Genomic DNA, 136,727 nt, shown 5'->3' with positions numbered 1-136,727 from the left:
GGGGGGGGGGGGGGGGGGGGAAGGAGGGAGGGAGGCTACAGATTGAAAGAGACTTAAGAGACACCTATGGTCTTTTCTATAAGGGGTAAAAACATTTATGAGACAGGGAAATGTAAACATTGACTAGGAAAGTGAGATGATAATTTCTCCGGGTGTGATAATGGCATTATGGCTATAATCTTTTTTTTTTTTTTAAGATATCCTTATCATTTGGAAAGATATAGCAAAATAGATAGGATTGAAATATTATAGGGGCTCCTGGGTGGCTCAGTGGGTTAAAGCCTCTGCCTTCTGCTCAGGTCATGATCCCAGGGTCCTGAGATCAAGCCCCACATTGGACTCTCTGCTCAGTGGGGAGTTGGCTTCCCTGCTCTCTGCCTGCCTCTCTGTCTACTTGTGATCTCTGTCAAATAAATAAATAAAATCTTTTTAAAAAGGGGGGGTAGGATGTGAGGGCGATCTGGCTGCGACATCTGTCACCCCATTGATCGCCAGGGTTGATTCGGCTGATATGGCTGGCTAGGCGGGTGTCCCCTTCCTCCCTCACCGCTCCATGTGCGTCCCTCCCGAAGCTGCGCGCTCGGTCAAAGAGGACGACCTTCCCTGATAGAGGAGAGGACCGTTCTTCGGTCAAGGGTATACGAGTAGCTGCGCTCCCCTGCTAGAACCTCCAAGCAAAAAGGGGGGGGGGATATTATAGAGTCTGAAATTTGCCAAGCAATCCATTGGCACATTATTCTCTTTACTTTTATATGTGTTTGAAATTTTTCAGGAAAAAAAAAAAAACTTTACCAAAAATACAAAATAAAAGCGCCTCTTAACAGAGTCAGAGGCAGGATCTGTGTCACTGATATATTTGTGTGGTCACCTCTGTGAAAATGGGGCCTGAGGGGCTATTTTCTTTGCAACACTCCTGCTTCCTTCTAAGTGCCTGTTGGTGAGTTGGTTCTAACCTGCCTACACAGAGGTGAGGAGGGACCGTGGGCGATGCCTCCTCCCCACATCAGTGTGCACCCCGGGAATAAGTACCAGTCCTAAGGAAGAGGGAACCAAGCTGGGTTTGGGCTCCAGCACTGCAGCCAACTTTGCATGAGCGAGGTAGGAACATTAGAAACCCAACCTTTCAGGGCGGGCTCCTCTCTGAGTCATGTGTTCCCAGCCAGGTATGAACAAGGTCAGGGGGATACAAGCAGGGTCATGTAATGATTAAGATTCTGGGCTCTGAAAGACACAGGTTCAAATCCTAGCTTCCCCAGCATGGGCCTTTACCTGGATGTGTGTCCATTTCCACACCTGTAGATTGAGAACAGTATGAGCCTCGTGGGGGTTCAGCATGGGAATGTGTCTGAGGCACTAAGCTCGGCGCCAAGCTGGCGTGGTACTCAGCACATGGTGGTTATTGCTGCTGCTCTTCCTGTTGTTATTTTATATTAATTATTAGATAGCCAGAACATAAAGTAGGACCTTTCCCTGCCAATTGTTCCTTATATTCAGTTCCTTACAGAGTATGTTGTATTATGGGGCACTTTCTCAATTATTTCATTTTGACCAATGCAATGCTGTTTGGGAAAGATGCATTATCCTGAAATGACCTCGATTCATGCTCATTTTGGATGTTAATCACAGTAACCTGACAAATGGGCTAAAGGAAATAAAGTAATTTTGCTTTAGAATTTCTCCTGGGAATGTGGCCTTGGACACACAGGGCTGGATGTCATTACAAACAAGCCTTTTACAGTCCAGTTTATCATGCGTTACGGAAGCTGTATAGATTACGAATCTCTGCCGACAAGAAGAGTAAGCATATAATCTCATGGCATAACATTTGGCAAATAGGTATTTGTGGTGTGGGGACAAGTACAACATCATACTTGAACTTGTATGTCAAGCAACTTAGAAGTGGAGACAAGCGCTTTGGGAAATGATGCGGGACATCTTGAAAAGGGAGTTAGTCAAGACAAAGGACACAGATTCAAAACTGCAGGCAAAGCATAGGCAAAAATAAAATAAAGTAAAAGCACAAGCAAAAATAGACAAATTGGATTTGAAAATTAAAAACTTCTGTTCATCTGGGGTGCCTGGGTGGCTCAGTCATTGGGCATCTGTCTGCCTTTGGCTCAGGTCATGATCCCAGAATCCTGCGATCACTGAGCCTCACATCAGGGAGCCTGCTTCTCCCTTTCCAGCTGCCCCCTGCTCGTGTTCCCTCTCTCACTGTCTGTCTCTGTTAAATAAATAAAATCTTAAAAAAAAAAAAACAACTTCTGTTCATCAAAGGGCACAATCAACAGAATGAAAAGGCAACTGAACTGCTTGGGAGAAAACATTTGCCAATCATATATCTGATAAGAGGTTAATATCCAGAATATATAAAGAATTCCTACAACTCAACAACACAAAGAACGATGCATGGGCAAAAGACTTGACCAGAGGGGTGCCTGGGCGGCTCAGTGGGTTGAGCCTCTGCCTTCGACTCGGGTCATGATCTCAGGATCCTGGGATCAAGCCCCACATGGGGCTCTCTGCTCAGCGGGGAGCCTGCTTTCCCCTCTCTCTCTCTCTGCCTGCCTCTCTGCCTACTTGTGATCTATTTCTCTCAAATAAATAAATAAAATATTAAAAAAAAAAGACTTGACTAGACTTTTCTTCAAAGAAGATACACAAATGACCAGTGAGCACGTGAAAATATGCACAGCGACACCATTCATCAGGGAAATGCAAATCAAAACTGCAAAGCATTACTTCCTCCTGCTCATTAGGATGCTACTGGCAAAAAAATAAGAGAACATGGAGAAATCAGAACTCCTGTGCCCTGCCAATGGGAATGCGAAATGGTGCAACCACTATGAAACACACCAGGGTGGGTCCTCGGAAAATTGAGCTAGGACTGCCATATTATCCAGTGATCCCACTTCTGGGTATATATTCAAAAGAATGGAAAGCAGGGATTTGAAGAAATGATTGTATGCTCGTGCTCATGGTAGCCTTCTTCACCATGGCAACTCAAGTGTCCACCCATAGATGAATGGAAAAACAGAACGCGGTCCAGATGTATAATGGGATTACGACTCAGTCTTTAAAAATACAGAATTTCCAACAGATGTTGTGACACAGATGAAACTTAAGGACATGATGGTAGGTGAAATAAGCCAGCCAACAGTGAATACATATGTACAACTCCACCTATATGAGATACCAATAGAGACAGAAGTAGGATGGTGGTTGCCAGGGGCTGGGAGGAGGAGAGGGTGGGGAGTGAGTGTTTAATGGGAACAGGGTCTCAGCTTTGCAAGATGCAAAGAACTCTCAAGATGGGTGGTGCTGATGGCTGCTCAAAAAATGTGACTCTACTTGATGCCACTGAACTGTAGGCTTTGGTTAAGGGCGGGGGGAGCGCCTGGTGTCTCAGCCGGTTGAGTACTGGACTCTTGATCTCAGCTCAGGTCTTGATCTCAGGGTCCTGAGTTCAAGCCCCACTTGGGCTCTGCACTGCATGTGGAGCCTACTTAAAAAGAAAGGTTAATATTAGGCAGCCATCAAAAAAAAAAAAAAAAGAAAGAAAGAAAGAAAGAAATCTTGCCATTTAGAATGACATGGATGGAACTAGAGGGTATTATGCTAAGTGAAATGAGTCAATCAGAGAAAGACAATTAACATATGATCTCACTGATAAGAGGAATTTGGGAAAGAAGACACAAGATCATAGGGAAAGGGAGGGAAAAATGAAACAAGATGAAACCAGAGATGGAGACAAATCACGAGAGACTCTTAATCTCAGGAAACAAACTGAGGGTTGCTGGAGGGGAGGGGTGTGGGAGGGATGGGGTGGCTGGTGATGGACATTGGGGAGGGCATGTGCTATGGGGAGTGCTGTGAAGTGTGTAAGACTGATGAATCACAGTCCTGCACCCCTGCAGCAAATAATACATTATATATTAATTTTTTAAAAAGGTTAAGATAGTAAATATTATGTCATGTGTATCTTATCACAATTAAAAATAATAAAAAGGCAGAAATACAAATAAAGACCTTGAAATTAAACTGTCTCAGAAATTACAAGAAAGATCATTTATTTATATTTATTATCTCTCTCTCTCTCTCTTTTTAGGGGGGGCAGGCAGAGGGAGAGGGAGAGAGAGAGAGAGAGAATCTTAAGCAAGCTTCATGCCCAGTATGGAGCTGTCTCGTGACCCTGAGATCATGACCTGAGCTGAAATCCAGAGTCGGATGCTTAAATGGCCACCCAAGTGCTCCCTGTTTATTACTTCTTTTTAACCCATCTGTGGGGTTACTGTTCTAAACATCCAAAATTAGAATAAAAATTGGGATTATAATTTTGCAGGTAATACCCAACTCATAAATGTAATATTATAAGTAGGCGTGTGACAGTTTCAGCATCTTGAGTTTATGTACTCAAACTGACCAAAAACATTTGGAGGACATCTTTTCACTAGAGAAGTCCAAGGGTGCTTCCCATCCCTTCTCGCGTGTTCAGGGAACATATGGAATCATCTGGCAACAGCACTGTTTCTCCCAGTCAAGCTCTCTTTGGACAGCCCCAGCCCTCTCCAGCCCCTGGACTGTTCCAGGCTCCCCCACAGCCTAGAACCCAGCACTCTGGGCCTCACAACTCCCACAAAGAAGCCTGCCCTACTCACCCTTCCAAATCAGACGGCATTTAGCATCTAAAAGGCTGGTGTTTGTATGCCCCTTTCAGTGTTCTTTTATTAGAAGGAAGGAGCTACTTCAAAAAATGGCTGGAAACAGATTTTTAATTTTTTTAAGTTTATTTTTAATAATCTTTATACCCAACATGGGGCTCAAATTCATGACCTTGAGGTCAAGAGTCACATGCTCTCCCAATTGAGCCAGCTGGGTACCCCAGGAAACAGATTTTTTAAATTGTTCCTGCACCCCAATACCCTGTAAACAGTTTTCCTTTCACAGGGTCCCCTTGGGGCTGTCACCTTCCACTTGGCCCCACAATGAGCTTCCACCAAGGGAAGCTGGCCTGAAGGGCCACTCCTTACCAGTGGCAGACAAGGGGGCCGTGAGGGAGGAATTCTGTCACCAGCAGGCCCTGGGAGCTTATGAACAGGACCAGGCCCCTGGCCACATCCACTTGTCTTCCCTTGCACTGAGAGACCATCACAAAGGCCCTAGGAACTGCTGTTACGGTTGCCATCAAGAATCTCCAGAGACCAGCCTCTTCTTTCCTCACCCTCTCTCATCCCCACCTCCAGGCTTCTTTGCTCCTCCCAAGCCCCAAATCCTGGCTGCCTCAGTTTCTCCAGACTGTTCCACGCTCCTCTAGAACCTAGCAGGTGCAAATCTTCCTTTGCATCTTCTCTAGCATGGGCTGTGAATCCAAGCATCTCCAACCCTGTCCTTAGTGCTCCAGGGTAGAAGGGAAGGCCGTGAGGGGAACAAAAGTAATGAGATGATCATTCAGGAAAAATAATCAGACTCATCTTCTGCCATGAGAATCGGTTTCGTGCCTCGAGTCCTCAGCTGTACAAGGGAGAGGCAGATCCCCAACCACCAAGCAATATTTGGTGGATATATGGACCATGTAATATTTCAAGGGCACAATATGGACCATGTAATATTTCAAGGGCACTTGTCCTCTCTGCGTCCAGTAGAACCCCTTCCATTGTTTGGCCACTGAGTGGTGCCCTCCCCACCACTCCTTCCTGATCCCTCCTGGGCTTCTCCCTGAGACTGCAGGGTGGGCAGGGGTGGGGGACAGATAATTCCATCTCACTGTGAAGGAGAAACACCTGTTGCTGAAAACGTTAAGGGAAACCTAAGCCGGTCCAGGAGGTGAAAGAAGGCTTCTGGGAGGTGGTGATGTTTACACCTAGGTAGGAAGGATGAATAGGAGGAAGCTAGGAAATGCAGCAGAGAGAACCTTCCAGGCAAAGGGAACAGCCGGTTCAGACCCTACAGGCAGGAGAGAATGTGCACTGCTTGAGAAGCTAAAATAAGCACAGTGCAGTTGGTGAGTGACACAGAGAGTAAGGGGGAAGGAGGTGGACATGGGCCAGGAGGCCTTAGGGGCCACTGGGAGGATTCTAGACTTGGAAGCTTTTCCTGGGTTTGAAAAAGCTCTTCCAGGGAGAGCAACTCTGCCAGGCAGATTGTGTACGCCGAAGGGGAGGTGGAAGCCAGGATGGGAGGGTTGGAATTTTCTGGCTTCTCTGTGCACCGGGAAGAGTTGCAGGGCTGTCCAGGTCCCACAGAGCTCAACACCAGGCCCAGCCCCACTACCCTTCAGAGGCTGCCCAGCACCCACAGGTAGGAGCGTAAGGGCAGTAGCTACGGGCCCAGTTCTGCCACTCGATGACCTTGAGCAAGGCATTTCCCCTGAGCCACACCTTCCCCATCTGCATAATGGGCATCAATGCCAGCTACCTCACAGGCCTGTTTTAGGATTTCATGAGCTCACAGATGTTGCAGGCTTCACAAAGGGTATAGTGAGTCACCGGTAAAGGTGACACTAATATTAGTGTCATTACTGATGCTCACAGCCTGTCCCAATTCCTGAGCGCTGTTCTGTCTGTTGTTTCCTGGACTGTCTCGGGATCAGCCCTGGGACTGCACGCGATGCTCTGCTTCTTTGCACAAATGTGCGTGTTGCACTGAGGAGAGCCCCTCCTTCCGCAGAGGGTCCAGCGGGGTTGCTCGGGGGACACATTCCAGAAAGAATAACTGTGTAACATGAAACCCTGAATCTGGAAACACAACCTCTATGGGAAATTAGAGGATAAGGTCTGCTCTGCGGACCGCCCAACCTCATTCCATACAAAAGGGATATTGAGACCCAAGGGTCTGGTCACTCAGCCTTCTGCCTATGGTCTCACCTCTCACCACAGCCAGAGAGATCTTCCTAAAAGAAATTAAACTTGGCCATGGCATCGTGCTGTTTGAACCCTCCCATGGCTCCCCACGGCCCTCAGGTTCAAGTTTACACTCCTCATCATGACCAACAATGCCATGTGGTCAGGCTCCTGCCCACGCCTGCGGCCACATCCTTGATCCGACCCAGCCATACATGCTTCCAGTGGATCGAGTTCTTTCCTGCCTCAGGATCTTTGCACACCAATGACCCTCTTGCCCTCTCTAACAGCCTACTACCAATCCTTCCAGATTCAAAAGCCCACGGATCTTGTTGAACCTCCATATAGTAATGTGAAGTAGTAATATCATCCCCACTTTCCAACTGAAGAAACTGAGGCCATGGGAACCACCAGGTGGCTCCTGAAACTAAGCCCCAAACCATGCCATCCAGACTCCAGAATCTTTGCTCACCTAAGAGGAAGCACCTGGTTACCCCTCCATCCTAACAGGGGAGTGAAGGTGGTTCAGGTAAGAAGCCCGAGCCAAGGAGCAGAACAGGACCAATGCGGCACAGAGCAAAGATGCTGAAGTCACGATCCATTCAAAACCCCACATAGCCCCTCATACTCCTGTGGTTTAAGGAGAGACACCTGACCTCTCCGAAGCTCAGTTTTCTCATCTGTAAAGTGGGGCGCACTGGGAGTGTTCAGGAGCCACACATGGGAAATGCCCAGCATGTGGTAGATTCCCAATGGAGGGCATGACCACCTCCCTCCCTGGACGCATCTGGGGAGGCCGGACCAGTCCAGACCAGCTCATCCCAGACGAGACTTGCATCACCCGAGGTTAGGCTGCCGGGGCCTGGGAACCATCCCTGCCCTGTTTTCTGTTTTGGGTTTTGTGTTTCCCAGCGTTTCCTTTGGAAACAGTCCAGCTTCCTCCCTGCTGGAAGGAGGCAGGAGAGGATTGTTCACGCCTGGGCCTGGATGCCCAGGGGAGCTGTGTGGGGAGGTGACAAGAGCCTGGGGTTTGGAGTCCAGCCAGTTCAGGTTTGAATCCAGAATCTGACACTTAAATGCTGTGTGACTCCGGACGAGTGACTTCACCTCTCTGTAGTGCTGATTTCCTCACCTGTTAATAGGTCTCAGGATTTCTACCTCAGCGAGAATTGGATGTGGACGGAGGGACTCAGATGAGAGAAGATTCTGGAGGTATTTGCCCAGTGTATGTACAATGATTCCTTTTGAGGAGGTGTTGAAGGTGGGGAAGGAGCTACAGGCTTACGTGGAGAGTTACCCACAGAAATGCCCCATGGCAAACAGAAGAGGGTGGGTGTCCCGTGGCAGGAAGGAGGATATATTGGGCGGAAGGAGAAATTTAGCTCTGGATTATCATCACCCTACTGGAATGAGGGTCCGAGGTGATCACACCTCTGGGTTTTCAGGAGAAAAATCTGTATTTTCATCCAAAATCTCATGATCAAGATGGGGTAAGGAGCATATACTATAAGATTCCACTTACACACATTTCAGAAATAAGGCAAAACTCAGGTACAGTGATGGAAACCAGGATGGTGGTGGCTTCCTTGGATGAGAGTTGGGCAGTGCCCCGGGAGGGAGTATATGGAAAGATTCCGGAGAGCTGGAAATATTCTCTTGATCTGGGTGTTGGGGACATGCGTGCGCCCCCTTTGTAACTGCATGCTTTGTGCACTTCTCTAGGTGGATGTTATACTTCAATTAAAATGCTAAAATAATTTTAGAACAAAGCTATCAAGGCTGCAGGTCTGGGAAGAGAGACAGTCAGGAGGGCCAAACCGAGTGCACCTGCAGGCAGTATCCTGCACCCCAGCTGAGACATGGGCACAGGTGCTCTTGGCCCCTGACACCCCAAACTGACCCCTCACCCTTCTGGAGCACCCCTGCTTTCCTAGCCAGCCAGGAGGAGAGAGGATGGGAAGCCCCATGCCCTTTCAACCTGCCCCTTTGGCCAGATTCTGCTGAGCTCCAAGTCTAGAGAAAACAGCATCATCTGCCACTTCCATGATAAAGCAACACCCCCCAAAACACCTTTATTTTTTATCCATCTTACTTTAGGCAGAGTTCTGTTTCCAAAAAAGCCTTTCTAGAATCTGGATGTCACAAAGCCTGCCCCCCAACCCTGAGCAGCTAGCCACTGAGTGGCAGCAAACTCTTCTGGCAGCATCCCTGGAGCCCAGGAGCCCCTGCGGTGGTGGCGGGAGAGGGCTGGTGGTTGGCAGCAGGACTGCCCCCGCTTCATCCCTCTGCCTAGTCCGGATATCTTAGTTTTATTTTTATTTTCACTCTTGTTCTTTTCTTTTCTGAGAGCCAACAGAAGACGCACACGCGTCCTATATAAAGCGGCACTCGCCAAAACCAATGCACATCAAATGCATTTGTTTGCACAGACACTCATAAAAACTTTACTAGATACCAAATAATTACAGGAAGGGGCAAACCTCCAACTCCACCTATCCCCAGTGTTTTGAAGTGGATTGAAGATAAGGATCTAGTAGCATGGGCGCTGGCCTCAGCATCACATCCAGCCCCTTCCCCAGCCACGCACCCTCAGGGTGGAGACGCACGAACTTTCTTGCTTTTGCGAATTTGTGTCCAGTTCATATAAAATGTTTTCCTGCAAGTTATTCTTAGTGTCTTAATGGGGCTTTTATGGCTCCAAATACAGTCCCTGACTTTTTCTTTGTTCTGGCTCAGGTCTTTGGTAGGGGAAGCCCCCGGTTCTAGATGGGTTGCTGAAACAACCCAGCCCACCCATTTGGCAAGAAATGCAAAGATTCTTGAAGAAAGTGCCTTTTAAAAAATAAATATAAATGGCACCTCGAGAGTCCCACACCGTCAGTTTTAATGCACTAGGCTGAGGCCCCTGATTCTGTTGTCTTCCAAAGCTACTTCCAGACCCAGGCTCCACAGCCAGGACAAGTGGAGAAGGCTGACGTTCTCTGGGCAGGACATGTGGGCACTGTCCGTGAACTCTCCTGCACCCAGCCCACAGCTGCCTGGATCTGAGTTTTGCTTGCCCTAAAGGAAGATAAATGCCGGAGCTCAGCATGTCTCTGTTTCTCCGGTCAGGTCCTGGTTGGGAGGGGAGGAGGGAGCTATGTCCCAGGGATGGCTTGTATCCAATTATTCACTGAGTATTTACAGAGGCCTACTCTGCGCCAGACACAGTAGTAGGCACTTACATTTCATTCTCTCAGCCATCCTGTGGAATAGATGTTATTACTATACCCCTCTTCCAGGAGGAAGCTGAGGTGCAGAGGACAGCACTTTCCAGAGTCCCACAGCCACATCCTGAACCAGACCTGGCCAGGGCCCGGTCCCTCTCCTGTCTTGAGGACTGATAGAAGGCTTCAAATCTGAGCCTGAGCTCCTAACCCACCAGGGAGGAATTCCATGACGCTGGAGCCAAACTTTGCACCGAAAAGCCATGGGCCTGTGGCCAGAGTCCGCCCCCACCCCCCCGCCCAGCTGGACGAAGTAGGGCTGGGCTGCATGAGGACAGAAGGACCTCGCTGGGACCACCCTCCGGATCGCAGACAGACATGCACCAGCACACTGCCTCAGAGCCACACACTGTCTCACCAACAAACTCTGCCGAAAACCCTGTCCTCTGCCACCTCCCTCCCACTAGCCTAGAAAACCCCAGAAGGGAAAGAAAGTAAGAACCCACTCTCAGCCCAGAGACTGAGGCACCCCAGCTGGGGCCTTTCTCCCGTCCTTCCTCTTTTTGGACGTCCACCTGACTCTGGGGTTCTGCGAGCTCTCCGCTGGCACAGGAAGACCACAGAAACTTTTCTCTGGGCTGTGGGACGGCCGGTGACTGGGTTACTTATCACACACATTCTTCTCCCTGCCAGCTGAGAAGGGGCCCAAGCCTTCCTGGCCCAGGACACTTGGGGGTCAAGCACGCTGGGGTTCTCAGAAGAGAGCGTGGTCACCACTGCCTCGGAAAGCCAGGACACTCCACCTCTGGCGTTGCTGTCCTACCCCAGTACCAGAGCTCCTGAATTTCTGGATCCCAGCTGCCACCAGGGAATGGTGGCCCCCAACCCGCAGATCTGAGCACCACGAGGGCCAATGGCGCGAGGGCAGCGTGGGACGGGTCTGAGCACAGCCGGGACTCTCCCGGGCAGGGTGGAATCCGGCATCCACTCAGCCCCTCCTCCGCGCCTTCATGCTCCGCGGCACTCTGCTGCGCATTGCCCAGTACTCCATCCCTGCCCGGGATCCTTGCTTCTCGCTGGGGTTGTAAACTGCGAGGGGACCTGGGTTCGGCTCCGCTCAGAAGCGCAACCCCGGGGAGGATGGACAGGACTCCACTGTGGGGAGGGGTGGTCCCAGGGCTACGTTTGGGAAGAACAGTAGCACAGGCAGGCACAGGGAGTGCAGGGTCCCTAAAGAGTGGAGCAAGAGGGTTACAGGGAAGGGCTCCTCGGAGAGGAGGCATCCGCAGGATTGGGAGAGCCGGGACTGCCGCTGAGCTTCCCTCTCAGTTCTTGCTTCCTTCCAAGCGATTCCAAACAGCCGGCTGGGTCTTTCCTTAGGTGGAGAAAATCTGAAGCTGTTTCTGTGGCTGAAATCCAAGCCACAGAGAATCCCAGATAGGCGGGAGCGCCCGGGTTCGAGCCTCTGGGGGCGTCGTGGGTCCGGGACCACCGAGGGCCGCTGGGGGTGCCGGCGGGTGCCAGATCAGGCGGGCTCCATTGCGCACAGCCAATTGCCGCTAGGCGCCTACGGACGGTACCTGACTCCGGGGGGCCTAGGCCCCCCATTCTACTGTCCAGCTGGCTGTTTCTTCAGCAGGGGAAGTGGTGGGGAGGGCTGGAGCCACGACTGTGCTAGAGACCTGGGTGTTCTGTGCTTCTGTGTGCGAAGGACCCGGGACCTCGGACTCAGCCGCGGAAAGAAGGCCCGGGAGCCGGGACAAAGGGCAAGGAAAAGGACTTATATGGTGATCCGGAGTGTGGGGGTGTGGCGAGGGGGACGAACGGACATGGAGCGGAGAAGATGTGGGGGGGACCGCAGGTTTGTGGACTGAGCTGCCCGGCTCCCAGACCAGAAAGAGCAGCCGGTGCCTGGGTCGGGCATGTACCCGGCAGCCTGCGGTGACTCTGAGCGTCATCCGTGGCCCTCCGAATGTCGGCCCTGGTGGTGCGGGCTGTGACTTGGTCAGGGGTGGGGGGTGAGGGACCAAGATTCTGCGTGCCCCAGCACAGACCAAACCGGAATACCAGAGCCGGGTTGCGGGCACATCCTCTTGCCCTGGGACCTTACCTTTGGGTAGCCCCGGGAACACGACCCTGGGCAGTCTGCTGCCCCGACTCAGCTCTTAGACGCCAGCCTGAGGGTCACAGAAGGCCGAGAGGCCAGGCCACCAGGGCCCCCCCATTTTGGTTGAAGGGGAGAAATGCCAAGAGGAAGAAGCCGGTCACAGGGAAGGTGGGGAGACGGGAGGAGGAGGCTGGAAGGCTGCACCCGGAGTGTGGGGTCTGAGGTGAGTGTGCGGGGCCTGAGACGGGATAGGGTTCCCAAGCGCGCTCTGAAGAAGGCGAGGGTCTGGGCCTGGAATCAGGACCCTCGAGCCCACAGGCAACGTGCAGGGACGCAACGCTGCCAGCAGAGGGCAGAATACGCCCGGTCGGTTTGCCCGTACGGTGCCGGGCTGTGCGCGCCCGAATTTTGCCTGCCGGGCTTCTCCCGCAGCCGCGGCGCCTCCGCCCCAGATGCGGGGGGATGGAGGCCCAGGCCCAGGCCCAGGCGCAGCCTTAGGAGCTCAAGGCCTTCCAGGCTGTGCAAGGACAAGCGACCAAGGGCGTATGAGAGAAGCTACATATCCTCTCATCCACTGTCCTGGATACAGACACACAAAGACGTAGAGAAATACACGGAGTCACAAAACCACGCGCGCACTCGCGCACACACACAGAACCCCAAAAAACTCTGAGAGACAAGCAAGCGCACAGAATCATTCAGAAACCCAAAGATACACTCAGACACAAAGATGACACGAAGACACATAAACAGAAAAGTATCCCAAACACAATAAAGAGGTTGAGAGACACACAAAGACGTTGGCACCCACATACAACGACAGGGACACAAGGACACACACAAAGACCTACAAATGCACAGAAGATACAGAGGCATGTTAAGACCTGCAGATGCACACGCACATGGGCACGGGAAACACACCCAGGTACACAGATTCACATACTCGGAGCCCAGAAAGTCTCAGGCACATAGAAATAATGTATGTGCACAGACACGGGTGCACAGGCATGCAACAGACTCCGAAGCGTGAGCATCGAGGCGCACACGCACACACAGATACCCACCGACACACAAGCAGGTACTGGGATGGGGCGGGAGCCTTCTAATCCTCCACAAAGCCAGGCCCCTCCGCAGGGCCCCGCGGCACAGGGGGCCACTTCTGACCAAGCCTCCGGCAGGCTCCAAATCCGATCCGCCCTCTCGCCTCCAGCGGGGTCAGGGGACCCGCCTCCCGTGCCCTCCGCCCCCGCCCCGCTCCGCGCCGCTGCTCAGGTCCGGGAGGGGCCGGGCCGCCCCGCAGCGGCTCGAGGGGTCAGCCAGCTCCTGCCCCGGGCCCGCACCACCACCACCACCACCACCCACCCTCTGCTCCTGGGCGATCCGCGCCTCTGTGGAGACCCGGGACCCGAAGACACAGGCGGCCTAGGCGCGGTGTACCGCAGCCGGACACAGCGGCCTGCGCACGGAGCACGAGTGCGGGTGCCAGGGCGGGTGGGTGCCTGGCCCAGCGGGCGCGAGAGTCTGGGACTCTGTCTTGCCAACCTTTCACTCCCCAGCGTCAAAGCCCACCTTGCCCAGTCTGACCAGGGCGCTGTCCCTGCCAGGTGCGGCCTACAGACCCCTAGCCGGGCCCCTCCGCTACCAAAAGGAGCCTATCCCAGCCACCAATCCCGCTTCCATCGAGCAACTGAACACACATCGTCCTGGGCCTTCAGTTACCGACCCCAGAGCCACCACCCCCTTCCCGTGCATTTACAAATCCTGCGAGGCCAGGTTCTCATCCATTGCCCCCACCTCTGGCCGGGCCCCGTTCTCAGACTGAATCGCCCTCTAAACTCTCCGTGCCTATGCTGGGCCTGACCCTCCTCCTCTGCCCAATGTCCCCCATCCTTGATCCCAGGGCCCTTCCAGGATCTTCGTTCACCCCTCGACCCAATCTCTGCCACGCCTGCTTTTCCGGACCCCTGACCCCAAATCCGGAGCCCAATCCCCTCTCCCAGGGCCAGGACCCCGTTTGGCCAGTCCTGGGCCAACAGCCCTTCCCGCCTGACGGGCCCCGTCCCTCAATCCAGCAGCCAGCCTCTCCGCGGACCAGAAGGGCCCCGGGAAGGCGCCGCCGCCCAGGGGACCGTCAACTCAGCCCGGAGCGACCTACCTTGACCAACAGATGGGGTCCCCGGTCGGCCACTCTCGGCCGGCGCCTTCCCCTGGTGGATCCGCTGCGCTCCCCGCCATCCGCTCAGTCTGGCCTCGCATGGGGCCACTCCTCCTAGCGCCGAAGCTTTACAAAATATTAATAATAAAGAAAGCAAGCAAGAAAAAAGAAAGCCTTCAATCCCCAACTCCCAAATCAATTTTTCAAAGGGGTGGGGCAGAAGGATTTGTTTCGAAGGTGCCCCAAACTTCTACAAGGGGCCAGCCGGCGCTCTGTCTGGCCGGGACGCCGGGGCCTGAGCTCCGGGCCAGGCGCGGAGCGGGGCGCAAGCCGGGGGCGCGGGGAACCCTCCCGCGGGGGGTGGGGGGGAGGCGACGGCACTATTTGACGTGGAGCCGCCGGCTCATCCCGGCGCACGGATACGAGGCGCACCAATGAGTTCAAATGTCAGGAAGTTTGAGGAGGGGTGAGGCGGCTCCCGGCCGGAGTATCCCTCCGCCGCCAGCCCCAGCTCTAAACCCAGCGGCTCCTCGGGCGCACCATGGCACTGGAGTAGTGCGGGGAGCGCGCCTGGAGCCCTGCGGCCCGCTGCGCCCCGCCCGGGACCCCGCTGCGCCGCCCGCGCCCCCCCAGCCCGCGGGGCCGCCCCTGCACCCCCGCCCCCTCCCCCGCCCGCCACCGCCTCCGCCGCCGCTGCCGCCGCCGCCGCCTCCTCCCCGCGGCTCCGTCTGCTGCCGCCGCCGCAGCCCGGCTCCGGGGCTGACAAGCAGGTGACAGAGGAGCCGGCGCGCGTGGCTGCGAGTGCCCGGGAGAACGCGGCGCGGACTGCAGCGCCCCGGCCCGCCCGCACGACGCCGGGGCCCGGGGCCAGCGCGTCGGCGCTCCACGCTCGCCGGGGGCGGCCCGCGGCCCCTGCCGCAGCCCCAACCCCGCGGGGGCCGCGCCTCCCCGGCTCCGGGGACGCGGCGGCGGCGAGCGGGCAGGCGGGCGGGCGGGCGAGCACCCTGGCCGGCGGGGCCCAAGGCGCGCCCCGCGTCCCATGGATATAGCAACAGGTCCCGAGTCGCTGGAGAGGTGCTTCCCCCGCGGGCAAACGGACTGCGCCAAGATGCTGGACGGCATCAAGATGGAGGAGCACGCCCTGCGCCCCGGGCCCGCCACTCTGGGGGTGCTGCTGGGTGAGTGCGGCGTCAGACGCCCAAGTGGTCATGGGCAGGGGACAGGGGCATCCTTCCGAGATGGACTCAGGCGGCCAGACCAACGGAATAGGACATGGTTTGCAGGACGTAGGGGTGCGGGAGGACACAGACTAGTCTCTTGCAGTGATCACTGGAGGGTCAACAGGCACCCCTAAACAGGCATCGTGAGGAAACAGAGCTTTGCAGGGACACCACCTAGGAGGAGGGAGGCCAGGACCGCTCCAGCTGCCACCCACCACCATCCTCACTGGGCCTTGGTGCTAGAGCTGCCACTCCCGAGGGGATAGGAGGTGGGAGGCCGGAGTGATGGAGACCCAAGTAGTCACCTTAGCAAGCTTGCGAGCAGTGCCAGGTCACTTGGTGGGGGGAGCTTTTAAGAGAAAAATGTCCCCTGGGCCACCCAAACTACAGGTTTTGGGGAGACTGGGGACAGAAGACCACGAACGCCGCCGTGGGGCGTGTCAGCCAGCGAGCGCCCCAGCCTCACCTCGCCAGTCTTGGTTCCAGCCGGCTACCCCGCGCCGTGCCGGTTCTCATACGTAGTAACACCAAGCGCCGGATCTCCGGAGAAGGGGAGAGTGCAGCGCCGAGCCAGGGCTCTCGAGACCCGCGGCCTCTCCGCGCGGGAGTCCGTGGACTGGAACCAACCAGCTGAGGCTGCCCGGGCCCTGGTGCGGCGGCCAGGGGAGCGCAGGCGGCGGGCGGCGCTCCCGGCTTGCCCTCGCCCTTGGGGCCCGGGCTGCGGGCAGCGCGCGGCCGGGACGCTGGGGCCACGCTGGTCGGGGCTGACCGCCCGGCTCTCGCCCTGTGCGCTGCAGGCTCCGACTGCCCGCATCCCGCCGTCTGCGAGGGCTGCCAGCGGCCCATCTCCGACCGCTTCCTGATGCGAGTCAATGAGTCGTCCTGGCACGAGGAGTGTTTGCAGTGCGCGGCGTGTCAGCAAGCCCTCACCACCAGCTGCTACTTCCGGGATCGGAAACTGTACTGCAAACAAGACTACCAACAGTAAGCGCCTCTCTCGTTCTCCTCCTTCCCTGCCGCCGCCCGGGCACTCGAGCCCCGCCACCCCCCACTGCCAGGCCCGCGTCTGCCAAACGGCTGGCTCCGCGCACGGCTGGGCCCATCAGTTCTGAGGGCTGTGTGGGCTGTGCGACTCCTGACAGGGGCTAACCATCCCAGCCAGGCTGCCACTGGTGAGGTGGCTGGGAGCCTCTGGCGGTCCCTAGTTGGCCATCTTTTGTCCGGAAACCTGCACTGGTTGGGGTACAGGACAAGGCCCTTGGCCAGTTAGGAGATACCATCCCTCTGTCCAGGGACAGGGCCTGACCTCACTGAGACCTCAACTGGGGACCAGTGATTGATTTCCAAATGAAAACAGTGCTTTAGGGAGCCAGGCCCTGGTGGTGTGCTTCCCCAAAAGTAGAGTTTTATGGAGGTCTGGGATTCCTGGAGCAAGGAAGTGGAGTTTGGGGGGCTGCTGAGTTGCCCGGGCAGCTCAGGATGCCTCCTTCCTGCCATGCTCTCTGTTGTCCTATCAGTCCCTGATAGAAAAGAGTGTCCGTTCTCTCCAGACCGTTCCATGCGGGAATTTTGCACTTAACAGTTTTTGCTGGCTGGAGGAACTGTCTAGGAAGAGGACCTCAAGAGGTGGCAAACCACAGTCTGGGGCTCCTGGGGGTGGGGATGAAGAGCTGCCCAAGTCAGCCTTCCCCAGCAGGCCCTCTTTCTTGCACAGTGTTTGTGTTGGAGTTGGGGTGGCTTGCTTTGCCCTGGTGTAGCCTAAATCTCAAGGTTGAGTCTGGAGACTATGGGTTGAGCCCTACCTGCAAACTTTTGTTTTTAAATGAGACTATAGATTTGTTTGGCAAGGTTCTGGGACAGTTAAGAGCAGATTCGGGCTTTTTCTTTTCATCCTCTGCGTTTTGTGCCTGGCAGTGTGATTGGGGGGGAGGCAGAGAGGAGCAATAGCCAAAAGAAAGGTGTCGGCACCCCCAGGGAGGACAGAACTTTCTAGTGAAGTCCAAAAGACCCTTTTAGATGGGGCTGCAGGATGAGGAGGCTCTCAGGTGTTTGGGGGCTCGGGGGGAGCTGTGTGTGCCCAAGCCTCCAGGAAAAGTGTGGGCCGCCAATGCCTGGTGATGACTGCAGCCTACCTGTCTGCCCAGGGACTGTTCCTAGATCCAGGCCCTGGTGGAAGTGGAGCATCTGGGGTACACCATCTCCATCTCTCTAGCTGCTTGACTGAGGCCTGGAAATGGTGGGACTGTAGGCTAAAGCCCTGGAGAGGGTGTTAGATTCTGCTCTGAAGGGTTCTGGCTGAGGCCCACAACAGCACTTTATCTGACTGTGCTCCCCTGGTCTGGAAGGTCCAATAGGACCTGCTCTCTGCACCTGGCTCTTCCTGCGCACTGGGGGCTCTGCGGGCAGGAATTGGGGTCCATTTCAGAGAGTCAGCTCTTTTGCTGATCCCAGAGTCTTGCTGAGACCTCTCCCTCTGTCTGGAGCACCCCAAATTAGGCACCTTGCCGTTGATAGTATTGGGGCTATGCCCTGGACTGACAGGATTCTAGTTCCAGGAGAAAGTGTGGCCGCCAGTCAGTTCGGCCACAAGCAGGCATAGAGCAGGACAAATAAAATGGGGAAAGTAGTCGGGATAGATGTGGTTGGGGGCTTTGGTCTGGCCAAAGGGCAGGGTTCACCAACTTCCAGTCCACCCATGTCCTGCCGGCCTTGCACCTCTGCCTGCCTGACCCTTAGCTCAGCTCTGGCACTGCCACTTCCAACTTAGCTCAGCCACCGGCCTGGGTGACTCAACATGTGGGGGCGGGAGGCCCAGGAAACTGGAAATGGGCCTCCAAGTTACTGGAGCAGATTTTGGGGGGGGGGGGGAATTTTTTTTACATGTTGGAAGGACCCTTTCCAACCTCTTGCGTGCATCTGCCAGGTCTCTCCCCCTACCCTTCAGTCCTCTATGGAGCTTCTGTTTAAAACTAGGAGAGGATGCTCCCTGGTTCTTCGGAGCACAGAAGTATAAAGTCACAAAATTTGAGCAGATGTTACCACGCGGAGCGGCTAGCTCCCTAATTTTACAAAACAATTAAGCATTAAATGTTTGTGTTGCCTTTGTTGAAAGCCTATTTGTTTTCTAAAAAGAGAAAAAAGGCGCCTCTCGGAGAGCTTGATGCTTCAGTGTAGTTGGGATGTGTCTGCGGGTGAATTCGGGCTCCAGAAGAATCTCGGGTCCCTAGTTCCGAGTCTGGGTCCCGCAAGGCGGCAGGCTTCAGGCGGGCATTATTCACGCCCCTCACGGTGCCCTCCTCCTCCCTCGCCCCCTCTTTCTTCTAATAAGGCCAATTAGGTATCTGCACTAGGCCGGCCGGTTGGGGGCTGAGGAGAGGTTCTTAAGACAGTCCTATGGACAAATACCCCGGCAGGTCTCGCCTCAGCGTTTCGCAGGGAGAGCAGGCGCAGCGAGGCAGGCAGGGGCTCACGGAAGAAGCGATGTTCTTTTTCACAATAAAAGTTTATTTCACGATTTATTTTTTTCTTTGAGGATCGCAGATGCATATTTATTGCATCTGCGCGTAAATGCTTTTCAGACGAGAATCCAGGCTAGTGGGTGCAGAGACGTGCCTTCTCAATTTGGTCGAACCTTTGTGTCCGCGGTACAGGGAAATTAACAACCACCACCCCCCTCCCCACAATAACTTGTGAAAAATGTGGCCTCGCCCCATCGAGGAGCTTGCGGGGCTTGGTCCTTAGAAAGAGGTTGCTGTTTTTATTAAGCGTCTCTTCTTCCTTTCGATTTGTTTTAAAGATCTGGGACACCCAGAAGCGCAGCGTTATTTTACGCACCATGGGGGATATTAATTGACGATCGGGCACATTTAATAGCATTTGATAAAATCCATCCGCACGTCCTGGACGGACGAAGCGGAGCGCGGGGCCGCAGCATTTGGGTATTTTCACGCACAACTCGAGAAGTTTACTTTTTCTCCTTATATGCTTTTGGGGGGTCCTTCCAAAAAAAAAAAAAAAAGCGGTCGGATTGTTCTGCGCCTAAGGCTCTGGCCCCTCCGCCGCCAGAGCTCCTCCTCGGACTCACAACCCGGTTAGAAACCGGGAGGAAACGGGGTTTCCTGCAAACGCAAAATCGCGAACACCTTTCTCTCCTTCCTCCACCGGAGAACACATAGAAAAAAGAAAATGACAACATAATTCCCCCCACCCCCGCCCCATTTTTTTTTTCTTGGTGGCTTGGCCAAATAGAATTATGTAAGTCTTTTTTCTTGCCGTCTGTCGCTCGTCTGGAAAGCGTTTCTATCCTGAGGAGGTGGCGAATTCCTGGAGGAGGCTCCGGAAGGGGGGAGGGTCGGTGGGAGAGTCCAAAAATCTGTCACAAAATGGAGTCTAATCGCTTGTAAGACAGCTCCCAGGCCTGGCGACCCGAGATCCGTTGGTGCACAAGCGGGAGCCTGCGTGCGCCGAAGGACCCGGCGCTCCAGCTCGGGCCGGGCTCCCACCTCGGCATCCCGGGCCGCCGGAGCCCTTCCGCCCGCAGGGCCTGCCCGGGCGGCCTCGCCCCTTCTCGAGCAGAGTTACAGGGCTCCGCTGAGCCTGCGAGGGTCCCCTTGGGCTCGCCTGCCCAGGTAGGATGCGCCCACCCGCGGAAGGGGGGGAGCAGGGAGACTTTGATTGAGTTTCAGGAAAAAAACACTGTCTGAGTCCTGGGGTGATGTTTTTTTCTTTTCTTTTCTTTTCTTTTTTCTTTTTTCCTTTTTTCTTTTCTTTTCCTTTCTTTCTTTTTTTTTTTTTTTTGGTGGGGGGGCGTAAATCTACCCCAGCTGGCTCCAGCTCCAGTGGCCCAACCTGGCTCTTCCCAGCACATTCCTTTCCTTCTTTCCTTGGAAGTGTTTACACCGGGAAAGGCCTACCAAGGAGGCTCACCTCTCTCCTCGGAGCACCAGCTCTGGCAGAGTAGGGGTGTGGTGCTCGGAGAGCAAAGCCGGGCTCCAGGCTCTTCTGCCTGCCGTTTCTCCCAGCTTGGAAGGCCTCATCCCATAAGGCCTCCCTGTGGGGTGCCAGTTACCAGCATGCCTCCCCTACCAGTAGGGTATCCCAGCTAGCACTGGCCGCATCTGTCTCATTCAGAACTGCAGACATTCCTGCCCACAGCCTGAGGTAGAGGGTCTGTTCTGGAACTGGATCCGCTTGGAAGGAAAAGCCCGAGCTTGGCTTTATAGAAAGGCCTCGGTAGTGCTCTCCCTGGGGGTTTGAGGGCTGAAGGGCTCTGCTTTGCCAGCCCAAGTCTGGGGACCCTCTGGCTCTTGCAACGGCACCCTCCTTTTAACCCCAGCACCTCGACGGCAGGTAGAAGGTAAGCAAAGGCCTTCCTAAAGCTGCAGTCATCAGCAGCTGAAGGGAGGCATTATTCACAGCTGACTCCTGGCTCACCCTGTATTCCCCAGGCTCTGGGCTAGTGCAGCCTAATTTGTTTGCCGGATTTTTCTAGAGTTGGAGAAGAAGGCTGTGAGGATTTCCTCTGGAGTAGGTGATTGTGCGCCCTCAGCAACCTCCTACCCTGCGCCCTGGAACCAGGCTTAGGCCCTGGCATCTACCTGAGCCTCCTCTGTAAAATGGGGACATAGCCCCCTGGGGGAAAGGATTCTAATATGGATTCAAGATAACATGTCCCCCAAGGACCTGGCATCTCACCTGGCATGTTGTTAATACTTTGGAAATTATTGTTGTTACCATTATCATCAGCAGTGTGGCAAGGAATGTCCTGTCCCCAAGGAGACACCAAACTTCCCATGGGTTCCTTGCCAGAGAAAGGGACAGCTGGCATGGTAGGCTTGCCATGAGCCTCTCTGTGCAGGGAAAATGAGGGGCACCCCTGGGAAAGTCATTCCCTTTGCCTGAGTGGGGCACTGTATGGGCCGTTCCTCCTTCAGTGAGGAGAAGAGCTGTGGACTCTGAGAGCTGGGTTCGCCTCCCAGCCCCATTCAGCAGCCGTCGGATCTTAGCCAACTGACGACCTGTTTCAGAGCCCCAGGTTCTCCAACAGCAAATTAGAGGTGATGATACAATTTACCAGGGTGGTTGTAAGGTTGACACAAGGTATCTGGTGGGGTTTCAGTCCATGTTCCATACTCCGTGGGATCCAGTATCCTCTTAACTACCTTTAGAGAAGCAGAAAAACTTCTGATTATATAGATAAGAACAGTTGCCAACTGTGCATTACCAGGAAGGGCCGGTAGCAGGATGGGCCTGGTGTGCTGGCCTTTTTCTCCTTGGGGGCCGTGAGAGGGAGTTGAATGGGTCCAGAGCAAAGATCTTAACACTGGGGAGCAATTAGACTCTTCAGGGTCTGAGAATAGCTTGGAAAATCCTACTCGATAATATAATTTCATATTTGGAAAAAACTTGGTGCTTGCTGTTTTTGTGATTCAGATGACAAGGGGGAAAAAATCTCAACCCAGCATCTCTAAGGTTCAAGGATAAGGGAGAGATTGGGGTGGGGGGTGATAAGGTAGAGAGATCCAGGGATCTATTTGTTTCTCCAAAAGCTGGGGTTTAAAAGGTGGAGAAACACAGGCTCCGGTGGTCAGATGAAAGCCCACAGAGGTTTGTCCTGTCCAGGATGGGCTGCCTGCGTGTCCCCCAGGGAATCTCCTCTGTCCTGTGGCTATGAGATTTTTAAAACAGAAAAAGAAAAAAAAAATTCCCAGCCCTACTGCCCTACTTTGGCATTAGTTAGCTGAGGAATGGAGGCGACATTCAACGACATGAGTTATAACTTCCAATTTGTTGGGCACCACCATCAGGCCTCAGCTTCAAGGGAGGAGGAAGAAAGGGATGGTCCACTCATCCCAGGAGCCCGTATGAGCTGTCAGTCAACCCTGGGCTGCAGGAGGACCCAAAGCCCTTGGCTTTCTGGCTGACCCAGCCCTCTCCAACTCTCACAGTCTGTGCTGATGGCAGCAGAGAGCAAAACCAAAATTATATATATTTATTGCTACTGCAGTCAGAAGTGGGGAGGCGGTGGGAGTGAAGGGAGGGTAAGGCTGAAAACCATATTTGAAAAAGTTGATTCACGAAAGCAGAGGAAGCAAAGTGGCAGACGGTTGCCATTTCATCGACCGGCTGGTGTTCTCCATTCATGTCATAAATGTCTCCTGTCATTTGAAGCCAAAAGCAACATGATTTGGTTCCCCGGTGGCCTATAGGGTTTTTCTCTTTTTTTTTTTGCAGTAAATGTTTATTTGTTAATAATATACTTTAAACAGCCTAGCTTTGACCTCAAGTCTCCTGAAGCATCCATCTTCTCTCAGAAAAATCTTTCAAAGTTTGTGTAATTTTGGGGGGAAGGTGTAACTGATGGGGCAGTGAAGGGTCTGTGTTTGCTTTAACTACCGCTGTGTTGTGGAGTGGTGGGGTATAAGGGGCCACTGTGCTCCGAATGGCAACTTTCTTGGGTTTCAGGCCTGGCTGACAGCACTTCCTCGCTGCCCCTTACCTTTGCTTCGCCTGATCAGAACAAATAAATTTCTGCGTGGGCCCTTCCTTTGTTATTCCCGGGGCAATATTGTATCCATTTCTGTTCCCCTTCTTGACTGACGGCCTTTGGACCTGCCTTGTCGACCCTGGGGCCCCCGAAGGGGGGTTGGGGAGTGTAGGGGTCCCAGGGATATGTGAGTACGTTGAGGGGGGGTGGTGCTTTGTCTCCCTCGGGAGCCTGGCTCAGACTGGCCCGGTCCGAGTGTGCTGGCTGATGGCAGAGCACCAGGCTTGCCCCGGCACTTGGGGAACTGGGGGAAGTATTGCTGAAGGAAAAACCTAGTTCCTGGAGTTTGGTTCCAGAAGAAACAAAGATGTTTGCTTCCTGGCAGGCCCCTGCTTAAAGAGGTTTCCCTGGGAACTGGGAGGTGGTTGCCAGGTGGGGAGGGTTCTGAGGGCTGCCCTGAACAACAGAGGTGCCCACCAGGGCTGGCAGGAGTGAGGAGCCCACCGAGCTGCTGGCTGGACGCAGAAAGCTAAGTGAGCATGCTGGAACACAGGACAGCCAGCCGACCCCCAGGCGGCTCTGTTGGGTGCTGCAGCAGCAGGGACAGGAGAGGAGGATAGCAGCCCTGGGTCAGGATGAGCTGGGTGTGACTGCTGTCCCCCCTTCTCCCACCTCCTGCTTTCCTCTGGAACTCAGGGACTGTTGTCATGTGATTCCTGAATTGCCATAGTTACAGGGCTGTCAGGGTATGGGCGCCTGCCCAGGCCTGGAGCTGCCCAGAGCCTGCGGAGATAGAGAGGACCAAGGTGCTCTGGAAACCACCTCCTGCAGACGGATGGCCTCCTGGGCGGGGCACGTTCTCTCAAAGGACAAAGAACAAAACTCCAAGTACAGACCAGGGATCAAGAATGTCTCTGGCTCTTGTGGCACAAGCCACGGGCCTTTAGGGAAGGGCTCGTTGTTCTTCTTGGGTCTCGGTTTCCTCCTCTGTGAAACAGGGATGCTGGTTACAATCTCACAGGATAAAATGACTCGATCTCTAAGGATAAAGTGAAACAAACCCAGAGGTGCCAGCCTGCATTGGGCATTTCGTCAATGGATGTTTCCTTCCTGCCTGCCTGCCTGGGAAGTGAGCTGGAGACACGCTGCCTGGCAGGAATGCATTGTCGGCCTTTCGCACAGGCACGGAACCTGGAACCTCCCAAACGGGCCTCCCCGAGTGCCCTAGCCCACCCCCCTGCTCTGTGCCCTGAGCTGGGGCCTGTGTTCTGAATTTTCCCCTTGGAAGGGGAATGGGGCAGGTCTTGCGGTCAGAAACCGGTCCTCGGAGGCAGGCAGGCAGCAGCCTATAGATGCCCGCCCCCCCATGACTTCTGAGGGACATAGGTCCTGCTGTTATCCAGCCTACTCTTGAGCGTGGCCAGTGCAGACAGGAACTCATAGGAACAGAGTCTTACTGACCCAGAGGGGCGGGCGCAATAGTAGGCCCTCTAGAAAGCAAAGGAATTGACATTTCTGGAGTGTATTGGTCTTTATTGCTTTAGGTCCCTGTATAGGTGAGAAAACGGAGGTGGAGGGAGTTAAGTCACTCCTCTCAGACCCAGAATGACTCCCGCAGATTTCCCTGTAGGTGGGTCTAACTCCTAAAGCAGATGGGATCCCTCAGTCCTCGATTCCTGCTCTTCCCAAAGCCCCAGAGTCTGCTCCCGGGCAGCTGTGATTCACCTGAGTGCCCAGCCTGAAAGGGGTGTGTGTGGTGGGGGTTACTGCCCAGGGTTGGAAGGGGTGGGGGCGGGGGTCACTGCCCTCTTCGCACCAGAATGTTCGTGTAGGGCCAACCCTTGCCAGAAAAGGAAAAAAAGGTTAGAATAACTGCCTTTCCCCCCAGCGGTGAGCTTCCTTCAGGGCTCGAGGCGCGCGGGCGGGGCGGCTCGCGGGCGGGGCGGCTCTCGGAGGTCTCCACCCGTGCCCCCGCCAGGCCCACCTCTCCCGTGGTTCCTGCTCCTCGTTCCTTTCCCCTCAGTGGGGCAGCGTGGTGCACAGGCTCCTCGGCTCTGGGGCTCCTCAGCCGCGCCACGGGCGCCGGCAGCGGTTGATGAATTTCGGTGTCACCAGGGGTTTAGCCCGGATTTGGGAACCGCGCGCTCTAATACGCACACACGGTCCTGCCCCTTCTAAAGCGCAGCCCTTTCACCCAGCCGCTGATTTATGAAGGAATCCGATCCCAGGACGGGCTGGGCTGGAGCCGGGAACCGGGGCCCCGCCGCAACCTTCGGACTCCTCTGCGTTGCGGGGGCCCTTGGCGGCTCCCGGTGCAATCCTGGGCCGGACTCGGGGCGCCCTGCTGGGTCGCATCTACTGCGACCCAGGAGGAGTGAGTCCTCTCGGAGCCACTTAAACCTACTGGAAAGGGAGCGAAGCGGAGAGAGGGAATTTTCTTTTGGAATTGAGCAAAGCCTTCGCCCCTCCCCAAGCCCTCCTGCCGACCCCCTCGGGCAGGCCCAAAAGAGGCGCGTTTGGGAGGTTTGTTTATCGAGAGCACAGAAAATTGAAAAAAGAGTCTAAGAGCTTTCTCCCGCCTGAGAAATGTGCACAGTCCCTCGGCTCCTGGAGGCAAAGAGGCGACCCCAATGCAGGGTTCCCGGTGCAGACGCTGGGGCTGACCCCAGCCCCCTCCCTCCTGCGCGGGGCCGGAGCGCGGCGGGAGGGCAGATTTTTTTTCAGATTTGGTTTGTAGGGGGGAAATGTGGTTGTATCAATCCACAAATATTTACTCTTAACAGACTTGTATCTGTGGAGATTTCGAACAAAGACAGTTTAGGGGGATTACAAAAACCCTAAACCCCGTTTTTCTCTCGGACTTGGTGCTTTAAATGCCAATTACAGGCGAGCCATATCCAACAGCAACGGGAGGAGGCGGGCAGGGTCGGGAGGGGCTGGGGGGCGAGTCCAGCCATTAAATGTAACTTTTCATTATGGAAAGGATTTCGCTGGTTTTATCTTCTAATAAGATTATGTCACGAACACAAGTACCTAGGACGGTGCTGAGTGACAGGGCTCTGTCGTTTAATCAGAGACTGTGCCGCTCTGACCGCGGGGCCCTTTGTCCGTCCGAGTGAGCGACGGAAACTTGCCGTCCTAATCCCCTTATTCATGTCAAGCAGAGAAAAGAAGCCAAGCACCTTACAACCGTGTCCCCTCCACCCCTTCCGAGGGCGGCGGGAGGAGGGGAGCTCCGGCCCTGTCGCCCCCCGGGCGACTTTCGTTTGGAGGGCGCTTGGGTCTCCTGAGCCCGCGATGCGTTGCAGCAGGGGTGGGGGAAGGGGTTGCTTTTGGGGAGCCTCAATTGTCAGCTTCTGGAAAATGGGGGCAACGGCCCCACGCCCAGAGGATGCCGATTGGGAGGGGTGGGGGACTTTTCGCCTCCACTGACGGAAAGCACGGCCGCTCTGTCCCCTCTTCCCAGGAAAGGTGGCGCTGGGGGGTGCACACCCACCATCCCCATGAAAGCGGGATTGACAAGAAGGGAGAGGCCAAACGGAGATGCCAGGCTGGGGTCCTGCGCGGGGCGGATTTCGTTGGATCCCTAGGACTGATGTCGCAACGCTTGTACTCCTGCGAGTCTCCGGGGTTGACCATTCCCGGCTGCTCGTTCGGCCCCTTTCTTCTGAGGGCGAATTCCTTTGTTCGACCCCCGCGGAAACCAGCTTCTCCGCCGGGCCCGTGGCGCCTTTATTCTCGCCACTGCTGCTGCCGCCACCCTTGTCCCACAATGTGCAGATCTGTCGTGCGGCCGGCCCCCCCCCCCCCCCCCCCCGGACCCTCCCCCACTCCCTGTCCGGGCCGCGCAGACCCAGCTGGGTCGGCCGACCGGTCCCCTCGACGTCGCCGCCGTCGCCGCCTTGCCCCTGCCCCCGCCCCGGCCGCCGGCTCCGACCACTAGACCTCCAGCCCGCACAGCGGGCGCCGCGGCGCGGACTTTAGCCGCCGGCGTTCACCTCCGGGCACAGTCGGAAGCCGCGGGCGTCGGAGAAACGGCCAGGCGCGGTTCCGGGTCGCTGCACCGGCTGAAAAAACCAAAAGCAAAACCAACACCTAGCAAATGAAACCTGCGTGCCTCCAGGGCTCCACTCTGCACCGCTGCAGAGGACCAGGCCGGCTACCTCTCGGCCAGTTTCTAGGCTCTCAGGCCGGAGGCCCCAGAGTCAATAGAGCAGGAGAGGACACTTTGGAGGAATCTGTCTCTAATGTACCTGGCTCCTTAGCCTCCTTTTAAAGCTCTTAGTCTGTGCTCTAGGGCAGTCTCCCAGGCACCCCAGTGCGTCCTGGGAACTCTCTGGAGACGCCTGACTGCTCAGTCTCCTCCCTCCAGAGTCCAGGCTCCGGTGCGGTGCGGGGAGGATCGGCCGAGAGCAGGGTGTCACCTCGTAAAAGCGACAGGCAGGGGCTGTTTTATGGGGAGGGAGAAGGGGCAGGAAGTGATGCTTCCATCTGTGGCCCCACAGGGATGGAGAGCCAGGATGGAAAGAGCACTGTCTGGGCAGGGGACCAGGGACAGGGGGACAGAGCTGGGTCAGAGACAGCTGGGTGTGCGACATTAACCACGGGACGCGGACCTACGGAGCTGGGAGCTCACCTCCCACGGGTTCCCTCCCAGAGCCCCCTCTGCAGTCCCCCACTCAGCCAACAGCTCCGGCCCTTCCTCCCAAGTTGGGGCGGGGGAGAGACTTTCTCCCTCGAAACACTTGATACCAACTTCGGTTTTTTGGCAAGAAAAATAAGCCTTGTTTGGAAAGGGGGGGGGTGGTCGAGTGAGCAAGGGAAGGAGTGAGCTGGCGGCAGAGCAAACTTTGCGGATTAGGTTTCAGCGCCTCCGCCCCACCCCCAGGCCCGCGGCGGTGATTTGTGTGCGGGGGTCTGTGACCCTACGAGGCATCAAACGGCCCGCGGGAACCGGCCGAGTTCAGAGGGACAGTGGGCAGAGGGGCGGCCTAAGACAACGCAGATGGTTCATATCAGCCCGGCCGGGCCAAGCCCTAGGCCCGCGGGCCTGGGCTGCTCGACAGGGAAGAGGTCTGGGGGTATTCCGGGGAGACGGGGGGCCTGAGCACTAAGAGGAGCCCAGAAATGCGGCTGTAGATGCCCAGTGGGTCCCAGGTGAAGGGGGGTGAGGGGGGCTATGACAGAGTTCCTCCTCCAGGTGGTCCTGACCCCATCCAGGTCAGGGGGGACCTGACCCTCCTCGTCTCCCCAGAGTAGTCTCTGGTCTAGAAGGCAGACCCTTCCGCCTCTGCCAAGTGGCCAGAGCTTACCCCACCGGTGCCCTGCAGGCAGCTGGGGCTCATCCAGGTCCTAATACCCCTTCCCCAGGGACCCCTAGTGGACTTTTTCTTCTGGGAAGGTGCCCTGCCCTCAGCTTGCCTGCTGCAGTGGGCTTGGGAGGCCCTCACCTCCCTCGGACATACATTCATGCTTCCGTTCGTTTGTTCTGCAATCCTTCCTTCCTTCTGCCGCTGTGGTAGAATACCCTTCCCCTTTCTGCCGGCTTCAGCCCTTCTGCCTGGCCTCAGCTAACTCTGAGGGACTCCTCCTTTCCCCAGGGGAAAGCCGAGAGGTAGGCTCATTCATACCTTCACCCAGAGCTTTGCTTCTGCGGGGTGGGGGGAGGTGGGGAGAGTCCTGCTTGGTCAGGCTGGGAGGGGCTCTTGTCTCCCAGGGGCTGCCCCCTCTCCCTAGAGCTGGAGCTTGGCTGGTTGTCAACACCAACAGGCCCAGGCTTCCCTGCCCTATTTCCAGGGCCTGGTTTTCCCTGCGGCCTCCAAGAACCCTCTTCAGTGATCACAGAGAGGGTGCACTGGAAGGACACCCACCACCCAGACCTTGGGCTGCTTTAGCAGGGTCTCAGCTGAAGAGATCCTTGTAGAAACAGGAAAACCGAGGCTCAGGTGTGGCTAGTATTTGCCCTAAAGCTCACTCAGTTGTGGCAGAACGGAGACAGAACCCCCAGTTTACCCATGGTCAAGTTAGGGGCCTATGTGGCAACTCCACAATTCTTTCTAAAACCTGCTCCCAGACTCTGACTTTAGCCCTGGCCTACCCTTTTCTTCTGAGGCTCAGGTCACTGGAGGGGAAGGCCCTTCAGTCCTGGTTCCTGAGGGGTGTAACAGGCTTGTCTCCATGATGGAATGAATTTGAGAACTTTCTGGATAGCACGGAGCCATGTACATTTGGCAATTTTGTCTTCTAAACTGGGACATTGAAAGACAAGAGCCAGGTGACCACATCCCTCTGTCCTTCTTGGGTCTGACTCCCAAACACCCTAGGCTTGGCCCTTCTTCTCTACAGTGGGTCACGGGGAGGCCAGTGGCCTGGCCAGGGCCACAGAGGGCCAGGGGACTGCCAGGACGTCTCGGGGTTTCGTCTCCCAGGATCCCTGCCTCAGGGGAGCAGCCGGCTGGGTCATCTGTACACAGAAGACACATCTGTACTCCACATGTTAGAGGCTGAGCAGAGGACATGTGGTTTGGGATGTGTTATCTTAATCATATTTATTAGTCAATCCTAAAATTTAAAAAAAAAAAAAAGAGTTTGATATTGTTAGCATTGGGAAAAGATCCCCAAATCTACACAAGTGACAGATCAGCGGAGGTTGCCGGCAGCAGCCAGCTTTCTTTCAGCTGGGATCAGGATGCAACTTTGGAAGTTCTTAGGGTTGTTCTAGTGTGATGGAGTCTCTATGCCATGAAACAACACTGACTGCTTTCATTTTCCCAAGCAGAGATCTGAAGCAAAATTAATTACCCCGCCTTGACTGATAGTTGTTCTGTTGGAGTATGGTTCTAATCCTTATTAACATTCTCTAAAGTCAGGCATGAAATATGACTTTTACACCACACTCTTTGGCATATGTTTTTCTTTTCCAGGATATTTTTCAGACTATCTCCAAGCCTCACTGCTGTTCATTATTTTTGCCGTAGGTCTAAAGTTGCCAGCCCCAAAACCAGCCCCGCGCAGAGCACAGCCAAGGGGGTGGGGAATGGGAGCGACATCCCCGCTCACGATGCAAATTGCTTCTGATTATTGAGCTTTGAATGTTTTCCTCCATCATGTTTTTATTAAAAACTCCGGCATATTTACGCTTGATGGTGTCTTCAATTAAGTTAAAAAAAAAAAAAAAAAAAAAGCAAGGGGTTCCCCTTTCCATAGCAGTATGTAAAGAAAATAGTTGTTATGACCGCAGAATTATCGTCCAAAGCTGGTTCTAGTAAAGCTAGCCCGGCTTTGACAAGCCCAGCAGGCTGGGAGCTTTTTTCTAAGTGTTCCAGCTGCTGGGGAAACAGACCCGAGAGGAAGCCCACAGAAGCCTCCGTTCTGCAGGGTACTCAGGCCGCCTCACAGGAGCTAACACATCCCGAGTTTCCGGGCTGCAGAAGGGGGCCAGGCTGGCTGCAGGGGGCTTGGTGATGGGCAGGTCTGGCCCCCGAGAGAGAATATCACCCCCAGCCCCACCAAGAATCACACAGCTGATGCTTGCTGAGTGAGTGCACATGGTTTGTGAAGCACTTTACAGTGTTTGAAGGTGCTGTGGCTGTGATGTGGGTGTTGTGATCATTTATGGAGCAGACGAGCGGGGCAGAGAGGTTGAGTAACTTGCCCAAGGTCACACAGCTAGTTAAGTGGAACTGGGTTTGGACCCCAGGCGTTTGGTCAGGAGAAAACTTCCAGGGATCCTTTGCGAGGGCAGAATCTGGCCCTCTGCTGGGTTCAGTGTCAGTGGCCAGGCACCAGAGCTCAGTGTTACTTGTTGAATGAATGCCTCATAATTAATGACCAGTGTTTATTGCACACTGCCTGTGGGTTTGATGGGAATTAGCTCATTGAATCTTCTCACTGCCTGGGGGCAGGCATTCTTATTACTGTTTCCCATTCTGCAACAGTGAAGCTTGACCTGAGAGGTGCCGTGATTTCCCTAAGGTCACACAGCATAAGGTAGCAATGATAAGCTACCATATACTGGGCACACATTACGTCTAAGCTCAGGGCTAAGCCCTCGGCACCCCAGACCTCGGTGAAAGTTCGTAAAAGGACCATTGTTTGTTTACCCAGGCTTCCAAGTGACAGAACTGGGGCTCAGAGAGGTAAAGCCACACACCCAGGATCACACAGCCCGTGGGGAGCTCCACCAGAATGCTTCCTTGCTCTGCAGGTGTGAAGACTTGTCCTCTTGACCACTTCTCAGCCTGGCTGTGTTGGGGGTTGGGAGAAGTCCCTGAATGGTACCTTCTCAGTGGGTCTCACTTGGCCTGAAGGACGATCATGGCAGTAGGTGGGCATAGTCTGGCATTGAGGAGATGGGTGTGTCTGTGGCTATGTGGCATGGATGTGGAAACTAAAGCACAGAGAGTTTAAGTGACTTGCCCGGGGTCACATAACTAGAAACAGCTGATGGGACTCATGCTCAGGTGTTCTGGCTTTGGGGCATTGTTTCTCTGAGAGACTGAGTCATCATCTTTATTGTCAGCATCACGTATGACCGTGCCTGAGTGCCTTCTGAGTGCTCTGCAAATACACAGTGACGGCAGGGATGTTCAGAGAGGGAAGGCAGTTTTCCCAGGATCGCATTGCAAGTTCTAGCCGCTGGTGTGGGGCCTGTTCACGACAGGGCCCTGGGAAGCAGGCCCAGCCCACGGCTGGGAGTTGACCGGCCCTGAGAGGGCCACCTTTACCCCTGCCCTGCGGGTACAGCAGCTCAGGGCAGGCGCTGTCCGCCCTTTGAAGGGGACAGCGCCTGAGTGTGTCACTTTGAACTGCAAAGGGGCCTGTGGTGAGGGCTTGGCCCCCTCCCACAGGCCCCCGCCTGCCCACCCCTCCAGGTCTGGTTCCAGTCGGCAGGCCTGGAGCCGGAGGGGCGGGCAGGGCGGCGGCCCCCCTGTGGGATGTCAGCCTGATAAGTGAGCAGCCGCGGAGCCCTGAAGGAGGACGGAGCTGGCCGCCCACTGGTCCGGCCATCCCACGTGGCAAGAGTTCAGGCCAGTCACCGAAGTGCCAACCTCCCCCAGACATGCCCTTGTGGCTGCAGAGAAACATCTCCCTGAATGTCAGAGGTTTAAATTAAAATAGCAGTAATGATCGTAATAACAAGAACTTGTAAAAGGAAATATCTCGCCCTGGGGCACAGGGAGTATCATGGCACCAAGCATGTGCTCTACTTGGTGCGTGCTCCTGGCACGAGGTCACAAGGGGGGTTCGGTAAGAGACGGGGGCGTCTGTGCAGCTAATTACCAGGAACCCAGCTGGGGGACTTTCAGTTGTTCAGCCAAGTCCTGGCTAAGCCGGCCTAGGACCGGTAGCCCATGGGCAAAGTGAGTGGGGTGACGTGGCAGAGTTAAGCAGAAATCATACCTGTCCCCATACCTGGGCATGTTGACCTCTTCCCTGATTTTTTGACCCCAGAACTGGTTCCTTGGGAGGCCAAGAACCTAACCAGGTTCTTTACCAAGTGGGCAAAGAAAAGACGCCAGTGCTTTGGAACCTGGGGGTTCAGAGTATGATCTAGCTCTGTCACTTCCTGGCTGTGTGACCTTGGGTTTGATGCTTTACTTCTCTGTGGCACAGCTCTCTTTCAGTCTGTTAAGGACCAGCACCTGCCTGAGAGCAGTGATGAGACTGGAAAGAGAAAGCAGATGCAACGTCTTCTGATGAGCTATGTGGCTCTTGCCAATACTGCTGCCGGTGCTCCCACCGTCCTTTGTGTTGGGCCTGAGCAGGTGTCTGGCTTTGGTTACACGCGTCAGGCAGTATTTTCATTACGGTTCTCTGTGTGCGCCACGCCTTGGCGAGTAGGGCATGATACATAGTAGTTGCTCAGTTAGTATTGAAAAGAAAAGTATAGAGGAGTAGCTCAGGAGCCTGACTGGCTGGGCTGGACACCAGGTTCAGCCTCTTTCTAGCTGGGCATCCCTTGGAAAGTTCCTTAGCCTCTCTGAGCCTCTGAGCCTCTGTTCCCTCATTGGTAAAATGGAGGTACTCGAAAAACCTGGCTTCTGGGGTTGTCCTGAGGACTAAATGAAATAGCACACTCCAGGAGCTGTACCAGTTTGTGGGAGCTTTTCTGTTCGTGGGAAGGGCAGCGGGCAGGGGTCTGGTTAATAACATGACAGCAGGAGTCTGTGCTGGGCTCCCAGGGCAGGTACCTGAGAGGTGGGAGGTGGGAGCTAAGAGGATCTGGGGAGGGCATTCCAGGTAGGGGCACAGGAAGCAGGGATATTAGGGGTTAAATTGGTGGGCTGAGAAAGTGGGCTGGGACAGTGAGTCTGGCTGGAGAGGCTGCCTAGGGGCTGCTGGGATGCAGGGCTGTAGAGGGGGGCGGGGGCCGGTCGCTATGCAACGGGCTTTGGCTTTTATTCTGTGGGCAGAAGGGAGCTATCGAAGATTATTGTACAGGTGGGTGACAGGGCAGGAGAGGCACTTTATGGAGCTGACACTGGCAGCCAATGCGTGGGATTGGGGACTGGAGACCCGCAGGAGGGGGCAACTGCCTCCTCAGAGGTGGGGACAGTGGAGGGGCTAGAGAAGGGACAGGGTCAAGGCAAAGTTAGGAGGCAGTTCTGAGGGTTAAGGGGAGGGGATGGGACAGATGGAGAGTCTGAGAGACCTGGGCTTAGAGCTGGGAGGACTGGAAGCCCCAGGCCTGGGCTGCCTGGCTAAAGCCTTGGAGTCCTGAGCTCTCTGGGCTGGTCCCAGCAAGAGTGACCCGCTTGTCTGTGTCATTCACAGGCCTGGTTTCGTGGGCATGTGACCTGGGCAGTCCCACAGGATCTCACACTCAGAAAGGCCCTGTGCTTGGTTTGATGCTCAGCTCTCGCCCTCTTGAAATCCCTAAGATGGTCTGAACGAGCACCCTGCATTTTCATTTTGTCCTGGGCACTTCAAACCACGTAGCCAGCCCCAGTCCCTGAGTCTCTTGCCTGGGGGCCTGGGCTTGGAATGGAGGCCTGGGAGGCTTGAGCTAGAACCAGGTCTGCTGGGATTAAGGAGATCTCCCTGCTCTACTGTTGACCTGAGGCTTGTCCTCAGAAGCTTCTTGCTCCTGGCTCCCAGATTCCTTGGTCAGGGCCTGCCCCCTCCTCCTGTGTGCTCAGCCACCAGCGCACCTGCTGTTCCCCCCACACTCAGACGTTTGTCCATGTCTGGCTCAGGCTGTGACAGTCGTGCAGGACCTGCTCACTGGCCTCCAGCATCCCTCCTTCGTGTAAAGTCGTCTTCCTTTGAAGTTTGGCATAAAAATCATCAGCTCATCAAATCTCTCTGGCTCCGTATTCCCTCCTGCCTGCCCTCTGAGCTTGGGTCTGTCTCACAATGCTTATCAAACACGCAGATTCCTAGCTTTGCAGAAGGTGTGAATCCTCATTCCTCCGCTCCTGGAAGAGCTGCGTACCCTGAGATCTGAGAATTTCTGCCCGGCGTACACCCTGGACTGGCACAGGGCCTTGTACTGGGCCGGTGCTCGGTTGGCTTGAACTGAGTGAAAGAGTGAACCGTGGTTGTCTGTCTGTCTGGGTGCACGCAGCCTCCCTACAGGGGGCCCAGAGCCTGGCATGGCGTGGCATCATTGGGTGGGTGCCGGATGGATGGCAGGTTCTCAGTGCATGAGGACTTGGGGGGGGTGGTCAGTGTTCTTCTGTCCCTGAAACCCCAGGATGTAAGGGCCAGGCTGCCTACAATGGGGGCCAGAATGGGGGATAGGGGGCAAAATTAGTACCCTCTAGGAGGCAGGAAGTGGCCAAAGTGGCACACCCTCTCTCCTGCTTTCTCCCTCTCTTTGCTCATGAGGGGCTGCCTGCTCCAAATGGGGATTTCCCTGAACACAGTTGTAACAGCACAGGGGAAGCAAAGGGTGTTATGTTTTATTTCTTAGACTGTGTAGGCACTGAGTCAAGGAGTTATCTCATTAAGCCCATAGAAGTCTGCGAGGCAGGGTCTGTTATCATCCCCATTTCAGAGATGTGGAAACCGAGGTGCAGGAAGGGGAAGTCAGCTGTCCAAGGTCACATAGCTTAGCTCAGCCACTCCACCAGGTGGCCCCTGAGATGCTCATCCTCCCGTGGCCCCTGCTCATAAGGCCCCAGGTGAGTGTCAGTGTGCTCTGAAGGCAGGAGGGAGGGAATGAGGAAGCCCAGCCCAGCCCTGCGACCAGAAGGACCCCTGCTTCAGGCAGTGCTGGCCGGACACCGACAGGCCAAGATGAGCAGGATTGTTCCAGCCCTCTATGGCTGGGGACGAAGAGCAGGCCGAGGACCTCAGAGGAGAAGCTGCTGACCCTTGCAGAATAGGCTGGGGAGGGGCATCTGGAAAGCTCCATGGTGGAGACCAGGAACGCCTGCAATGATGGAGCTGTCTGAGAATCCTGGAGGGGCCAGTCTCCAAAGGTGACATCCCAGAGTTACGTGGGGAGCGCCCTCTGTCAGGCCCTGTGTGGGCAGTAGGCCTGGGGAACAAGACGGAATGCAGGGAATACAGGCCTTGCCCTCGGGGAGCTCTTGATAACAGCTGCCTGGAGGAAACCCAGCCAGGTGGGCCCTGGGGCGCTGAACCGAGCGGTGTCTAGTCAAGGGAAGCCAGATGCCAGGAGCAGGCCTGGCACATACTAGGGGCTCAGGGACTGTCCCCATCATGGGCTCTAGTTGCCCACCCACTGCAGCACCCCAGAGTGCCAGGCTCTGAGCACAGCCTAATGTTGTCTGTGAGCTGCTCTCTTAGAAGAAGAGTCCCTTGACCTCTCTGATTCTCAGTTTCCTCATCTGTAAAATGGGTACAGCTGTTCCTTCTCTTCAGGTCATTGGAAGGGTTAACAGTAGAAGGACATGAAGAATTTAGCACAAAGCTCATTATTCAAAAAACAACAGAAAGAAATGTGTCCCGTAACAGCTATCATTACTATAGTGTGGTCATTAGTATTTTTGTTATAAAAAGAATTGTTTTTTCTTTTTTAAAGATTTCATTTATTATTTATTTGACAGATGGAGTTCACAAGTAGGCAGAGAGAGAGGAGGAAGCAGACTCCCCAGTGAGCAGAGAGCCCAATGTGGGGCTTGATCCCAGTCCTGGGATCATGACCTGAGCCGAAAGCAGAGGCTTTACCCCACTGAGCCACCCAGGCGCCCTATAAAAAGAACTCTGACAGAATAAACCCTAGACAGCACCCCCAGGCCTCTAGAGCCCAACTTGCCCCTTTTTCTCCCTCTCACCCACCTCCTTGGGGCCAGCCCCCACCTCGACCCTCCTGAACCCACTCCACAGGGAGCGAGGAGCAGAGGCGACTCAGCTGGTCCGATCTTGCTGGAGCTTCAGCCTCAGAGGACAGAAGCAGGGAAAGGCCAGGGTGGTGAGGATAATCCTGGGGGAGTAAAGGGTTGTGATGGAGGGAGGGGATGCCTGGGGAAAGGGGTATTGAAGGCGACCTGGGAAGGTTGAAAGGCTTGTATCAGGCAGGGGTTGTTTAGGCAGAGTCAGAGAAGGGAGGAGGAGGGTGCGGCAAGCCCAGAGTCCTGGAAGACAGTGGCCTGCGAGGAGAAAGCGCGTTCCCTCCGTCCCCTTCCCGCCCAGCTCAGTCCCTGCCCATGCTCTCCTCAGGCCACCGCAGCTCAGCAGATGTGCTCAATGTCCAAGCACCTGCTACGTGCCAAGCCCTGGCCAAGCTTCTCACGGGCACCGCACCCTGTGAAGCCCCCTGATAGGCCTAAGAATTAGAAGTGATCATCATTCCCATTTTACAGATAGGGAGACTGGGGCTCAGAATTGGGTGCTGCCCAAGGCCACGCAGCCACCTCGCAGCCAGGTCTGACTCGAGCCTGTGTCCCCCGGCCCCCCTGCCACGACTCCTCTTCCAGGCACTTGCTTGTCATCTTCCCACCGCCAGTCGCTCCCGGCAGAGCATCCTAGGGCTCACACAAAAGGCAAGGGAGGGGGTGGATCGCTGAGTCCTGGGGAGACTGGGCAAAGGTACAAGGAGGAGGTGGGCACGAGAAGATTTTGGAAACCCTGGGTAATGGGAGGAGGCGCCCTGGCCGGCACACTCCAGGCTTAGAGGCAGACTCGCCCAGAGGGTCCTAGACATTCTCTACACGTGACTTGTAACTCTGAACACAACACACAGTCACACCCAGGACCTTGGAGGCTCAGAGGAATAAGTGTGTTTCAGAGACTGGTGGTACCAGTCTTGTTTCTATCACTTTCTGCCACTTAACCTCAATTTCTTCCCCTATAAATTGGGCCGTCGAGAAACCCCAACCAAGATCACTAGCAAATGAAGAAATGGAAGCTAGCATTTGTCCTGATTGCTCTTACTGGTATTAAAGCCTCATGAGAGTGCATCTGAGGAACCTGGAGCCCAGAGAGGCTGCTGGGAGGTCACCCAGCTGGGAAGTGGGTGGGTTAGACTCTTTGGGCCTGCCTGCTGGAAGGTCGCAGTGCTGCACTGCTTGGTGCTGTGGGCTGCTGCTCCTGGGGGAAAGGAGAGAGGCTGAGCCTGCCCTGTGGGCTGCCAGCCCTTCAGTGCCGGGTAGCGGGGAGACACCCCACTCCACAGCCCAGGGACAGATACTGGGGATGGTGAGTGATGGAGTGACAGCCACTGCCTGCAGAAGAGCAGCCTCGTGATGGCCCGAGGGTTCTCTGGGTGTCCTTGACGCCAGCCCCTTTCAGCCCCAGCCCTTCTCAGGCCTCAGTCACACACAGGAGTTAGGACCACCCTCGGGGCTTCCTCCCTCCTTTCTGGTGTTTAGTGCAAGTGTCCTGAGGTACTGATGTACTGAGGACACAAGTCAGACACAGTCCTGTTCCCAGAGAGCTCACTGTCCAGTGGGAGACAGGCATGTCCCTGGCGGTACCAATGGAGAAAACCCGGCAGAGCATTGTAGATCACAGAACGGGGCTCCTCTCCCAGACCCAAGGGTGTGGAGGAGGGCTTTCTGGAGGAATAGCTATCCACGCTGAGGGCAGGGGCATTTTCCTGGTAAAGAGGGGGAGTGGAGCAGCTTTTAGGGCACACGGACCAGCATGTGCAAGGCCTGGAAGTGGGCCGTAGTGGGTGTGCAGAGAGAGATCAGATCACGCAAGGTCTTGAACATTCAGCTGGGGAGTCTGGCTTTTACTCCGGGGGGCCACTGGAAGCCAAGGAAGAATTCTAAGCAGGAGAGTGTCAAGGTCAGATTTGAGCCTGAAATTCACTCTGCTGTGTGAATTACAAGAGGAGCAGGGCAGCACCAAAGGGAAAGGGGCCCTGCGAGGCTGGGTTGAGGCGCGTGTACCCGAGCGCAGATGGCTCTTAGTACAGGTGTGCGTGGGTGTGTGTGTGTGTGGCCCACGGTGGAGACTCAGTGAGTATGTATGGGACTTAGGTCAGTGCGCACTGGGCGTATTGTGTCTGTGGCTCTGTTGGGCGCACGTGGGCACGCATCTGCATGGGTCCGTCAGCGATGGTGCTGTGTTTGCCCGTGTGGCTCTCTATTTTCAGGGGTGCGTGTGTGTGCACGCGTCTATGGCACGTTGTGAGGCAGCCCCTCTCTGTCCAGCCGTGCTGCTGAGGAGAAGCCCAGAGAGCCCTGAGCCAGAGTACAGGGACCTGCTGGCCTCAGTGGGACCATCAGGCCTAGTTATTGCCCAGTCTGGCCACCCCGTCTGCCTAGTCCCCACCTCTGCCTAGCATGGGCCATGCTGGCAGGGACTGGGGTGGGGGGGATGTCCCTGCTGTAAATCGTCCCCAATAGTTCAATCACTGTGGTACCTGCCCTGCTCACTGCGTTGGAGCTGATGGCGGTTGGGAGGTGGGCGCCGCACTGGGAACAGGAGGCATCTGGAGAGGCAGGTTCTGCGCCTCCTGTGGGACTGTGGCTTCTCCTGTGGCATCTGAACAGCATCTGGATGCTGGTGCAGCCGCTGGAGGGCTGCTGGTGGGAGGGACGCCTGTGCTGGTCGGTGTGTGGGTCCTGGCGGACGTCACCGTGTGCGTGCTGCACTGTGGGTGTGTCCGCGTGTCTGCCTGTCACCCTTTACCTAAGACAGGGCGCCTGTCTGTCTGTCCCAGAGGTCACATCTTGGTGTACACGCATGTTTGTACCATCTGCCTGTGTCTGTGGGGGGAGTGCTGTGTGTGTGTGTGGACATGGGTAATTGTGTGGTATGTGGTGTGTGCTTGTGTCCCTGGTAGGGTCACCATGTGTGCTCGTGTCAGCCATTGTGCGATGATATGGCTGGGTGGGGAGGGTGCACATGTGTGTGTGGGTGTGTGCGGGCAGGGACCCAGGGGTTGGGTATGACGAGCGGAGCTTCAGATGGCTCCTCCTGGACTGTGACGTGTGTGGCCACAGCTCCAAGAGCCCAGCCCAGGTTCCAGCAGGAATCGCCTCTCACCTTTACTGGAGAATGGGGGGGGGGGGGGGAGGGCAGGCTGGGACCGTTGAAGACTGCTCTCAGGAGCCCCCTCCCCACTCCCTCTCAGAGGTGGGAGCAGGTGACAGTCCCTCCCCCATCTCTCTGTCCCCTTCCCCTCCTCTGCCACCTCCTCTTCTGCCTCTGTCTTTTCAGGTGCTGGGCCCAGGTTTAGTTTTATGGTCAAGGGTGTGGACACTTGGGTACTTAGGACGCCCCCCAGAACCCAGACCCTGGGAAGAGACAGACACCCTCCTCTCATCTTCTGTGGCCCCTACTGGGGGTCTTTTTGGGCCTGCAGTCACGGAGCCTCATCAGTGTGCCCTAGCTGGGGTCTCAGGGGTCTCAGGGCCTGGAAGCTTACAGAGAGGGGCCAAGCTGGCTCAGTGCCGGGTCAGGGGGCAGGTTCCTGAAAGCCCGAGGAGCCCCCAGCCCAGGTGAGCCCCCGCTGGTATCCCTGGCAGGTGGGTCAGGACAGGTGCGTTCCAGTGGGTGTGCCCTGCCTGGGGTGTCCTCACAGGTGCGCCCCAACCCACAGCCCCCAACAGGTGTGCCAGTTTTCCTGGGAGGGATGAGCGGAGCTGGCTCACTGGGCCCAACAGGGGGCGAGTGCCGGGACTCCAGGGTCCCCGCGGGGCTCCCTGCCGGCTGCACGCACCCCTGACCCCCTGGAGGCCAGTGCCCAGTCGCCACCACCCCTGCGCTGCCCGGGGCCCTGCTACCGGAGGGAGCTGACCTCGACCCCACCCGGCCCCCCACATCCCCGCTTGGGGGCTCACAAAGGGAGAGGAGGGAAGAGAAAAATCGCAGAGATTTGTCTTGTCTCGGGCTGACAGCGGAGCGAGTGATTGCCAGGCCCGCTTGGCAGTTTTTAATCATTTTATCTCTGTTCTCGGCTCTCCGGGGAGACAGCCAGTGCTTAGCAGTCTGCTCAGAAAGACCTCGGGGCGCGTGGCGCAGCGGCGGCTCCGAGCTCCCATTATTAGCTGTGCTCTTCGGAGCGCGCTCCGATCTCTCCCGGGGGAGCCGGTGAAAAATTAACACGGGCCGGCGGCGCGGGCGCCCGATGTAACTGTAATTACTCCATTGATATTCCTCACACAATAGCGCTGTCATCAGTCATTTACATAAACTTTCTCTTGCGAAGACGGGTGGAGGTGCCTAATCCTATTGGGTGCTTCCACGGCATGCATTATACATGGCGCGGGGCTCCTAGGTGAGGAGGGAGGGGATGGGGAAGAGTGAGGGGAGGAGGCAGGAGGGAGGGGAGGGGAAGAGGTGGGAAGGGGAATCGGAGAGGGAAGGAGTGAGGGGGAAAGGAGAGGAGCTAAGGGGCGAGCCCGGGACCAGCTGGCTGGGGCAGGGGGCCAGAGCCAGCAGCCACCCTACAGAGAGAGGGTGGGCTACCCCTGGGCTGGGGTCCCACAGAATTGGGGCCAGCTTGCCCCTCCATCCTTGTCTGTCGTCCTGGGGCAGGTGAGCCTGATGCTTAATCCTTGGGATGGGGGTGGGGGTTCCAACAAAGCCTTGCCCCGCCCACTCTGCCCCTTTACCCACGGGGGAGGGAGGGTGGGTGCCAGTCCCTAGCCCCACAGGGCATCTGGGCTCTGGCTTGAGGCTCTTCAGCTGCTAAGGAGTTAAAACCTCTCTGGAAATTACCCCCGTAATGACCTAATTAAAGACTTCAGGGCCACCTACTCCAGGGCGAATGCTAATAACAGCCGCCCAACAATAATAACCCGCTGGAGCCCCCCTGTTATTATAGCAGCCCCCCCTTCCCACCACCCTCCCCTGACCCCCTCCTCCGGCCCTGCCTGCTGCAAGCTGCTGGGGGCTGGGGCAGGCCAGGGTCTGAGCCCCCAGCTGGGCCAAGAAGGGCTCAGGATGGGACCAAGGGGAGAGGCCTGGGATAGTCAAATTTCCGTTGCTGAATATTTAATGAAGCCTGCGCGGTTTATTTGGTTGGCCTGTCGATTTTTATTCCTCTGTCAATAGCTTCTCATATGTGGGGCTGTGATGATCTTTAGCAGGGCCTCTCCAGGGACGGCTGCCACTAAATGCAATTATGGATTTTATACCTCAATGTGTTTGATATTTCCACTGATCTAATTTGCAGCCTGGTAGTTTATTGTTTGGCATTTTAATGGCGTTCAAATGCTATGGGAAATTTGATTTCTTTTTATAATTCCTCCTTAACGCAGTTAATGTGGGTGGCGGGATGGCCCAGATTTCAGAGCCCAATGTATAGAAAGAAGAGGGGGGAAAGAGAACGCACCCTTGTACATATTTAAGGATGTGTCCATTGAAGGATGTGTCCACTGAAGCTCTCCCTCTGTGCCGTGGGGCCCAGGTGCCTATCTGCCTGCCTCCGGGTCAGGGATCTCGGAAGGCTGGTGTTGGAACTGTTGCCAAGGTGTGGGGAAGCTGACTGCGGCACCCAGGGCAAGGCAGAGGGGCCAGCAGACGGTCCGGTCTGTTGCTCCCACTATCTTGAGCTCCGTGGCCTGTAGTCCGAGTCACAGGACCTCTCCAAGTGGCATTTAGGTTCCTGCCATGTCCTGTTTGAGCAGCTGCAGAATCGGGGCGGCCAGCCCTCCCACCGCCCTCTCGTTTTTGTGGCCTGCAGCTGAGGGCGCGGGCAACATCAGATGTGGGCCTTTGAGACTAGGGGTGACTCTGACATGTCTGTCATCGGAGTGACAAGTCTTTGCGGGGCCCTCGGCCACATTTACCAAATGTATCCACTTCCAAGTTCCAGGTCAGGGTTAGGGCCCTGCCTGTACGCCTCTTTCCCCTTCTGTCCTACTTGGAAAGGCTAAGCTTGGGGATACGGCCAGGGCAGGCCTTGGCTGTTCCATATCCCAGACCTGGGTTCCTGGAGGCTGTGCTGGTACTTTTCTAGGCCTGACTAGAGAACACAGAGTGACCCGAAGTCCACAGGGTCCCCCACCTGCTTGGGCAGCTGCCCTGAGCTGAGCCACCTCCTTCTCTGACAGCGAGCGCATGGGCCAGGCAGCCAGCCAGGAGTGGCCCTCTGCCCTTGGTTAGCAGGGTGGGCCCACAGAGGACACTGGGAGAGCCTGTTCCCAGGACATCCCTGCCTATGGCAAGACAACCTAGGTCTGACTACCAGCACTTGTTCTGGATTTTCTAAAACATCTTCTGGGGAAAAGGGGTCCAGAAAAGCTCAGGAAAGGGGCACCTGGGTGGCTCAGCGGGTTAAAGCCTCTGCCTTCAGCTCAGGTCATGATCCCAAGGTTCTGGGATCGAGCCCCACATCAGGCTTTCTGCTCTGCAGGGAGCCTGCTTCCTTCTCTCTCTCTCTGCCTGCCTCTCTGCCTACTTGTGATCTCTGTCAAGTAAATAAATAAAATCTTAAAAAAAAAAAAAAAAAGAAAGAAAAAGAAAAGCTCAGGAAACTCTTCCAAGTGGCCTTCCTGGAAATGAGTAGGGAAAATGGTCCTAGATCCCAGGGCTCCAACTGGGCAGGCAGCCTGGCATGAGGTACAAAAGGGAGGTCATCCTCAGGCCTTCCAGGGCGGGTCTATCCAGGCTCCCCACGGCCTGCAGACCCCGGGTTCTGGTTTGCAAGTTCACCTCTTCGGAACACGAGGGAGCCTGGAGTCCGGGACTCTGGGGATGCAGAAATAATTCTGACTGCTCTTCCCTGGACCCTCACTATGTGCTCAGCGGCATACCACATGCTTTGAACACACTATCTTGTATTCTCAGGAAGCACGGGTGCATTTTTGTTCCCATTGCACAGGTTGAGGCTCTGAGAGATTGACAGCACTTGCCTTGGGTCAAAGCTAATGGCAGGGCCAAGACATGAACCCAAGTGTGTGTTGTTTCCAAGTTCCTGCTCTTAACCTTGGTCCCTGATAGTATGGTCTTCCTGGAGCTGGGCTGGGTGTGCCTGCTCAGGGAGAGATAGTCACCCCTTAGCTGGGACACCCCCTCCTTCCCCTCCCCTACCCCTCCTCAGTATCACTGGCCCTAGTTTCTGTCCCTGGGCCCGTCCACTGCATAGCTCCCAGGCTGCCGGCTTAGTCGCAATGGGTGGCTTCAGTTTTGGAGGGAATTTCGCTGCTCTTGGGCAGGAATGGCCGGCCTTTCCATCTCCTGGGGGATTTTCACCCTGCCGTGTTTCCCAGCGTGTCCAGTCCGTTTTCCACCGGGCTGCTGTTTTCAGTACAAGTGCCACCAGCTCCTTGCCCCCTGAAATGTCAGCAGTTGTGGTGGCCACTCACACTCCCAGGCCAGGCCCTGGGCGAGCACTGCTCTCCCCAATCTACGAGGTAGGGCGCACAGCCACTATCCCCATTTTACAGATTAGGAAGCTGAGGCTCAGAGAGCGCACATTCTTGCTCGGCTCACAGTGAGACTCTAGAGCTTCCCCTTGACATCCCCCGCTCGCCCTCCGACTCATTTCTAGTATCCCTCGTGCCGCCTGTCTCCATGGCAGTGTACGTTCCTGTGTGTCCCCGGCCAGCGCAGGGCGCCCAGCGGGGCAGGGGCTAGGACTGTCCTACTATAGCCCATCTCCTGCTGCAACAGGGCCTGGCACAGTCCGGATCCCAGAAAGACTGTTGAACAAATAATGACTGAGTGAATAAGTGAAGCCCCAAAGACCATGCTTGGGCTGCTCCTTACCGCCATTCTGAGATCTTCTGGCCCCTTCAGGAGAGATCCCGGGCCGGAGGCCAGCTGCACAGGCTGTTCACGGCTTTCCTTCTTTTCCTCTCAAGTCCCATCACCAGACGCCCAGTTTCCCTGATTCACTTTCCCTGGACACTCAGCGGTCTTCCCTGCCTCCCTGTTCCTGTCCACACCGCCCCCTCCACCAAGAATAGCCTTCCCTTCCCTTCACTAGGCAAACTCTGCTCACCCTTGTAGAACCCAGCCCTGGGGTCCATCCCCTGGCAGCCTCTGCCATCACTCTGCGGGACTGGTCCTGCCCCCCCCCCCCCCCCGGGTGTCCCAGCCACCCCAGCCCTCCTCACACTGCCTCACCACCATCTCCCCGCCCCTGAGCCCGGCAGTACCTGGAGATGAGCTGTCCTGTTACAGACAGACACTGGGGAGGATCTGTTGGGCGGGTGAACGAGCCAGGGAGTGAAGGAAGGAAACAAGGAGAAGGAACACCCCTCCTGGTCCTCTCAAGGAATTGCCCTGTCCATCCTGGGGGTTTGAGACAAACTGGCCTCTGGCTGATTCAGAAACTCCGACCCGGGGGTGGTAGGGACAACGCAGTGAGACGTTCGGCCCCAGTGCGGACGGGACACTGTCAGCAGGTGATGGATAAGTGGCCCCCTTGGGTGGCCTCACCCTGTCCTGAGAGCTGTCAGAGTATGAAGTGCTCGCCTCACACCCCCCTTGCAATCAGCAGTGAAATCAGACCTGAGTAATCTGATGTTCCACTTAGGAAAGAAAACAGGATTCCCCAGGCTGGGAGGAGGCTGAGGATGTGGCGGGCAGGGGGACAGCCTGCTAGCATCGGTGTCAGCCACCGGGGGCCTGATAAGATCTTCACAGCTTGTTATCCTGGGGAAGGCTGGCTTGTGTGCCCGGCTGTGGGGGAGCTCTCCCGGTAGCGGGGTCTGCTCTCTGGAACCTGCCTGTGCAGAGGTGTGTGTGGAGACAGATGCAGGAGGGACTTTGTTCCCAAGGCTTCTGGCTGCCCCCAGGGGCACCAACTTTCCATCCTTGAGCCTTCCCCTGCATGTCCCAACAGAGCCGAGGAGAACAGATAAATGTGGGCCGTAAAGCGGGGCCGCACAGACCTGGGATCAGCCTGAGCCTAGCTCAGACACTTCCTGGCTGTGTACCCTTGGGCAAATCACACACCCTCTCTGAACCTCAGTTGCCTCCTTTGAAACTAGGGAGCACAACCCCTACTCCTGGACTGTTGACAAGATTTAGTGACATCCCATTCGTCCATAAGCAGCTCAACAAGTTAGGTGACCATGTCATTCACTGTCCAAACCAGGGGTATTTTCAGAGTAAAAGGGGATGTTATTCTTAATTATGCTGGGGTCACAGGTATAAACCAGGATTGTCCCAGGCATCCTGGGATCTTTAGTCACCTGCCTGCAGATCAGGGACAATATGACAAAGTGTTTCGTGGGTGCTCCCTTATCCTTCCCCAGTGCTTGTTGGTAGGCAAGGGCTCCTGGGGACTTAAAAAAGGGATTAGCTAGGGGTGCCTGGGTGGCTCCGATGGTTAAGTGGCTGCATTTGGCTCAGGTCATGATCTCTGGGGCCTGGGATCGAGCCCCGCATCAGGCTCCCACCTCAGCGAGGAGTTTGCTTCTCCCCCTCTCCCTCATGCTCTCTGTCTCTCTCTTGGTCTCAAATGAATTTAAAAAAAAAAAAATCTTTTAAAAAAGGGATTGGCTAGAAATAATACGGCATAACAATTATGGAGCATTTACTTCATACCAGTTACTGTGTTTCCTCTTGGAGTCGTCAACAATAGTTCTGTGACATAGACATCACTACACAGTTGAGGAAATACGCTCAGAGGGGACAAGTGACTCGCCAACGTCTCACAGCCAGGAAAGGGCAGAAGTGGGACTCGGAGGCAGGTCTGCTGGACTGCAAAGCAGTGACTGCTGACACACTCTGCCCACTTCCCTCCAGGGCAGGCCAGGCCTGCGGTCCCCACCGCACAGAGGGGACCCGCTCACCTTGCCAGGTCGCAGGGCTGCCGGCTCTTGGGGGGATCCCCCAGACCTGCCGTGTGTCCTGCGTCCCATGGGCAGGGCATCGCACTCAATCAGTCTCCCAGGCTGGAGAGTCTCCCCCATCCGCTCAGCAGCTGTCAGGATTAAAGAATGAGATGGGGAGAGAAATCCATAAACTGCGGGTTTCAAAAAACCTGTTTGTTGGGTGAGCTATTGATTGAAGGCTCCTCCCAAGTTACCATTTAAGCTTAATGGCAGACAGAGGATGGTGAGGTCAGGCATGGAAAAGGGAGCGGGAAGATGTGTGTCTCCCCCCACCACCCCCCCACGACCCCACCCCCACCACCGCCTCCTGCCTCCCGCCCTCCCAGAATTCCCAGAATAACTTGGCTTGGGCCTCCCATGGCAGTTCCCTTCCCCTGTACTTTGCTAATCAGCTTTTCCCTAAACCTGGAACTACCTCCTCATGGCGAGATGGTGGTGTGAAATGCACAGAGTCGTGCCCTTGATGAAGCATGGTGGGGGCGGGGGGGAGTGGCTTTGCCCCCCAGTTGAACAGAGTGAGGCTCCTCCCCTGCCCCTTCCTAGCCATAGGAGCCTGGGCATGCAACTGCCCCTCCCTGAGCTTCCGCTTCCTCTGTAAAATGGGACTACTCACCCCCTTGCAGGGTTGGAAGAGACTCAGATTTCCCCTTGGCTGGCCTTGACACTGAGGGAGGTTCTGGGTGCATCTGAGTCAGGTGCCCATGGGGACGGGCATGTTTCACTTGGGATTCTCTGGAGCAAGACAGGCCCCCTCAGTGATTATGCTGAGTTCCTCAGAATCCCTGCCAAGAGCTGTCAGGCACCCGTGGGGCCTGAGGGCTTCTCCTGCCCTCCCAGCCCACCTGCTGTCAGTCTTACCCCACAGAGGCCCTCTGCTCCCCTCTCCCACCTTGCCGCAGCAGCAGCAAGCATCCTACCTCACTGCGTTCTTCCAGCTCGCTCGTTCATCTGACCGGGTCCCCTGCACCCTGCCAGAGGTCCCCGGTGAGGAGCCTTCCTTAGAGCAAGGAGCCCACCTCTCAAATAGACACCCCCTCCACATCATGTGGGCATTTTTCCCCAGAACTCTGCCTTTGGCCCTTGACAGACCCTTCACGGCACCTCCTCTGGGCCTGCCAGCCCTCTGGAAGGGCACCGGGAGGATTCATACGTGGATCCTGTCTCTCATAAGAGAGACAGATAGGGATATCAGGGATACAAACCCAGGGAGATCCCTACTGTGCTTGAGGGAAGTCCTAGGGCCAAGTGGGGAGTAGAAACACTTTATCTCAGCCCTCCCCACAGGGTACATGGCTTGGCAAGCTGAGCATGGACTGAATTTCAACCTATTTACAGCCTGGAAGGAAGCATGGTCCATGATGAGGACTATCCTGTGGATCGTTTGAGTCAGAGATGGTACTCACAAGGCTGGAGGTAGAAGATCTGCCCTGCAGGGCCCTTGAGCACACAAGGAGAGGGCGGGGGACAATGTCACTGGAGAGTGGCTCCAAGTACAGTTAGAAAGGAAGTGGGGCTTATCCTCAGAATTCTTAAATTCCGTGTTTAAGAGTTTCGAGTGACACTAGAGTCCAAAGGGAGCCACAGCAAGGTTTTAAGCAAGGGAGCAGTGGCACCCCAACTGCTTCTTGGAGGGTGGGTTGGTGGGAAGAAGCTGATGAGGGAGGATGTTTGGGAAACAGTCCTGCTATTCTCTGGGATGGAAGAGCAGGAGAGGTCGGGCCTGCCCTGGCTCCCTCAGCACGCTTAGGACAGTACCTGGTGCCCAGTCGTCACTCAGTTAAATACTTTGTGAGTGGATTATTGACCCAGGGCCCAGAGGGTTAGAATCTTGGCTCAGTTCTCCTTCTTGGAGACCTGAGACCCCTGGCTTCTTACCCAGGGGGCAAAACGTTGGGCTCACCTAGTTTCTTCCTTTTGAGAAGAGAAAGAGACCCTCAGTTTGCTTCCATGTGACATGGGGTGATGCCCCGGAGTAGAATGTGAATGACAGAAGGAATGTCTGAGTGCCTAGAAAGGCAGAGAGGGTGCTGACCCCTCTTACCCATTTATATACCCCCAGTGCCCTTTCCATCCCCCCCATCCACCCGCCCAGTCATCTAGCCATCCGTCTGTCCATGCATCCACTTATCTACCCGTCCATCCGTCTGTCTCTCTGCCACCTGCGACTTACCTACCCTTCATTTGTCCATCCATCTATCCACCTATCCACCCGTCCATCTGTTCAGCTACCACCCGGCCTCCTATCTCCCTCTCCATCTACCCATCCACCTGTGTATCTGTCTGTCCATCCATCCACCCACTCATCCAGCCAGCCAGCTGGTAGTCACTGAGGGTCTCCTCTTTACGAGACCCCATGTTGGACAAATGGAGACCTAATAGTGAAACGTATATAGCCCACCCTCGTGGGCTCACAGCCTGGCACAGGAGACGGACAAGTAGTCAGGTAACTAGGTCCAGTGCAGTCCACTCCAACGGCACCAGGGCCAGTTTGCACATTTGTAAGATAAGCCTCTTAGCTCCTGGGTTCCGTTTTTGAGGGATGAACAGAGTCTAGCTCTTAGAGACAGTGTTCCCAGGTCCTTGCCCTGGGAGGCAGGGTGCCCGCTCACACAGTGTGCTGGCTTTAGAGTTGCTGAGGTGAACTAAGCAAAGTCATGGCCGAAAGGGTAGGGTGGGAGGTGGGAGAGGGAGTAGGGGGATAGACACAGAGCATGGTAGATGCCCTAAAAGCTCTAGAGTCAAGTTCAGGGGTATGCGGAAAGGAAGGACTAACATATTTTGCTTTGGTGGGTCAGGGAAGGTCTTACTTAGGTAAGAGGCAACAAATGAAGCCCTCTTTAAAAAAAAAAAAAAAAAGATTTTATTTATTTATTTGACAGACGGAGATCACAAGTAGGCAGAGAAGCAGGCAGAGAGGAGGAAGCAGGCTCCCTGCTGAGCAGAGAGCCCCATGCAATGCGGGGCTTGATCCCAGAAACCTGGGATCATGACCTGAGCCAAAGGCAGAGGCTTTAACCCACTGAGCCACCCAGGCGACCCTGAAGCCCTCTTTTAAATAACTATCCTTTTTATTATTATTATTACCAAAGCAATGCATGCTAGGAAGATTTCAGATGATGGACAATATAAAATGTATAAACTAAAATGGGAAACATCCCTTCCCTCCCCATCCCCCAGCCAGGACCAGTCCCTGGAGCTAGGCTCCTGCAGGGGATGGGATAGATTCCTCCAGACATGGTCCCGCACATTCACTTTCATTTCTCCACGCACAACTTTTGGACAGAATGGGATTATCCCGCACGTGCTGTTTGGCAACTTGCAGTTCCCAGACAGTGCTCTTCATGTCAGGGTATCAGCGCCGCCTCACTGTCCACTGGCCCCGGCCCCCCTTGATGGACAGGGGGTTTTCATCAGATTTTCACTATGACACCCACTTGCACGGTGAACAGCCTTGCACAACAGCTTTGCACAGATGCACCAGAACTGAGTTAGGATGTGGATCGGAAGGAAGCCCACAGGATGGGGAGCAAGGCACTGGTGGTAGACAGCAGACACAAACACCCAGAAATGCGGAGCCCCTTCTGCCTGGTGTGGGGAGCAGTCAGTGGCCCCGGGGGGAGCTGAAGCATTCATTGTGTGCCCGGAGGACCCTCTGGGAAGCCTTGCGGGGGGGGGGGCAGGGGAGGCAGCTCTCCAGCATGTGGCCCTGACTCTATGCAGTATGCATTTATATTTTTTCAGCACGTTGTGAAATTCATAACACTCGGTAATGACTTCCTCACTGTACTGGGTAAAGAGAAGGAAAGGCGAAAAAAAAAAAAAAAGGCCCTTGAAGAAAAATGAACCGTGGCGGGCGTGGACTCCATTTGTAACAATATGGAAATTGATTGTTGAGTCCGAGGAATATTTTGTAGTTTGCTTAGCTGTGCTCGGCACTAATAGCAGGGAACATTAGTGAACCCAGGGAATGAGTTATGGGCACATTAAGGAGGCCTCCAGGCAGGCCCCAGCCCCTTGGGTCTGCCTGCCGCGGGCACCAGCCCCTTCCTGCCCGGGGAGAACCGGGTAGGGCTACAGCCCTGCAGCTGGAGAACACAGGTGCCATCCCAGCAGAGTGGTGGGGACAGGACTTGGGTTCAGATCTCAACCCTCTCACGTGCTTACTGAACATCCCCCACCCAGGGGAGTTTGGGAATACTGGGGGAAACAAGGGGTATCAAGTATGGAGCGCAGGGGTGGGCACAGTGGTGCTCAGCGAGCCAGAGGGATCGGTGACCAAACGGACGCGTGGCTGGTTATCTCTCCAGCCAAAGATAGTGGATGGAATCCAGGTGATTGATGCTGGGCTCCGGTGGGAAGCATTAGGACGGAGTAACAAGCTGCCGGGTCACCAGGACCTAGGAGGCTGCAATAGTAGGGACCCTAGATTGGGACCAAGTAACTGGGTGGAGGGAGGCAATGATTCCAGCGTGTCTACACTGGGGCACCTTCCAGACTCCGAGTTCCCCTGGGTGGGGCATCAACTACTGTCTGCCCTGACTGGCTCCTGCAGGGGCTCAGCAGACCCTTTGGGCTCTGCTGCCTGGAAGCCTTGGTCCGCACCCATCCAGAACCGTACTTCTTCTTTGGGGAGAGGCATGCATCATCCTCCTGAGTGTTTAGGTCAGATTCCTCGATGCCTCTCTGTCCCTCACCTCCTACATCTTGCCTGTTTGACCCCTTGACGGTCACTCAGATCTGTCCCCTCCTCTCCGAACCCTCAGCCATCCCCCAGTCCAGATCTCTCCGTCCTTGCCCTGAACGACTGCACGGACCTGCTCGTACTCTGGGGGGCCAGCCTGCCTGCCAGCAGCCTCTCCCCACGAAAGTCAGAGTGCACTTCGGAAAATGTCAATCTGACCACGTCACTTTCTTGCTCAAAGGCCTCCCAAGTTCTTCAGCACCCTTCAAGGGATTCAAGACCTTCTAGGAGATTCCCAGAGGCAGCTCCCATGCCGACTGTCCTGCATCCTCGAGCCCCCCCCCCCCCCATGGATGCACTAGCCCCAGAGTCCTCAAAGCCAAGCAGCCATGGGAAACCCCAGAGGGCTTGTTAAACTATAGATTGCTACCTCCACTTCCCCAGAGTTCCTGGTTTTGTAAACCTGAGGAAGAGCCCGAGGACTTGCATTTCTAATAAGATTCTTGCTGATGCTGAGGTCACTATTCCAGGGAACCTCACTTTGAGAACCACTGTTCTAAGCGCACAGAATGGTTTTATTATTCTCAAACATCCGTTTTACCCCTGCTTCCAAAGCTTTGCACCCTGCCCTACCTGCGGATAAGAACTTTCTCCCTTCCTTTTCTCAACCTGGGGACCTCCTATTCAGCGTCTCCCCGCGTCCCCAGGCACAGGCCCACCAGGAGCCCTCTGTTACAAGGCACCTTTGTCCCTGTGGGTCCTGCTGTCTGACCACCTCTGCCTCTCCTCGCCCAGACAGCAAACGCAGGTGTCGGATAGAGGGCTTTGGGCAGTCAAGCACGAGCCTGGCTGCCCGGGGCATGGGCCCTTTGTAGGGATGCAGACCCAGGCAGTGCCGCTGGAGGCCGGAGGGAGCAGAGGCCTCTGGGAAGACACACCAGAGCAGCTCTGACGGGTCAGCTGAAAGACAGGCGGGGCTCTGAGGGGGCAGCCGGGTGTTTTGTTTTAATCACGAGTGAGATGCTGACGTGGGCCTCCCTGGGGATGACGAGGGGGAGACCAGCCCCATGGGACGGTGGAGGCATTTCTGCAAACAGTGAGGAAAGCCCCAGTCAGCAGCCGCGGGGGAGGGGGGCCGGCAGTCTGGGGAAGAGGACCTGCCTTGTGCCAGCAGAGAGCCCCGTGATAGCTTCTGCGGCCCCTCCCTGGCTGCCGGGCCCGCCCCGCACTGCCCTGCCCTGCCCTGCCGGAGGACCGTGTGCCCAGGGCCTCGCAGGAGCCCCATTAGGAGCCTCCCAGCAGCTGGAAGTTGTTGGCCGCAGCAAAACTTCGAGCGCATGCTTTCCGTGGGTGCCCTGGGCGGCCCTCCGTGGGCCGGGAAACTGCTCGCCATACCTATTTTAAACACCAGTGTAATGGTTTATGGCCCATAGAGGGATAATTACGGAGTGCAGAACCCGGCTTTTATGGCCCCTCCTCCCCGGGGCGCACTTAGAGAACAGTATGTGTCATGTAGCCAATTTAGGTAATGATTCTGATAAAGATAAACGGAATTGTTTATTATAAGTAATTGGGTCTGCTAAGGCCCAGATGAGGCAGTGATGGGGAAAGATGCCCTTGGATATGGGGACGTGGGGACAGGGGCCTGGATGGGGCTCCAGGGTGGAGTCAGGCTTGCGGCCTTCTCACTGTGTGTTTGTCTCTCTTCCCTCTCCCCCGTCTCCCTCTCTTCCCTGGGACTGAATGGATCCTCCTCCATCTGCATCCTGGGCAGAGGCTGCTCCTGGGCATAAATAAATCATGGGGTTTTCTGTTGAGTCAGCTGAGTGGCGGGGAGGCACCTGGAAGGAGGGCTGGGAGGAGGTGGAGGGGGTTCTGACTGGCACTGGGCTCCAGGGCAGCCTGGCCTCTTGGCTGCAGACCCCATGCAGGTCCCTAGACCCCTGAGGGCTGCTGTCCTGACAGGCTGCCGGCAGGTGCAAGGGGGTGGGGTGGGGTGCCGGGAACTGGGGCAGCCCAGAGCTCAGAGGCAGAGCAGTCTCAAGGGGGGGGGGGGACGGTGGCCCCCTGTTGGGGGTCTTTGTGAAGGATAAACAATACCTAGGCCCTCAGAACCCACCCCCTCTCCACAACACACACACCTGAGACCTCTAATTATGCCTCAGCCCCAGGCAAGGCCGTGGGAACCCTGCCCCTTTAACCTACCCGCCTGACCCCTCTCCCCCAGGTCCCAGGTCCCTCTTCTGAAGCCTCCTGGGTCTCAGCGCCTGGCTCTTTGGGGAGAAAATGGATCCTGAAGTCCTGGATTCTGAACTCCAGAGCCAGGATCTATAGGGTTCCCCAGAAGCCAGGCCCTCAGCTGGGGATTCAACAAGCAGGGGTGTGCACCCACAGATCCATCCTCTAAACCAGTGCCTTTGAGGGGGGTGGGGACCTACAAGCCAGGATCTTAGATGGAAGCTGCCACATACTGGTTTGAAATGGAGCCCCACAACCAAGGTTTGGGCTCAGGTGATCCCACAAAATAGGGGAAGCCTATAAACCAGGGTTCTTGGGGGTAGAGGACCCCAAATACCGGGGCTATTGAGACTCACTGCCTGAGGTAGGTTAGGTGGATACCCCATGAGGCTCGGGGGTCCACAAGCCAGGACCTTTAAGGCAGTGTCACCACAACAGAGGCCCCCCAGCTGGCCCATCAGACCCAGGTGTAAGGGCTCCAGCTTGGCTGCCTGCGGCTGCAGCTCCCCTGGGTTGAAACCCAAACCGGAGGAGCGACCTGTCACTGTGCCTGTGATCCCCGGTGTGATTGAGAGGGGGCGCGGCAGGGCGGGGCGGGGCGCAGGCCCCCAGGCAGCCCCTCTGCCTGGAGCGGCAACACAGCAGGAGTCTGAGGAGGAGAAAAAGCGGGGATTTTCTCTTTCTTCCTTGCCTGCTTATCTGATCACAGCAGAGGGACGGGCTCCGGTTCAAAGGCAGTGTCCTTATCAGCTGGGATTTGTTTGGGGCGTGATCGCTGCACCTGGCAGGGAAGCCTTCCCGCAGGTGGGGGGCGGGGCTCCAGATCTGTGCCTGCGCGCGCATCTCTGCGCACAGCCACGGTCTCCGCACAGCCACGGTGCGCGCGGGGCTCTGCGCCTGTGTCTGTCCACGTGTGCAGGTCACTGTATCAGCGTGCCAGTCCACGCACAGCGCCCACCCGTGCGTGACTTGGTCCCTTTGGGTGGGCTCAAAACAGAACTGCTCTGTGCGGCGGTGGAGTAGGGGGAGGGACAGGAGGAAAGGACTCAGGTTTGAAGACCTCACTGGCCTGTGGGAACAAGGGGATGGGGATGGTTAAGTGAGGTCACAGGTCACTCGTGGGTACAGCAGGGACAGGGGGAGGAAGATGCGGCAGGACGTTGAGGTAGGACCCTGGTGATGTTTATAGAGAAGAAAGAACCTGTGGGAGAGGCCAAATTAAGTGAGCAAGGCTAGTCCAGCCCAGGGCTGGGCAGCACAGAAGAGGGACACCAGCTAGAGGGCTAGGGTGCCCAAAGGCAGGGACCTGGCAGTGGGCCGCAGAGTGCCACGGGGCCTCTTTTTGTGCTGGGAGTGGCCTTAGCTTAAGACCCTTCCCCTACCCCAAACCCATGCCCCCCCACCCCCGCCAGGGGCTTTTTTCCCCCAAGTAGCTGTTGTTGTTTTAAAGATTTTATTTATTTATTTATTTATTTGAGAGAGAGAGAGTGAGAGAGAGCATGAGAGGGAGAAGTTCAGAGGGAAAAGCCGACTCCACAGGAAGCAGGAAGCCAGATGCGGGATTCAATTCTGGGACTCAGGAATCATGACCTGAGCCGAAGGCAGTCGCTTAACCAACTGAGCCACCCAAGTGCCCCAAGTAGCTGTTTTTTTTTTTTTTTTCATTCAACTTTTTATTTTGAGAGAACTGTAGATTTTTGTGCAGTTGTAAGGCAGGATACAGAAAGATCCCTGTACCACTGACCCGGTTTCTCCCAATGGAAACATGTCCTATAACTCAAGTACAACATCACAACCAGGACGTCGGCTTCCGTCCCGTGTCCCCGTCGTATTCACGTTCTCCTGCATTACATGTGTGTGCACGTGTACCTGTAGGTCTCCCGCGCGGGCTCCTGTATCCGCCACCGCAGACAGGGAACAGTACTCTCAGATATGCCTCCTGGGGCCCTTTTATAGCCATGCCCCTCTGCCCCCCCCCTCCACGACCCACATCCCTAACTGCTTGGGGTTTTGTTTTCTCTTGTTTAATGTTACTGAATGACACCTTTCTCTACCAGGATCCCAAGCTGAAAGTCAGGACATGGTCCTGGTACCTCTCCTCTCTATTCCTAACTCCCAAGCATTCAATCATCACTTAATTCATTTTTTTTTTTTCTTTTGAGAGACAGATTGAGAGAGAAAGAGGAAAGGGAGTGGGGAGGGGGAGAGGGAGGGAGAGAATCTCAAGCAGACTCCCTGCTGAGCCCGGAGCCCGATGCCTGTACTGACCTCAGTACAGGCCCTGACATCATGACCTGAGCCAAAATCAAGAGTCAGACACCTAACGAACTGAGTCACCCAGGCACCCCTCCCCTAATCCTAATCATTTCTGGAACTCTCTCCTCTCCCTCCTCCCATCACTGCCCTGGCTCCTGTCTCCATTGTACCTGGGTTCTCCCCATCCAGGCTTGGCCGTGCCAACCCACCCACTGTGCTGGAACCTTCTCAAATGCAGCCTTGGCCACATCACCGCAGACCCCAGCTCCACCGTTAGGACAAGAACACAAAGCATACTGCTGGCTCTGCCTTGCCCACCTCCTTGGCCCCCACTTCCTTTCCCTCTGCACTCCAGCCATTCCGGGCTATATGCTGGCTCTGGGATGCATCTCCATCACTGGGGTCCAGCACCCACTCCTGCTTCTTCCTCTAGGGTAACTCCTGCCCCCCTCCTGCAGGTTTCAGCTGGACTACAGTATCTGGGGGGCCTTCCCCAACCCTCTGTCTGCGTTTGCTGCCCCTTGGCTAGGCTCCCGCAGCCTGCTGTGCTTCCCCCCTCCCAGCCCCTTCTCATGTACTGTCACAGTCTGTTTACTCACTAGTCTTCCCCAGAGACGGCAAATAACTCGAAGGCAGGGGCTGTGTCTGGTTCAGCACTGCGAGCCTTGTGTCTACATGGCAGGAAGCAGGCGCCCAAATCTAGTTTGCATGAATGACGACCACACGGGTGCGTGGGTGCTGGGTACGCAGGTTGGCCTGATGTACCCACTTGGGGTGCTTGACAGACGGCTGGGGACTGGGGCTGGTGGAGAAAGAGATGGCTTCGCTCTTGCCAAACCACAACCACGTGTCCCAGTTTTAGAGCCTTCCCCCTGTGACCTCTGCCTTCTCCCCCATGACCTGAGTGCCAAGGCCTGAGCCGGTGACTCTAGAGAGGGAAACAAAGGAACGACTGTTGGGTGGCTTCTGAAGGCCAGGCCCAGAGCGTGCCATAGGGAACAGGGTGAGCCAGTGGGAAGAGTAGGGACAGATGTGACACAGTCGTGGGTCTGTTTTTTGCCAGCTGTGTGACCTTGGGCAAGTCCCTTTACCCTGCGGAATGGGGATGTGAGGATGGCATTTTCCACATGCAGCTCCTGGGAGGAGACAGGGAAGCAGCGGGTGTGAAAGCGGAAGAGCCGTGGTTCTGTGGTGAGGGAACTACCCTTTGGGGAGGCCTTCCAAGGCGCCCTGGTCTGGAGCTGAAGCCAGAAGGGCCCTCTAGCTCTGTCTTTCGGCCCTCCTGTGGCAGTGCCCTTGGATGAGAATATCTAAGTGTCTTCACTGTGCAGGAGAGTGGGGACATGCTGGTTCTCCTGAGGGGACAAGCCAGATGGGCCGCTGGTGGATGAGGCCGAGGGAGCTCACCAGAGTGCTAGAAGTTGGGGGCCCTGCCCAATGCAGAGTTGTTCTGTCCTAAGAGGGAAGACAGGCAGGCAGCCAGGAGGAGGGGGCCTCAAGATGACTGGTGTCCTCCAGTGGAGTCCTGGCTCTGTCTCCTACCAACTGAGAAGCTCTCCACAAAAGAAGAAGCACAGAGCCAGAGGTCTTTGCTGTGTGTGTCCCCCAGCTCCTGGTTTCAAACAGACAAGGATGCAGGGCCCAGGAGCTGCTTGGGGAAGGCATATCTGGGGTAATATACCGAGGAAGGAAGGGATGTGATGCTCTGGGGACCTAAAGGGACATGGGGGCCGGTAGGACTTAGGAGCCCAGCAGGAGGGAGGTGGCAGGTTGCTCCTGTCCATGCTCCATGTGCCTTCTGCTGCTTAGAGCTGAGCTCTGGCCAGAGTCATCACGGGAGATGGCCGTGTTGCCCCGGCGCTATTGACCTGGCCTGAGTCATCCTGTTCTGTGGGGGGCATCTCAGCGTCTACCCACGAGATACCACTGGCACCCCACCCACACTCAGGACACCCAGAAATGCCTTCCTCTGCTACTGGCGTTCTCCAGGGCTGGGGTGTAGGAGTGTCCCTGGGTGAGAACCACTGAGTTGGCGGCGGGGGGGGGGGGGGGGGGCGGGGGGGGACGCCAGGCCTCTTCTGACCTTACACTTGAGTGTGGCTGCGTTTGGAGATGTTATGACCCCATCCCCCCCAGACTGTCCTCCATCCTGGAGTCAGCATTTGCCCATCACCCGCTTTCTGAAGAGACACTGGCACTTGCCAGCCCCTCAGCTGGCCCCGCTCTTACCTTTGAAGCGACATGAATGCATGTTTTTGAGTGTTTTGATTACATTTTCTTCTGAGCTTTTAAAAAAGTAAAATAGGGACACCTGGGTGGCTCAGTTGGTTAAGAGGCTGCCTTTGGCTCAGGTCATGATCCCAGCATCCTGGGATGGAGTCCCACATCGGGCTCCTTGCTTGGCAGGGAGCCTGCTTCTCCCTCTGCCTCTGCCTACCACTGTCTGCCTGTGCTTGCTCACTCTCTCTCTCTAACAAATAAATAATTTTCTTTAAATCTTAAAAAAAAAAATAAAAAATAAAAAAGTAAAATAAGTGGGAAATCAGTAAGCAAAAGCACTGGAACAAAAGACTCTTCCTGCTGAGGAAAGCATCACCAGCCTGACGAGGTGGAAATAAGACTGTCTCTGGAAAGGAAGATGAGAAAATGGGAAAGCATGAGCATGGTAGTGTGCAAAAAACACTTGGGGGGGGGGTCATTTTTAGAGACAGGTTGGGTGTTTTCTATGACACACAAAATACACAGAACAGTCAAAGCATTTTTGGGAATCTGATCATACTTTTAGTTCTCTGCAAACAGAACTCTGCTTATAATGTATAAGTTGCTACCCCAAAGTGACTTATTTCCAGGTTTGCCTTTGCCTAAGCAAGGCTTAGCCCACCTGCACTGGGGGCAGGGGGAGGGAAAGGCCTATGGGCTTTGGATCCCAGAAGCCCCCGGAGAAAGGATGGCAGGGCATCCTTACCACAGAGCCTTTGACACTGCTACAATGACATGAATGCCCTAGTCCTGCCGTTCCCAGGACAGAGTTTTTGAAATGGGGCGATCTTGATGCTTTTGTCCATTCAATCAGGCAAGCATTCAGCAAGCAAATAGTGAGGATGTACTGTGGACCAGCCACCTTATCAGGCAGGGAACATACAAAGGTAAGTAAGGGAACCCCAGGGAGCTTCCAGTTTTGTGAGGGCACCTACGACTGTTTGTGTACTGTTGTTCAGGTTGTTCACTGCACAAGGGCACCCAACCAAGGGAGTGAGTAGGAGGCTGAAATCTAGCTTGTATTTTGTTCACCTGGTGCAGGGTTATGTCTGGGTCAGAAGGGATGCTGCCTTCATTTAGCATCAAGGTCCAGCATGGGCTAGCAATCCGGCGGCGAAGGGATGAACAAGGGGCCTTGGGGCCTCACTTGGGGGAAGTAGCAGTAAGATGGGAGACGTCTTCTCAAAAGAGGGGCTAAGTTGGAGATTCCTAGTTACGGAGGGCAGAGAGAATTCTCAGGGAGGCATGGAAAAGGATGCCGTTTTTTGGAAGGAGTAGTGCCTGAGATGTAGATTTGGGAGAGAGATAAGAGATAAGACCAGTGAGGCAGGAGGGATTGAGCCTGCAAAGGGTACCAACTGCCAGGTTTGGAGTTTGGGAGACGAGAGTGAGGAAGAACCTACAGCCAGGGAAGGACTTGTCAGCTCTAGATCTCCCTGGCTAGGGCACGGGAAGTGGGCCAGAAGCCATCCGGTCTCCCAGTTTGGGCTGCCTCCTCACCCAGGCAGCCCGGCCTCCAGGGGCCTGGGGGCACCCCGCCTGCTGACCCTCTGCCCTCCGTGCTGCCTGCCAGCCCCTCCCTCTGGGTCCAAATTCCCACCTCCTGATTAGATTTGGGAAGGTCTAATTAGATATAATTCATTATCCTCAAAAATGAGATCAGAAATCAGGAGCTCTCCTCAGAAGAAGGTGGCCTCGCCCCTCATCCATCATGCCTCTAAGTAACCAATTTAAAGTCAGGCGGACGCGCACGGCAGCATTATTACCTTGTCATAAATAGTTAGGAGAAGGCCCCCGAACGAGGCAGCTTTATAAATGGTTTTTATCACATTAGTTTGCGGTTATTTGTCATCTACTTTGCTTAAGATAAATGCCGAACAAATAATCAAATTATCAAGCCAAAACCTTGGAAAATCATTTGCATTAATTGCAGCAGGAGAGGCCAGGCGTTCCCGTCCAAAGAGCCCCGTGCCCACCTCAGGCCTTGGTTTGGTGGGTGGGGAGAGAGGACTTCCTGGCAGAGGTGGGAGGTCTGTCCTGGGGGCCAGAGGCATTCAGAAGCCTCACCATGGGATGAGCCAGGCCAGACCTGGGGCTGGGGGGCAGGATGGGGAGGACCTTTCCAGAGGCTAAGAGGCTGTGCCTTCCTGGGGCTGGGACCGGCATGTTTGAGGGAGGGTCTGCTGGGGCCTCTTCTTCCTTCTATGCACACAGACAGACACACAGAGATGCACGCAAGATACACATACACACACACACTTACTCACTCACAGAGGCACACTCCTTACTCTCTGTTGCTGGGAGCTGGTGCCTTTTGTCTGCCCCAGAAGGGCCCTGTCACAGGCCTGAATGGACCCCCTGCCCCACAGAGCATGACAGTTTTAGGCAACTCATGCCTCAGGCTGGTCTGGTTCCTGTGCTGGCCACCAGTGCTGGGCAGGTGGTGAGGAGGGTCCTGGGCCTGGGCTGAACATGTCCAGGGGCGCCCACTGAGCCCCCTCCCAGCTGGGCCCGGAAGCCTCCCTCCAGCAGCAGCCCCTCAGTAGAGAATGGCAATTTCACGCCTCCCCCAGGAGGCCCTCCTCTGCCCCAGCTGGGCCAAGGATGGGCCAGCCCTGCAGGCTCTTACCCCCCTTCTCACCAGCAGGACTGGCCCTGACCCATCCAACCCCCTCCACATCCAGGTCAGGATAGGGTCTCTGCTCCATCTTCTAGCTGTGGACACTGGCCTGCTTTCAGAGATTGTCCTGTATGTCTACACTGACCTTAGAGGTTGTCCTAGAAGGAAGGGGCTATTGATATTGGCTGCACCAGTTGTCCTATGGGGGGTGGTCTACACTAGCTTCAGAGGCTGTTCCATGTGTGTCTCCACTAACCTTAGAGGTTGTCCTGGTATAGCCAAGGCAATATAAGCTTTCTGGGGCCAGTGTAGACCCTCTTGGCACGGCCTAAGAAGTTAATTTCTGAGGCCAGTGTAATAGTGCAGCAATTAGTGTGGACATAGGAGACAGGTGGCCTGGGTCAAACCCAAACTCTCCCACTGAGACTTTGGGCAACTAGTGTAATTTCGAAACACAGTAGGTCAGCTCGATCGCAGGGGTGCTGTGAGACGGGGGACGCTCACTCAACCGTACCTGTCTGTTCCTTCCTTCTTCGGACGCTAGTGTCTCCGAAGCACCTGTACCCCAGTCAGCCCCAGTCCATGCCTGCTGTGGCTCTTTGGGAGGACTGAGGACTCAAACAACAAAACGGTGGCCTTTGGGGCCTTCGGTAGGCCCTTCATCATGATGAGGGACCCACGGGCAGCTGGTGGAGAGGCAGAGCCAGGGCGTTTAACCCGCAGAAGGTGTCCCCAGAAAACCAGGATCTAAGATCCAGGACGAGAAAGAGGTAGCCTGGGGGAGAAGCGTGGAAGAACTTGTCCACGCAGACCCTCCGAGGCCACGGGGTGGACAGCCCACACAGGGCGACCTGGGAGGGCAGTGTGGACACACCAGTGGAGGGCGACCTGAGGCCAGTGTAGAAGACACCGATGCAGCCGTGCCTCCAGGCCCCTTTGGCCCCTCAGCGGGAGCTTGTGAGCAGCACAGGAGAGACAGCCCGGGCAGCTGCTCCTGGTGGTGGTGGGCGGAGGGCTGGCGTGTGGGGGGCACTGAAGCTGAGCCGAAGCACATGGTTGCTGTCTATTTATTGGGCAGTGGGGCAGGCTTAATGGGCCAGCCCCGAGGCCATGGAGAGGCAGCCCTCAGAGGAGCCCTAGACCAGGGAGGCCCCTCCCCCCCATTCCAACTGCGCCGCTCAGCTGGGCAGGCCAGAAGCCTGGGGCTCTGTGGGGCCGGGTGGGGTCCCGGCCTGCCCCTCCCCACCCACCAGCCCGCCGGGGAGCTGTGGCCCCAGCCTCGTCTGGCAGACACCTGGAAATGCCAGCCCCCCCACTCCCCGCCGCAGAGGGTCTGGGCCTGCCCCTCACTGTCCTCGGAGCCCCCGGGGGTCCCTGCAAGGTGCAGCCATCATGGCAGGGAGGGAGGACACCTGGCCAGGCATGACCTTTGGCCCAGCCCGGGCAGGCTGCGGCGCCCCCTGCCCAGTGGCCCCCACAGCCCCCCTCAAGGACTCAATCACTCATCTCCCCACCCTCCGAACAGCTGGTGCTTCCAGGGAAATTACCTAATGAATCAACAATGCGGGGGTTGTGGAGGCGGAATGGCTGCGGAGCGGGCTTTTCTCCCAGCGCTAGGCCCACCGGGCACAGAGGGCACCTGTGGGGCAGCAGAGCCCCCTGCTCGCCTCCTCCTCCCACAGGCTCATACCCCCAGCACCCTGAGGGTTAAAGAAACCTGCAGTCCAAAGACCTGGGTGACTGCCAGCCCCTGCTCTGGCACTTGCCAGCTGTGTGGCCTTACAAAAGTCACTTTTCCTCCCCTGGCTGGCGTTTTTCTTATCTGAATAAATGGGTGAATATGGCACCTGTCCTCAGAGATTGTGCTGCCTGAGTGATGGCCCGGATGCAGTGCTTCGCGTGGGCCTGGCACATGTGACCGCTCAGTACCTGGAAGCCAAGAGTTCCCTTCCAGCCTCAGTTGCCCTTGCTGTAAAATGGGGCCAGGAGCCTCTTTGCTTGAGGGCGATGGCAGAGACTGAAATGTCACAGCCTGTGCATGGCATCCGGCCTGGTTCCTGCCCCTGGAGACCTCCTGGCTCCCTGCCTGGGAGCACAGCCCAGGGAACTCTGCAGAACCAGTTCCCTGGTCTAGCTGCGTGTGACTCCCACGCCCTGCCCTCGGGGGGACGGGGAAGGATGCCTGCTCCCAGGGTGGGCACAGGAGCCTGGGGAGGTATGGCGGAAATGTGTGGGGCTGGCTGGGGCTGGGGCTGGCCTGGGAACTGGTGGGCGGCCTGTTGAAGCAGGCCCCGAGCTGGGCACAGAGGGCCCATTGTTGCCAGGCCCAGCCAAGCCGGGCCCTTGAGAGCGGCCGGGTTTCGAGAAGTGTCTAGACAGGGCAGCCCCAGGCCCTGGCCTGGCCTTCCTCTGGGCGGGGCTCTGCCACAGGGGACAGGCAGGGAGGCTGGTACCCTCAGTTCAGACAGACAGACAGAGGAGGCTGGAGTGGGGGCAGGGCTGCCAAGTGGAAAGAACAAAAGGGCACAGTCCAGACACTTTTGGCGAGGAGGATGGCATCTGCTGTGGTGACTCACTAGGGACCTGGAGAGGGGCCTAGGACCTGAAAGTCAGAAAACCCTGGGTTCCAGTCCTTGCTTCATTGCTGTGTGACCTGGGGCAGGTGAATATCCCTCTCTGAGCCTTGCCAGCCTCAGCTAAACAGCCTAAGGTTTAAAAATAACTCTGGAGTCAGAGAGACTTGACTTCAAATCCCAGCTCTGCCACTTCCCAGGGCTGTGTGACTTTGACAAGGGACCTCTGTGAGCCTCAGTTTCCTCATCTGGGAAGTGGGGGTGATTATCATTTCTTCCCCATTTCTGAAACGAGATGGAACGCGTGAGATGTTTAGAATGGTACCTGGCAGAGGACGAGTGTGCAGTAAGCCTTCACAACTGTAGCTATTGTTACTACCAGAGTCATCATCCCCATCCGTTTTGGAAGAAACTAAAGCTGCTTTTCATGCGCCAAGCGGTACCTGGCTTGGAGCCGGCCCGCGCGCTTGAGAGTGCCTTTTCCGACACAGCCTGTGAGTGCCCTTGCCCTGTCCTTGGCCTCGGTTGCCCTGCCCATGAGATGGGCTCATCCCTGAGAGGGCCACCCATGGCGCAGGGGCAGCAGGGGCAGCGGGCCAGCTTTCGGTGGGGAATCCCCACCCCTCCCAGCACGGGGCTATTTTTAGCACGGTGGGTAGGAGCTGCCGCTCTTATCTCTGCCTGGTATTTTTGGCGTGTCCTGACCGACAGGGCTCCCCTGCTCTCCTGTGCCAACAGTGTGCACGGAGCCCGGCCCAAGCTTTGTGCCAGGGTCTTGCCTCCCACCCCAACCCAGGGAGACACCAGGTGGAAGGGACGCCTGTCCAGCCACCCTTCATTCGCCTCCAGTGGCCTCCAGGCCACCCACAGCCGGCCCCAGGTCTGAGGCTCTGGGGGTCTTACATCTGTAAAGGGGAGCCTAGCACCAGGCTCCCCTCCCCCCCACGCTCTGTGTGGTTTCCATGGCAATGAGCACAAATCCCCCAGCCCTTCACAGAGGAGCCTTGTTTGTTTTGCCTGCATAACTCCGGAGACCAAGTCACAGGCCCTGGCCCCCCAAGTCCCCCTGAGCAGCCCAGCACACTGCCCAACCTGATCAGATGGACAGGCTTGGGGCAGGGAATGGCACCCTCCCCCTTCTCTGGCCCCGGCCCAGGGGCCATCAACAGGGAGCCGGGATAGACCCCTGATCCAGCCTTGTACGAGGCGCTTAATAAATGCCCAAGTTGTGCAAAATCCCCCCTGTCCTTGACGAAAGCAGTGCCCCTCCCGGCTCCTCCGGTCCTCTGCCTGCAAAATGGGGATCAAGGTCTCTACCTGAGAGGAGGAAACGTTAAATAAGATGTCGGGGCGCAGTACTTAGCCCCGTGCTTGGCACCAAGCACGTGCCCATTCAGCGGGGACTGCTTTCTCCTTCCGGCTAGTGTCACTGTTGTTATAGCTGTTGTCCTTGGTGTTGTCCCCACGTGGGGGTGGGCTGTTCCCACCATGCCCGCCTGTCTCTCTGGCTTTCTCTGGCTCCAGGGAGCTGTGGGCTGAGTCCAGCCCCCCCAACCCCCACCGGTAACCTGATTTGGGGGGAGGGGTGGCGCAGCCTGGCATGGCCCTTTGTTCCGCCTCCCCCTTTGAGCTGGGGCTGGGGCCACGGGGGGCGGGGCTGCCAGCTGTGCGGTGACATTCCGCAGCCCTGCTAACCGCTGCTCCTGACTCTGGTGGCTAAATTGAGTCTCGGTTTCCTTAAAATGACTATTTATTGCTTTAATGCAGTATTGAGTATTTACTGAGTGTTGGCAAAGAGGCTCGTCCAGCGTGGGGCTTGCAGTGGCCGCCGGCCAGCAGGGCTGCTGCAGGAGGGCTCCTCCAGGGAAGGGAGGCAGCCCCTCTTTTCCAGAGAAACAAAGGCCCCTCCAGCACTTCCAGTGCTGGGCCACGGGGTGGAGGTGGGGGGGGGTCACGGTGTCTCTGATCAGACCACCTCCCTCCCCTGGGTGGTGAGTGTTTGGGAGGAGGGAGCCTTTCTGACTCCCTACCCGCCCTTCGCCAGCCGTGGAGAATTGCTGGCCTTTGAACAGAGCAGGCACCAGCTGCCCCTCACCCGCCCCCGGGGATGCCAGCCTGGGGCATCTCAGCTGTGTCCCCCTGCACAGACACCCCCCTCCCTAAGGAGGGGAGCACAGGCCCTCCCTGAGGGCTGCACCATTGTCTCCAGGGTTAATGCAAAAGCTGACCAAAACCCAGAGAGAACTTGCCTTGAGAGGCTGCCTCGTGCCCCAGGTCTGGCTGCTCGGCTCCCTACCTTCCGGGGCCCAGGAATGGCAGCCCACAGGGAGATAGCGGGCGTAGGCAGGCTCCGTAGAGGAAGCACATGGTTGAATCTAGCCCCTGAAGGATGGAAAGCGTTCACAGACAGCCCTTTGGGGTGGGAGGGAGGAGGCCTGGGTGGGAACAGAGGCGCAGAGTAGCTGAGCCCTTGCGTGAGGCCGATCAGCCGTGGGGCCAGATCAGGGGGAGCCTGCCTTTGTGTGGCTGGAGACTCAGATGCACCTCTGGAAAGAGGGAGGGAGGCGCCAAGAGAGAAAGGGGGTATTGAGGGGAGAGCGAGAAGGCAGCTGGTAGGGGCTGTCAAGGTACCAGGCCTAATGACAGCAGACGTGTCTGGGTCCCTCCCCTGGCTGGCACCCTCTCGGGGCTTTCGGCAGACACAACTGTGAAAGGGAGGCTCTGGCTAGAGGACTGTGAGCCCGCATAGAAGACGGCCCAGAGGACATACTCTGTCATTCCCAGAGAGCCGGGAAGCAGGCAGAGGGGCCAGGAGGCCAGAGGAAGGGCCCCCAGGGAAGGGGGTGCCACGTGGGGAGAGCAGGAGAGGAAGCCGGTGGGGAGCAGGCCTGCATTTCAGCCTGGGGGCACAGCACAGGGATTGTCACGTCCAGAAAAGCTGGTCACAAGGAGCTCAGCTGAGGGAAGTGACAAACCGAGGTTGGGCCATTCTCTCTCTCTCTTTTTATTATAGAAGTCACTCTTGCTCGTGGTGAGATAAATTCAGACGCAGCAGAAGTAAGACATGCAAAATGGGACAGTCCTCACCCCTTCCCCTAACTCCTTCCTAGAGGCAGTCTGTGGGCCGAGGGATAACCTTCCAGACCTTTCTTACATGTATGTGAATGTGTTCTGCGCACATGCAATCGATTTTTGTTTTTATGGGATCCGTGTTTGCTCGGCTCCACCCTGCACATGCTTGCCCCTCTGAGCCACACGCTGGGGACATCTGCCCATGGCCACGCCCGTGGATCTCGCTCTGTGTCTGCAGCCGCGGTGTAGCGGTCCAGGAAATGGGCGAGCTGTGTTTTATTAACCCCTCCACACTTACCCCCCACTGACAGCCCTTTGAGTGGGAGCTAGGGCCTCACTGTCACATGCACACACCACCTCAGCAAATGTCCCATATGTACACATATATCTCTGTGTACATGTGCTGAGGGACCTGAACAGGGCCGTGAGCACGCTGGGCTGCGCTGCCCAGGCGGCGCCCACTCAGAACAGCCCAGGAAGCAGGTGGGTGAAGGGGTCTGGAGCCCAGGAGAGGAAGACGAGGGCAACAGAACAACAGAATGGGACGGAGGTGGCATGAGAGGACAGAGCCCTGGGGAGTCCTGGCGTTTAAGAGGTAGAGAACCTGGAACGTGTGAATATGCCAGGGCAGAGGCCAAGACCACGTCCCTTCACAGTTTCCAGAAGGGAGGGATGGCTGAATGTGGCGAATGGCCAAGGAGGGTCTGAGCTTAAACGTCCAGCCCCTTCCACAGTCCTGGCATGTAGTAGCTGCTCAGAAAAACTGGGATGGTTGAATGGATGGATGGGTGGGTGGGTGGGTGGTAGCCTTGCGTCTGGAAGGTGCTGGATACTTTCAGCTGAATGGTGGTTTGGGGAAGTAAAGGAAACACAGATGAACATGTGGCAGCAGTGGGTAAGGACAGAGTCTCCTCAGCATGGCTGGCCAGAAGGCCAGGGGTGGGCAAGCTGAGGAGGTGAAGGGGAGCTCAATGTGCTAGCAGGTTAGGGGACGGAGGGGGGTGGGAGCTCCCCCAAGGAAGGGGTCCTGAGGGAATACTTTGGAGTCTGGGGTTCAGGGACAGAACTTCATGGGCCAAGAGCCTGCAGGGACCTCAGTATTGGGGGATGCTCAGGCTTTGGAGGGCAGATGAGAATCGCCCTCCGCGGTCGCCACATTCACTTCTCATCGGATCTTCACCAGAGCCCTGCAGACGCAGAGAGTAACCTCCCATTTTTTTAAAAAAGATTTCATTTATTTCTTTGACACAGAGAGAGAGATCACAAGCAGGCGGAGAGGCAGGCAGAGAGAGAGAGAGAGAGAGGAGAAGAGGAAGCAGGCTCCCCACTGAGCAGAGAGCCCGACGCGGGGCTCGATCCGGGGACCCTGGGGTCAAGACCTGAGCCAAAGGCAGAGGCCTTAACCCACTGAGCCACCCAGGCGCCCACCTCTCATTTTACAGATGACAAAACTGAGGCTCAGGAAGTGAAGTCATGGGCCTGCCGTCACAACCCTGAGATGAATCCACATCTTCCAGACACCTAAGAAGCCCCACCACTCTGGGTACTTAGCAAGGGGGGAGCCTCAAACAGGTGGCCAGAAGCCTGCAGGTGGCTGGATCCTTTTGCTCAGTGTGGGGAAAGCATTTCCTTACTTCCTTCTCTGTTAAACCGCCACTGATGCTTCACTGGGTTAGGACACCGAGATGTGGTCAGACTTGTGCCGCCACTTAGAATGGGACATGGAGACTGTGAGGCCTGGGTCCAGCCCAGTCAAGGGCCTCTCTGAACACTGGAGCTCTGAGCAGCCCTGGTCCCGGCAACCAGAGGTGGAGAGGAAGGGCAGGCGGGCAGTGGGGGTGGGGGGGGGGCGGTAGGGAGTTAGAATCTGGTTTGCACTGGCAGTGAAGATGGGAGGGTATTGCAGAGGGCAGACCTGCGGGAGTAAAGAGGGACAGTGTCCATGCCTTTGTTTTCCTGGGTGAGTAGATGGCATTGCCGTCATCTTATACATGTGTCACATGTGTGTCCACAGGTAGACATGTGTTACAGGCACATCCCTGTGTCTGTGTGCTTGTGAGGCCATGTGGCTCTGGGGCTAGAGGTCAGTTGTATTTCTGGCAGGGTGGAAAGGAATGTCATTGGAGCCCAAACTCCCTTCAAATCCAGGGATCCCACTCCCTGCCCCTGTCCCAGGATGACTCCCCACCCAGGCATCCTAGGCCATGAGGCCGGATGGGAACCACAGTGACCATGGAACAGGTTGGGGGAGGGGGCACTAGGAGAGTGAGGATTCCTTCAGAGGAAGCTAAAGGCCGGGCTCCTGGGCCAGGGATTGAGGAAACCTGGGGGCGGAGTGGCCAGGCCCCCAGCCATGCCCTGGACCTCAGCCTGGCAGCTTTTCTAGAAACTCGGCTCTGAGAGGTCTCCCAAATCTGAGTTCCCGAGAGTATCTCTGGCCGTGGGAGCCTTAGCCTCCCAAGATGTAGGCCACCAGGACTGGGTTCCCCAAACAGTCACCTGCCCCTGGATCTGGGTGACATCCCTCTAAGGGGCGGGCCATGACCTCGCCCCAGCAGCCTCCCAAGCCCAGATACATGCCTATGTGAGTAGGGGCAGTGGGTGTCCTCCCCAGGTGGAAATGTTTGTGACTGTGTGTGTGCTCATGGGTAGGTCAGCTGTCCTATGTGGGTATAAATGTGGGAACTTGCTGCGAATGAGCCTGTAGATAAGGTTCTACCCATGCGCAGTCGGTGGCATGTGTTAGTGTGCACGTGAGAGTGTGGACAGCGTGTGCGCGCACGGATGCAGCCCTCACATTTGTATGTTTGTGTCAACAGTGGGTACAGCAGAAACAGGCGTTCAGGTAGGTATGAGGGGCTACCCGTGTATGTGTGGGTGGTGTGTCCCCATACAGGGCCAACATGCTCGTAAGTATTGACAGGCATGCGTGGGTGGCTGTGGGGGGGCCTGGAGACTGTTGGCATGTGCAGTCCAGGGGTACACGCAGGCATGTGTAGAGAGGTGTTGATGGGCGGTGTCTGTGTACCGTGGTGGAAGTCACGCTTGTGAGCACAGGTGAACTCACATGCGGGGTGAGTAGGCAAGACAACCAGGAAGCTGGTACACACAGACCTCTTCTCCCTAACCGCTGGCTGCTCCCATTCAGGTTGCGCGAAGGGGTGTGTGCAGGACAGCCAGCCAGAAGCCATGGGAGGTGGCAGAGTGGGGGGCCAGGGAAGCATGAGGTGAGGGGACCTGCTCAGCTGTCCTAGCTCACCCATACCATCCGCAGGATCCAGTCCCACACCCAGTGAACCCAGCCCTGCTCCGCCATGCCACGGCTGCCTGCCCTGAGCTGGGGGGAGGGGCCTTGCTCGGAAATCGGCCATAAATTTCTTGAGATGCTTTAATTTTTTAAAAGCCCCACGTAGATGCTTTGCATTGCAAAAACCCACAAATATTGGCTAAATGAGGTGCGCCAGCAGAAGGCCTGGCCAGGCCCGCAGCCCTCCCCTTCCAGCAGCTGGGCCCCGGGCTCAGCTGGGGCCCCTGGCCTGGCCAGTGGGGCCGAGGGGCCCATCTTTGTTCCGAGCAGGCTCAGACTGCAGAGTGCTTGGGTAAATAGTCGTCGCGGTAATCGCAGGCTGATTCCAACTAATTAAATCCTGCGCCAAGAGCCCACTCCAGCCAGTATCCCGAGAGGCCAGGAAAACACAGACACCCCAGACGGGGCTTTGCTCCAGGTCGGGTCTGGCTCTCTAATCCCGTATCTTTTGAAAGATAGGCGCGTCCCGGGATGAGGGGTCAGCGGGCCTGCCCTGCACCGAGCGGTGGAATTTTTCAATAACCAGCAGCTGGGTCACCAGGCACACAAAGGCAGTGTAATATCCTGTGGGCTTACGTGGGGAGAGAGCGCAGGCCGTGCAGAGCCAGCTCCCTCCAGGCCTGGGGCGGTGGCCCCCCACAGCCCAGGCCCCCAGCAGCCAGCGGAGAGGCCACTGGGCCAGGCCTCTGCTCCACTCCCACCAGAGGGGCAGAGAGAGCCTGTCAGGCAGCCTCTGCAGCCCCCTCACATACACACCCCCTGCCGAACCAGGGGCTTCCAAGAAAATTCGTCTTCCTTATTAAAAACCAAACTTGGTACTCTCGGGGCCCAGCTGTGCTGGTGGGGGGACCTGCCCAGGGCGGGGCTGCTGGGGCCAGGCCCCTTGCAAGGAGCAGCAGATGGTCCTCTCATGGGGGAGGCCACACTGCATAGGGCAAAGGCCTCCAGCTGTGGAGTCAGAAGGGCTGGGGTTCAAATCCCACAGGGCCTATGTGCCCCAGGAGATCCTGGCTGGTGACCCTGAGCAAGGCACTCACTTGTCCCCTCTGTGAAATGGAATCATCAGTCAGTGTGAGGTGATGGGGGAAGTAAATGAGACGCGGTGTCTGGCATGAAATGGGTGGGGGACCAGGGCATGTAGCTCTCCATTCTCTCCCCCCAGCCTCAGTATCTTTCTCTGTATAATGGGGATCCGGGGCCTCCTTCCCAGGCTCTGGGGAGAAGCAGGGCCTGTGCCCAGGAGGGGCTCCTACACTGTAGAGGGCTGTCCTCGGGGGAACCACACAGCACATGTGAGAGTGATTAGAAGTTGCAGAGACCCGGTTTATTTTATTTTATTTTATTTTTTTCCCAGAGAAACAATAGTTGCCCCCTCTCCCAAGTCTGGAATGCTTTACGCCCAGGGTCTGGGACCCCTCATTTAAATTGACTGCGAAGGGACAGGCGCTGTGAGCCCCGAGAGGAGGTTGTTAGGGATGGAAAACCGGGGCCCAGGAATTTACAGTCCGTTACTTGAGAGGTGTCCTGCCTCCCCCTCACCCCATCCAGGCCTTCACAGACCCAGCATGTGCCGTAAAGATGTCACATTGGGTGGGGGTTGCTGAGGAGAGGTCCAAGACCTGGCCTCCAGGGCTGGGGGTGGGAGTACACAGCCCAGGACAGAATCCTGGCTGCGCTGTGTCCCCCCGGGTGAGTGTGGACAGAGCTGCCCTCTCTGAGCCCCAGTACCCCTACGTAAAGCAGGACACAGAAAGCCCCAGGGAATGGGGAGCGGTTGTTTCTGTTGCCTCCTCCCCAGTAATGCCAGCCGCTCCCTGAGGCAGGTGATGGCCTGGTCTTGGTGAGGTCCACAGATCCGTGGGACACTTTGCAACAGGGACTCCATCAAACTTGTGCCCCTCCCACTGCCCACCTGTGTGAGGCACCACACTGGGAACTCCGCTCACGTACCAAGCAAGAGGCTCTGTTCCTTGACCAAATCACACAAGGCCCTTCTCTCTTATTTGGGGTTCTGACACTTCGTAGCTGTGAGGCATGACACAAGACATGGGGCCTCTCGGAGCCTCAGTTTTCTCATCTGTGAAATGGCTCATCATTTCCCCTGCTTTACAGGGCTGAGGGGAAAAAAGGTAGACAATGCGTGAGCTCTGCCCAGAGCCAGGCACACAGCTGTCGCTCACTGCACAGTACCAGAGCTGGTGGAGAGCCTGACTTGGATGGGGAGTTCTCCCAAGGGAAGGGGCATCTGAAGGCACCTGGGGAAGTGAGTAGGGACACTGATAAAGGGGAAGGGCGTCGCATGCTGGTGGCTGGGCACCATGGGCACCTCACACACCCCAGCCCCCAGGCATCTCCACCATTGGGGATGGTCAGATCTGAGAGCTGCTTAGAAGCCTGATGATGGGTCAAATGTGAGGACAGGTGTCAAGGGAGAGGGGGACCGCGGCCTCACTCAGGCAGAGGGGAGGGTGGTTATTGGTGGCCTCAGGCAGATGGAGACAGAGGAGGAGACACCTGTCTGGAGGCCGGTTGAGGTCAGCTTCTCTTGAGGCAGGAGTATGGGCCCGCGGATGTGGAGCTGTCCCGGGGGGTCTGGCACAGGGCCTTGAAGCCCTGAGAGTCCCCCACCGGGAGCCATGTCCTCCCTGAACAGACCTTCCTGGGATGTGATTTTGAGGTGGTGATGCTCCAGGTGCCCCAATTTCACCAGGTCCCCCAGCTTCAAGGTGCTCAGTTCTTGCTCTTCGCAGGGAGTGGCTTGGGGAAGCACTGCCCGCCGGCCTGCCACCATCTCAGCCCCCAACCCTTAGAGACCACCCAAGCCCAGAGCCCTGAGCAAGGACGTTTCCTAGTCTCCCAGAGGAGCATTTAGGAACCTTCTGACTCAGGAGTGGAGGGTACATCCTCAAGGCAAGATTGCAGGGAAGTGCCCTGCCCTGAGGGGGGGGGGGGGCTTGCGAGCCTGCCAGCGTGTGACAGTGGGGGAGGGGAGCAGAGTAAACAGCCACTGCCCTGTCCTCTCTGCGCCTGTGGCCAGGTACACAGGCCTGTTTGGACAGCTGCCTTGTCTGTCCGTCTGTTTGGGAGATGCCGGCTGATAGATGGGGGTGGGCGGGCTGTTAACCCCTCCCTGCCCGCGGCGCCGCGTGCACACTGCCTCCCGCAACAGAGTCAGGGTGCTCCTCTCTGGGAGGACACCTCTAGCTCTGAGCCAGGGGAGGTGGCTAAGTGACAAGGTGAGGGGAGTTCAGGGCATGGACAGTCCGCTCCCCACCCCCACCAGGGAACTGGGGAGCCAAAGCAGCGAAGGGCATCTGTTTCGGTGGTGACCAGGAGCAAAATCTGTCCCTCTATCCAGAGCCATCCTCCTCACCCCAACATCCATGCCCCGGGGAGCCTCCTCTATATTTATTAAAGAGCCAGCTGCCAGCGTTTCTCGGGGTTGCCCCTCTTCACAAACACCAGCTCAGCCTGGAGAGAAGGAAGGGAGGTTCGGCGCCACTGGCCGTGGGCCCCTCTGAAGAGTGACCGGGCGGAGATGGGGCTTGGGGCCAGCTGGGGCAGAGCAAGGCTCAGATCCGGAGAGCCTGACTTGGGGGGAGATCCCAGACCCAGTGATGAGCTAGATGGCCGCGCAGGCTGAAGTGCAGTGGGATGGGGCTTCCCGGGGACCTGGAGTCTCCACGTGGTCCCCAGCCCCCCAGCTGCTACCGTGTGTCCTCATCTCCGTCACTGCTCGCCCATCCGGCACCCACCCAGGGCTCCCGCCACCCACCCCAGTGCTCCGACCATCGACCATCGCTACTCCGCTCCCAGATAACCCACCCCTTCTCCCACTCCTGCAGCCCCTCCCAGCCCCTCTGCCCCCCTCCCCGCCTCTCCCCTGCAGGGCACCACCCGAGATCCGCTTATCTGGTCCCGCTTAGCTGGTCTTCCAGATTCGGCTCGGTGCTTCCCCCACCCCCGGTCCCGGCTCTGCAGCCAAAGTGATCTTTTAAAAATGTAAATCGCTCAAGCTACTCCCCACTTAAAACGTTTCAATGGCTTCCCATGGCTCTTGAGATTAAGACAAAAATCCTTTAAACGGCCCACAAGGCTATCAACAGGGCACGGGTTAAATAAATTAGGGTTCACCCGTACAATAGAATGTCGGGCTGCTGGAAAAGGAGGTGGTCCAGGCCAAGATGTGGAACCCTCTCCCCCAGTTATGCGGTGGGAAGGGGGTGCATGCAGAACAGTTTTAGAGTAAATGTGTGTTTCTGCAAAAAAAAAAAAAATGGATAAAACCCCAACTAGTTCTTATTTAAAAGAAAAGTCGGGGGTAGGGCATTCCGATATACACGCGGGTCATGGGTTCCCATATGTGTTACGTAGGTATCGCGTGCCTGTAGGGGGCTCCCATGGAAGACACTGGTTGTCCTGGGTCGGGGCCGGAACGGCTAGGGATGGGACTGGGGAGACCGAAGCCAACACCTTTGGGTACATTTGAATATTAAACCATGCAGTGCATTACCTATTCAAAAATAATTCAATTATTTTCTTTAAAATAACACACTTTTTAAGTAGGTGGTCTGGAAGGAGACCCTGTGCTGTCAAGCTGGTTCGTGCCCTTCTTCAGCCTCCTGTTCCACACACACACACACACACACACCCTCTGCATCTTTTATTTCTGATTAATTCTGATCCCGTCTCTGGGCCTTTGCGTTCACCGTGTCCCCCGCTGCCTGTGGTCTGTCCCCCACTTCCCAGCCCAGCCTGGCTGATTATCCCTCCTCTGTCTAGGCCCAAACCTGTCTTCAGGAAAGTCTTCCCAGATGCGCCCTGCAGCCTGACCTATCTTCACCTTCACATGTCTGCCTTCCCCGCACCTAAGTCCCTGTGCGCGGCGCCTGTTTTCTGGCTTGGGCGCTGCTTCCCCAGGGCCCAGCCCTGAGCCTGACATAGAGTATTTGGGGCATGGGTGCATCCACAGGGAGGAGAGGAAATGCCCTGAGAATGCCCAAGGGGTTGTTGCCTTGGGCAGGGAGGTACCCACCTGGGTCTTGAAGCGCAAGGAGGATTTTGCCCCCTCACAGGGTGGACAGTGCTCCAAGCAGAGCTCAAGCAGCTGGATTTCTCTAGCAATGTGTCTGCCAACCCCTGCTCCCCATGCTCAAGCCGTGCGTCTCGGGCAAGTTACCTCCCCTCTCTGTGCCTCAGTTTGCTCCTCGGCAAAGTGGAGGCAGGAGCAGAGACCTCTCCAGGTTGCCAGAGGCGGGGTCTGCAAAGCCACAGGGCAGGCACGCACACCGTCGGCGCTGGATAAATGCTGGGGGAACTGCTGCGGGTGCCGGAAAGGGTTAAAGCCGGGCGCTTTTTAATTGTCAAATGACTGCGGGCGATTAGCGCTGGCAGCTTCCTCAATAATCGCTCTTCTCTGTACCTGCTGGGAGCTTAATTAAAAAACAAAGAGGCTCAATTTAAAGGCCATTACTATGCTAATGCGGCCGGGCGGGCGGTGATTAAGCGGCTCCGGCGGGCGGCGGGTGGCTGGGGCGGGGCGCGGGGCGATCAGTTACCCACTAAACGGTCGGGCGGGCGGGCGGCGGTGGCCCCGAGACTGGCGGTGCGCGGCAGTGCCCAGCCTGGGCACCGGGCCCCGATCTGCCCGGCTCGTCCCTTTCCCGCCCTCCGCTGGCGCAGCCCAGGGCAGAGACCCCGGGAGGCGGTCTCCCAGAGCCTCTTCTTCCTCCCGAGCAAAGGGTCAGGCTGTGGGTAGGAAATCATGCCAGCCACACCTCAAGGGGCTTCCTCCAGAAATTCCCTCCTGCCTCCACCGGCACTGAGTCCTGTTGGCTCTGGTGCCCCCACTTGTCGGCTTACTGTCCCAGACCCCTCAGCTGGGAAACGTGTTCTGCCCATGCAGTCTGAGTCCTGGCACCCACAGGTCTCAGGCTCCCACACCCCTGGAGCATTTGCTCCCCTGTCCCCAACCACCTTCACAACCTCCAGGAAGGCAGGAGACGTGGTGGTCGCCAGCCAGGCTCACCTGGGTTGAGGCCTGGCTCTGCCTGACCTGCTGCGGGACCTGTGTAAGGAAGGGACTCCTACCTGCTAGGTGGGTCATGAAATCCACCTACCTGTGAGGCCCCTACAGGTGGGGAGGGGGTACATGAGAAGCCCTGAGTAGAGGGCTAGTCTGGTTCCTGTGAGTTTGACATTTAGTATCAAAATCTGCCAGGGTGGGGCTCAAAAACTTGACAACAAGAGCACAGATTGGGGGTGGGTTGGGGAGGGGTACTTAGTCCAGATCTCACTAGAAGACTGGGCGGTGAGGTCCTCACTGTTGGGCTGACAAAGTTAATGTTATCTCTGGTTACATTAAGAGGAGTATAGGGTGGAGAATAAGGGAGGAGATGGCTCTTCTTGTCCCTGGAGGCCCAAGCTGCTGGATGCCAGGCTGTCAGGACTGTTTGGACAAACCCAGGCTTGTAACTGGAGTATGGAAAACCAGCACCAGAACCTGGGGGAGGGGCAGAGGTAACCATGAGAGGGAGATGTCAGTGGAGGGGTCACTGTCTTGCCTCTGAAGGGCAAGAAGAGTACACTTACCCTACAGCATCCCAGCAGAGGCTGGACATTTGCACCCAACCTAGGACACCCAAAGGCTGTCTTGACCCCATGGTTCTGACCCTGAGCATGTTTTCATCGACTGCCTGATAAAATGTGTGATCATGAACCTTGGTGACTTCGTTGGTAACACGGGAAATCCACCCACCCTACCTGGGGGATAGTTTAACTTGGTAAACTAACCAGTACTAAATACAGTTGACAACTGGGAAACTACCCTTGGTAAAGCCTGTGCAAATTAACTCTAGAGTCAGATCTCTGTAATTGGTAAGATGCAATTCAAACACAGACGTGATGGTAGAGCAAAACTTTATTGAAAATTTTTCATAGAAAATAATTTATCTCAATGAAAATAATTTCAGTAAAATAAAAATGGAAATGGAAAAAAGTTGTAAATTATTTAACTGCACTAGAAAGAAAATTGATCAAAAAATTAAATTGCCTTAATGGAGGTTGTTCCAGAAAACACTTACTCAAAGGAAGTGTATCACTGTCACTATAACCCTAATTAAAATGCTGTGGTCTGTCTAGGGAGTTTAGATCCTTGGGGTCAGAATGATGAGGCCAAAATGTCAGCTGGTCAGCGTTAGGCTCTCTAGTGCTGCCTTGGGGTTCTCCTTCTGAGACCTCCTTTCTCCTGGAAAACCTTCTTCCCAGTCATACCAGGAGCTCATGAAGGAGAAGTGACCCAGTGTCTTGTCCCCCACGGATTCCTCATCACCTAGCACAGTGCATGGTCATGGCGGGTGTCTGGTCAATGCCTACAAAATCAACAAGTCTTATAGCCAAAGCCTTAAAAGGCAGTTTCTGCCTTTTTTTAAAGATTTTATTTATTTGACAGAGAGAGAGATCACAAGTAGGCAGAGAGGCAGGCAGAGAGAGGGGGAAGCAGACTCCCCACTGAACAGAGAGCCCAATGTGGGGCTCAATCCCAGGTCCCTGGGATGATGACCTGAGCCTAAGGCAGAGGCTTAATCCACTGAGCCACCCAGGTGCCCCAGGCAGTTTCTGCTTTTAAGAGGAGTCCTGGCACAGGGTTTGGCACTGAGCGAGTGCCTGAGTGCCTGAGTGTGAGTGCAGCGGATGGACGGGTGCGTGGCTGAGAGGGTGGCTGTGTGGACGGTGGGTGGATAGTGGGGCAGGGGCTGGCTGGCTGGATAGGCGGATAGACAGAGGGCAGCAGGCCGAGTGGGTGCGTGGGTGGATGGACAAGTAGGTGGAAACAAAAGAAACTGGATTTGTCTTCTTTAGCCCAACATTCAAGGCTTCCAGCCTGACCCTTCCCCTTTCTCACTTCCAACATGACTGACCCACTGTCTCCCTATGCCTGAAAATGGCCTCTCTGCTTCTCTGGCCCTCCACAGAGCCCAGACTCCGGAATCAGACCCCCCCCCCCCCACACTCAGTTCCTATCCCAGCCCTACCACTACCCCCTTTCAATCCTTTGCCCTCTTTACGACCCCTTCCTCCAGGAAGTCTTCCAAGACTCCTCCCCACCCCTCCCTACCCCAGTGCACTTTGTACCTCAGCAGGCCCTGCCCTGGATCTGGCAGCCCTTCTTGGACACACAGGTGTGGGTCTGGCCCATTCTGACCAGTCAGGACCCTGGAGAGAAAACCAGAGGCCTCTGCTTCCTGTGGCATAAGAGTTTCTCCTCCAGCACCTGCAGGTCAGCCCCTCACCACTTTGTAACCTCCCAGCCAGGTCACGGGCCCAACAGCTCTGAGCTGACAGCAAATGCACTCCAAGTGGTGGGCAGGGGAGGAGGAGGCTGGGGCAGGAAAGGGCTTCAAGCACAGGGAGGTCCAGGAAACGGTGTGGCAAGGCAGCGAGAACATGCAGGAGCTCTGGAGCCCAACATGCCAGCTGTGACACCAGCTCTGACGCTGAGTGGTTGTGTCACCCTCTCTGAGCACCACTTTCCTCCTGTCTGAGAAGAGAGGGGCAGTGCCTACCTGGGAGGGGTCTTATGGTAGAAGGGTCTGTGTGCAAATAAGGCACAGGGCCTGCTATGTAAGAGACAGTACATTTTAGTAAGTAATAATAACAGGAACAGTGGCTGCTGGACTTGGCCACCAGGAGCTGGTGACTCAGTGAGAATGGGGGACAGGAACCTGGGATCAGCTCAGAGCAGTCCGATGAGCCGGTGGGAGGAGAAGGCTCCTACTGTGAGCTCAGCATAGGGCCTGGCGCATAGTAGGTACCCAATGAATGCTAGGTGGATGAACGATTAAAAGCATCCTCAAATGAATTCATCAATGAAGGGCAGAAAAAAGAGGGAAGAACTTCACCCCAAGGGTTAATAAAGTAATACAGGGAGAGCCCTTAGTTTGGGGCCTGGCCTGGAACCCACAGTCCCTCTGATTGCTGCCCAGGCTAGAGGGCAGGAAGGAGCCTGTGGGAGCATGCTTGGAGGTGATGCCCCGCCCTCCACCTGCCCCGTCCTCTCTCCCTGATGTCACTGGGCAAGGTCTGATCCCCAGAGAAACCCCAGTATCCTCCCCCCCTAAAAGAGCCTCCTGAGGCAGAGGCTGGGCCTTGCCTACACCCACTGCAGGGGTCATAGCCCCAAAGAGGAGAGGCTACTTATCAGGTGCCAAGCTGTGTGCACACAGCAGCTTGCTCTTAGGAGTATGTTTGTGTATGTGTGTGTATGTCCTGGCAGCTCTTAGTGTCTCCAGCCTGGGTCTCTCTCTCACTGCAGACTCCCATATGCAGCTGCCCCTGCACGCATCCCCATGGCTAGTGAAGGCACCTCACACATCATGTGCACAACCGCACCCCATTCTCTCCCCTCCTCCACCTGGCCTTGCTCTCTGTTTCATTGAATGGCAGCTCTATCCTGCCCCCTGTCCAGGCCCCCAAATCACGTGTCTAGCCTCTGTCTGGCATCCTCTGGTTTCCCTGTCCGCCTGCAAAACGCGTCCCTGCTCGGACCTCTTCTCAGCACCTCCCTGGGTCTGAGCAGACAGTATCTTTTGCCTGGATTATTGAGATAATCTCCCAACCCAACTCCCTGCTCCCACCCTCACTGCTACCCAGCTGCCTGAGGAGCCCCGTTAAGATGTCAGATCAGGGGCACCCAGGTGGCTCAGTGGGTTAAAGCCTCTGCCTTCGGCTCAGGTCATGATCCCAGAGTTCTGGGATTGAGCCCCCTATTGGGCCCTCTGCTCAGTGGGGAGCCTGCTTCCCCCTCTCTATCTGCCTGCCTCTCTGCCTACTTGTGATCTCTGTCTGTCAAATAAATAAATAAAATCTTTAAAAAAAAAAAAAAAAGATGTCAGATCAGATACCCCCTCTGCCCAGAACCCTTCCACAAAGCGGAAGCCCCACAAGACCTGCCCCCTGCTTCTATTTGCACACCCTACACCCCTCTACCTGGTCCGTGCTGCTCACCTGCTTTAGCAACAAGGGGCTGCAACACCCCAGATCCACTTGGCCTCAGGCCCTTTGCACTTGCTGTTCCCTCAGTGGAGAACCTCCTCCCCATCATAGATCTCAGTAAGGCCTCTGACTGTTCTTTATAAAACCCTTGGCCACCCACATCGTGCTTCCCCTCCATTTTTCTTTATCACATGTCATCAGTTTTTACCCTCTGTGTGCTAGGGATTTAATTTGCCTGTCCTCTCACCCATTAGAATGGAAGGTGGGGGGTGGGGGTGGGCGGGACTGTCCATTTGCCTCACTGCTCTATCCCCAGCCTCCAGACAGGGCCTGGCACATAGTAGGCACTTGCTAAATGTGTAGAGTCACCGAAAGTGCGCCTGCCAAGCCAGGCTGGCCCCTGGATGGTACCCGGGGCTCCCGGCTGTGCCCGTCCCTCCCTGCCCCTGGCGCGTGACCTCCAGCCCCGGCCACGGGGGCTCCCGACAGCGCCCCCGGGCCGGGATCAAAGGGCCTCGGAGCCGGCGGCCCCGCACAGCTGGGTCTGTGCGCCCGCAGGAAGCTCCGGGGCAGCCCTCGCTGCAGGCCCGGCCCCGGCACGGCGAGGCGGCGGAGAGGCCCTGCGAGGCCCGCGCTCTGGCTGCCGCGGTTCGAGCGCCCGGCCACGCCGCGCATTCCAGCCGCGTGATTGACGCGCGCACCGGGGCCCCCGCCTGCGGCTCCCGCCGCCCGCCTGGCCCGCCGCCGCCGCCGCATCAAAGCAGATGTTTGCAGCTGGTTTGAGTTGGATCCCCATCAACAGGCCCCTTTTTGTCTCAAAATAAAAAACAGCTACGCCCGGAATGATAAGGACGCGGCAGGCACGTGGGGGAGATGTCAGCGAGTCTCGGGGAGGGAGGAGGCCAGGCAGCTCCCTCTGCCTGCCCTCACCCCATCGGCTCCTCCAAGTGACAGGCAAACTCTCACAGCAGCAGCTGGACCCCCAGGGGTGTCCAGGGTCCTGTCCCCTGGGCCCCTGTGAACTCCAGCTCATCTCTCACTGGCATCGTCACAGACAGCTGGGCCCCCTAGACAGTAATAGTGTCGGCTGCCGGGGAGCCTGCCTCAAGTGCTCTGCGGCCATGCCCTCCTGGGCTCCTGGGCTCCTGGCCACCAGCCTAGGAAAGCTGGGGCCGGAGAGGCTCAGCACATCACAGTGAATACCTGTACCTGGGGGACAGTGGTCCTAGCCCCGAGGTCGGTTAGTGAGCCGCGGAGCCAGGATGGCACTCTTAACACTGTTCTTTCTGGCTCCAGAACCAGCTTCGGAATTACGTGTCCTGTCAGCTTCCCTAGCAAGTCCCCAGCTCTCTTCCAGACTGACTGTCATGGTTTTCCGTGTCCCCCAGGTGTAGCCTCTCAAAGCACATGTCATGCATTTCCAGCCCTCGTGGGGCCAGATGATGTGACCTCACTCTCGGGCACCTTGCACGAGCCTTTTTCCAGTCCGCCTCTCTGGGTGTTGGCTGTGTGAACAGGGGAAGGTATAGCCAGTGGGACGGAGGGCTTCGGTTCCCTCCCCATGGAGGGAGTGTTTCTAAGAACTGAGAGACTTGGGCCTAGAGAGACCCAAATCTGCCTCGTCCCCAGTGTAGCCCGGAAACTTGTGCCTCCGAGGCACAGCCAGACCCCGTGATGTTGACTGGAGGCTTCATACTGAAACTGGAGGTGAGGAGAGAAGGTTCCAGAGCCTGTGTCCCAGCACCATGGTGAGACTCAGACTGCAGAGAGACTGGGATGCACACCCGCCAAGGTGCCCTCTGCGCCAGGCAGTGGGCTAGACCCTCTCACACAGGTTAAAACTCCCCAGCAGATTCTCAATCACCAGGTGAGGGAGGGTCAACACCCCCTTTTTACGGAAGAGGAAACTGAGGCTCAAAAAAAGGATGTGAGGGGTGCCTGGGTGGCTCAGTTGCTTGAGCAGCCAACTCTTGATTTCAGCTCAGGTCATGATCTCAGGGTCCTGGGATCGAGCCCCACGTCAGGCTCTGGGCTCATTGGGAAATCTGCTTGAGATTCTCTCTCTTCTTCTCCCTCCGCCCACTCACTCACAAATAAATAAATCTTTAAAAGGGGGGGATGTCAATGACCCAGGGCTACATAGCTGGTGTTGGAGATGCGGAAAGTGCCTCTCTAAGCACAGGGGGCTGACAAAAAGCTCTCGATGAGCGGGAGAAAGGACAGAGGATGGACTGGTCCACCTTGAGGCAGGTGTCCAGGCCTGACCCAACCACATGTGCCCAGGGAGTCACTGAATACCAGCGAGGCCCTCCTACCCCAGGGCCTTTCCCCGGGTACTAGAGATGAGGGTACAATTGGAGCCCAGCCCGACAGGAGGGGTGTAAAGACTGTAGGTGATGTAAGAAGTTAGGAATCGGCCTCCAGGTTGTATCGCCGTGAAGGCCGAGAGCAGTGAGTTCACTTACCTTGCTACCTGGTGGCATTCGCAAACTCCCAGAAGCAGAGTGGCCAATGTTCTTTTGTCCAACCCGGCCGCCTATTTCATTTAGCACAAGGTTATTCACTCATTCATCGGACACTCACTGGCCACCTCCTCAATGCCAGAACCCCGCGTGGGAGGGGTGTGTGTGAATCAGACCCAGTTTCTGATTTCTAGGTCAGTGAGGGCTTCAGACACACAAACATCTGGGTGTCACGGAAGGCTTCGTGGAGGAGGTTCCGCTTGAATCGGGTCTGGAAGGATGAAGAGTAGTCCAACAAGAAGCAAAAGGAAGGGGGCGAGAGGACAGCCTTTCAGGGCAGGTGAAATTTTTTTTTTAAAGAGGATTTTATTTATTTATTTGACAGACGGAGATCACAAGCAGGCAGAGCGGCAGGCAGAGAGAGAGGAGGAAGCAGGCTCCTTGCTGAGCAGAGAGCCCGATGCGGCGCTTGATCCCAGGACCCTGGGATCATGACCTGAGCCCAAGGCAGAAGCTTTAACCTGTCACCCAGGTGCCCCGGCAGGTGGAATTTTAAGGAAGAAGGCAGGAAGGGCTGGCGGTTTTCCGGGAGCAGTGAGGAGCCTGGCGGCTGGTGTTGGGGGATCTGAGGCTGGGTGTGTCGGCGCTGGTGTAAGTGACATGATGAGGTCTTTGGGCTTATCCTGAAATTGGTGGGCACCCTTGGGCTGAGGCCCCAGTGAGTGGCTACATGAACTGTAAGATGCTGCCGTGGGGTATGGGAATCGCAGTACAGTGAGGAGGAGATACCGGAGCTTCCACTCAACGAGGATAGGGAACAGGTGCCAGAAATCTTAAAGAGATGGTGACAGCAATCACGGTGCCTCCTTACTGAGCCTGCCTCCTGGTGCCCAGCCATTATCCCCACTGAACAGATGGGGCCACTGAGGCCCAGAAAGAAGGGACCTGTGTATGGTTCCTGTGCCAGGAAGGGACAGAGCAAAGATTCCAAGCCTAGTGCATGCTTATGGTCTCGAAGACCTGGGGTGAAATCCCACAGGGAGAGGCTGGAGGGTCCCCAGGATGTTACGAAGCTAATTTTATTGGAGGTAAAAGAATCAGACCTACAGCATTGCCTCTCCGCAGTTGTCAGTGGCTTAAGAGAAAGTAATTAATCAGATTTGTAATCCATGTTCAAATGCTCCAGAAAAAAATTGGTTTTCAGAGTTTTGTTTATTAGCTTTATGAGTTTAATAAATTGAGCGTTTAACAAATAAACCAGTAAAAACTCAGAGGAGACAGAGATGTGTTCTCATAGACAGGAACTCTTCACGGGAGGGACGTCCCTAAAAAAAGGGAATTTCTTACTCTGAAATCACAGATGATCCTGGGGGAGGATGGATATGTTTGTGACAGGGACATATTCAGTTTTGTTTAAGAAAAATAGCTCAGCTACACCTGCTGGGTGCTGGGCTTATGCTGAGTGATCAGAACTTGGGTGTTCAGAGCCTGGACGGCAAACAGACCTGGGCATGGTACCCCCAGCAAAGGACAAGGGGGACTGGTGGGCAGAGAAGTATTTGGAGGCACAGAGCAGGGAGGGAGTATAGAGTAGTGCTGCCAGATGACCTTGACCCTGCCTTCTGAGCCTTGGTGTCCTCATCTGTAAAAAGGGGATGGAAACAGTGTCTTTTCTTAAGGGTTCTTAGAGGACTTAATGAGGTGACGCAAGCGATGATAATTGAGCTCAGTAACGTTAGTTAGACAGACAGACAAATACACACAGAGCTGAGCCAGGAGTGCTTTGTCTAGCTCAAGCCAGATCGAAGCTAGAAGGACCCAGAACCCAGGGTGGTCATGAGGGGGAAGTTTGGTTGGGACTTGTAAACCTGAAGTCAGGAAGGCCACTCCCCGGAGTGATGGAGACCCCATTGAGGGTGACCAAGAAGGACAACAAGAGAACAAAAGAAAGGCAGCTCTTTGGGGTGCCTTCTTCATGCCTGGCACTGTGCCAAGGGCTTTGCATGCAGTAGCCCCTTCCAACAGCCCTGTAGGAAGGTACCACCAGTCCCATTTCATAGATGAAGAAACTGAGCTTCGGAGAGGTTAAATGTCTTGAGCAAAGTCACCCAGGGACAAAGTTAGAGTCAGGCTGGAACCCTGGGCTGCCGGCTCCATCACCCCCCCACCCCCACACTGCTCTCCTGCAGGCAGCTCGTCTTCTCAGGGCAGGTGGTGGGTGCTCGCACCAGACCAGGCTCAGGGTCGGACCCACCCGCCCTACCTCACAGGCAGAATGGGACTGTATTGGTTCATTCAGCATTCATTGCATAAATATTTGCCCCTCACCTTCATGTGTCTGGGGCCTTGTATTCAGCTCCAAAGAGAGGGGTGACCCCGGGAAAAGTGGACCCGGAAGTAGGGAAAGTGGATTCCTTCTAGTAAATACCATAGTGGGGAGGAGCCGTGAGGATGGGAAACTCAGCAAGGAAGACATCTACGACTGGAGAGGAGAAGGGGGGCTTCCTGGAGGAAGGGATATCCAAGCTGAATCCTTCAGAATAAGCAGGTGTTTGGCTGTCAAAGGGTAGGAGAAGTGGTGTTCTGGACGTTAAAGATAGCAGGGGGAAAGGCTTGGCGGTTTACATGGAGAATGGGGGTGGGTTGTGTGGGTTGCTGCAAGTCTGGGTGCCTGTGCTGTGGTCATGAAGCTGCCCTCTGGCTTGGAGCTCCTGGACTGGGGAGGAGCCTGGGCCAGGGGACTGGCACCGAGAGGCAGGTGTCACAGGTGGCCTCCCCGCCCACCATCCCTCCACCCCAAGTGTGGGAAGCAGAAACACACACATCTGGAACCCCCAGCACAATTCTGGAGAGTCTGGACTCTTGTCCCCATCTCACAGATGAGGACCCAGACTCAGACTTGCCCAAGGTTACATAGGCGGTGAGTGGCTAAGTCAAGATTGAGATCATGACCTGGGCGTCAAATCCAGTGCCTTGGATGCTGGCAGGGCTTTTTGCCCTCAGGTTCCAGGGCCCCCACTGGGCGGGAAGGCTCAGAGTTCCTCAGCCTGAGCAACTTTGTCTCTGGTTAGTATGTGTGGCTTCTGCGCACCGTTCCTGGAGAGGCTCATTCCAGGCCTCAAAAGGCCTGCCCAGCCCTCTGACCTCTCCCTCTGTGCTCACTGCTCGACACTGACAACTCACTGCACCTTCACATGAAGAAGCTGGCAGTGTTGTTGAGCCCATTATACAGATCAGTAAGCTGAGGCTCAGAAAGACGAAATCACTTGTCCAGTCACTGGCCAGGAAGTGGTGGAACCAGGCATTGAATGCACGTCCATCCAGTCCCAGTGCCACTCGCCTGCCTGCTTGCTTCTCAGCAGCCGGTTCCACCACCCCTTCACGATGGGAGGGGTTGAGGGAGGGAGGGGGTCCAGGGAAAGGAGGGGACCCCGCTGGCACCCCAGCCCCTCCCGCACGTGCGTTAGTCGTGCTCACCCTGGCTCCGTAGACAAAGGCAGCCCCATAATTGGGAGTGAGTATTTCATGCATTCCCCCCCGATGTTTTATTGGGTGGAGAGATGCTTGGAGACCAAGCGGATGGCACATTCCGTTTATAAAGTGTGCGCAGTTTGTTTTATATCCCGAGTTTTTGCAATCTAGATAACAGATGACGCCCCGAGTGGCTGGCGCTGCCTCGGTAATGGCGGCACGGAGCCTTTGGAGAAGTATTAATAATAGATTGTGTTGATGAGTTTGGAGAAAGTAGCAATCGACCCCCTGCTGCCAAGGCATTAGCACGGCTGTTCTGAATGCAGCCTGCATGGTGGTGGTGCCTGCAAATGCGGGGCACCCCTCCTGCTGCCACCCTCCCCTACCTAAGAGGGCCTCCTCTCCAGGAGCCGCAGCCCCTAGGCTGACCCCAGCCTGGGCCCCTGGCCCCACCAGGCCAGCCCAGAGATGCAACCAGTGCCTGTCTGCTCATGGGCTGCTGAGGCCGGGCTGCAGACCTTAGCGTGGTGCCTAGATCAGGAGGTATAAGTGTGGGAAGGAGACAGAGGGGTGATGGGGGTGGGGTGGGGTTGGGGGACAGGGCAGAATCAGCCCCCACGTCAGAGCATCAAGTTCTGGCAGCCTGGTTCCTCTCCCTTGGAAGAGCCGGACAGCCAGCCAGATTCCTAGGGGCCTCTGCCAAAGATGACCATGGACAGTTGGGTAGGTTGTGCCTTGAACAAAACTATCCAGCCCAAGGGCCAAATCAGAGCTGAAATCTATCCCATGTTCCCCTCCCAAAGCCACGCACTCTGTGGGTTAGCAGGGTCCTATATGCCTGAACCTCAGCCCACCCCAAGCCTTCACTCACCCGCTTTGCAAACACTCATCAAGGCCTTTTTGAGGATGGGGTAGAGCCAGGCTCACCTTGTGGAACCCCTGCTGACAGAGCGAAGCTGACAGAGGCATGTGCTGTCCCTGATGTGATTCTTACATACCAAGTTACAAGCTCAGTATCATCGAATCCCCACAACAGCCCTTTGAGGAAGGTCCTGTTGACATCCCCATTTCACAGCAGAAGGAGGGCTGAGGGAAGCTCAGGTGAGCATACGGGGGGGGGGGGGGGCACTCCCCGACAGGGGCATCAAAGAAGGCTCTCCAGAGGAGGTGGCATTGGAGTGGGGCACTGCAGGATGAGTAGGAGCCTGTTCAGTCGAATAGCGGCGGATGGCAGGGGTTGCTGGGGATGCCCCCACCCATTTGAGTGCCCCCGCCCATGCCAGGGCAGCAGGCAGAGCACAGATCGGCCCCATCCACCACACCCCGCTAGCTCGTCGTGGGTGGCGCTGACGGCAGCCCCGGGAAGGGAGGCAGGCCGAGTGCCTCGCATTTATGGCCATTTCTGTTCCGGAACCGATTAGTAGAGAATTGCTGCTGTAATCTGCGCCTGTGATGGCGGGCCATAAAGAGAGATGGGATGCGCACAGCGCTCCCAAGGTGGCGCCCGCAGACGTGGCCCAGGGACGTGGGGAATGAAAAATGGTTTTAATTCCCTCCCAGCAGCAATAATTTGATTCTTCATAAATTTTTCCATCAAAGTGTTGTTGAGGCTGAGTTCCCACAGAGCAGGCCACGTGACTGGGATGGGGGGAGCCGGGAGGAGCGGTCAGTGGGTGAGGGCAGAGGAGCGGCCACGCGGCGCGGACCCTCCTGCAAACGCACGCAGGAGGCGGGGGACACCCCCGCCCGGCTTTGTCTCCAGAGATGGGAGATGGATCCGGTTTGTCATGGAGGGGCTGGGGCAGGCCCAGGCTCCCGGTGGGCCTCGTCCCTTATGACCATGTGACCCCCAAGCCAGCGACTCCCCCTCTGGGCACCCCGGTTTCCTGATCTCTGAGATGGGGCTAATGTGCATTCTTGCCTCATCGGGTTGCAGATTGCATGCATTTCTGTGTGCAGAGCGCTTAGAGCAGCAGCCGCCACACTGGGCTCAGTAGACGTCTGCACGTGGTGAAGATGCTCAAGCCGAAATGAGGGATAGGCAGGGGTTAGCCCAGCCGAGAACCAAGAAAGAACATGCTGACAGGCCAGTGGGAAGGTGCCCTGGAGAAGCCGCAGATTGTTCCATCGGGGCCGCAGAAAGAGGCAGGGTGTGAAGGGCCTCGAGGCCCCAGGGAGTCCCGGAAGAGTCTGGAGCAGGGAAGCAGCAGGAGCAGATGTGGGTTTTAGACAGCTTTCTCTGGCTGTCATCCTGGAGGGTGTATCGAAGGGTTTGGAGGAGCCTGGAGCCCAGGAAGGGGACTGAGGCAGGCACTCGGGCAGGAGAGGAGCAGCCCAGCCTGGGTGGTGGGCCGGACAGGGCTCAGGATCTCATGGATGTGGGAGAGAGAGGGGAGAGCAGAGAGGAGGCAGAGCAGGTCTCGGAGTGAGGGGACAGGGGACCAGGAGGCCGCCCGCCCTTCTCAGGCGCAGAACCCGCCTGGCTCTTGAGGAAGGTTGAGGCTGACCATGTGCTCTGCCCTCTAGTGGCCATGGTGTCTCGGAGCAAGCAGGGCCCTGAGCTGATATGCCCAGGAGAGGGCACCTCAGGGCAGGATGCCCAGAGCCCACCCTTAGGCCACCCAGGGCCCTGGGGAGCCAGAAGAGTGGGGCCACGGGGCCCTCCCACTGTCTGGCTCTGTGCCCGGGTGGGGCCTCTCCTATCTGGGGTGGGGGGAGTCAGGGTGGCAGGAGGGAGAGGCCCTGGTGGACAGCAGCCTCGGGGAGGGCCCCCAACCCCAAGCCAAATCAGTGAGCCCACCCTGTGCACCTGCAGGCTCTTCGCAGCCAAGTGCAGCGGCTGCATGGAGAAGATCGCCCCCACGGAGTTTGTGATGCGGGCGCTGGAATGCGTGTACCACCTGGGCTGCTTCTGCTGCTGCGTGTGTGAGCGGCAGCTGCGCAAGGGCGACGAGTTTGTGCTCAAGGAGGGCCAGCTGCTGTGCAAGGGGGACTACGAGAAGGAGAAGGACCTGCTCAGCTCCGTGAGTCCCGACGAGTCCGACTCTGGTGAGCCGTGGCTGGAGCTGGTGGGGGAGGGGGGCAGCTGGGGAGAAGCTGTGATGGGGGCGCTGCCGGAGAAGCCCAATCCTGACCCCAGGACCCGAGCTACGTACAGACAGTGCGCCCCCATCAGACGCCCGTGGACACCGGTGTGCATGCCCCCAGGCCCACAAACGCATGTGCGGACACTACCACTGGGGCACACGTGCTCATGCACCGGCATACCTGCATGGGACCACACGTGTCCACACACACGTGCATTCGATGCCGAGGGGCACATAAGCACGGACACAGGAACATCTGTAGATGTGCGCTGAGATGCCCAAGCACGTGCAAACCTGCACCCAGGAACACGCACTGTGCGTCCACTTAAACACACCCATGTGCACACATGACCCAGCTCACACGTCACCCGTGCACGGAGCAGTGACGCATACGGCTGCACACACATTTGTCCACCCGCTTACCCGGACTGCGGTTTAGACACAAGCACACGCACACATACCCTGCTCTCTGAACCCCCTTCCTGTTCCTCCCTTTCCCTTGCTGTGGCCCCCACCGTGGCACGGCACCACAGGTGTCCCTGCCTGCCCAGGTCTGCAGGCTGCTGGTGGCCACGAAGCAGGGCTCTGACACAGCCTTCAGCAGCGGGGGGCAGCAGCCTGAGCTCTTCAGTTTCCTGGCTGGGTGGGGGGACAGGGGCATTCTATGGTGGAAGCAAAGACCCCCTTTCTCAGGATGAAGGCACCTCTTTATTCTGTTCCAGCCCTCAGAAGGGCTGTGCCAGCTTAGAGCCCTCCTGCCAGAAGGGCGGGTACAACCAGGAGTGAGTTTTGGAAGGGAAGAGCCAGAGAGAAGGCTGGGGCCCTGTCACTCCCAGGGAGTGGGAAGGACGGCAGCCGAGGGCTTGGCGAGGAGATGGCCTGGTCTTCAGAGCCCTTAGGGGTAACTTAGAGCCCTCAGTCACAGGGCCTTCCGGAAGAGCTTTGTCCTGTCGGTGTCCTTGGAGGAAGTAGTGAGCTCCCCATCCATCTGTCCCTCTGTCCACCCATGGGCAGGGCACCGTGGTGGCTTCCTGGGCTCTTAGAGCAGAGCAGACACTAGCCAGGAGCCGTTGGCCCATTCCTATCAGGCCTGGGCTGGGGGTCTTGGAGGGAGACGACCCAGCCCCGGGGCTCATGGTCTGAGGAAGGTGGGCCTGGAAATAAGAGACCAGCTTAGACTTGGGGACAGTGGGAGGCGCATGGTGTCCGCCTGGGGCTGGCATCTCTGAGACCCACAATTCTGGGACATGGAAGTGGCCGTGTGTGCATGGTGGGTATGGGTGTGTCTCTGGGTGAACACACAGGCTTCTGTGTGCGTGCATGCGTGTGTGTGTGTGTGTGTGTGTTCGGGTGTGTGCTTACCTGTATGTCTCCACCTGTGAGCACAGGCCTGTGTGTGTGTGTGTGTGTGTCCGTGAGCTGTGTATGCCCCGTGCTCTGTGGACCCACGTGCCAGTGTGCGTGCGCACACGTCAGTGGTTGAGTGTGTAACTGTGTGTGTGGCGTGCGTGCTGTCGTCATGAATACTTGGATGTGACCATGTCTGGGGTATGGCTTTGCCTGACAGTTCTTAGTCTCTGGAAGCTTCCAAGAAAGAAGGCTCCCCGGAGTCTCCTCGCTGGGTTGTGGGACCCACTGGCCCTGGGCTGGGACAGTGGGAACCAGTTTTTCAGAGGTTGACCAGCTGCCGTGGGGTCTCCAGAGTACAGGGGGCTGGTGTTGGCGGTCCCGCCAGGCGACAGATGGCCTCCGGGTACCAATCTGAGACCCTCGTACAAGACTGATGGGCTGGTTGTGTCCCCCACAGTGAAGAGCGAGGACGAGGACGGGGACATGAAGCCAGCCAAGGGGCAGGGCAGCCAGAGTAAAGGCAGTGGGGACGACGGGAAAGACCCCCGGAGGCCCAAGCGACCCCGGACCATCCTCACCACGCAGCAGCGAAGAGCCTTCAAGGCCTCCTTCGAGGTGTCCTCCAAGCCCTGCCGAAAGGTGAGGGGCTGCTGGGGTGGGGCGGGGCCGACACCCCACACCCGCCGCCTTCCCAGACAGTGGCCTACCACTCCTGCCGGGGATGGGGACGTCCCTCCACCTCCCCCGCCCGTCCCTCAGGTCCCCCAAACCACCGCCTCCCTGGCCTGCTGCCCCGGCCCCCCCGCCCCCAGGCCTGATATTTGTCCCTCCCCCCGGGCAGGTCCGAGAGACGCTGGCGGCAGAGACAGGCCTCAGCGTGCGTGTGGTCCAGGTGTGGTTTCAGAACCAAAGAGCCAAGGTGAGAGGCCACCTGTTGCCCCCGCTAGGCAGGGCCGGAGTGGGGGTGCAGGCAGAAGACACGGTCCTGCTGGGAGGGGCCGGGACTGAACGGGGACGGGGAGGTGGGGACTGGCACGACCTGTGTCCCCTGCAGATGAAGAAGTTGGCGCGGCGGCACCAGCAGCAGCAGGAGCAGCAGAACTCGCAGCGGCTGGGCCAAGGTGAGCCGGGACCAGGGCGACAGGGCCCAGGCTCAGCCTCTGGTAACAGCACTCTTCCCTCACCCCCTGGATCCTGGACCCCGGACCCCTTCCACCAGGGCCGTGAGGGCTGTGGGAGCTGGCGCCCCAGAACCTGCTGGGATCGAGAGAGCCGGTGGGGACCACGGGGGCCCCCAGGAGAGATGGCAGCATGGGCTGCGCCGAGGGGTAGCAGAATTTTTGCCCCTGGGACACCGGGCTGGCTCAGTCCGTGGAAGGTGTGACTCTCGATCTCAGAGTCATGAGTTCAAGCCTGTGTCTGGCCTAGAGCTTACTTAAAAATGAACAAAACCCCCAAAATACCTGCAACCATCTCCCACCCTCAGCGTGTGCTAGGCACAGCTGTCACCACTGGCCATGCTCAGCCTCTCGGAATGCCCCCCGATCCCGGAGGGGAAGGGCACTGTCACAGCCCATGTCACAGCTGAGGAGGCGGAGACGCAGACCAGAGGACTTACTGGGATCGCTCAGTGAGTGAGGGGCAAAGCTGGCCTTGGCCCCACATGTGGCATCCCAAAGCTCTGGTTTTCACGTGACCATACACCCCACAACCCACGACAGAATTCAGCAGAAATCTCAAGAGAGACTCTGCGGGGTGTTGAGTTCAGTGTGGGTTCCTGCTGGGTGGTAAGGAGCCAGCTGGAGGGGCAGCGGCCAGACCCCCGAACACTGGGCTTTGCCAAAATGTTACCACTTCTTGGACTGGGGGGGGGGGCGGTGGCCTCCCCAGCCATGGGGACATTGAACCTTGTAGGGACTGCCCAAGAGGAGTGGGGGCCCCAGGGCTGCCTGCTCCCAGGTGAGACGGGGGCTTTGGGGCAGATGCCAGGGCACTGATGGACGGCCCCTGCTGTCAGGGCTCAGGGCCAGGCCCTGATCCCCAGCTGCACTGGAGCCTTGGAACCCAGTTCTTGCTCTCTGCCCCTGCCTCCCCCCTCCCCCAAGACAGCCTGGCCTCCTTGGGGCTGTGGCCACTGGCTCCGGTCTCCCGGCCACCACCTCCTGTGTTCCCAGCTGCCTCTGAGAGGCAGCTTCCCCCAGATTGTTCCATGGTCCCGCTTGAGCTCCTCAGGGCCCCTGCTGCACTGCACACAGCAGCCCCTGCCGCCACATTCGCACGGACCCTCTGCCCCTCCTCACCCCACCTCAGCAGACAGCACCACCCTCCACCCAGTGCCCACACCAGGAACCTGGGAGTCGCCCCTGACCGTCCTGTCCACGCCCCACATCCACTGGGTTGCCAGGCAGGGCCATGGAGGCTGCTCCTGGGGCCCTCCCGCCCCCTTCACACCCACCTTGACAGGAGCCCAGCCCCTCCCTCAATTGCCTCAGTGGTCCCGGCCTCCAGCCTCCACCCTGCCAGGCTTTCTCCGCAGCCCCTCCCACAGCAGACTTCCTACAGCCTCAGGGGGCACACTGAGCTCTGGGGTTGATGGGGGGGGCGCCCCGAAGACCATCTTCCTCCCCACTCCTGGCCTCTCTCCTCCTGGCACTATCGCCCCATGCACAGGGCCCTCTGCTCCCACTGGCTAGTTTCTCCCCTCCCTGCCTTTGCTGCCTGCCCCTGGCATGGTTGAACCCCTGCTGATTCTTTAAGTGAGGTGGAGTTAGGGGTCCCTTCCTCCAGGAAGCCTTCCCTGAGCTCCTTTGGCCTGGGCCCCACCTAGATGCTCCCAGATGCAGGGCGCTCACGCACCCACATGTTGAATCGTGACTGCCTGCGTAGTGTCTGTGTCCCCCAAGCGGTGAGCTGCTTCTGGAGGGCAGGGCCACTGGAGGAAGGGGAGGAGGTGGGGAGGGGAGATCCCTGGCTTGCGATAAACCGATTCCTGTGTTTATCTATGTGTTTATTCCTATGTGTCTGGGGAGAAGGGGTCAGGGGTCAGATACCTGGGTTCAGTGGCCCTGGGTCACCAGGGCAACCCGGGGAAGTGCAGAAGAGGTCAGAGTCAGGGGGACTGCAGTGGGCCCCGTGGCCTTGGGGAGTCATATGGGAGGTCAGTGGGAAGGCCTGAGGTGTATCTGGGAGGGCTCCCCCGGGGCGGCGTGGGCTCTGGGATGAGGTGGACAGGGCGGGTGGGTGAAAGTGTGCTCTCTCCCCAGAGGTCCTGTCCAGTCGCATGGAGGGCATGATGGCCTCCTACACGCCATTGGCCCCACCCCAGCAGCAGATTGTGGCCATGGAGCAGAGTCCCTACGGCAGCAGCGACCCCTTCCAGCAGGGCCTCACGCCGCCCCAAATGCCAGGTGACCACATGAACCCCTATGGTAAGCCGCCCCGCCCCCTGCCCACCCCAGCACCGCCCCCGCCCACCACCCCCGGGCCGGCAGGCCCCGCCGACACAGCCTGCCTGCCTGCCGCCTCCCATCGGAAGGGGGTGCCCGCGAAGCCCCCCCTGCGGCCCTCGGCGCCTCAGGCCCCCCGCCGCCGCCACAGGTCACCCCGTCCCTCCTCACCTCTGGCCACACAGGCTGCAGGGCCGAAAGGGCCCCCGGGAGCTCACGCCTGCCCGGCTCCTGACGCCCCCTCTGCCCCCAGGGAACGACTCCATCTTCCATGACATCGACAGCGATACCTCCTTAACCAGCCTCAGCGACTGCTTCCTCGGCTCCTCGGACGTGGGCTCCCTGCAGGCCCGCGTGGGGAACCCCATCGACCGGCTCTACTCCATGCAGAGTTCCTACTTCGCCTCCTGAGAGCCAGCCGGCCGCTTGGACGCTTGGGCCAGGGCCTGGGAGGGGGGGGCCTGCGGCCGCCAGGGCCAGCCCCACCGCCCGCACAGACTCTACACACAGCCATACGGTGCCCTTCCCCGGGCCGGCCGGGCAGGCAGACGGGCGCAGCCTGGGCAGAGACCGTGTCGCCCCAGGGACCCAGAGTCTCGGAAAGTCGCTCGCCTCCCAGCCCCACCTCGGCCTCCATCGCCTCCTTCCCCATACCCATCTCTTTTTTGGGAAGCTTAAATTCTCTCTATTTTTTTAAACGTCCTCTCTGTGTCCAGCCAACTTCCAGGGGCCGGGCCTAGGTCCAGGCAAGCCCCCCCTACCCCCCTGCCACCGCCCCAGCATGCCCCAAGGCGACCATGTTGTGTGCGGCGCGTGTCACCTGCGAGGGCGTGTCCCTGTGCGCGGGGGTCATGCCCAGCTCCCCCACCTCCGAGAGCCAGCCCGCCAGCCTGGGTTCACCCGTCCCAGTCCGAATCTGGAACAGGAGTGGGGAAGAGCCTGGCAAGTGTGCGCAGCCCACCTCGGCTCCGCCCTGAGGGGGAGTCCCCGGGGAGGGTAGATGAGCCTCACTTGCAGACGTGCACACAGCCCCGACGGCCATGCGGATCCGTGCGCGCAGGTACACAGACAAGCTCAAGAGACACAGAGGCGCTCTGGGGGCCAGCCCTGCCACGTCAGGAAGGGGACAGAGGCCAGACCGGGGCAGGGACCCCATCTTCTTACAGCAATAGGGGGGAAGGAAGGCGGGTGTGGGAGGGAGGGGGGAGTTTGGGGCTTGAAACACGCAGATGCAGGTGTATCCTAGCCTCAGCCTACACGGGGGGCTGCCTGGGCAGGCAGGGCAGAGACGGGGCCCCCAGAAGCAGGTGGGACAAATGGCAGAACCTCCAGGCGGAAAGGGACCTCCTGAGTCACCCACTTGGCCCATCATCTACCCGAAGCTTGGCTCCCTCTGCCTCTCACATACCTCCCGAGGCAGAGAGCCCGCTGCTTCATCCCGCCCCGGGCCAGCTGCCCTTCTCTGCGGCTTTGGCCTCTGCCTCTTTGAGCCCCAAGTCTTCACTTCTCAAAGCCAGGCTCTCCCAGTCTCTCCGGCTCTCTCTCCTAAAACTGTACCCTCAACTGGGCTCCAGCTTTCAATCTAAAGGTGGAACAGATGTAACCCAATCTCCCCACAGTATCAGCCAGCTACCTCCCCCACTTTAGGTGCCCTGCCTCCGTTAATGTGGCCCCAAATGAGACCACATTACCTGGAAACTTACTGTAACTGGATCCCTGACCCTCACACACACGACTGAAGGGCCACAGGGCCCTCCGGTGTGTATGTGGGGGAGCGGCACTTCTTGTTTAGATCCCGCAAAGGACCTTGGCTTTTTCACTTGCCACATTTCTTCTTCCTTAATTCAGTCTGGCCTGTGGAGTTTCTCTGCACCCCCAGCTCTGTGACCCTGGCTTTCTGTCCCTGTCATGTCAGGAGTTAGCCCTGCGCTTCGCACCCAAGGCACATGACTGCCTGCACCTCTCCTGTCCGGTGTGGGCCCGTGAACCAGTCCTCCTTGGAGGCCACGTCCTAGGGCACATCCAGCCCCATTTTGTCAGATGCCCCGCGGGAAGCCAGACGGGCTGCCTCAGCCCCCAGCCCGGATCCACTCAGCTCCGACCCTGCCAAAAGAGGGAGTGAGGTCGGGCTGATGGGTCCTGTTCTCGATGACCCCTCTCTGGCCTCTGGTGGCCGCTGTGTCCTCCACCAGGTGCTCAGAGCCCTGCCTGTAATTCTGACACCAAGCCCTAGGCCGCCACCCTGAGATCTGCCTGGCCCAGTTTCTGAGCGAATAGGACAGTGGGCATCTCTCTCCGCCTTTGGTCCCCTCCGCCCGGCCCCCTCTGGGTTTCTCCACGCTCGCCAGCCTGCTCCGTGCGTTGGCTCCTCTGTCTAGTGGAGAGCCCGAGGCTGCCCCAAAGTGTCCTGTGCTCTTCCCCAGGGCTGTCAGCGGGGCGAGGCGGCTCAGCCTGGCCCTGCCTCCGTGTACCACACGAAGTCCCACAGGGATCTCAGCCGCTGTTCTCGGTTTTCTGCAACCTTAGCCCACCTGGGCGCTGTACCATCTCTTGTCCTGGGCCACCAGGGGTCCCTTAAGCAGCCACGCTGGTGTCTTGAGAGATGCTCCCCTTCCTCCTCTTGTGCTCACATGGTCCAAGTCATTCTGGGGGTGCTTGGGGCGGGCCTGGGGCAGCACCCCCCCCCCCCCAGCCACCAGGGGCCCTGGTCCTTCTCTATCAGACTCTTTCAGTCAGAAGGAAGCTCAGAAATGGGCATCTGGTCCACTCTCTTTATCCCAGCCTGGAAAGCCCGGCCTAGGAAGGAGAGGGAGAAGGGACACCATGCCACCCCCTCATCTTCTTGGTCTGGTGAATGGCCTCGAGGTCGGGGGGCATCATCTGTCTTGCCAGCCCACCTGGGGCCTCACAACCTCCCAAGTCCAGCCCAGGCTCTGCCCTCACTGTGCACTGCTCCTTGCGGGGCGCTGGTTCATAGACGCCCACACTCACATCCCACGGATGGTCAAAGCCAGAGAGACTTCGGAGTGTCCGGTCGGCCAGAGACGCCCCATCAGCCGTGGTCAGGTGACGGCCGTGTGCTGCGGCTCACTGTCCTCTGTTCCCTCAGGCTCCCCCAAACATCCGCTGTCCACCCTGCCCAGCCCCGGATGGGCCGTGGAGACACAGATGAACAAGATGTAGGGCTCACCCTGGAGGGGCTTTCCTCTAGAAGGAGAGACATTCACACTCTGACCCAGCTCTGTCCAAATGTTAGTGGGGACCCATTTCTCCGATGAGGAACCCGAGGCTCAGAGAGAGGTGGCCAGCGGTCAGGGTCGCCCCGCAGAAGCGTGCGGAGGCAAGCGGGCTCGCTGGAGTCTGGGGTGAGGTGGGGTAAGCAGGCTCTTCCGGTGTGGGGGGTGGGGAGTGCAGCCTTGACCGGGGCGGGGGGGGCGCAGTGAGCAGCCAGGAGCACTCCCCACCCTGACCGTCATCACCCGTGGTGGCAGGGATGGGAAGCCCAAGGGAGGAGGGAGGTCAAGTTCTGGTCCGGAGGAAGAGGCAGACCGCGTGAGGTGGGCAGGGGGAGGGCTAGAGAAAACCGAGTTCCGTTTCCCTGCTGCGGAGGGCGAGGCTCAGAGGGAGGAAGGATTCTGCCCCAAGTGACACGGCAAAGAGGGCAGAGGAGGGACAAGAAGGTGGGGTCCTGCCCCCAGCCAGAGCCTCATCTGCCTGCTCCACGGAGCCTCCTGGGGGGCCGCACAGACAAAGGGACCCTATGGTCCCAAAGGCCCCACTGTAGGGCAGGCAGAGCCTGTCGGGAAAGAGGTCAGGGCAAGCGGGCTGGGCATGTGGGGAGGAATCCCAGGACGGGCAGGCGAGGAGTCCACTGTCTCCGGGCGAGCAGGGCGCAAGCGAGGTCAGGCCCCTGTCGCAGGGCTGGGGGGAGGCCTCTTCTCCTTTAGGGGGCTCCGCTGCCCCCCAGCAGCGAGGCTGCCTCACCCACCCCTGTGGGGCCTGCATCCCTCTCTCCACTCCCGGGGAGGGCAAACCGGCTGACCCCTGCTTGGCCTAAGCTCTGGGCACCGCCTGAGCTCTGGGAGAACCTGCAGCTCTGGGGCTCGCTCTGTCCTGCGGGGAAGAGGGTCCACACGCACACGCACAGACACACACTCACGCCGGACGCACACGGAGGCTCACGTACCTACTCACACTCCCGGGCACACGAGGCCTGAGGGCTGGGGGAGCAGGAAGGACCCTCCACCATTTGGCCCTTGGAAGGTGCGGTTTGCCACGAGCCTGTCTGCCGGTGCCCAACCCCCACCCCGACCCAGGGCCCCACGGGAGCCCGGCCCAGCTGGGCGTGGGCACCGGCCATCGGCCATTCCTCTGTTTTCCTTGTACAGACTCTCACTGCCCACCCGCCATCCCCAGACACATTTTATTTAATAACTTGTCATTGTTAAATTATTTATTAGCGTCTACCACATCACTCCCCCCGCCCTGCCCTCCACGCTCACCTTCTGCCTCTTCCCACAAAAGCAGAAAATGGAAACACCAACAAAAGATGAGACATCAGTATATTTGTAAATAAATCAACCTGTACACGCCTGTGCTGCCTCTCCTTGGGCGGAGGGGGGGGGGCTTCTCCATGGGCGCCAGGGACAGCAGGTCAAGGAGGAAAGAGAGCTCGGGGTCCCCGTTCTCAGCCCAGCCCATTCCTTGTCGCATCCCATAATCCCCACCGCCGTATCCTTGGTCCACCCCAACCCCGAACCACCTCCATGCTTAAGACAGATGCATCCATCCCATCCGACTCTCTCCTGTTTCCCAACACATTCTTTCATTCAACCAACCAGCATGAGGGGACCTTTAAGTGGCAGCTACCAGGCTGAGAACCAGGCCTCAGTGGTCTGTGCCTCAAGGACGTAGACTGTGGCATAAGCTCAGCTGAGGTTCAGAGAGGCCTTGTGGCGGGCGTACCCAACCTCACCTGGAGGGGTGAAGCATCATGGAAGGCTTCCTGGAAGAGGCTACATATTAAGCCAAGATCAGAAGTCCGCTAGCATGGAGAAGACTAGGTGGGGAGGAGTGTCTGCCAGTGCTTCAGTCTTGTGCAAAATCTCAGGGGCAGGCAAAATCCTGCTACACTCCTAAACTTGAAGCGCTCAGTCTGGGGGTGGGGAAAAAGCAGTGAGACTGGGGGCAGGGCCTCACATCCACAGATCGGATGTTCTAATGCCCCCCCTTTCCCCAGCCTCTCTGGTTGCTCCTTCTCAGCCTCCTGTCCCCACTCCTGTGGCAGGGGTTACCTGGAAGCCACCTCCAGCCGCTCTCCCAGGCACTAGCGCCCCCTAGGGGGCATGCGCCACCCCGCACCCTCTTCTGCAGCCTCTGGGTGATTCTCACCCTGGAGGTTTCCTGAAGTCTAGACAAGTTGAGGCACTCCTGCTCATTTCTTCCTCTGCACCCCACAACACCCCGAGCAGCAAGTACTAAGGTCTCATTTTTCAGAAGAGAACCTAAGGCTCAGAAGGAGGTAGTGACCGGCTTGATATGATAAAGGTAACAAGGGGCGGCAGAACCAAGGTTCAAAATCAGCTTTGGCCGCAAATCCATGGTCTCGCCAGCACCCCAGCTGTCCCCTCTAACCCACCCTCTCTGGCCCTATGATCTGGTCCTCCAAGGTGAAGCTCAGGGACCCAGGGATCAAGGAGACTCTCCTACCTTCAGAGTGGCCTCATGGAGGCCCAGAGAAATTAAGTCACTCACCCCAGCTGCACAGCACGGAGACAGGACTCAACCGAGTCTTCACGTCCAAGCCCCAGGCCCAGGATCCTGAAAGAGGGGCCTCCAAGCTCCACCCCCCCACCTCCAGCAGTGGGCTGCCAACTCTCTTGCCTACAGCAACTATTTAAAATCCTGTCACTAAAAAATGTGTGGGAGGTGGAGAGGAGAGGCTGTGCTCATCCAGGGCTCCCCTGTCTCCTGTCTTCTCCCCCCAGCCCAGAAGGTGAAGGCACTGGAGGTGGGGGAAACACAGGCTGGGTTCCTGGGGAGAAAGACGGCATGGAAGGAGGGATCCCTCTAGGCCTCCCTTTCTGGGGACAGATTCAAACAGCATAAACACCAGCCATTGCCACCACTGCCGGTCACAGACTTCAGCCCACTGATCTTCACAACCCAGAACCGCTCTCATCCCACTGCACAGATGAGAAAACCAAGGCTTAGAGAGAAGCAACGAGCTCCGGGGTGATTTCTCCCAGGAACCTGGGGTGGGAGGGGTCCTTGAGAAGGGGGTGGTCTCAGGAGAACGTGATCGTGAACCCATCCTAAAAACCTTGTCCTCAAGGTGTCTGAGCCCCTGTGCCGTCCTGCCTCCGGAATTCCCCACGACTCCCCGGCCCCTATTTCCTCGAAAATCCTGCCGGGCTATGAATCCTGGACTGGAGAAGGCGAGGGATGAGCGCTGCTACACGGAACGAGCAACCTCCAGGACAGACAGGCAGTTGGGTGGGTGGTCCAGCAGGCATTAAGAGGGAGCCTCAGATGCCCTCTTTGCCTCTAGTGTCCTGGGACCCCCATACCAGGCAGATCTTGATCCCGGGCACTGTCAGACAGACACGGGGATTCTATTTATGGCTTTGACTTCAGAGCAAGCCCTGGGGCTTGACAGGAGAAGGGGGCTAGCCCCCTGATTGCTCCTTCCTTTTGATCTTCATCTCTCACCTGGCAGGTCTCTCGGGACGCATGTCCGTCTGGGCAGAGCGAAAGCAGGAGCTACATGGAGAGGCATCAAGCGGGGATGGGCGGGCGCAGGAAGGGTGGTGGTGGGGTGCTTGTCAGCTGTAGCTGAAAATTTAGGGAAAACCTCGCAGGGGAGGGAACAGCCAGAGCAAGCGCTCAGAGGCAGGAGTGGCAGGGCACCAGGGAGGTGGGGCACACTCAGGTTGAATTCAGGATCCAGAAGCCTGAGATGGTAGGAGCCGAGATACCTGGTGCTGGACATGCTGACGGCTGTCACTTGGGCCCTTGGCGTTGGAAGAACACCCAACACAAACCGTTCTCTGCCTTAGCTGAGAAGTCAACACAATGAGATTTTGAATAACACAGAAGAGTATATGCAACGTATCAATTTGTGGCCTAAAGAGAAGTAATAAAAAAAAACCCTGTACCCACCCTACAGATAAAGCCACGTTGATGTCGAAGCACATGTCGATGCCTTGGAACCCTTGATGTGACCACGGTGACTCCAGGAACCTTTATTTGTTCCTTTGGAAAACTCTGATCCAAACCAGAGCCCGATCAGTAACAACGTGATGCACAGAAAGTTCTTAGCACAGACTCTAGTTGGAATGGGCCCAGTGGTAGGCAGCCCCTCGTGCATCTTTCCTCTGGGACAGAACACCTAGGACCTTTCTGCAAGAGAAGAAAGCTGGGGCTCTTTTGCTTTTAAATCTGGGAAACCAGAAGCTAGTTTGAATTTCACTTCTGAACGTGCAGTCACCTGTCAGGCCACAAGGTGGCGGTCGGGAGTCAGGCAGGTGCGAGCCGATGCAGCGGCTTGGCTGGGTGGTGATGTGGGGATGGCTTCAGATTAAGGCCAGAAAATAAAGAAGGAAGGAAGAAATCCTCCACCTCGGAGGCTCCTATGTGCCAGCCTTGTGTGGGAGCTTTACAGGGATGACGCCCTGGATTCTTCATCACAACCCTGAGAAGCAGGTGGGAGCGTTCCCATCTTACAGAACAGCAACATGAGCTCAGAGATGTCAAGTAACCTGCCTGAGGCCACACAGCTAGGAAATAGCAGATCTGGGATTTGAACTAGAGCTGGGGCAGCGGCAAAGACACAGGAGGAGGAAAACAAGGAAAGGTGGAAAGGCGTAAAAATATCAACGTCTTCCTGGGTGCTTTAGCCACTCCCAGCCGTGCTGTGCCCATCTCACCGACTCCTCACACTGACCCGTGAGGCAGGTACTGTTACTACCCCCATTTTATGGATAAGGAAACAAAGGCTCAGGGAGGCTAAAAGTCAGAGAAAGACTACTCACTGTCAGTGCCCTAGGTCCCAGGGAATCAGCCCTCCCTGAACCCTGCAGGAGAATCACAGGGGTGAGTGCAGAGCTTCGGAGCTCCCCTGCCCGCCCCCCATATGCACAGCCCGTCCCTTCTCTTCCTCTCCTCCTCACAGAAGCAGAGGGGGCTCAGGCCCTGCCCAGGACCCAGGGCAGCCTCAGCTTCTTCAGGGACAAGAGGGGTGCTCCCTCACTGGGCAGGATCCAGGTCTACCCCGATAGAGCTCTGGTCCCTATGGGTGTTTCCAGAACAGGGGATTCGAATCCTAGTTGGAAGGCTCTGATTAGGAGCTAGTGGTTCATTTTGATCATTTCAGTCACTAGGGCTCTGGGGTGTGGAGGTGCTCTGTCCTCTTCCAGCTTCGGGGGTAAACAGCACAGTGGTATCAAACTCCAATCCCAACTGCTCTTCACGGGCCATGTGACCTTGGGCAAGTCACTTAACCATCCCAAGCCTTGGTTTCTTTATAAACTGAGGGGTGAGCCCAGGGCCATCATGAGGGCCACACGAGCAAGTGAGCCAGTCACAGGGTTCAGCCAAACCCAGGCATTCAAATAATGGGGCTAAGATTATTTGTGGGTGCCCCTCATTTCTGCTTACCCAGGAAGCTGACTCTCAGCCCAGAACATTGAGCCAGGAGGAGCCCAAGAGCCCTGGAGGGAGTGTTCGGGGCTGTCCTTGGCACTGGCAATGACAACTCTTTCAGGCCAGGGAAGCTTCTGGGAGCTGTGTTCCCTGAGACACCAGCTTGCTTTCTCCGTGCTCTGAGGCTGACAGGCTCCTGGCCTTCCCAGGACCTCAGGGGCCGTGTCAGAAGGAGGTATCGTAGCATGGGCAGTGGGAGCTTGTCTCTGCCAGTCAGCCTGAGTCTTGTGGCCTAGGCCTCCAGGCCAGGGTACTCCATTACCTGTGACTGGACCAGCCATGATCTTGGGGCACCTTCTTGGATCCCAAGTTACAGGGACCCTGGCAGCTCTGCTTCGTACCACTTGGGGGAGCCCTAGAGACTGTGGCCAGTTCACAGACCAGGTAAAAGACCTGGGGCAAGACCCACAGAGCAAGACCCACCAAGGCTTCAGTTACAGAGGCATTAAGGGGTTAACAAATAAATGGTTAATAGAGCCCTTTACTGCTCGAACTAGTTTGAGTGACATCTCTGTCACCTGCCACCAAAGAGTCCCAACTAAAACCCATACCATCTCACAGGGTCCTTGGGCAAATCAAGGAGGTCACGTTTCCAAGTTTTCCAAGTTTCTGGCATGAAAGTCAGTGCTCAAAAATAAAGAGCTAAGATGATTCGCAACAGGACACAAGAAGGACCCCCGGACCTCCTCCACGCCCAGGTTTGCACGTTGTCCCACTTGGTTTATACAAATATAGTTCGTGAGAACTCCCTACATGTGCACTGATTGTGACATTTAGGAGGAGACATTGTTTGGGGGGCATTTTTTTCCTGCAGATTCTGTCCAACTGGACATCGTCCGAGGTTCCTGAGAACAAATGAAACCGATCGTCGTTGGCATAAAATACACAGATGGTTGCAGTGAGAGCTGTTCCGCCATCAGGGTTCTTGTGGCCGTGAGCACCTGCCGGGTGTGGGTCCCCTTGGGCTCCTCCACACATGGAACTTGGGGCAGGGTGGTGGGGCACACTGGAAGCCACAGAGCTCACCTGGAAAACCGAATGACTGGTGCTGAGCTGCTAATGAGGTTAGACTCATGAGGGTAGATCCACCCCCAAAATGTCCAGCAACAGAGTGCTAGTGACAACAGCAGAAAACTGCAGTCATGCTCTGTTGAAACAAAGGGAAGCAGCAGCTCCAGAAGGGGTCAGCTCCCTGCAAAGGATCTTTTGGTTTGTAAAATGCCTGGCCAACACCTAGACCAGGACAGTTATAAAAAATAGCTGCTCCTCACGGGGCCTTACGCCAGGCCAGCGCCTGTAGGCATGACCTCATGTCCTTGTCACTCGAAGTGTTATTATCATCCCCATTCCACAGGTGAGAACACTGAGGCTCTGAGGGGTAAAGGAGCTTGTTCAGTGAGTGGCAGATCCCGAGGGAGCTGGTTACCAGTATAAACAAGCGGCTCTGCCCAGAAGGAAGGCTGGGACAGACAGGAAAATCTCCCAATTTTTTGCAACTCTGCCCTTCTGAGGGGTGGAGCCGGCTTCACCAGACTAGGCTCCAGGCCAAGGAAGGAGTTGGAATGGCCCAAGGGACCAAGGCTGGCCTCTTCCCCTGGGGAGGAGCCAGGCTTCAAAGGCAAGGCGGAGGGGTGCGGTCTATCCTAAGCTGCCTTCCAGGCTTGGACCAGCAGGTCGGCTTCTCAGAACAAGAGAAGCAGAGAAAGGGAGACTGAGGGCCAGAAAGCCACCCTCCCTCTCCCGAGCCAGCCCAGCCCTCTGGCAGGCACCACCTGCGCCCCTCCCATCATTGCCTGGCGCTGTCTGGAGGGGAAGGCAGAGTTCACAGTGGTTAGCGGCTTGCCAAGTTCACACAGCCAGTCGGTCCCAGTGAAAACATGGGAAACAGGGAGGAGGAGAATGGGTTCATTTTCCCACATTAGAGCCCCCCCCTCACCTCCACCACACCCCCTCCCCCACACCCCCACCTAGAAGAAATCAGTAGATTAGAAACCCAGAATGTTGAGAAAGCGCGCCCAGGAAAGGATGAGCTCAGGGAGGCTGATCTAGGAGCAGGTGCGGAAGCTGCGGCTCGGAGACTGGACAAGGCCAGACTGGGACGCCTGGGAGCCCAGCCACACCCTCTGAGCCCTTTCCAAGTCACCGGAGAAGGTGGGTGCCAGTGGTGACCCCCTAAAGCCAGGGCAGTGCTCAGGAGGCGGCCCGGCCAGCAGCACCCTCGTGGGGGAGGACTGTCAGAGCACCACTGGGGAGGAGTTGGGCAAGTGATTGTGTTTCTCCTGGAGTTTTTGCTTTATTACAGGTGGCTGCTGTGCTGTTGGGTACGGACGGTTTATGACTGTTCTAGCCTCCTCGGGGAACGTGCCTTCCTTCATTAAATAAGGTTCCTCTTTGTCCCGTGTCATGCTTTTAGACTTGAATTCTACTTGGATGGCAAGGTTGCTACTCCCATATCCTGTTTCGTTTTGCCTTTGCCCTATTATCTTTATCTTTGTCCGGCCTTTTATTTTCCTGTCTTTCCTTTTTGGTTATTTCTTGGTTTTTTTTTTTTTTTTAAAGATTTTATTTATTTATTTGACAGAGATAGCAAGAGAGCACAAGCAGGGAGAGCAGAAGAGGGAGAGGGAGAAGCAGGCTCTCCACTGAGCAGGGAGCCCCATGTGGGGCTCAATCCCAGGACCCCGGGATCATGACTTGAGCCGAAGACATACGCTTAACCGACTGAGCTACCCAGGTGCCCCATTTCTTGTTTTTTAAAAAAGCATGTAAGTGGGACTCGTTTTTATGTTCATTATGTTTCATTTGCTACATACACCCGGCGAACGTATGACTGATCAAACTTACGCAGCACAAGATGAACGCCGATGAACGTGACCCAAGATAAGAACTAGAACATTACCAAAACCCCTGAATCTTCTTCTGTATTCTACCCCATGCCCCTCCCCTACCTCACTCCTGAAGATAACCACTATCTTGTATTTTGTGTTTGTTACTGCTTTACTTAAAAAAAAAAAATCTTAGGCGTGCCCAGGCGGCTCAGTTGGTTGAACTTCGGACTTTTGATTTCAGCTCAGATCACGATCTTGGGGTCCTGGGATCCAGCCCCCAGGGGGGTGGCGTCCCCTGACCCTGCACTCAGCAGGGGGTCAGCTTGAGGAATCTCTCAGCCTCTCCCCTCGCTGCCCCACCCCGTTCACGCTCAATCCCTCTCTCAAATAAATAAATAAATATATTTTTTTAAAAAAATCCCAATTCCCCAAATTATGTATCCTTCCATTTTTGCTTGTTTTTGAGCTTTTTACAAGAGCTATCATACCATGCGTAGCCTTCTACTAGTTTCTTTATAAAAATCGTTATCATTGTCAGCCTTCATCCGTGGTGTTGCACAGAAACACTGCTGGTTGCAATATAACAGTCCATTTATGTATTAATTGCGGATATTTGGGTTTTGTCAGCTTTTCACCAAAATGAACGACGCTGCAGTGAGTGTCCAGCCACAGGGCTGCTCATACTCACATGCCAGGCAGAGTCTTTCCAGAACATAAGCAGCTAGGGGTGCGGCTGGGTTGGTGGGATATGCACAGAGTCCGCTTTACAAGACGAAGCCGGTGTTTTCCAAAGAGAATTTACTATTCACATTCCTACCAGCCGTGAACTAGAGTTCCTGTTACTCTCTACCCTTGACAGCACTTGCCAATTTTGACTTGCCCCAAAGGACTTGAATTTGCTACTTACTCCCTTACTGCTAATGAGATGGACCATCTTTCCATATGTATATTCTCCAATGGTGAATCCTCTTTTGGGAAATGCTTATTTATTGTGTCTTTTGCTCATGTTTCTTTCGGGGTTTTTTTGTCTTTTTCTCATTTACTTTTAGGATTGTTACTTTTTTTTTTTTTTTTTGTATGTTCTGGATACAAATCCTTTGTTAATTATATGTGTTATAGTAATTTCTTCCAGTATATGAAATACAAGTTCTTCATTTTAATGTAGACTAATTTAATATATATTTTATGGTTTGACTTTTTTTGTTTTTTGTCTTATTTACAAAATCCTTCCCTACCCAAGTCATTAAAAATATTCCCTTATGTATTTCATCTTAAATTTTTAACTTCTCGGGGCACCTGGGTGGCTCAGTGAGTTAAAGCCTCTGCCTTTGGCTTGGGTCATGATCTTGTGGTCCTGGGATCAAGCCCCGCATCAGGCTCTCTGCTCAGCGGGGAGCCTGCTTCCTCCTCTCTCTCTCTGCCTGCTGCTCTGCCTACTTGTGATCTCTTGTCTGTCAAATAAATAAATAAAATCTAAAAAAAAAAAAAATTTTTTTGAACTTCTCACTTTCACATTTAGAATTTTTAATCCATTAAGAATTTATTTTGGAGAGGGTTCCTGGGTGGCTCAGCCATTAAGCAGCTGCCTTTGGCTCAGGTCATGCCCAGAGCCCTGGGATCGAGCCCTGCATCCAGCTCCCTGCTCAGTGGTGGATCGGCTTCTCCCTGTCCCTGCTCCTTCTTTCTCTCTCTCGCTCACTCTCAATCTCTCTCTCGATCATTCTCAATCTCTCTCAAATACATAAATAAAAGCTTTAAGAAAAAATTTTTAGAAATGAAAAATCTTTAAAAAATTTATTTTGGGTACAGGTGGGATAAAGGTCCAATTTCATACTTTCTCATATGGGTAACCAATTATTCAGGCACTTGCCTTGAATAGTTAGTTAATCCTTTCCCAGTGGTCTGAAGAGCTGGGTCTATTGTATGTCAGGTTTTCGTGTGTGTGAGCGTTTATTAATGTCACATTGTTCTGTTGGGCTAATCTTACCAGGACTGCGCTATCTTAAGGACGAATACTTTGTGTTAGTCTGTATTGCATTTAGGACATGTTTTACCACCACTTCCTCTTCAAGATTGTATGAGTTTTTCTTGGCCTTTTGTTATTGCACATAGATTTTAGAATCAGCTTGCAAAGTACTTTTCAAAGTCTCGTTGGGATTTTTACTAGAATTATAATCATATAGATTAATATAGGGAGAATTGATAAAATACAGATAATGTGTCTTTCCCTCCTTGAACAGGACCAACCTCCCTGTTTATTTAGGTCTTCTTTAATATCTTTCAACACAGCTGTAGGACTTTCTGAGTATCAGGTCGTAGACACCTTTTATTAGCTTTAGTTTTAGAGTCCTTACTTTCTGTCAATTACCTAAATGTTGTCTTTTTCTGAATCGTTTTATAAGCAAGCATAGAGAAGGCAATTTAGTTTTAAATATTATCCTATATCTTGCCATCTTGATAAGCTCTTACTAATTCTAATAATCTCTCAGTATATTATTTTGGTTTTTGTTCTGTTTTGTGTTTTCAGAGATTTTATTTATTTGACAGAGAGAAAAAGGGAGAGAGCGCACAAGCAGGGGGAACAGCAATCAGAAGGAGGGGGAGGGGGCGCCTGGGTGGTTCAGTGGGTTGAAGCCTCTGCATTTGGCTCAGGTCGTGATCTCAGGGTCCTGGGATGGAGCCCTGCATCGGGGAGCCTGCTTCCTCCAATCTCTCTCTCTGCCTACTTGTGATTTCTGTCTGTCAAATAAATAAATAAAAATCTTTAAACAAAAAAAAAAGGGGGGGGGGAGAAGCAGACTCCCCTCAGAGCAGGGAACCGCAATGAGTGTCCAGCTGGCAGCTGGGCTCGATCCCAGGACCCTGAGATCATGACCTGACCTGAAGGCAGATGCCTAACTGACTGAGCCACCCAGGAGCCCCTTATTTTGGTTTTTTAATGTAAATAAATGTATCTGGAAATGATGTTTCATCTCTTCCTAATAACAATATATGATATTCTGATGGGTAATATAAGATATATATATAATTATTATATATGGTATTATAAAATTTATTAATGATACCGGTATTATATTCATATATATATTCATGTTAAACCACCCTTGCATTCATGGTATAAAGCCAGTTTGGTCATGATTTTAAATATTTTGTTGGATTCAGTTTTCTCCTATTCTTTTTTGTTGTTGTTAAGATTTTACTTATTATTTGACACACAGAGAGAGAGCACAAGCAGGAGGAGCTGACAGGCAGAAGCAGACGCCCCACTGGGGAGGGAGCCTGATGTGGGGCTTGATCCCAGGACCCTGAGATCATGACCTGAGCTGAAGGCAGCTGTTTAACCAACTGAGCCACCCAGGTGCACCCAGTCTTCTATTCTTTCTTGATTTTTGAATGTAGGCACATCAAATTGTCCTGATTTGGGTATTAAAGTTAGACGGGATTCTCAAAGTGAGATGAGTAGGGCTTCCTCTTTTCTGTCCTCTGGGTGAGTTTGTATAAAATTATAATATCTGTTCTTTGGATGTTTGGAATCATTTGGGCTTGATATTTTCTATGTGGAACTATTTCAGCTGTATTATTCAATTATGTATGGTAGTTATGGGATTATTCAAGGTTTTTATTTCTTCTTGAGTCATTTCTTATTAGTTCTGTGTTTCAAGGAATTTGTGCACTTTGCCTGTTTTAAAATTTATTACTAAAGGACAAATTAGTAATTTATTATTAATAGAACATTCTCTTTTTTATCTTTTTTTTTAACTTTCATTTATGCAATCTCCATACCCCACCTGGGACTCAAACTCACGACCCTGAGATCAAGAATCACATGCTCTTCTGACTAAGCCAACCAGGTGCCCCTCATTTTTATCTTTTTAATTTCTGCTTATTGCTAAATTCTGTAGCAATATTTCCTTTCTCAGTCTTAATATGATTGATTTATGCCCGTGTCTTTTTACTTCTTACATTTTGCCAATATTTATCTGTGTTATTAGTCTTTCAAAGAACCAATTTGGTCCTTGTTGCTTCTATGTATCTTTATTTTTCCAATTTATTAATTTATGGTATTCTTCACTTTCACCAAATTCTGTTCTTGTTTTCCTAACTTTGTGAGATGGATGCTTAACTCAATGTCAGCCTTTTTTTAATTCTAACATAAGTATTTTGGACTCTACATTTCCGTCAAACTAGCACTTTTGCTGCATTCCACATGTATGGATATGTAATTTTTTCATTCAGTTCTAAGTACTTTAAAAAGTACCTTAGGTGGGGGCACCTGGGTGACTCAGTCATTAAGCATCTGCCTTCAGTTCAGGTCATGATCCCAGGGTCCTAGGATCAAGCCCCACATCCAAGTAGGCTCCCTGCTCAATGGGAAGCCTGCTTCTCCCTCTCCCACTCCCCCTGCTTGTGTTCCCTCTCTCCCTGCATCTCTCCCTGTCAAATCAATAAATAAAATAGTTAAAAAAAAAAGATATTTGGGGCACCTAGGTGGCTCAGTGGGTTAAGCTTCTGCCTTCAGCTCAGGTCCTGGTCTCAAGGTCCTGGGATCAAGTCCCACATCGGGCTCTCTGCTCAGCAGGAAGCCTGCTTCCCCTCTCTCTCTGTGCCTGCCTCTCTGCCTACTTGTGATCTCTCTCTGTCAAATAAATAAATAAAATCTTTAAAAAAAAAAAAGTAAGAAAGGAGAAATGAGAACCATGGAAAAGATGGTGAGTCAAACTTGCTCAGGTTTGTTAATTGTTTAAATCCTCTATATTGGGGTGCCTGGGTGGCTCAGTGGGTTAAAGCCTCTGCCTTTGGCTCAGGTCATATCTCCGAGTCCTGGGATCAAGCTCCTTATTGGGCTCTCTGCTCAGCAGGGAGCCTGCTTCCTCCTCTCTCTGCCTGCCTCTCTGCCTACTTGTGGTCTCTGTCTGTCAAATAAATAAATAAAGTCTTTTTAAAAATACTAATTAATAATTATTTAAAAATCCTGTATATCTTACTGTTTTTCATTACTTGACATTCCAATAATTGCAAGAGATTTGTTGAAATCTTTCATAAAAATCACAGATTTATCAATTTTTCTCTGTAGTTCTTCCATTCTGGCTTTGTATATTTTGAGGCTGTTTTATTCATTCAATTGTTTTATCATCCAGATGCATTAAAACCTTTATTATCTTTATCTCTTACAATAATATTTAATTTAATCTCTATTTTTTTATACTAATAAAGCCACTCCAACTTTCCTTTGGTTGGTATTTTTCTGCTGTATCATTATGAATACTTTTACTTTCAGCCTTTCAGTGTCCTCATGTTTTAGGAGTGGGTCTTGTAGACCACACATGGCTGGTTTAAATATTCAATGTGGGGGGTGCCTGGGTGGCTCTGTGAGAAGAGCATGTTGTTGATCTGTGGGTCATGAGTCTGAGCTCCATGTTGAGTGTAGAGATTACTTTAAAATAAATACATACATAAACTTTAAAAAATAAAAAATATTTCTGATAATTTCTAGTCTTTTAACTAGAGAATGTAGCACATTTGCATTTTTTAAAGATCAGTGATAAATTTGAACTTGTATCTGCCATCTAATTTTGTGCTTTTTTTGACTCACCATCTTTTCCATGGTTCTCATTTCTCCTTTCTTACTTTTTTAAAAATTGAGGATTTTCCCCCTTTCTTTCATTTCCTTTCCTCTACAGTTGGTAAATGCATTCTCCTTTTCTATTCTTTCAATAATTGCCCTTAAAATTATATCTTTCAAACTTAAAAAAGTCTAAAGTTAATAATTATCTTATTCCACCACCCCCCAAATAATTCAAGGACCTTCAACCACATTAATTCCAATTACTTCTCCGAACTGTATACAACTGATGTTCAGTATTTGAGATTTGCCCTTTTTCTGTCCACAAAGGAGACACATGGGGCTCCTTGATCAGCGGGGAGCCTGCTTCTCCCTCTCTCTCTGCCACTCCCCCTGCTTGTGCTCTCTCTCTCTCTCTCTCTCTGCCAAATAAATAAGTAATAGAAATAAAAATTAAAAAACATTGCTTAAAATTCTGCCCTGTTTATATTCAGGAAGTTGTAAGCTTTAAAAACAAATAAATAATAGCCAAAGTATTTAGGAAAGGTATCTAAGTATAGGGTTTATAATATTGCTGACTCTCACTCATAGTGGCTTGTTTCCTTGTAGTTTGATAATCGCTGATTGGGAGCTCATGCTTGTTAATTAATTTATTTGAGAGAGAGAGAGAGAGCACGCATGCAAACAGGGAGGGATATGGCAACAGTGGGGAGTAGAGGGAGGCAAAGAGAGAATCTTAAGCAGGCTCTGTGGTCAGCACAGAGCCAGAGGTGGGGCTTGATCTCAATCAAGACCCTGAGATCATAACCCAAGCAGAAACCACGAGTCAGATGCTTAACTGACTGAGCCTCCCAGGTGCCCCATGTTTTGTTGATCTGAATCTGAGAGAATCCTGGGGGCCTAAGTTGAAGGTGCCTTCCTCCTGAGACACACTTATTTCTGCTGGGAGCCTGGGGCTGATATTAACCTGGAGCTACTTCAACCACCTGTAAGGGACCCTGACTCAGTGTACGAGTCTCATGCTGAGTTTTCTCACCTTGCCTCTGGCTGTGACTTAATTTGCCTATCATGGCACTTATTTCAACATTCAGCATAATTTCCCCATTAACCTGTTATTCACCACTCTAATGCTTTAGTTTCAGTTCCACCTTGTGTTTTTCCTGGCAGAAGATGTTGAGTGGAGATTTTCCTTACTTCCTAACAAACCCAGCAATGCATTAAAAAGGCTAGTTTATTCATTTTGTTTTAATAATTCATGCAGAATCTTGTTGAATTTTAATGGGAGGGCCTTTCAGAGCACTAGTTCCACCAAAAGTGGAAATCCCAGGATGCTACTATTATCCCCATTTTATAAATGAGGAAACTGAGGCTCAGAACATGGAATGTCTTGCTCAAGAATACACAGCCATCCAGTGGCAGAGTCCAGACTAGAAGCCATCCTCTCTGACTCCAGACCCCAAGCGTGAGTATTTGACCAGAGGGTTGCTGGTTCCCCAAAGGAAAAGAAATGTATTTACAGGGTTGTCACCTTGGAGCAGGAGGTGCAGGCCAGGCCAACACTCTGGGATGAGCTCCCAAGCTTCTGCTGGGGAAAGAATGAAGAGACCCAGTCTCGCTCAGAGTGGGTGGGCCCCAGCCATCCAGCACCATCCAGCACCAGGTGAGCCTGGCTCACCCAGGGCCTTTGTAATGGGGCACTCAGCCTGCTGCTCCCATCCTGGGAAGGGAGCCAGCAGGCACTTCCTGCACTTCGGTTGCCATGACAACCGGTCATCCTAGGAGATGCGAAAGCCATAGGCAGCAAGTGAACGGGTTTCTGAATCTTGAGACCTCATTACAGGTAGATCCTCTGCAGCCTTGAGAGCCAGTGTGAGGGGGGCTCGGAGGAAAGATCATTTGTGTGGAACAGTAATGTTCAAACAAGCCATTCACCAGCCCACACCCCCGTTATGGGGGCCGCAGAGCCCCAAGCCCAAGCAAGTCTAGAAACAGGCTGGGGTCCCAAACAATATCAGGTTTCCCTTTCTCACTCAACAGCAGTCATCTCATACACTCCTCAGCCAGACACTCGGGCCCCTGCGATAAACGAGGACTCCTGCCCTCAGTGAGCCATCTGTCTAGTGGCCTAGTGCAAGGGCCAGACAAGCCTTAACAGTGCATCATAACCAGGGGACAAGGGAGCACCGCGGTCACAAGAGTACAGGAAAGGGCTTCATTCTAGGAACGCGTCCCTGAGCAGAAGGATGCATTTGAGCCGGGCCTCAAATGGTGATGAGAAGCCAGCCCTGGAGAGAGAGGAGGGAACGACACATGGCGGGCAGAGGAAATCACGTGCAATGGTTTCAGAAGCACGCAAGAGCAAAGTGACTTTGGGGAAGCCAGGCGAGGAAAGCAGGGAAGGCGGCCGGAGAGGGGGGACAGGCCAGAGCCTGAAGACCTTGAGCGAGATGCTATGGACTCTGGCTTTATCCTGGGAGCAGCCGGCGGCCCTTAAAGAGTTTTATGAGGCTATGACGGGGCCCAACTGTCATCACAGTATGGAGGATGGATAGGAGCTGCGGACCAGACTGCAGGGATGAGGGGGAAGGGGACAGATCTGAGAGATGTTTAGAAGGGTAAATCAACAGGATACAGTGAGAGATTGTACGTGAGGAGCGTGAAAAGATGGGAGCATTAACCAGGAGAAGGAGGGAACGCAGGAGCAGGGGTGGGAACAGGGGAGGGGCGGCCATAGCGGGCCTTGGCTGGGTCATGTGGAGGTGACCAATTTTCCTCATAAAAATGCCGGTGGTTGAGCTCCCTAGAGTGTGATATCCAGGACATTTCCTCTCCAGGTCAATGGAGAAAAAAAAAAATGTTTCGGGGCCTTCTTCAGGCTGGAGGCTTCCAGCAGACTTTAGCCACAAGGTGGGGAGCTCCAGCTGCTGTTCTGCCCCCACTGTCTTCCCCACACACCCTTGCTCTGAACTACAGCAGTCCTGGTGTCCCCCAGTCCTGGCAAGGGGCTTTCTGGGGAGCTGGTGTCTCCCACTGCTGCGCCAAAGGGCGCATCTCCCAGGCCGGTGGGGCCAAATTTCTGTTTTGTGCCTTGTTTCCTTCTGGTTATGTACTTGTCACAGTTGTGTGGGTGGCGGCTTGGTGGTGCAGACCGGGGATCTGTTAATAAGGAGTGAGTTGTCAAGAAGTCAAGGTGATGACTGCAGGTCTGAGAAAGGCGGCTCTGGAGTCAGACAGAACTATGGGTAAATCCTGGCTGTACCCGAATTGACTGTTTCTGTGGGCAGTGTCTCCCCCACTTAATGGGATCCACAGATACTCCACGTCCTCACACATCCTGCTCACACTTCTCTCTCCCTCGCACCCCCTCACAGGTTCACAGTCACCTGCTGTTCATGCTCCCCTCTCAGGGCAAGGCCACACTCCCTCCCCGTCCCTCCGAATGACCTCGGTAGGGAGTCCTCTCAGGCTCCTGAGGGAATCCTTTGGGGGCCAGTGGCCTCTTCCCTCTTCTCCCTTCATCTCCAGCCCCCAGTTTGATCTCCAAGCAGGTGCCAGGCCTGGCCATCATCGACCAGAAGTTTCTGTACTTGACCCTGCCTCTGGACTTGAGGGCACCACCCCGCCTCCAGGGGAAGCTGACCGAGGCGAGGGGGGTGGGTTTGGCAACGCGACTGGGTCCCCAAGACTGGTATCTGTCTCTGCTGCTCTTATTCCCTCTTCCAGCAGTGTCCCCACCACACCGCCCCGCAACACTCCCGGAGCAGGAGGAGGGAGGTGCGGCGCGCCCTGGAGTCTGGGAAAGGGGCGGGGCCGGGCGCGCCGAAGCAAACCCCGCCCTTTGGGCCGGGACAGCCCAGAACCCCTTCCCGCAAGGTCCCGCGGAACCACGGGTCGGGGGGCTCGCAGGCCGGGTGCCCTTGCAGACTCTGGGCGCCCCGGGCCTGACCCGCGCCCTGCCTGCTGGGGCCACCCCTCGGCCGGGGCAGGCTCCCAGACCCCAGCACCCGCTTCCTCCCCGGGGCGGAGCCCGGCGGCCGCAAGCCAAGCGCCGTAAAATTTAAAGAGGTGAGAGAGACACTGCGCAGAAACCTCAGCGGCGCGGGGAAATGAAATAAGGCCTCCCTTCGGGGAGCCCGCCCCCGCCTGCGCGGCCCGGGCCCCGGGTCGCCCCGCGGGGTCCAGGTGCGGGCCCCGCGCCCAGCAGACCCTCCTCGGGCCTGGGGTACAGACAAGCTCCCCACGTTGCCCACCCCCCACCCAGCGTGGGGGAGAGAGTCCAGGCACCCAGGGATCCGGACACCAACAACCTGCCGAGGGTCCCAGGTTAGGGCCCCGGCTGGTTCCTGCCCTTCGTCCGCCCCGGGGCAGAGAGCGTCCCCTCCCCCCCGTGAAAGAGCGAACCCCGGAGGCCCCCCCCCCCCCAGTCCCCACTTGTCCTTCCTCAGGTGTCGGGCGGTGCTTCTGGTTCCCGCTGCCCCTCCCTCACCGCGCCGTCTGAGTCCCCCCCCAAGCCCGTGCAACCCCCCGCGTTCCCCCATGATGGATGGAGCCTTCGGGGAGCCGGCGTGGGCGGGCTGGGCTCAGGCGGAAATGAAGAGGATAAGATCTGCGAGCCGAGTCGCCCGTGACACCGTGATATCCGCCTTGCTCGCTGCTCTCCGGGTGATGGATGGGGCGGAGCACCCCCACCCCCAGCCGCGCGGGCGGTGCGGCCAAGGGTCCCCGCCCCGCAGCCCCGGAACCCCGCCCCCCACGACCGAGCTCCGGCGCGCGCGGAGAGACACACACACACACACACACACACACACACACACACACCACCCCACCCCCCGCGTCGCTCCTCCCCAAAACACCGCACTGCGGCCACACTCTAGACGGACCGATCCCTTCCCTCCCTACACACCACGCCCACGTCTCTGGCGCTGCCCCACACTCATGCAGGGGCTGTCCCTCTTCCCCTAATACACTTGGAGCGACCCTTCCCCTGCACTCGCAAGAACAAGACTAGCTTGAGCGCGAACTACACCTTACACATTTGCCCATCCAGCTGCCTCTTGCCTGCGCTCATATACACACATGCAGGCAGACTGTACCCACTGGTCCCCAACACGGTTTTCCAGGAGTCTCCTGAACCACTCAGAAAAAAGATAGGACCACTTTGAGACTCAGCCCTTGGGTGGTGGGGGGAGTCTCGGGGTCAGGACAGCAGTTGCTGCTTGCGTCCATCATCTTGTTTGGCCACTGATCAGGTCAGGCTCGGCATGGACAGGCAGTGGGCAGCGCTAGTACGGTCCAAACAGGCCTCACTGTCTGTGTTGCCATGGTTACCAACCTCTAGCACTATCACACAGCAACATCATTACCATGGTTACAGGCACGCATCCCCCTCCACCAAGTGCCATTTGCTTGTTGTGCCCATTACCTTTTATTCGTTCAGTCATTCGTGTATTCACCCATCCCCTGGCTTTGCTCATCACTGGGGGTTCAGAGATGAGCGAGTCGAAGCCTGCTGTGGGGAGTGCACAGCGAGTGGGGGACAGAGGTAAGCAACCATTGGCGTTGTACATTCCGCAGAGCCCTGAAGAACAATTACGACTTGCCTCATAGATGTTTTGGTGGAAGGGATACTCGGGGGACACCAGGCAGGAAGGCAACAATAAGAACATGAGGGCAGATGTTGGCGAGGATGTGGAGAAAGGGGAACCCTCCTATATTGGTGGGGATGCAAGCTGGTGCAGCCACTCTGGAAAACAGCATGGAGGTTCCTCAAAAAGTTGAAAATAGAGCTACCCTACAACCCAGCATTCGCACTACTGGGTATTTACTCTAAAGATCCCAATGTAGTGATCTGAAGGGGTACGTGCACCCCAATGTTTATAGCAGCAATGTCCACAATAGCCAAACTATGGAAAGAGCCCAAATGTCCATCAAAAGATGAATGGATAAAGAAGATGTGGTGTATACACACAATGGAATACTATGCAGCCATCAAAATAAATGAAATCTTGCCATTTGCAACGAAGTGGATGGAACTAGAGGGTATTATGTGGAATGAAATAAGTCAATCAGAGAAAGACAATTACCACATGATCTCTCTGATATGAGGAATTTGAGAGGCAGGGCACGGGGTTGTGGAGAGTAAGGAAGGAAAAAAACAAGATGTGATCGGGAGGGAGACAAACCATAAGAGACTCTTAATCTCTCGAAACAAATTGAGGGTTGCTGGGGGATGAGGGATAGGGATGGGGTGTCTGGGTGATGGACATTGGGGAGGGCATGTGCTATGGTGAGTGCTGTGAAGTGTGTAAGCCTGACAATTCACAGACCTGTACCCCTGGGACAAATAATACATTATATGTTAAAAACAAAAACAAAAACAAAAACCACCAAACCATGAGGGTGCCAACAGCATCACCGCCCCCACGTGGTGCTCCGTGTGCTTGGATAAGAGTAGAGGCTAGGGTGTCACTAAGGCAGGTGTAAGGGCTGGTTGCTGCCACACTACTGAGGATCTTTAATGACCCAAGATTTCCCATGCTACAGCTCTGGGAGTCTGACAGACCTGGGTTCGAATCCTGAATTTGCCACCCGCTAGTTTAGGTACTTTAAGCACACCACTTCTCCACAGTGTCTGGCATTTATTTAGTAAGTGCCGGGGAAGCAGTTTTTGTTTTTGTTTTTGTTTTTTTGTTTTTTTAAATTGTTATTTTTAACCCCGCAAGAGCTTTGGAGAGTCATCAACATTAACACTTTTGGCCTCTAGGGGGAGCTCAAGCTCCTCTCTTCCTGATGTGCCTCCTAATGCTAAATTCCAGAAGAACCAGGGTGGCTGGTTAAGGCCAAGGGTATCATTGGAGGATGAAGTCTGGAAATGGGGCGCTCCTAGAAACTAGTCCCCCTATGTGTGTCCTTTCCTTTGTCCACAGGCTGTCTCTCAAAGGGAAGGAGTCCCTACCCAGGCATATGGCAGGTGGGTATAAGCTTGGGTCTTGCTCACCTGAGCTAGGGATTCAACACAGTGGTTTGAACCCAAGGCCTTAGATGATTATGCTTTAACTAGGGTTTCCCATCAGAACCAACCAGCAGGCTTTTTTGAAATGTGAATGGCTGGAAAATTCTGACTCAGCAGGTTTGGGTTTGATTCCTGAAGGAAGCTCCTTGGGGTTTGATTCCTGAAGGAAGCTCCTTGGGGATTCTAATGGGCTCCCTGGTTAATTTCCCAGATATCCTGGCTGCGTATGCCCTGGGGACCAGCTCAGAGTACACACCTTTGGTACTGTCTGTGCTACTTCTCTTCCTTCTCAAGGACACTGCATCCCCAGAATTCTGCATATGTATAGCTATGGCCAGAGCTGCCATTTTCTTCCAACTGACGGCTTCGTAAATGAGCAACTGACCCAGGATATGCCAACTGGAATCCTTCCCTAAGATGTTTAGAAATTAGTTTATTAAAATTTTAAACATAAAATATTTCACATGTATGGAAGAATAGGGGATAATATAATAAAATCCTTCTGCTCATCACCCTTATTTAAGCAACTGTGAACATTTTGCCATATTACTTCTGTCTGATTTTGCTCTCATCCTGATTCCTTTTCATTACTCTCTTCTCTAAACTGGTGTGTGTCCTGCCCATCCACATTTTGATATGCTCACTATGTAGCTATCCATAAAAATTTAGTATTATTTTGTACATGTTTAATTTTTAAATGTTCATGTTGCTACATGTAGCCCAGGTTCATTCCTTTTACCTGAGGAGGAGTAGCCCATTGCACAAAAACACCACACTGTCTTAATTTCCTCTGCTATTGGTAGACAAACAGATTGTTGCTGAATTTTGTTGCAACTGTAGATAAGCCTCCAGTGAGCTGCTTCCAGCCTGTCTCCTTATGTCTAGAAGCAAAATGTTTCTGGGGCATAATACCAAGGGGAGGAATTGCTGGGTCCCGGGATGTGTATATTGTCAAGCTGTATTTCCAAATTGGTCTCCAAAGTATTTGCACTAATTTGCCCTCCCACCAGCAATGTGCAAGAGTCTTCATTTCTCCACATTCTTGCTAATAATACTTGGTACTGCCAGACTTTTAAATTTTTGCCCATTTGGTTGGTGTGATCTGGTATCTTATTGTTGACCTGTCTGTGTGTGTGTGTGTGTGTGTTTCCACAATTATGAGTGAAGCTGGGCATCTTTTTAATTTTGCATAGGAAATTCCATTTCCTCTCTTGCGTATTTGTTTTTCAGATCCTTTGTTCACTCTTCTGCTGGTGGTTTGCCTTTAACTTATTGAAGTTCATTACGTAATCTGAATATTAATCTTTTTTTTTTTAAGATTTTATTTATTTATTTGTCAGAGAGAGAGAGAGAGCAAGAGCGAGCACAGGCAGAGTGGCAGGCAGAGTCAGAGGGAGAAGCAGGCTCCCTGCGGAGCAAGGAGCCCGATGTGGGACTCGATCCCAGGACGCTGGGATCATGACCTGAGCCGAAGGCAGCTGCTTAACCAACTGAGCCACCCAGGCGTCCCCTGAATATTAATCTTTTACAGCTTTTTACTTTGAGAATGTTTTCTCTTATTTGTGGTTTTAGAATTTTTACATTGAGGACGTCTTTCTTTACTGTGCTTTGGGCACAGTAATAGACAAAATAATGAAGCAGAAAGGAGAGTCAAATGTATCAGTCTTTTCCTTCATGGTTGGTGTTTCCTCTCTTCTTTCTCTCTGTTTTTCCCATGTTCAAGAAATCTTTCCCTAAACAAAAAACATAAGATATTCTCTATAATAATTCTTCTAATTATTTTAAAGTGTTTGCTCTTTTACATTTAAGACCACAAGTCACCTAGGTTTTTATATATGGGCTTCCATATATGTTATTTTTTTAAGATTATTTATTTATTTGACAGACAAAGATCACAGGTAGGCAGAGAGGCAGACAGAGAGAGAGGGCAAAGCAGGCTCCCCAGGGAGCAGAGAGCTCCCCCGACGTGGGGCTCAACCCCGGGACCCTAGGATCATGACCTGAGCTGAAGGCACAGGCTTTAACCCACTGAGCCACCTAGGTGCCCCATATATATTATTTTATATTGGCTCCCACAGAGATGGCCAGTTGTCCCAGTGCCATATGCTACATAGTTCCCCACTGCCCTCACTGACTTGTGAAGCTATCCTTGTCTTATAGGGACTTCCAATATTTGTATAATTCTGTGTCTGGTCTATGTTTCTTGTTCTGGTGATCTATTCGTTTATCCCTGTGCCACTCCACACAGTTTAGGTGATCATGTCTATATAAGAAATCTTGCCATATGGCAGATACGACTGAGACTGGCTAGCTTTTCACAATACCTGCTTCCTCTTGTTCTTGGGACCACAGCTGGGCTCTGTCTCCCAGCCTCCCTGGCAGTAGGCATGGCCCCATGAGTGAGTTCTGGCCAGTGATGTGAATGGAAACAATGTATACCATGTCTAAGCATTGCCTACAAAAACTTCCACGCATGATTCTTCACTCTCTTTCCTTTCCCATCAGCTTGATGCAAACATGCATGGTGCCTTGAAAGGTGGGAACCAAAAATGGAAGAAGACGGGGTCTACACCTTGCCGCTCGAAGGAGAGATGCCCACTGGTCAGGAACACCCATTTGGGATTTATAGAAGCCAGAAATAAACTTTTATCGTGTTTGAGTCATAAAGATGTTGAGGTTTCTTTGTTTCAGCTACTACTGATCACCCTTATACAGTAGGGCTAAGTATCTCCATATCCTCTTGTTCCTCTCCAAAATAGTCTCAGATATTCCTGACCCTTATCATCATAGGAATTTTAAGATTAGTTTACCAAGTTTCTTCAGAAAACTTCACTGTGCCTTTAGTTGGAATTCCATTTAATTTCTTCTCCTTCTTCTTCTTCTTCTTCTTCTTCTTCTTCTTCTTCTTCTTCTTCTTCTTCTTCTTCTTCTTCTTCTTCTTCTTCTTTTTAAGATTTTTTATTTATTTGACAGAGCAAGAAAGGACAAAGAGAAAGAGAGAGAAGCAGGCTTCCTGCTGAACAAGGAGCCCAACGTGGAACTCAATCCCAGGACCCTGGGATCACGACCTGAGCCAAAGGCAGACACTTAACCGATGGAGCCACCCAGGTGCCCTCCATTTAATTTCTATATTAATATGTGGAGGCTCACTCTCTTTTTTTTTTTTTTTAAACAGCTGTAACTTATTTATTTATTTATTTATTTATTTATTTATTTGACAGATAGATCACAAGTAGGCAGAGAGGCAGGCGGGGTGGGGGGAGCAGGCTCCCCGCTGAGCAGAGAGCCCAATGTGGGGCTCGATCCCAGGACCCTGAGATCATGACCTGAGCCAAAGGCAGAAGCTTTAACCCACTGAGCCACCCAGGCGCCCTGGAGGCTCACTCTCTCTACAACACTGAGCCTTTCAATTGATAAACATAACTGATTTATTTCCATATTATTTTAGATGGTATTAGATCTTATTTGATTCAATTTTATTAGATCAATAAAGATACAGAATTCATTTTTACATAGATCCTGTGAATCATCTGTTACATTTAATCACAGTTATGTTGATTTTGTTGCCGTCGTAAATGAAATCTTTTTCTTTTTCATACTCTGTGTCCTAATTTGTTGCTGCCGTTACATAGAAGCCCCAGTGGTTTTTGAATATTTATCTTGTATCTGGCAACCTTGATAAATTCTCTTTTAGTTCTAATGTTGTCTATTTTTTGGATTTTCTGCGTAAACTTTGCACAGTGGCAGTATCGAAGCCAATGAGGTTTATCTGAGGCGCAATTATTGCTAAATGGATTTTCTACATAAAAGATCATATAAAAGATGTTTTTACTTGCTATTCCCACTGCCTAGAACTACTTTATCCCCACTGGTTCACTCCTTCATGACCTTCAGGCCCTTTTCAAATATCATTGAATCAGTGAGACCTTCCCTAACCTGTATAAAATCACAAGCGTACACATACACACAGCTTTCTTTACCCCGCATTCCCTACATTATTTATTTATTTTTAGGACAGACATATGATAAATTATTGGTTCGTTTGTGTCTGCCTCTTCGACTATAATATAAGCCCCATAAGAGCAGGAACTTTGTTTTGCTTGCTTCTGTATCATCCAGTGCTTAGCTAAATAGATACATTTTTATTTTTATTATTCAAAAAAATTAGAGAAAGGTTTTAAGATTGTATTTATTTTTAGGGGTGCCTGGGTGGCTCAGTGGGTTAAAGCATCTGCCTTCGGCTCAGGTCATGATCTCAGGGTCCTGGGATCGAGCCCCGCATTGGGCTCTCTGCTCAGCGGGGAGCCTGCTCCCCCCACCCCGCCTGCCTCTCTGCCTACTTGTGATCTCTGTCAAATAAATAAATAAAATCTTTTTTTTAATTGTATTTATTTTTAGAAGAGTTTATTTATTTATTTAATTTTTTTAAATTTACTTGAGAGAGAGCACGAGTGAGCAGGAGAAGAGGGAGAGGTGGTTTTTTTAGATGTTTTATTTATTTATTTGAGAGAGAGAGAGCAAGCGAGTAGAAGGAGGAGCAGAGGGAGAAGGACAAGTAGAGCCTGACATGGGGCTCGACCTTACTACGTTGCGTTGATGACCTGAGCTGAACCCAAAAGTTGGACCCTTAACTTACTGAGTCATCCAGGTGCCCCTAGATTTTATTTTATTTTTTTTAAGATTTTATTTATTTATTTGACAGAGAGAAAGAAATCACAAGTAAGCAGAGAGGCAGACAGAGAGATAGAGGGAAGCAGGCTCCCTGCAGAGCAGAGAGCCTGATGCGGAGCTCGATCCCAGGACGCTGAGACACCTGGAGCATTGGTGGTGTAGTGGTTAGCACAGCTGCCTTCCAGGACCTTGAGATCATGACCTGAGATGAAGGCAGAGGCTTAACCCACTGAGTCACCAAGGAGCCCCTAGATTTTTTTTTTTTTAAGTAAGATCTACACCCAATGTGGGGCTCGAACCTACAACCCTGAGACTGAGAGTCACATGTTCTACTGACTGAGCCAGCCAGATCCTCCTTAATAGATATATTTTGTAAAAAATAAATAGTGTCAAATCTATTCTTACCTTTGTTATCATTCTTCCATGTGGTTTTTTTTCTTTTTTTTCTTTTCTTTTTTAAAGATTTTATTTATTTATTTTTTTATAAAGAGAGTGAGAGGGAGAGTGGGCACAAGCCAGGGGAGAGGCTGAAGGAGAGAGAGAAGCAAGCTCCCCACTGAGCAGGGAGCCCAATGTGGGGCTCAATTCCAAGACCCTGAGTTCATGACCTGAGCCAAAGGCAGAGGCTTAACCAACTGAGCCACCTAGCCACCCCTTCTTTTTTTTTAAAGCCAATATTTTTTAAAAGGCAAATTCTTTTTTTAATTGCAATTTTGTCTAGTTTACTTTATTTTTTTAAAGATTTTATTTATTTATTTGATAGAGTCACAGTGAGAGAGGGAACACAAGCAGGGGGATTGGGAGAGGGAGAAGCAGGCTTCCCGAGGAGCAGGAGGCCCAATGCAGGGCTCCATCCCAGGACCCTGACCTGAGATCATGACCTGAGCTGAAGGGAGAGGCTTAACCCACTGAGCCACCCAGGCACCCCAAAAGGCAAATTCTTTAGAGTGGTTTTGTGTTCACAACAAAATTAGGAGTAAGGTACAGAGATTTTCCTTATGCTCCTTCCCCCCACACATAGAAAGCCTCCCCTTATTAATATTTATTCACGAGGATGGTACCTTTTTTTTAACCAAAGGTGAAACTACTTTGACACATTATAGTCATCCAAAGTCTGTAGATTACCTTAGGGCTCACTGTTGGCATTGGACATTCTGTGGGTTTGGACCAATGTAGAATGACCTATGGCCATTATTATAATAGTGTACAGAGTATTTTCACTGCCCTAAAAATCTCTCCACCCCACCCCTGGAATCCACTCTTGTTTTTTTTTTTTTTTTTTTTTAATTGTCTACCTAGTTTTCTCTTTCCAGAATTTCACATAATTGGAATCAAAGAGTATGTAACCTTCTCAGATTGGCTTCTTTTACTTAACAATATGCATTTACACTTTCTCCATGATGTTTCATGGTTTGATAATTCATTTCCTTTTAGTGCTGGATATTGTTCCATTGTCTGGATGTATCTTTGTTTTTTTGGGTTTTTTTTTAATGAAGATTTTATTTATTTACAGGTTTTTGGTTTGTTTTTTTTTAATTTATTTGTCAGGGAGAGAGTGCACATGCGCACAATCAGGGCAGCAGCAGACAGAGGGAGAAGCAGGCTCCCCACTGAGCAAAGAGCCTGATTCAGGACTCCACCGCAGGACCACTGAGATCATGAGCCACCAAAGGCAGGTGCTCAACCAACTGAGCCACCTAGGTGCCCCTTGCTACATTTTATAAAGGATTTTTGCATCTATGTTCTTAAGTGAAGCTGGCTTATCACTTTTCCTTCTCATACTCTTTTTTCTAATTCTAGTACCAAAGTTATCTTGGCCACAGAAAAGGAGAGAGAGGTGAAGCTTTATTCTCTTTCTATGCATGAAACAGTTCAAGACAGGCATTACCTGTTTCTTGAAATTTTGGTAAAACTCATCTGGAAAATATCCAAGTTCTGATGTTTTATTTTAGGTCAAATTCTTAAGTGGTTATAGGTCTATTTGTGTTTTCTGTTTTTTTCTGAAGCTAATATTGATCAGTTTTAGGTTTATAAAGCAGTTGTCTATTCCATACAAGTTTAAAATGTATTAGCACAGAATCATTCAAAGCATTCCTTTATGATCCTTTTCCTCTCCATTGTGTCTGTATTTATGTCTCTCTTTAAAATTTTCTTTTTTCCCTTCATAAACCCTAACATTATCTATTAGTCTTTTCAAAGAGTTAACTTTTGATTTTGTTGTGAACTTCTGTTTTTTTGTTCTAGTTAATTTTTTTAAGTCTACTTGAGTTGAAAATTTGGTTCAAGTTATTTTGAGGCTGTAATTTTCTCTCCAATATCCACTTTGACACTATCTACAAATTTTGGCATGTAGAGTTTTCTTTGTTCCTTTATAAATATTTGGGTTTTTTTTTTTCAGTTATAAATATGTAAAGTTGATGTTATAAACTCTTCTTTAATCCATTAATTATTTAGAGATGTTTTCCCACTCCAGCTCTCCTTTATTATTAAATTCTAATTTCACGAGGTCTGTGGAATAGTATTTCTTCATTATTTTTTGAGTCTTCTTTTATGTGATAGAATAGGTTGAGGGCACCTGGGTGGCTCAGTGGGTTAAAGCCTCTGCCTTCAGCTCAGGTCATGATCCCGGGGTCCTGGAATCAAGTCCCAAATTGGGCTCTCTGCTCAGCAGGGAGCCTGCTTCCTTCTCTCTCTCTCTCTCTCTGCCTACTGTGATCTCCACCTGTCAAATAAATAAATAAAATCTTAAAAAAAGAATAGGTTGATATTTATAAGCATTCCATATATACATGAGGAGAATATATCTTCTCCATTTGCTACATACAGAATTCTACAGGGGTTCTTTATATAACTAATAGTTAATACTGTAGTCTCTGATGTCTTCTTTATCCTTACTAGTTTTTTTTTTCTTATTCCATCTCAAACATGTTAAAATCTAGTATAACTGGGGGGTTGTCAATTTCTGCTTAATGCATTCTAGGCTATATCAAGTTCAGTGTTATCTTCTGGGAAGTTCACCCACTTTTCTTAATCCTCTTTTCTTTAAAGCTTACTTCATTTACTATGAACATTGTTATACCAGCTGCTTTTTGGTTGGTATCTACTTATTACTGTATATTTCTGTCTATGCATTTACTATTACCTATTTCATTTTTTAAGGTATAAATAGGATATGTAGCTGAATTTGTTTAAAGATTTCTTTTTCATTTTAGAGAAAACACATGTGAGTGGGGAGAGGGGCAGAAGGAGAGAGAATCCCAAGCAGACTCTGAGCTTGGTGCTGAGCTTGCAAGGGGGCTTGATCTCACTCCCCTGAGATCATGATCTGAGCAGAAATCAAAAGTCAGACACTTAACCAATTGAGCCACCCAGGTGTTCTAGATATGTAGCTGAATTTTCAAACAAATCTGAAAAACTGTATCTTTTAATGGATGAATTTAATGTATTTACATTTATTGTGATTATCATTTTATTTATAATTATTTCTAACATCTATTTTGTATGCTCTCTTCAGCAGCACATACACTAAAACATCTATTTTGTGTCTGTATGTTTCTCTTCACTGAGTTTTTTTCTTTGTTCTTTCCTTTCTTCCTGCCTTCCATTGAATTAATCATTTTCTGTTTTCCTTTTAACTAGCTCATAAGTTATTATATTCTCTTTCTCTTACCTGAGTAGTTATCCTTATATCTTTTTTTTTAAAGATTTTATTTATTTATTTGACAGAGAGAGATCACAAGTAGACGGAGAGAGAGGCAGGCAGAGAGAGAGAGAGGGAAGCAGGCTCCCTGCTGAGCAGAGAGCCCGATGCGGGACTCAATCCCAGGACCCTGAGATCATGACCTGAGCCGAAGGCAGCGGCTTAACCCACTGAGCCACCCAGGTGCCCTCCTTATATCTTTTTTTAAAAGATTTTTATTTATTTATTTGACAGACAGAGAGAGATCACAAGTAGGCAGAGCAGCAGGCAGAGGTGGGGTGGGAAGCAGGCTCCCTGCTGAGCAGAGAGCCCAATGCAGGGCTCGATCTAGGACCCTGAGATCATGACCTGAGCTGAGGGCAGAGACTCAACCCACTGAATCACCCAGGCGCCCCTATCCCTACATCTTAACATAAGTAATTGATGTAACAAAGTCAGGAGCTAATAATCAATATTTCTACCATTGTTCATAACAATGTAAGGACTAAGATATTTAATTTATATATCAACCCCATTGTCTATTTTTTTATTGTCTAGCATTTAATGTCACCTTATTCTTAACTCTCCCATTAGTTAGTTAGCTGTGTTTTACAGCTAAGGCTTACTATATTTTATCAAATCTAAGATGTCATCAATTTTAAGAAACACTATTATTTTATGTACCTCTAAGAAAAAGGAGGAATGACATCAGCAAAAATGGCAATTTTAAGGACCTCTGAAAATTCCCTCCTCCATAAAAGTAATGAAAACACTGGCAAAAATTGTCAGAAACAACTTTTTTCAGAACTTTGGAAATTAACCAAAGACTTGCAGCAATCTGGGAAACATTTATTATTATTTTCTTAAGCCAATGGCTACATCTCAATAAGAACAGCAAGCTTTATGGCATTTTAACTTTTGCTACTCTCATCTCCCTGGCTCTGCTCTAGCTAGCCCTTTCCCTCTGACTATGGTAAATGCCCCTTCAAAGTCCCATTCCCAGAGAAGACTCAAATTACTACACTCAGAAATTAGAGCGAGCTCTACTGACCTTGCCGAAATAAAAAAGATTTTAAAGGAATGCTACAAATTAAATAATCTAGAAGAAATGGGCACATTTCTAGAAACATATAAATTATTGAAACTGGCTTTTTGTTTTTGTTTCTTTAGTGAGGGAGAGAGGGAATCTTAAGCACGCTCCAAGCCCAGCACAGAACCCAATGCAAACCTCCATTTCACAACCCTGAGATCATGACCAGAGCCAAAATCCAGAGTCAGACATTTAACCGGCTGAACCACCCCTGTGCCACAGGCTTTTTCGTTTGTTTGTTTTTTAAGTTGAATAACTGAATAGACCTGTAACAAGTAAACAGGCTGAATTAGTAATCAGAAACTTTCCACAAAGAAAAGCCTAGGAGCAGATGGTGTTACCAGTGAATTCCAACCGAAAATTTTTAAAATATTTATTTATTTATTTGACAGAGATCACAGGTAGACAGAGAAGCAGGCAGAGAGAGGAGGAAGCAGGGTCCCTTCTGAGCAGAGAGCTCGATGCAGGGCTCGATCCCAGGGTCCTAGGATCATGGTCTGAGCTGAAGGCAGAGGCTTAACCCACTGAGCCACCCAGGCACCCTTCAACCAAATTTTTATTTATTTTTATTTTTTAAAAGATTTTATTTATTTGACAGAGAGAGACACAGCGAGAGAGGGAACACAAGCAGGGGACCAGCAGAGGGAGAGGGAGAAGCAGGCTTTCTGCCAAGCAAGGAACCCAATGCGGGGCTCAATCTCAGGACTCTGGGACCATGACCTGAGCTGAAGGCAGACGCTTAACAACTGAGCCACCCAGGCACCCCTCAACCAAATTTTTAAAGAAAAGTTATCATAAATCCTTCATAAACTTTTCAAAAAAAAAAAAAGAGAGAGAGAGAGAGAAAGAGAGAGAAAATGTTTCTTGCTCATTCTGTGAAGCTAGTGTTATCGTGGTATCAAAACCAAATAAAAACACCACATGAAAAGAAAAGCTATAGACAAATATCCCTTATGCATATACATATAAAAATCCTTAATAAAATGCTAGGAGACCAAATTCATCAACTTGAAAATTATGTATGCCATGACCAAATAGGATTTGTTGTAGGAATACAGTCAGGTTCAACATATGAAAACCAGTGTTACAGTCCATGTTAATGGAGTTAAGGACAAAAGCCACAAGATCCTCTGGACATCTTGGCCTCTGTCATCACCATATTTGACCACAAAGACCATCACAGAATAAGTGCAGCTAACACATCCCCACCTCCACATTCCTCTTTTAGACAACTCTACTCAGGGAAGAGATTCTGTGATAGGTAGTTCTTAACTTAACCAAGTTAACAACAGAACGTTCCAGCACAGGGAATGCACCGGCTCTGCAGCTTGTAAGTTTACAAGTTATAATTTCTTTTACTTTTTAATTTAAATTCAATTAGCCAAGACATAATACACCCTTAGTTTCAGATGTGGCGTTCAGTAATCTATCAGTTGCATAGAACACCCAGTGCTCATCACATCACGTGCCCTCCTTCATGCCCGTCACCCAGGGACCCCATGGCGCTACCCACCTCCCCTCCAGCAACCCTCAGTTTGTTGCCTAGAGTTAAGAGTCTCTTGTGGCTTTTCTCCACCAGAAAGGACTTCCCTTTCTGTTTTCCCTTTCTTCCCCTGTGGTCCTCTGCCCTGTTTCTTTTCTTTTTTTTTTTTTTTAAGGATTTTATTTGTTTGTTTGTTTGTTTGTTTGACACACACAGAGAGAGAGAGAGAGAGAGAGAGAGATCACAAGTAGGCAGAGGGAGGAAGGAGAGGGGGAAGCAGGCTCCCCGCTGAGCAGAGAGCCTGATTCGGGGCTTGATCCCAAGACCCTGAGACCATGATCCGAGCCAAGGGCAGAGGCTTAACCCACTGAGCCACCCAGGTGCCCCCTCTGCCCTGTTTCTTATATTCCACATACGAGTGAAACCATATACTGTCTTTCTCTGATTGACTTTACAAGTTATCATTTCAGCCATTGATTAAGACTCCTTTGCTCTGTGAAAAATCCCAGCTTGGGTCAAAGGGCACAAGACCTCCTGGTAAAACAGCTAGTGCCTTCCAGGGGCATTCGTCGGAGAAGGGAGTTCATGCAAAGCATCAGGCACAAAACTCCCTCAGCTGGTTTTGTGCCAGTCGGGGACCTTGGAGAGTTGTTCTCTGCTGGTTAGAAGCACCTTGTTCACAGAGAGAGTTAAGTCCCTTCCACAGAAGGAGCGTGGCTGCTCCACTCTTGGGTGCCAGGATGGCAGGAACTAAAGTGGGAAATGGAAATCCTTGTCACCCGCTCTGTAGATTTTCACCATGTGCCACTCACTGCTTTCGGCTTCAGCACTAGCTTGAAGTCCGCTTTCCGGGAGCTTGCACATTGGAAGGTTTTAATGGTCCCCAAAGGAAGAAAGGATCAGAAAAGAAATGCAGGCTCCTGGTACCCACAAGACAAGTAGCTTTTCGGCTCACCAGACCTAACAGTCACCAGCGGGGTGCTCGTCGCTGAGCCAGCCTCCTGGGCACCCTACACCGTTACCCTACAGACTCCCTCGGTTCACTCAGAAAAGATTTCCTGTCTGTTGCCGCATGAAGAGATTGCTCTGTATTCTTCTAGGTGACGGTCAGCCAGGGACAGCTGCAAGAGTGTGCCGAGGAGAGGCTTAGGAAAACGAAGCGTAAGATACGCATGGGTCCTAGAGAGATAAAGCCCGGGGGACCAGGCTCAGCCGAGCACGTGGGGAGTCAAGACAGCAAGGACCAGCAGTGCCTTTGTTCATGGTGGGTCCAAAGGAAAAGGGACAAGGGGACGTCGCGGGTCCGGTCCGAACGTGCATTTTCATTGTCGAGGGCATTTCTTTCGTGCATTTGAAGCTCAGGGTTTGGGGGAGGGCAAAGGGGAACTTGTGATCCAGACAACCTTATTACACTTGGTCCCCTGGGACCACACCTGTGGTCACCTGGGCCAAGCGCTTCCTTACAACCTGTAGGGGATGTAGAAGCGGCACTGGGGCGTGGGGAACGGGGTGGAGGGGTGGTGGAATATGAGGTTTCAAGTTGAGGATGCGGAGTCAGAGAGAGGGCTGGGGAGGCAGAGCTGAATCTCTACAGTGGTTGGAACTCAGGCGAACGCAGCCGACCCAAACCTTCCCACTCCTTTCCCGCTTTCCTTGCTCCCTGTGTCCGTCTCCAGGAGAGATGAGGAAGCTGGGCGGGCTGTGGCTCCGTGGTTAGCCGTTATAGATTACTGGTCACATATTTTACAGTCGGCAGCATGAAAAAAGGGCATAAAACTGCAATTAAATGTCTGAACTGTTGCTATTTTGGAAATTAAAACAGCCTACATTATCCTCGGTGCAACTCCGATTACAGACTCGGGGCTGAGGAGCCGTTATTCCCACCACTTTAGCCGACTTCTTTCCCATAAAAACCCGTTGTTAATGGGTCCCCAGGGACCTCTGAAAATAACAAGATCTGTAATAAAGAAATTAATAACATGCAGAGCAGGCCACAGCTAAAAAGCTTTTTAGAATACATTAATGGTTCTGTTCAGAATGAGGAATGCTTGCACCCGAAACCCTCCTGTCTTTGGTTTCTTGGTACCACGGGGTGGGGGTAGTGGGGCTTCCCAGATGCAGGGGCGGACCTCCAGGGTCCCTGAGGACCGCAGAGGCAGAGCTAGGCACTCCCCAAAGTAGGTGTCCTCCGCTGGCTGCCTCTCACTCCCCTCTGGCCTCTGCCTTGGTCCCCTCCTGTCATTCTTCCCTCCAGCCTCCTCTCTCTCTCTCTCTCCCTCTCCCTCTCTCTCTCTCTCTCTCTCTCTCTCTCTCCCCCCGTCCTCCTACCCCCTCTCCCTCTGTCTCCCTCCTTCTCCTTCTCCCTCTGCCTCTCTCTCTCCCTCTTCCTCTGTCTACATCACTTTTGGTCTCCATCTCTTCTTTCTCATTGTGACTTCTTCTTTCTTTCCCTCCCCATCTCTCTTCCTTTCTCGCTGTCTCTCTCTCCGTTATTCAGCTCTGTGCCTTTATGTGAAATTCCTTCTCTCCATCCATTAATGGCTGCTTCTGTATTTCTGTATCTCTGCTTCTTACTGTGTTTCTCTTCTCGCTTTTTTTCCCCATTTTCTCTCTCAGTTCACACTCTATCCCTTCCTCAACTTCTATCTTCAGTTAAATGCTTCTGTGACTCGACATCCCTATCTGCCTCCCCATCTGTCATCTACCTATCACCTAGCTAGCTTGCTTTGTCTCATCACCCTTCTTCCTTGGTCTCCCCCCACTCCCCCCACCACGTCCCTTTGCTCATTCCTTTTGGCCCTGACTGTCCTGTGCCCTCTTTCCTTTGCCTGGCCTGCACCACTCAAAGCGCCACACGTGCTCTGTATTAATTTAGGATTTTCCTAAAGAGATTTTATGTGGGAATTAAGTGGCCACAAAGAAAACACAGCTGCCTGGGAAGGGTCAGGTTCCCCTGGAATTCTGTGTCACCACTCCATGTGGGGGCCAGGGGGGTCTTTGGCAAGGGCACAAGATCAGCCTCAAGATGGGTGAGGTGATTGTCCACACCTTGCCGTCCACTAGTGTTGAGGACAAGAGCTTTGGAATTAGACAGGCTACGTTCCAGCCCCATGTCCTTACCCATTTCCTCACTGGCTGTGGGACCCAGAGGAAATCAGTGAAACTCTCTGAATCTCAGTTTCCTCATCCATGTAATGGGGATAAGAATAAGGAGGCGGGCGCCTGGCTGGCTCAGTGGGTTAAGCCGCTGCCTTCGGCTCAGGTCATGATCTCAGGGTCCTGGGATCGAGTCCCGCATCGGGCTCTCTGCTCAGCAGGGAGTCTGCTTCCTCCTCTCTCTCCCTCTGCCTGCCTCTCTGCCTACTTGTGATCTCTCTCTGTCAAATAAATAAATAAAATCTTAAAAAAAAAAAAAAAAAGAATAGGGAGGCAACTAATTTGAGCAATCTACCGGTTTTGCAATCTACCATGGTGTGGCCAGTGGAAAACAAACCAAAAAAACAGGACGGCAGCAATCTTTGGCAAGCGACTTTGCAGTTTGTCCCATCCTTGTGACGGCCTGTCTAGGGCTGTCCTTGCAACTTGCTATGAACGAAGGAATCCGGTGGAGTGAATCCAGGTTCTATGGCTTAGAACATTCTCTTCCTTGCTTTTAAGTACACTTCTTTTTCAATGAACTTATTTTATAGACCTTTTTCTGCCAGCTCCAGGGTCCGATGAAAGGTGCTCAGTTAAGTCTCTGCCAGAGGAGTGGATTTCCTGGCCCACTGGTAACTGAGCGCGCAGCGACGGGTGGCCCTGAAGGCTCAAGTGGGGAGAGCCCTTGAAAGTCTCTGGTACAGTCCCATCTGCACCTTCACCTGTCAGCACCCGGAATCCAGGAAGGATCATCCACAGGCTGGGCAAGGTCACGATGAATCCCAAGAGATGCCCGTAGTGGAGAAGGGCTGCCTTCAGCCACAGCTCGTCCCACATTCTCCTTCTGACCCTCTTGTCTCTCCTGCGCTGCTTCTTCCTCTTCCTCCAGCCCTTGCAAATCCTCCCCATGTTGGTTGAAAGTCCGAGTTACAGTGATTTTTGTAAACGACTAGTTTAAACCAAAGGGGAGATTTATTGGCAGAATCTTGGAGAAGAAGCTGGTGAACCGCCAGGCTGGGAAGGGCAGGGGGCAGCTAACCCTTAACAACCGGCACCAGGAACGGAGCCGTGGTGGGCTTCTCTCCATCTCCCCGCTGCTTGTCTCTGTACCCCTGCTTCACCCTCCTCTCCCGCCACACACCTGCCGCCCCTGTCCCTCAGCCCATAGGTCCATGCGACAGAACACGACCACCAAAGGCTCCAGAGTGGGCCACGTCACAGCTCTCGTTGTCCAGAGACTGACTCGGGTCTAGATCCGAGATCCTCCGTGTGGCTCGGAGTCACCCGCTGAGCGTGGGCGGACAGCTGCAGACACTGGGTCACGTCCCCATCAGAGCCCCCTCCAAGGAAGAACGTGTTGCCCCCCTGCAGAGAGGTAACTTAGCTGCCGGCCTCTAGCTGTTAATTCTTTCGGGTCTGCCTCAGTCTTTGAGCCAAGGTCATGTTCTTGAGGTGGCGCCAGCCAATGATGGTGGCCCTGCAAGGTTGTGGTGGAAGGATCCGGCATGGGACTCCTCCCATTGAGCCTTGGTCCTGGACCTTTGGGCGGGGTCAGCACAGCCTTTATCAGGCCACCGTCACACTCTGTGGGCCCCTCACCCACACCTTCTTCCTCCTCCTATCTCCCTTCCTGGAGCTTACCCCTCAAAGGACCATCTGCATTCCTAACCTCCTCAGTTCCTGCCTCCCTGAAGACCCAAGTGACACAGCACCCACCACTGGCATTCCCCGAGCACCCCGCAGAGCTGCCCTCACAGAGACCACCCGCCAGGGAGGCCAGATTGCCCAGAAGAGCACATGCCCAGGACCCTCCTTGTCCCCTGATCTCTAGTTCTCGATTTTTAAAAATTAATTAATTAATGTTAAATTCTGATAAAATGCACCTCGCATAAAAGGTACCATCTTACTTATTTCTAAGTGTGCCGTTCAGTGGTACTAACCACAGTCCCGCTGTGCAACCCTCACCACCATCCCCCTGCAGAGCGCTTTCATCTTGCAAAAACGAAACTCTGTCCCTATTAAACACTAAAGTTCCATCCCACGTACCACCCCCGACACCCCTGCCAGCCTCTGAACGCCACCATCCTACTTTCTGACTCCGAACTTGATGCCTCTAGGGTCCTCCTATAAGCAGAATCATGCAGTGCCTGTCCTTTTGCGAGGGGCTTATTTCACTTCATGCAATGGCCTCCAGGTACCTCCACATTGTCACTTCTTTTCCTTTTTAAGATTGAATAATGTCCTGTGACCCACCTGCTGTCCACTCATCCGTCAGCGGACACGAGCATTGCTTCTGCGTCCTGGCTGCTGTGACTAATGCCGCTACGAGCATGGGTGTGTGAGTATCTTTAGAGTCCCTGCTTCCAGTCCGTTTGGGTAAACACTTAGAAGTCGAATTGCTAGATGGGTAGATCGTATGGTGATTCTATCGTAATTCTTGGAGGAACCGCCAGACTGGTTCCCTTAACAGCTGCACCATTTCACGTTTCCACCAACTACCACCTTTTCACGCAGCAGATATAACGACACTGCTGTGCTTTACAAATTATTAAGACGATAAAGCTTATGTTATGTGTATTTTTGCCATGATTCCTCCACATTTCCAGCAACACATGCTAGTTTTCTGGTTCTGTGTGTGGCAGAAACCCTAATGTATACAAAGTGGCAGGTCTGTATTTCCGTCAGAAGGGGCCCCCCGTCATTCCCACCGTCCCCCCACCACAGGCTGAGAGCCGGGGGTCCTCGAGGCTGTGCTAAGCTGCCAAGATCCCCGCCAGGACCAGGAGTGTTGCCTGCTGACGGCTCACAGTCAGCCTCACGCCCAGCAATCCCCCTTAGCCGCTGGGACCTCCTTCGGGACGGCCGACGTCCAGTGACGTCTCCGTGCAGAAGATCAAGGCCTGGTCTCCTTGCCTCGACCCAGTGGGACTCTGGAAGGGCCTTCCCAGCTCCAGAGCTCCTGCTAAATTCAGCTGAAGTCTCGCTTGTACCCAGATGGCCGTTCAGCACCACCTCTGCCCGATCTTGTCTCCCTTACTCCACCTCCTGGGGCCCGAGAAGACCAGGGAAAGGTCTGTATCAACTCGCTAGGAAACCAAGTTTGAGAGCCGCGGCACTAGACGCCGAGGTGGTGCCAGTCAGATGGTCGAGGCTCGAGCCAAGGGTGAGATCAGCCCGCAGCGGTGTCCAAGCTGCCCGGCCTCACACCTCTGCGCTGTGGGCTCTGTGTTCAAAGTGGCCCCACCTCAGTGGACACTTGTCCCATCATGTCCCCAGGCTCTGCGAGGCCCTGACCGACTCCTGGCTACCCTTCAGTTTCCTGAGGACCCGCACCTCTACCTCGACCACCAAAAGCTTCACGGAACAGGCTTCCTCACCCAGACGCTGACCTCCAGTCTTGGTGCCTGGGAATCATGCATGTCACACCGTGATTGGCTCATGCTGCCTCTCTGGAAGGAATGCCCTTCCCACTGAGGCCAACTCCTCCTCCTAGCATCCTTCTTGATCCTACTCAGAAGACCCCCTTCCAGAAGCCTCTGCTGACTCATCTCACATCCTCACCAGGAGAAGCCCCTCCTCTTTTGTGTGCCCGCCACAGCCCCTGATTCCCACCTACACCTGCCTGTGTCCGGAGTCACCGGGCATGCCGGGAGGGTCGAGCTCAGGTCTGACTTGCCCAGCAAGTACCTGGCACAGAGCAGGCATCGGTGAGAAACAGCTGAAAGCCCCAGCCACGCTTGACCCTGGGAACACCAAAATTCGTTGAACTCCCTCCCAGCAATGGCTAGACCTCTAGGAGGCATTGCTTCCTCCGACAGTGAACACTGCTCCCACTGCCCGCATCCTGGGCTCGCTTTTGTTCAGCCGTCTGCACACCTGCCGACAGAAAAAAAGAGAGTCTGGCAGCAGGGCCAGGGCTAGGGGAGGCAAGGGAGGCGCCCAGCCCACACCGGTAGGCCTCGGAGAGCCAGGCCTCATTGCATTTTGCTCCTTGGGCACCTGCCGCCTTGCCCCCGTCACTGCCTTGCCTGTAACCATGACAACAAGAGCCACACTTGACCCTTGTGAAGTTAGGATGTGCGGGGTACAGAACTCGTCATTTTGCAGGCATGAAGTCATTAATCTGCACAACTCAGCTCTGAGACACGAACCTCAGTGTCTCCGTGGCATAAATCAGGACACCATGGCATAGAAAGGTGACTGAATGCAGAGCCGGCTCAGGCATTTTCTCCCAGCTTGGCCTGGCACCTCGCCGTCCTGCCCTGGAGAAGGAGCCCTTTTCCTCTGCTGTTCCTACCACTGGGCCTTGGCACATGCTGTGGCCAGCCCCCAGCTAGTCCTCCTGGTGCCCCCTGCCCCTGGATCATCACAACAGCCCTATCCCATGGGTGCTATAGTTCTCCCAACTGTACAGGTGAAGAAGCTGAGTCTCAGAGAAGAATGGTGCCCCCCCCCAACCCCCCACCTCCATCTCAGGCCACCCACGGTGTCTGGGGCAGACCGGGAGACAGTTCTCTTCTCCAGTCTCCCCCTAGACCTTCTGTGAGACCTTCTACCAACCCTCACCTCATCAGGTATTTATGGTTTTGCCCGTAAAAGGACAAGCCATCCCGATAAGATAGAAACGTTTTATGGGGCAACAAAAATATAGATAAAATTTTATAGTGCAAATCAGGAGGAGGAAAGTATTAAGTTCCACAAACACCTTTAAATTTTAAACAGCCCCCATTGCAGGGTCCCTGGAGCCAAACTTAAATAATGGATCAGAAAGGGGATAAATCTCCCTAGTCCCCTGTGCGGCAGTGGGAGAGACCTGATCGACAAACAGACAGGAAGGGGGGTGCGGGTGGCCGCCCGGTGCAGCGCTGGGGCCTGGCGGGCCGCAGTGCGGGCAGAGAGCCTTGTCTTTATTGTACTTATAAAATATACATGGCCCTTTATTGAATTGCCTGCTGTCGAAATCTGCAAGAATGTTATTGCCTTTTACTGTCCTGGAGAGAAGCAGAGCAGCAACATCTGTGTAATTTCATAAGATGCAGGAGCCATAAATCTGATTGTGCCGGATATAAGATCGATCGTAAAAAATCACGCATTGAACAGAGATCAGGGATGCCGGGAAGCAGCAGGGGCTGGTGCAGCTTTGTGGGGGGGGGGGGGGCGGGGCGCGCTGCTCCACACCCGCCACGTGCGGTCACAAGCGGGGCCTGACCAGCAGGTGCTTTGGAGGAACCAGACCCTCCCTGTGGGGTCAGGGTCTCATCGGGTCCTTGCCCTCTGCAGGGAAAGGAGGTGGGGTCCAAAGCCGCCCAAAGAAGGGAAGCAAGAGCCGGAAGGGGGAACCCAGGATTCACTGTCCCTGATACATAAGAAGGACAGATGGATGTAGACACACTTAACTCAGTCACCCCCATATCAGGGACACAGGTACAAGCAAGACACGCTCCAACCTCTGTCCCAACCTGCCTCACGCACCACTACCCACAGTGACCCAGCTGTCGGATCCATCCCTTGTATAAATCTTGTTTTTTTTTTTTAATCTTCATAAAAAGTGCAAGTTCTTTTGGATATATGTAT

General features: G+C 54.4%; 1 protein-coding gene across 2 annotated transcripts; it reads left to right on the top strand.

The window, feature by feature from the left end:
• The first annotated feature begins 15,282 nt into the window (after window positions 1-15,282).
• Window positions 15,283-94,121, top strand: LMX1B (LIM homeobox transcription factor 1 beta). Of its 2 annotated transcripts, none has more exons than XM_059412194.1 (8): window positions 15,283-15,485; window positions 16,325-16,511; window positions 87,920-88,152; window positions 89,998-90,179; window positions 90,382-90,459; window positions 90,595-90,661; window positions 92,804-92,947; window positions 93,240-94,121. In XM_059412194.1, the coding sequence occupies exons 1-8, from the start codon at window positions 15,347-15,349 to the stop codon at window positions 93,395-93,397; spliced, it is 1,188 nt and encodes a 395-aa protein (XP_059268177.1). In that variant the 5' UTR covers window positions 15,283-15,346; the 3' UTR covers window positions 93,398-94,121. The 2 variants fall into 2 exon arrangements, with proteins under 2 accessions (XP_059268177.1, XP_059268176.1); XM_059412193.1 differs by having other exon boundaries at window positions 92,804-92,968.
• The last annotated feature ends 42,606 nt before the right edge of the window (window positions 94,122-136,727 follow it).

Source organism: Mustela nigripes, chromosome 9, assembly GCF_022355385.1.
Source record: "Mustela nigripes isolate SB6536 chromosome 9, MUSNIG.SB6536, whole genome shotgun sequence".
NCBI lineage: Eukaryota > Metazoa > Chordata > Mammalia > Carnivora > Mustelidae > Mustela > Mustela nigripes.
This window is presented reverse-complemented; position numbering and strand designations above follow the sequence as displayed.

Excerpts from the sequence above, each read along its gene's own strand:
- LMX1B (XM_059412193.1), top strand. The coding sequence starts at position 15,347 with ATGGATATAGCAACAGGTCCCGAGTCGCTGGAGAGGTGCTTCCCCCGC. Across the intron at positions 90,180-90,381 it reads CCTCCAAGCCCTGCCGAAAG|GTCCGAGAGACGCTGGCGGC; the intron begins GTGAGGGGCTGC and ends CCCCCCGGGCAG. Across the intron at positions 90,460-90,594 it reads TTCAGAACCAAAGAGCCAAG|ATGAAGAAGTTGGCGCGGCG; the intron begins GTGAGAGGCCAC and ends TGTCCCCTGCAG.